This window comes from Orbicella franksi, chromosome 10 (assembly GCF_964199315.1).
Source record: "Orbicella franksi chromosome 10, jaOrbFran1.1, whole genome shotgun sequence".
Classification (NCBI taxonomy): domain Eukaryota; kingdom Metazoa; phylum Cnidaria; class Anthozoa; order Scleractinia; family Merulinidae; genus Orbicella; species Orbicella franksi.
Genome location: NC_138154.1, coordinates 21017082 through 21142081, shown reverse-complemented (window position 1 = coordinate 21142081; position 125000 = coordinate 21017082). Strand labels below are relative to the sequence as shown.

At 38.6% G+C, this 125000-nt stretch overlaps 7 protein-coding genes and 2 pseudogenes across 10 annotated transcripts in view; 6 read left to right on the top strand and 3 right to left on the bottom strand.

The window, feature by feature from the left end:
- LOC145501201 (ras and EF-hand domain-containing protein-like) overlaps positions 1–24841 on the bottom strand; it is a 26216-nt gene extending 1375 nt beyond the window's left edge. The window contains exons 1-25 of one of the 4 annotated variants that reach the window (XM_081480722.1): positions 20750–24841; positions 18512–18664; positions 18076–18166; positions 17328–17423; positions 17057–17128; positions 16548–16663; positions 16030–16098; positions 15660–15714; positions 14945–15057; positions 13039–13264; positions 12094–12294; positions 9928–10028; positions 9347–9401; positions 8918–8950; positions 8238–8326; positions 7584–7695; positions 6269–7063; positions 4847–4912; positions 3481–3687; positions 2934–3069; positions 2548–2629; positions 2063–2177; positions 1315–1434; positions 496–572; positions 1–230 (exon numbers count right to left, since the gene is read on the bottom strand). The exon at positions 1–230 is cut by the window's left edge and continues 1375 nt beyond it. In XM_081480722.1, coding sequence (XP_081336848.1) covers positions 125–230; positions 496–572; positions 1315–1434; positions 2063–2177; positions 2548–2629; positions 2934–3069; positions 3481–3687; positions 4847–4912; positions 6269–7063; positions 7584–7695; positions 8238–8326; positions 8918–8950; positions 9347–9401; positions 9928–10028; positions 12094–12294; positions 13039–13264; positions 14945–15057; positions 15660–15714; positions 16030–16098; positions 16548–16663; positions 17057–17128; positions 17328–17423; positions 18076–18166; positions 18512–18664; positions 20750–21081 — 3618 coding nt within the window. In that variant the 5' untranslated portion in view covers positions 21082–24841 and the 3' untranslated portion in view covers positions 1–124. Of the gene's footprint in view, positions 231–495; positions 573–1314; positions 1435–2062; positions 2178–2547; positions 2630–2933; positions 3070–3480; positions 3688–4846; positions 4913–6268; positions 7064–7583; positions 7696–8237; positions 8327–8917; positions 8951–9346; positions 9402–9927; positions 10029–12093; positions 12295–13038; positions 13265–14944; positions 15058–15659; positions 15715–16029; positions 16099–16547; positions 16664–17056; positions 17129–17327; positions 17424–18075; positions 18167–18511; positions 18665–20411; positions 20723–20749 lie in introns of those variants that run through there. The other 3 variants (XM_081480719.1, XM_081480721.1, XM_081480720.1) reach the window with 3 other exon arrangements.
- A 2158-nt stretch (positions 24842–26999) lies between these two features.
- LOC145501202 (ras and EF-hand domain-containing protein-like) lies at positions 27000–31056 on the bottom strand. Its single transcript, XM_081480724.1, has one exon. The coding sequence runs from the start codon at positions 30853–30855 to the stop codon at positions 30538–30540; it is 318 nt and encodes a 105-aa protein (XP_081336850.1). The 5' UTR covers positions 30856–31056; the 3' UTR covers positions 27000–30537.
- Positions 31057–37599: 6543 nt separating this feature from the next.
- LOC145500001 (sterol 26-hydroxylase, mitochondrial-like) lies at positions 37600–39428 on the bottom strand (annotated as a pseudogene).
- A 17712-nt stretch (positions 39429–57140) lies between these two features.
- On the top strand, positions 57141–58601 carry LOC145499735 (uncharacterized). Its single transcript, XM_081479259.1, has one exon. It carries the CDS (start codon positions 57219–57221, stop codon positions 57939–57941), a length of 723 nt encoding a protein of 240 aa, XP_081335385.1. The 5' UTR covers positions 57141–57218; the 3' UTR covers positions 57942–58601.
- A 10232-nt stretch (positions 58602–68833) lies between these two features.
- On the top strand, positions 68834–70611 carry LOC145500022 (protein decapentaplegic-like). The gene has a single exon (XM_081479530.1). The coding sequence runs from the start codon at positions 69601–69603 to the stop codon at positions 70120–70122; it is 522 nt and encodes a 173-aa protein (XP_081335656.1). The 5' UTR covers positions 68834–69600; the 3' UTR covers positions 70123–70611.
- A 3015-nt stretch (positions 70612–73626) lies between these two features.
- Positions 73627–74660, top strand: LOC145501376 (derriere protein-like). Its single transcript, XM_081480866.1, has one exon. It carries the CDS (start codon positions 73746–73748, stop codon positions 74262–74264), a length of 519 nt encoding a protein of 172 aa, XP_081336992.1. The 5' UTR covers positions 73627–73745; the 3' UTR covers positions 74265–74660.
- A 9483-nt stretch (positions 74661–84143) lies between these two features.
- Positions 84144–84995, top strand: LOC145500870 (bone morphogenetic protein 5-like). Its single transcript, XM_081480407.1, has one exon. The coding sequence runs from the start codon at positions 84314–84316 to the stop codon at positions 84833–84835; it is 522 nt and encodes a 173-aa protein (XP_081336533.1). The 5' UTR covers positions 84144–84313; the 3' UTR covers positions 84836–84995.
- A 7179-nt stretch (positions 84996–92174) lies between these two features.
- Positions 92175–94286, top strand: LOC145500004 (bone morphogenetic protein 2-like; annotated as a pseudogene).
- A 4375-nt stretch (positions 94287–98661) lies between these two features.
- On the top strand, positions 98662–101633 carry LOC145500631 (dorsalin-1-like). The gene is made up of 2 exons (XM_081480147.1): positions 98662–99454; positions 99733–101633. The coding sequence occupies exons 1-2, from the start codon at positions 99229–99231 to the stop codon at positions 100134–100136; spliced, it is 630 nt and encodes a 209-aa protein (XP_081336273.1). The 5' UTR covers positions 98662–99228; the 3' UTR covers positions 100137–101633.
- The last annotated feature ends 23367 nt before the right edge of the window (positions 101634–125000 follow it).

Genomic DNA, 125000 nt, shown 5'->3' with positions numbered 1-125000 from the left:
CGAGTACACCGAAAGAAAGTCGACAAGCTGCTTAGCAGCCTCTCCTCGAACAACAACCGCGTTTTAAGACTAAGGTGTTTCAATGGTACTTATCCCCCCGGTAATTTATATTCGAAACGCTCAACTACGTAGGGCAACAGTTCACTTTCTTCTTGCTCTTCTCCTCTCCTTCCGTCAATTTTAATCCATTGCTTTCTTCTACCTCCGTGTCCTCAACTTTTCTGAGCAATCTACGACAGATGGCAATAAAAACAATGAATTGCAATTCTCAATGCTTCACCTCTTCACCTCTTCACCCCTTCAAACCCAAAACCTAATTCTCCCTACTGAATACCACACATTCCTCTTAATTTTACTTCTAAAAATCTGAAGGTACATCAAGACAATATCCGGTTGTTGATGATTTTTCTTTATTCTCATCACGCATCTATTTGTAAATGTATTGACATTGTAGGGAGAGACTACAGACTGATGAAATAGCCCAGTGATTCTCACCTGCCCAGTTCGACGCAGGCTTCCGTTATATTTCTGTTTTCTTTCGAGCTCGTTTCGATAAACAAAGCGCCATATTCCTGTAAACAAACAGATAAACATATAAGGTCTGTCACCATTTAGGAAGGCATTTTCTAAATTATAGAAACACGAGTGGATGTTTGGGAGAACGAGAGATGCTGTGGGAACACAAGCCACAGGCGAATGGAATCCTAAAAGACTATTTCCCTTGAAATCAAAAGTAAGCACGTTTCTGAGTTTTTCAGGGCTGTAGCTGGTAACAGGCAGACCAAGGCATTTACGTCCGGCTTTTTTTTTTCGTTGTTGTTTATAATCCTCACAAACAACCTAAATAGCTAGAGAGAGAATTTAACCATGGACATTGCGAGTCATACTTTTTCATGCACGTTGCTTCAGTCATATTTTTTTTCGGCTACAGCCCTGTTTTCTCTTACAAACTCCCTAAAGATTGCGCTTTTTTAAGTCCCTGCCATATGTCACGATTTCTTGGTAATTTTTGTTCATAATTACTTTCAAATTGAAAGGGATTTCGGTTTCTTAGGTAGAAAAACATCAAAAAAGTAACAATATAAACCAAAAATAAACAAGGGAGGTTATAACAAAGGAAGGTTAAAGCGTGTTAGCAACGACAAGCATGAAAATATTAATCATTTTTTCAAGCCGTGTAGTCGTCACGAAACTCTTTTAAGCTCTTCAAAGACATCTCCTGATTACAATTCAATTCAACACTAAGAGAACTAATCAAAAATGGGGATTGGGAGGGTGGGAAATAGTTTTCGGCTATGTTTATAAATTGTTCACCTTTGCTAATCTCTCTCCATTTTCCGCTGTTATGACGGTCTTGCCTTCATCGATATGTGATTGGCGCAAATCAATCTTGTTACCGCATAGCATGATGGGAATCGGCTTTGTCGTGCTATCCTGTAAAGGAAAAACAAGAACAATTTAAGACGAAATCTGACAGGAAATCGAGCAAAGTCGGTTTTTAGTGGGCAAAATCCTGGTACAAGAATATCTAAGTATATTACAGTCCTTTTTGCATTTTCTAAAAGCTAAAGCTATAAACAGTTGCCTGTAATAACACTATTTCCCATCAAACTAAACAAACTAAACTTCAAAGATCAGAGAAACTGCGCAAACACATGTAAAATTTCATCATCAGTTTCATTTCACCAGTACTTTAAAGTGTTGCACATGAACTTCAAAATTTGTTTTCGACATTTGGTGTTGTTAGAATTGATTTCTTTTGAGAGGATAATTATACAAAATAGTTGCACAGAAGTTTGCAACACAGTGCAGACAACCTTGGTAAAAAGTACTTGTCGACTTGTTACTCCAACTTGTGGTGTATTCCTTCTTAATTATACAGCAACATTTATAAGTAAAAACTACTAGCCATGCTTACAAGAGATTTACACCAATCTCGAGGAAAGAAGTACAGAAATAGAAACGCTTCTGTCGGAGGATACGAATAGAAGGTTCAAACCTTTGTCATTTAATTAACAGTTCGACTTCTTAGAATATAATGTAACAAATTTAAGCTGAGTACCTCGATGGCTTCCACCCAGTCACGGACATCAATAAAAGATGTTTCGCAAGTGACATCGTACAGAAGTAATACACCATCAGCCTTGCGGAAATAAGACTTAGCGATACTTCGGAACCTAAAACATAAAACACACTTAGTTAAGGAGCATCGAGCGTATCAGCAATGTGGAAAAGGATGCTACACACTATAGGCCAATGGATGCAAAACAGAACAAGAAAACACATCAGATGAAGAAAACAAGGATCTCCTTGTCAATAGACCATTTTAGAGTTGTCTGCTCAGTGACCTGGCCTTGAACTGAACTGCCACTACACTCAGCTGGCAAACGCGTCATGCTGACTGTGGTTCATTCTTTACACTTCATCAGTTCATGCTCCAAGTAGGTCACAAATCGTGCCCCTAAATGTAAATCCTAATTGTAAAAAGATCTAAATCTAATCTAAATCTCACAGGACACCTACTGATACACTACATGACGTTATTACCTTTCCTGGCCTGCTGTATCCCATAGTTGAAACGCGACAGTTTTATCATCAACAACAAGTGTTTTCATCTGGAAATCCACACCTAAAAATAAATAAATAAATAAATAAATAAATAAATAAATAAATAAATAAATAAATAAATAAAATCAACGAGAACATCAACAACTAGCTACTTCAAATATTTCAAAAGGTGTTTAGTAGGCTAAGCTTACAACGGAAAGAAATTTTTGCGTTTCATTAATGGGTGAGTAGCCTTATACTGACAGAGATTTTACGTACGATAAAATTAATATTGTGAGTCTTGACGGAGCATTGTCTGTGTTCTTAATGGGTGATTAATATTGGATATTAACACTTAAGTGTTGAAGCTTGCACTGTTTACATACCAAGCGTGGAGTTCAGCGCACTGTGGAATCTGTTCCTGCACAGTCTGAGTATAAAGCTGGATTTACCCACTGCCGCGTCCCCTGCTAAAACCAGTTTGTACATGCGCTCTGGTACATTCCCTTCCACTACTGATGTCTGTAACACAAAAACAAACACACGTTATTTACTGCAACTTGATTCGAAAAATAAGCCAAATGCGAGCCGACTGAGCTCCATTCGCCAAGAAAAAATCTGGGGCGAGTCTCATCTCGCAGTCACTTGCGGGATCGTAGCTGGCGAGCTAGAGCTTCTCGTCAAGTAACGATCCCACAAGCCACTGCGGGATGACACTTGCCCCAGTTTTCTTCTCATTTCGTAAGTGGCGAATTAAGCAATTAAGTCAACCCTGCTTGGCAAAGAAGTGCCATTTTGGCAAATTATCGTTAAATTACCGAGTAATTTTACCTGATACTGTTGATGATGAATATACGAGGCGAAAACATCTTATTTTTGTCCAATAAATGCGTCACTTATTTACTACATCGTGACATGCTGTAGCATACTTACATGCAATGGAGTGTTCGAAGAAGCCTCGGACAAAGAGTCAGAACCAACAGCCGCACCTCTCTCTCCCTCGGGCGCCTCTGTCTCTGTATCGGTATCACCTTCAGACTCCGTGTGATCCTTTGCCATAGCAACCAACTGGGCTAACTCCTCGTCTCCTACGTCATCTTCGTCAATGTCTTCGTCATCCTCCTCAATAACACTCTTGAACTGCGACGCAACAAAATCCAACAAGTTCAAAACATAAATTCTCCTTGCGGATTCCTAAGTCCTCTCAGACTTTGTTCTGAGAATTCGGAGATACATCTGAGGCCCCATCCATACTACACCGGAGAAATTTGAAAGCGCAGCTTTATTTTTGCGGTTAGGCCTAACGTCCACACTAATCCGTCACGAAAACGGCGCTTTTCGAAAACGCTCTTCAAACCGGAGGGATTTGAAAACGCCGGCTTTGCGTTTTAGTGTGGACAGAAAAATTGTTGAAAACGATAACCTTACAATAGTCGTGATATTCCCCTGCTCGAGGTTTACTCAAATACAAATGCAAAATGACCAGTGACTGATGCGTTTTCAAATTCCTCTAGCATAGTGTGGAAGGAAAACACTTGATGCGTTTTCAAAGTGAAACGTTCGTTTTCAAATTCCCCCGGCATAGTGTGGATGGGGCCTGAAAGACAATACGATATATTTATTTAAGACCTAGGTCTGTCTGCGTGACAGTCAATCGTTACCGTAGGGACACGTGGACAATTCGATCACCCTTGTGGTTCAAAGTGTTTTAAAAATATGAAAAATTTATTTTTTCATACTGTCAGCTTCAGTGTTTGAGAACCTATCAAAGAACCGATGATGCAATAGCAAAGTACTCATTGAAATTTTATGGCAATTCTTTCCGTCAATTTTGTCTTGCAGTCCATTGTTATAAGCTGCAGAGTGGTTATGTTACTATGATATTATACAAGAAAAGCGTTACACCTATTCCTCGGCCCCAGTGTTTAGCCGAGAGACATTTTTTAGTGCAATACGTGTTAACTGTTATCAGCAGAATTAGCATTAGTTCTCATTTTCAGCGCCTTGAGCAAGGAGAGTTCGCGGTTTTTAAAAGAGAATCTTACTGTCTTTATTAATTCAGTTACATTTTTGACACTTAAAATGCGACTTAGGAACGCCAACTTGCCACGACTTTCAGACTACTAGTGTAAGTTATAAATTGACTGGACAGTGAGAATCGTAAACTCTTCGGGCAATTATACGAAAATTCAAGGTTATAGTTTCGTTTTAGCTCAAATGAAAGTCAATTTAAAAACTACTGTAAGTAAGAATAGGTTCGTTTGACTTTTTACTATTACGGCAAGTTAGTTTATTTCACCTGAGCTTCAAGTTCAGCGCTGAGCGCGTCAGGTTTGCTGCTATCTGACTCGGGAAGAGAGTCGGTCTGTTGAAGGATCACACAACGTGCATGCGCGTTAGGTTTAGATTCATGCGTTACTGGTCTCCTTCCTCGAGTCTTCGTTCCTTACTGCGCATGCTTGGCGAAATCGAGCGACTCCAGAGTTCCGTTACAGGCTCGATTTTGTTTGGTTTTAAAAACAATTGGAAATGAACGGAAGTAAAACACCGGCGTTTAAATTGAGCCAAGTGTTTGTCTGGTAGGCATGCACAATTTAACCGGAGGTCCGATATTTTCGGATTACAAATCGGATCTTTCCAGGGTCGCTCGTCGGAACGAAGACTCTGGGTACGAGGCTGATGAGTTACTGTATATCCCTTTAACTCTCTAATAAGCTCCAGAGCGCATTTGAAGTCATTTAGGTGGCGCTAAAGATTATAAAAATTCCGTTTTATTTTAGCAAAATAGGAATCTAAGAGAAATGAAATCATTTTAACTTATGTTGACTTTCAAAGTTATATCATTGTCACCGAAAGGCCCTTTTCAGGGAATGTCAATAAATTTTGTATTGTATTGTATTGTATGTGAAACACTGAATTTCTTATGCGGTTCCAGAAAAGGTCTCTCCACGAGGAAGTAAACCCCAGAAACAGGCTATAGTTAAAATGATAGGTTACGTTTATAAAGTTTCATTTTATTAAAAAAAAACACGACAAACATTAAAAAAGAGGTGAAAGTGGGGAAAGAATTTGGTAATCTATCTTGTAATCCATTTTTAAATCACATGAACTTTCACATAACCTAGAGCAGAAGACGTGAGCATGCACTTATTTTATTTTAGATAAAGCCGTAAAGTTAAATTAGAAATGTTCTTCACGTAGTTTCGTTTAAATGTCTTTAACCTACTGACGACTTTCTTTCACTTAGTGTTACTATTAAGCCGATAATTTAGGCAGGTTTTTAGGTCAGTTATCAACGGTTTTTAGTTACAGTTTACAGTAAATAGCCCAAATCCAATTTTTTATCACATAAAGGCAGTTCGTTGTTTAAAATCTAAACTTATATGTTAATCATTTTATCATTTTACGTCAATACTGTAGTTGAAAAAGGTTAAGAAACGTAACACGGCTGGGTTTAATTAAAGTTATGTTTAATAACATTGACCTTAACAGTTTAACTTAGTAAAGATCAGGGTTTCTCGAAAACAAATGCCCTTAAAACAAAATACCGTGCAAAGGTGCTGTAAAAAGTATATTAAAAATTAACTATTTAAAGTTTAATAATTACAATTTTATTGCTTTACAGAGGAAATGGCTCAAGGAAGTTTTAGAACGCTTTCGCTTTTGACCTATTTACGTTTAGGATTAACTTGTTAACTTGTTTATATTTTAAGTTATTTACCTTAATTCGGTTGCGTCTTATTACCAGCGAATTTCGTCGTTTAAGACTAGAACCCTCAGCGAGATCAGCTGGAGCTGTCCTAGTTTCTTCATCATTTAGAAGTCTTTCAGCGACATTTTCTCCGTGGAATATTCTTTGTCTTGGTGCCGGCCGTCGTATCAGCTGCTCCAGGTCTTCGTGATTAACAGTTTGAATTTCAGAATGAAAGTTCTGTACTACCGCCGGCTCGTGTGAAGCGGCGATAATTTTTACTTTGGAATCGTCTCTTCCTTCCGCGACGCTTTCTCTACTAGAACGCAAAGCGTTCAATTTCTCAGAAAGCTGCCAAAACCCAACTCCTTTTCCAGAGTTGATTCCTTCGTCGCTTTGCCATCGCGACGTAGGCAACGACCTAGTGCGCTCACCAACAAAGTCATTTCTCTTTCTTACTTGCTCCATGCTGTTCCACTTACCCGCTCGCGCTATAGAAGGCCAGGCGGACCTGTCGCCTTTACTGTTTGATTTATTGAATAACTGTTCTAAGCTCTTATGCCTGCAAGGCTTTCTCAAGTGACTGTTTCGATTAAAAGGCGAGTGCGCATGAATGTTTGTGTTTCTTTCAATGTTTGCTGCTTCCTGCTCTTGCTGTTGTTGTTCTTGTTGCTGATGTTGCGGTTGAGGGGGGCCTGGTTCGTGTTCTGTATCACTATCCCACACTACGTCATTGGCGCGTTCTTGTAGTGTCACGTGACGTTCATGTGGGGTAGCCGCCAGTTTGGAAAGTTTAGGAGCAGCTTCAAAATGGCGAGCATTTATCTGAGTGTTTGATTGAAAAACGACTGTTTAATTTAGTTTAGACTTACTTCTTTAACATTTCATTTATCGCGAATTTACACGAAAGCAATTGCAAGACGACGTGCTTTAGTTTGTTGGTGTTACTCAGTAGGTTTATTTTCAGATTTATCCTGTTTATCAGTTTAGTTCAATTTTTTTCTCTTTGATTATTTATTTTTTAATTTTCACTAGGGTTTATACACCTAAAGCAAGAAATTAAATTTATTGTCTGTATTGCAGACCAGCGATTGGTAATTCAATAGACAAAAGTTTTAGCTACATCTACCCAAAGTTGATTAACTGATTGAACGACCGACCGTACGTACGTACGACGAAACGACAGTCAGTCAGTCAGTCAGTCAGTCAGTCAGTCAGTCAGTCAGTCAGTCAGTCAATCACTCAATCTAACGCACTTCATATTCCTGTGAACGACTAAGCTGAGTAACTCACTGTCTATACACAACACTGGATATAAAAAGCGGCAAGTAAGACATGACAATACCGTCATGGTGTTGACATCAGACTCGGGTTCATATCCAGACAGCTCATCAGCTTCATCAGCCTCGGCCTCGGCGCCATCAGCAACATCATCTTCAGACTTGGGTCCTTGAAGACTAGACGACAAGGCACAGAAAAAATACATCAGTCGGTATCTTGGCAAATAATATGTGAATGGCTACTTTACGAATTGTCTGTTATGTGGCTGTCACCATATTTTCATTGGAGAATAACAACATTACCATCTCGGAATCTGCCATTTTACGTTTCAATGGTTGATACCAGTCGTGCGCAGTAGCTTTGTGGTGACAAGCCGACGCGACAGAAAGAAGTCAGGACTTTCTAAGAAGTGGGGGGGGGGGGGGGGGGGTGCGCGGGGCGAGGGCATCCAAGAAGACTACGTGAGCACTCCCATCCTAAAAGGCGATGTACGTGTGATGTGATCACAATTTAAAGACTCTGAACCGATCGTATTCGGCGAAAATTAAGTTAAAAAAATATAATGTTTGAGCACCGCTTTCAACCCCTTTTGAGGGTGTATGTGGGCCATATCAAAGAGGGTGTCCCGTACAGATTAACAGTTACCCCTTGGGGAAAACAGAGAACCGCCGGACAAAAGCAATGTTTTCATGATTAATTATTAATTGAAAAGACTCACTGGTTTGGAGTGATGCTGCGACTAGAAATGGAGCCATAATCGCTGTGGATGCTGGGATTTCTCTGGCATTTCTCGCTACTTCTACGAGCCTGGTAAGAAACGTCAAGTACGTTACTTTAGATTTTGTATATTTTATTTTATTAAACATAAAAATGTCTTTGATTCACTTGAAATCCTGGTCCCAGATTTTCAACCCGCAATCAAGCTAGTCTAGGATTACCGAACAAGAATATTCATTTCACTTTACAACTTTTCAGCGTGTTTTTATTTCTAGCTATATTTGCTATCCTCCAGTCATGATCTCAAACTCGACAAAAAAACACCATAACCTCGACCATTCTCATCATATCTACGTACACTAGTTTTATTAGTTTTATTATAGTCACTCGGGGGCAAGGAACTAAGCATTATTACAGTTATTACCTCTTACTTGTGTTCATTTAGTTATAGTCATTTTACTGTGATTAGTTTGTGCAATTCTAACTCATTAGGTTTCCCTAATTAGCAGCAGTGCTAAATCTAAATCTTATCGACAAATAAAGTTATACTTATTATTACTTTAATTCAAGGTTTGCGTTATGCAATCGGGATATGAATGGCCTTGTATTAGTGCTATTCAGTTTTCCGGTTAACTAGACTTGGTACATTCTAAATCAGGGAATTTTTGGTATGATAAATACCTTAGAGGACTTTGATCGTCTCCCAGTCAAGGCCTGCAATTAGAGAGATGATTTGAATGCGTTAATGTGATACGTTGAAAGGAGAAGAAAAATCGTAAAGGGTCTGTACTTCAGGGGAAACATTTAGTTCATAAAATCCATCACAGTGCATAAAATGAAATAATCTTTACAAACTCTCAGTGAATGTACAGCAGATAATATGTATGGCAAGTTGAAACGCTATTTTTTCATAGTCAAGTTTGTGTATAAGCCAATCTATCTCCATCCTGCCACCCTGAGCCATCCTTAGTTCCCAATCCGTTCTAGCCAGTTTCCGAGTATTGATTCTAAAACTCTTAACCATTATTGTTTAGTTTCTTAAATTAAATAGAGGTATATTTTAATTTAGAACTTTTATAAATCGATTTTTTTTAATGGTTGTCTCCGTACCTCGAGTGCTGCTCGTAGGTCATCATTGCTTTCGCATAGTCTCTTGTTCGTCTCCCTATTGAAAAGAAATTGCCCAAAACTGCAGTGATCCACGTCAAATGCGTTTTACACACACTGGCTTATACAGTAACCACAAATGACCTTTTGGCGAATTAGGTAGACCGTTCAGCTGAAGTCTGCATTCCAACTCGGTGGCCCATCAGCATTTCTTTCTTTGGCTGACTTAAGCTTCGAAATTAAATACTACAGCCACTATTCGGTATATACTAAAAATAATTAACATTTTTATATAGCTGGCGTTTTTCCCGCTACAGGGCGTCCATTCATTGGCTGGTTCATGGTCACATGACATCTAACAATGAAACTGTTTCCCGCTAAATGCCATGAGCGGGCAACATTGCGAAAACTATGACATCAAACAGGAAACAGTTCATCTGTTTTGCTGTATAACAATTCACTTAATGACTGGTCCCTTGGAGAACAGTGAATTTTGTTTCCCTCGAACCTCAAACACTGCGATTCTCGGGAAACAAAATTCACTGTTCCCCTCGGGATCAGTCATTAAGTGTTAAGTGTCTTACTGTAATATGTCCAGTTGCTTAGTGAATGTTTGTCTATCAGATGATCTCAATGTATCATACGCTTCATCTTCTTCTTCTTCTTCTAAATCTCGATAAAAATTCTGCAATCATCATTCAAAACACAAATTTTACATACAGTTCTCTGATTTGGCCAATGCTGTATAATGTTATTTAAATCTTATTTTCTTCACTCATCACTTTTCATCTCTGAAAAATGTTCACTATAAGATACATGTAGTAACAAAATTACACAATAGTGAAATGTTCAAAAGTTTTAAAGACATAGAATTGTATTTTAGGTTGATTCCACCTTTTAGCATACCATTTAGTTTATGACACATGATCAACTATTCACCTGCCACATAATTGTTATTACCACTTAAAAGTGTGTTTATACTCATAAATGACTTTTTCAAAACCATTTTTATTTATTCACAGCAGTCACTTTAGCCTAAGAAAGCAGATTTCTCGTCCCACATTTTGTCTTCATCCAGCTCAAGAGTCATCAGAGATTCAAGCCATAAACATTTTTCCTCTCGTTAGAAAGAAAATACTCAGCTTAAAGGCTTGTGTGCATACCAAGATTGAAGACAATACCAGTCACTCGTATGATACTCCATGGTATACCACTCGAAACCGTTAAATAACTTGTAGTTATCAGCCATAAATAAGAAATATTGGGCTTGAATCTCAGATGTCTGTCACTTACAGATGAGTGTGGAACATCACATCTGTTTTCTTAATCTATAGTCACTTCATTGAGAAGAAAGTTGTTATATTAACAGTCACATGAGTTTAAAGAACTTTTTTTTAAACAGAATTTTATAGTTTAGTTAAGAGTGTCATACCATTGGCAGTTCCTGTGTTGTACTGTCAGTGTCAGATGTCTCGCTTGCAACAACATGTCGTGCATAGACTTTTTTGACAGGTGTCAGTGCTGCCTTATTTGTTGTGCTCTTTACTTTGTCTACAGTGTGCAGTGGTGCACTGTCTGTGGTGCAAGTGACAGTCGGTGAGAAGGTAACTGACGCGTTCTTGCGTAGTCTGTTGTTTGGTCCAACAACCTTACTTGAACTTCTCCTGTCCAAGACCCCTCTTTTCAAACGCTGTTCTGTCCCTTCTGAATCGGAGTCATGCTCCAGTGCCGCTAATCTTGACTTACTATGAGCATCGCTAACATTTCGTCCGCGTTTATTTTCTTTCACAGTTTGAGTCCCTTTGCCCGGTACTTTACTTTGCAAATTGGCTTCAGCTCTTTTTTTGACAAGGTTTACATAGCTTTTGTTTTTTCTTGTCTCGCTCTTTTTCACAGCATAATCTTTAGTATTACTCTTTTTCAAAGAGGGATCTTTTGTGTAACTGTTTCTGAGCGAGGGATCTTTTCTGTCACTTCTCCTCAAAGAAGTGTCATTCGTATCGCTTTTTTTCAAAGCAGCATCTTTGCCTTCCTCACTTGGTTTGCCTGTTTCTCTGTTTTTAGTGCCTTTTGACAGTTTACCAAAGTATTTTCCAAATCGACTGCTGAATCGTGAGCTGTTTCTGTTCCTCTGTAGTTTGTCATTGTCCTTACAAGTGTCGGATTGTTCACTAGTGTCCATGTCTGACGTCAAATGTGTAGTGTCTTTCATTTTACCCGTTTTACCCTGTTTAGTTTAAAATTTATTTCAGGTTAAGTTGTTATATTATTTGTTTAAAGTTTATTCAACATTAACACAACCTTGTGAAAAATGCATTTTACCAGACAACCTTTTCTTGCCATACAAAAAAAAACAAAAACAAAAAACAGACTGTCGGTAATAATTTTTTTAAATATTCAATTATCTATTACCTTCATGAAGATCCTAAAGAAGCATGTTCCAAATTCAAAACCTGATTCTCTCCATTTAATTATTGCTGTGAAATGCTTTTAATCTTAGGCCTTGGAATTCGACGCTATGGCAAGAAAATATCCTTGCTGATGAATTTTGCTCTTCTCATTACTTGTTTCCTAAAAATATATATATTATATTATCAAGAGGACAGGGACGAGATTAAAGATATTTTTGTTGAAACAAGAAGTTCACCTCGTCTGTTTTTAATCAGAACGAGGTTGGTAAGACAGCATTTCCACAAGTTGTGTTAATGTCCTTGTTTATCTTGTAATGAGCTTTTATTCATGAAGCCTACCATGGTGCAATACCCCAGAATGACAGGCTCGTCCAAGAAGGACTTGTCCTCAGTAGCAAGATGATCATCAACTTCGCACGATTGCCTAGCAGGTGGTAATAAGTGATGTATCTGGCCGGTCTCCCGGCTGTTTAATATGCCTGCATTGTTGTTATAGTCTAATTCCGTTTCACACTCTTCTTCTGATATGTCTTCAGGAACCTGGAAGTTTGCTTGTTATAAGTTTATGACCTCCTCGCATTTAATTTTAATTTATTAATTTAATATTTATTCAATTCTTTAAATTTATATTTACATTATATTATTAAAGTTAATTTTTATAGCAAAGGCAAAACCTTTTTTGAATTCTAGATTCAAAATTTTTGTGCTTCAAACTTATTTCAGATATTTTAATATTTCAATTAAAGTTTATATTGCATTCACTGTACACTATTTACTAAAAGATGAAATATTTCATTTCGCAGCCCTAAGACCAAAACCAGGAAATTTATTTTTATAAAAATAAAAATTAAGCAGTTTTTTAATGGGTCTTTTTTAGTTTTATTATGGTATTTAGCAGTTTTTTAACACAAAGTTTTTAATATTTTAGCTTTTATTTGAAGCAAGTGATCTCCTTTGAAGTGAGTTCAAAAGTAGCCACTGTTTATACTAATAGTGTGAGAAAACTTGATTAAGTTCTTAGAGACAAGAATTTAAATAGAAAGATATGAATATCAATGCTAACAACCTCCAGCTTTGCAGCAGGCTGGCAGGAAAATCCAGTCTTACAAATTAAACGTGTGGGAGAAAGGGTCAGGGAGATATATACATCACATTACATGGCAGGAACAAACGCACGAGCGAAAATCCCAACATTCTTTTCCATAAGCGATTGATGAGCATGGCTTCTGTCTATGTGCATGTCTAGTCGTTGAAATAACTTTACTATAAAATGTCTTGACTTACTGACAGCTGCTGCACCTGCATGAGCTCGGTCATCAATGAGTTTTCATTTGTTAGTGCATCATCGTCAACTTCACAGCTCTGCTGGCTGGGAAGCAGTGCGGAGCCTCTTCGAGAGCTGCTGGCACTTTTAGATGAAGGCAGTGGTACGCTTCTTGGAGTTGTTTGTGCAGATTTGCCATCTACAACATCAGGTGTGGATTCTTCCACCAACCTTGAGGGGGACCGGCTTTTAATGTGACAGAGAAAATATATATGAATACCTTAAAAAGCCAACAAGAAATACCCCCAAAACATTTATGTTCACAAAAATAATCTCCCTACAAATATCAAATGTGTATACTTTATAGCTCTTATACCAACATGTAGTCGCCCGCCCAAATTCTCAAACAATAGCAGTTGGCTTGTATAGAATCATTAAAATCTTCAGAAAGGTGTAACTTCTTCTGATTACAAGATATTATTAGTGCCTTATTACAATTGAAGAGCTACAGGGTCCGAAATTGCGCTTTCCTGGTCGCCAATGCAACTAAAAATTTTGCACTGGTGACCAGAATTTCACAACTGGTCACCAGCGGGCGATTAACTATTTCATGCCACGATAACTACACAAACAATAACTTTGATTTTCATCCAAATCGATTAAAATAAAATTCAAAGCCGCCCGCCAATTGACCACTTTTTACCTTTCCGCTGCTCTTGAAGTATAAAACCAATTTTCCTGTTATTATAAATCTACCACAATGTTTCACAGTCACGATCAGTGTGAAGCCTCGCCGTCGTGTTTCTTCAGCAGTTTCCTGTAACATACGTATTGCGGGCGCAAGAGGCCGTGCGTTCTTTGGTCATGAATATTTATTCAGTCAATGTGGTGTCCAAAGATGTTCTGAAATCTTTCCGTAATTTATTACAAAGTGGAGACGGAACATCCGCGGAGAGATTAGCTGAAGATTTAGATATTCTCTGGGCGTCTGTCAAAGTGGTCAAAAGATGATTTCAGCACTGGTTTGATACCTGATGACATCCATTGCAAATATTTTGCCGGCAAGCACGGAAAAATGTGCCAAGATGGACAGGCCGGAAGGAAACCATCCAATCAAAAAGTAGTCAGCTAAACGCAAGTTTCTACCCCCAATGGAAAGACGAATTTTCATGGGTGGTCTTGACAGAACGCGAAAGGAAAGATCGTTTTGAACATAGAGCAAAGAACCGAATGCCAGTTTTTCAGTCGGGTACATTTCTTCTCCAAAAGGTAGAGACAAGAAAAGGTATAAAGTTGACTTGAAACATTTGCCAGTCACATGAAACTGCGTATATGGCCAGCATTCGATTTGTTTGTTGTGGTTTTTCAGTGGTAGGTGTATAAATAATCAGCGTGTTTGTACTTAATCTTATTCGTTAGCGGAAAAATTGACATTGAGGCCCCAAATGCGTTCTCTTCGTTCTGATTCTTAAAAGAAAAATTGGTGACCAGAATTTTCCATCTGGCTACCAAAAATTTTGGTTTGTGTTTCGCTGCAAAGGAAAAATTTTATTGTCACTTTCTGGCGGCCAAATTTTTCCCTATGGCGACTGAAAAAAAATTTCAGTCACCAGTTGGCGCCTGCCTAAAAAAGTTAATTTCGGACCCTGAGCTAGTATTTCAGTTTCTGTTGAACAGTATCCTGAATGCAATGCTTTTTGTTTCAATGATCCTTGTTATTATTGTGTTTAAAAAGTCCCATCTAAATGTAACTTACAACCATTTTTAAGCAAAATTCCTTCTGAAGTTAAATACTCGTAAGATCAGTCACTCATTTACTGGCAATTTTCACAGTTAAAGAGTTTTCTTAAACCTCCTCACCTGAACCCTAATAACAAGTTTAAGGCTCAATCTACCACAAGCATGTCGATTACATGAGGTACCTACCTGTTAATAGGTGACTTGTTTTGAAATGTCATGCTGGACGTCGGTGAGTAAAGTGTTGATATTGAATGCCTCTTGTTTGGTGAAGGGCTTCTCTTGTCACCACCTTTTCTCGACTGTAAGAGATAAAATTGCATTAAGTTTTATTCCCTTAAAATCCTTTTCTTTTTTTTTAAAATTATGTCCACAATCTGATCATCAATAATTAAACAATGTTAATTAACAGAAATTTTGCAAGAACAAGTGTATTTCTTCTGTCATCTTCAAGACTAAGAATAGAAGATGTCGAGATCTAAAAATAAGTTGTGACAGATTTTTAATGAATTATTGAAATACAGTAGAACCTCACCCTCTGACCACCCCTAATTCAACCATCTCGTCATTATAAAATAAATTATTATTGTTTTAATTTGTAGTTCTGTATTGCTCTTGTATTGTATTATCTATTGTCCCTAGACATGAAATAAATGCATTAAAAAAAAAAAATTAAGGCTACCTTTTTGGGACCAAAGAAAGTGCTTACTCAGTAGTGTCAATAGTTTTGATGAGAAAAGAAAATTTTAGTCCAAAGGTCTGGCTCTGTTAATGAGGCTCCACTCTATGTGGCTATTACAAACTAACTCAATTGGGATATCACTGTACAGCTAATATTTTTAATTAGTAGGTATCCTTTCCGCCGACCTTTATATTGGATAATTTGTTCCAAAAATACTTTTACCTCTAAAGCTGCTCTTAAGTCATCATTTGTGTCATGAAGCTTTTTATTTGCCTCACTGAAAGTTAAAAAACATCAATGGCAGTTAATAAAATTTTTTTTACACCATTGTTAGCCCTTGCAGATTCAAGGAATGATAACTTCACTGAGACAATTTTTGATCAGCGCTTCTTTATATATACCTATTTTGTTTACTTGCAGTTCTATGAAGGTTCAAAAGTATAAACATTAAACCAAATGAAAAATAACCTTTCTGCAGCAGTAACTGTTCGAAAGTCTGTCTATTTGCCATAAACTTTTGAATGTCGTCTCCAGGTGGAGATATGTGTAAGATTGCATCAATTGAGTTTGCTACTTAATTCAGCCAACTTACTGAAGTAACTGAAGCTGTCTTGTTAAGCTCTCCTGTTCCAGTACACACTCCATCACAGTTCTCTTCTCACTACCAAACAAAAAGTAGACAGATTTAACCCATTGCCAATGAAAGTAATGTACATGTATTCTCCTTCACCCATTATTGACAAATAAATAACGAATTACCAGATAGACAACCAGCCAGACAGACATAAAGACAGACAGACAGACAGTCAGATAGATTGATAGAAAGAGTGATTGGTCAATTATTTATTCGTTGAGGTCAAAAGAGCACATAATTATAATAAGTAATTCAATTTGTGTGAATTGTATGGGTCCTTCACAATGCCATTATAATTTAACATGGCAGATTGATAATTACTGTTGGACAGCTTTGAATTGATATTTAACAAATAATCAATGAATTTAAAATTTGCTACATTCTGTTTATATAAACATAGAGTATTCGTATCTCCACATAGGGCTCTCTTTTTCAGTATTCACCCTACCCCCCTGTTAGCAAAATTGATCACTTACGCCGCAAACTGTGTTTCCTGTTCTTCATAATCGTTTCTAAGTTGAGCAAGCTCACTTCGCAAAACAGCCAGATTTGTTTGTGCATCTGTTAGCTGACTCCGCAGAAATCGTATTTCCTGCACAATGAACATATATAAATAAATGAATCATTGAATCAATTCTTAAACATACTGACAATTATTAAACATATAGAACACAAACTGAAATTGACAACCTTTTGTAAAGAACATGTAGAGTCACTATGTTATTTCTAAAGACTGTGTAATCACAGGTTAAAAACCAAAATGCCTAATGAGGTTTAGTTTTTTATTGCTTGTGTAAAATATATTTGTCTTGTACAGTGAGGAGAAAATAAAATTACAATAAATGTATTGCTTGATATGTGCCCTGCCAATAAGTTTAAAAAGCATATAATACATCCTTTGTTAATATTTTTTTTTCAGCTTAAACACTAGGTGGCTGCACCCCTTTAACACTATTCAAATATTGCTGTTATGATAAGTTATTACCTGAACTTTTTCATCAACTTCTTCTTTTATCTTTTGTTCTTCAGGTTCTTTCTTCTTCAGCCTTCCCTCAAGCTGTAACAAACAGCACCCAATCAAGGTTAGCTTTAAAGGTTATTATAATTCAAACTAAAATGAACAGGCTGAAAAAAGTGAATTAAAGTAACATGAATACCACTCTTAAAATAAATACCAAAATGGAATTTGGTTTTCTTTTTACGTTTTTTTTACATATATTTTACTTAAATTTGTTACCTTCCATTACATTAATTACCTTTTGTATTCTTGCAGATAATGTCTGTATCTCCTTATTTTTAGTCTCCAATTGCCAAACAATATCCAAATTAGCCCTCTCTTGTTTACTTCTTTCCTGGGAAAAACAAGGCAATACCGAGTCAGACTAATAAACGTGATAAACAGATCTCAACATTCTTTTTAAGACAAATGAAAAGGCAGCTTGAACCAAATAACTACTTTTATGAGTGCCAAATGATATACATATACTCAGAAAATTCCTCAGGCACACCAATGCAATACAAATAACACAATGTAAGCAATACAATACATCCTCCTCCACTGCCAAATTCATCTGCTCAACATTAACTAACCAAAAAATAATTATTAGGACACTGGACATGGTGTAGATGAATAACCTCTTCCTGTCAGGGTGGAGAGAAAACCAATTTTTGGGCTTATCCTTCATGTAAGCCGTGAGTATGATCTAAAAGCTAAACACACATTCTCACTAGCTGCGCCCTATTTTTTTCGAGTAAAAGTAATGAATTTAAAATTAACATCACTACAATAATTTAATCTCTTCAACAGTACTTAAGCCTGTGACTTGAATTTGCTATTAAAAGAATTTCGTAAAGAATGACTTGGGCATCAGGCAAGAAAAGGATAAAATCCACCAGCAGTAACCTGACCAGGAAATCCACTAGCACTGAGCTATTGGACATGCATGGCTTTCTTATTAGCACACTGCCTGTAGTAGCACACTGTCTGTATGTAATCTGACCAACCTCCTTTCTGATGCGCGTTTCCATCCTCTGCATCTGTTGCTCGAGCTCGCTGTCAAGTTGATCCATGTGTTCAGTATGTTTCTCACATGTCCTGCAGAGACAAAACACATGTGCAAGTGATTTATTACAAAACCATCCTGACTTTACGAACATGCATATATCCCTCTACATTTGAATACTTTACTATATAACCTATAACTTGGAGTAGTCAACCAAGCATCCTTTTTAACCTTAGTTCTCAATATGGAGAAAATAATACAGGTACATGCTTTGTTACACGTATTTTGCAACTTCACTCAGAGTAGAAACAATGTCAAGATTTGCCTAGAAGGAAGGGCCAATTTCTTATTTTCTTCTACATGTATGTTTAGAAGCAGGTCAAAAATCAGTTGGATACTGAGAATTACAAGTACATACAAAGGGTTTTACAACATACCTCTTGAGGGCATCCTCCAGTCTTTGATTCTCAGATGAGTAATGTTTAACATCTCTGACAACACTGAACAGAAAACTTTCCAGTAATGCCAGAAGTTGAGGCGAGTCAGCTGAGGTTTGCAGGTAGTGGAACAGCTCTGAGACATAGTCTTGTCTGTGGAGAAAATTAAAGCAAATTTAAAGAGCTATTTGACTGCAAACCAAAATTAGAAGAAATAAGTTGGAATATTTAAAGATAAGATACTTCAAAATAATTAAAGCAATGCTTAACCTGCAGATTTGGAGCAATATTGCTCCTACTATTGTTAGGATAAAAACACAACTTACCAACTAAAGTTACCGTAACCAGTACAAGCAGTACAAGTAACTAACAGAAAAATCCCAATTTTCAATCCTCACGTATAGAGTAAATCAAGAACACAACCTTGCCCAGAATTTTTTTTTACAACATGACCACATGTAGGTGACATGTCCAAGGTTGTGTTTTAGAAAATAAGATCGCCGCTGTAAATTTTACCACAATACTTTGTAGGGCTCAACTTTAAGGAAAAAATCTTGGGGCCAGCTGGCCCCTAAGTTTTCAGATTGTCGAGCTCTGCCTTGCGAACCAAACACAGCTCATTAGGTACAAGGAAAACCTTATTTTTGCAATATTTGTCCAGGCTGTACTAATGACATAATTTGTGTTTGCTAGGTTTGAAGATTTTGGAACTTTTCTGTTTGTAAATTTATGAGAGTTGTTTACTTTTCCTCATCCTGCGAGCAAAGCCTCTTTTATCTCTCTTTGCTTTATCATTTTTTACAAGCATATGTACAGTAAGAAAAAGCTCTGCTTGCAGGGTGACTTTTCATGCACTAAGATTTATAGGTTAATGTGGCATTGCCATCATTTTTCTGACTAAGGATTACATAATTGCACATTCTTGCTACTCATAACTTCTTACATCATTAGTGCATATATCATGCACAGCACTCCGTTACATTTTGGGATCTCAACAGGGAAACAGAAATGACCGATGACATAACATCTTATGGACTTTTCGATACGATAAACGTCTATTTTGTCGAAGTGCTCCAATATTTTATTGAAAGAATGCCTTCAGAGAAATTGTAGTACCCTTTTCTGATTGCTTAAGTGCTACATAAGTGTAACACATGAAAGCTTGATACCAAGTGGAGCAAATTTTGGAAAATTTTACACACGAAATTTTAGAAAATTTCATACATAATTCTTGCTCATTTTAAGGGGATTACAGGGATCAACGTTGAACAATTAACACATTTACTCGACAAGTAAATAACATTCCACTGCAACAGCCAAATTTCCTTTATGAAGAACTACCGCACCTTCAAAATTCAAGACTAAGTTTCATACGAAACTATTATTTTCAGGTAAACAACAAGGCTAACCTAAGCGCAAGCGCAACACAAGGTACGAAAACACGGATACCGAAAGCACAATACAACCCAATGTACTTAAGTAAGTTAATTACATTCCCACTTAGTGAATAACTACCTGGCTGTATCGAAGAGAATTCCCTTAAACCTTGTACAACCATATACTAGCCTTGATTACGATGACGTCTACAAAATGGCGCTTTTTTGCATTGTTTTAGTGCTTTTCTAGAACCCATTCTTCTAACCGAGATGCATTACAAAATGCTAATGTCTGACAATTTACACGTATTTCGCGAAACAAAAACATCACCAGAGTAGTTACATTTTCCCTTGGTCGACTATTTCTAGCTACCTCAGTTTGTACCAAACTATCTCTCTGCAACTCCGTACAGAGTACTAATACAATTTTAATATAATTTTGCTGCGATATTTTTATGCGGAATACTGGTTGTCATGATAATTACGACAATTACGTATGCACGTTGATTTATTGTACATCGTACCTCATACCCGCTTGCTCGAGTACCAACTGAATCTCATGCAAATCCAAAGCAGCCATGATCAGTAAACTAATGAAGTTTCTGCGTGATATAGTAGTAGCAATTATACCTTTTTCAACAAGGAAGCAAGTGAGCGGACGAACAAAGATACGAGTTAAAAATTAACTTCAATTTGTCGCCAAAGTAAATGTTTTGATTAACGTATCACGTTTCATCTTGATAAGCAAACTTCCTCGTAAAGATAATCGCTTTACCTAAGCGTGATTAACCTTTCAAAAAGTCAAGAATTATAAATTTACTCATGTGGAAGAAACGTCGGCAAAGTAAAAACCAGTATTTACCCTGATAAGAGGTCCCTGACTCCAAGGGCATCTAGAAGTTTGTCAAACTTTCTGGTCTCGCGGACCTCCACGCTTGAAAGTTCATCGATGTCGGCATCGAATAAAGAACAAACTCGCTTGAATCCCTTAGAAAAATCTTGCAGACTTATCTTCTTGTCTCCGTCCGCGTCAAGTTCATTGAACAAGTTGCTAACTTCTTCGATTGTCAAATTCAGCTCAGAGCAACAACAAGCGAGTTCCGACTGTTCGATGAAGCCATTTTTGTTCAAATCCCAAGCGTGAAAAATATCTTTGACAGTGCGGTCTATATCAGCATTTTCCTCTGAAGCCATACTATTTCATTAGTTGAATATACCAATATCAAAAATAACGGTAAGGTAGAGAGAGATTGGCCGTCGCAAAATGATCATTCATGAACCAGACGCGTCATAGACAAATTTTTTCTCGAAACTGCTTTCTTGAGTTTTGCATAAGAATAGAGAAGCAACAGGTCGGCTACCAATTAAGATAACAACGACAAAGAGATTAACGGAGAGCCAGTGACATATATTGTTCGTGGGTCAGGGTTGCTTGGCCGCAAAATCGTCAATGACGACCACTCCAAGTGGCGAGTGAAATACGTCAAGTAAATGAAACAACATCATGCTTTCAAGCAGACATTTTATGAACTAAGAATTGTCAAGAAGAGGGTTTACTTCCCAGGTAGTAATAAAATACTGTAAGTAGTTTTGTTAAAAAGTCTTTTCTTATTCGAAACAAAGGAGTTTAACCAAATTATCCCATTTGTTTCTTCAGATAAACTGTTTAAGAATTCTGATATGTTAAAAATTTGACTAAGACAAAGTGAATTGTAATGAAACAGGACATCATATTGAGTATAAGAACACGGTCAAATTCAGCCTTAATTGCTGACAAGGAATATTTTTATTCCTTTTTTTCCTGCGTCCCATTATTTAACGACATCATCTCAAGTGAATCATAAAAGATTCGGGTCATCAGACCTTGCCAGTTATGCGGAACTACTGGCAGTCAGGAAACGGATGTGACATCATGTATAACGGCATTCGTCAAGTACTAGAAAGTACCAAGTTCAATGTGATTTTATTTCTTGACTCATACAGCACCAGTATGCAAAGTAATTCAATGCTCTAAAAGTTACTCTCCTGATAAGTCTCTTCTAAGTGGTTGCTGTTTTTGTTATGTAAGACTTTATAAACCGTTGAATATGAGACCGAACCAAACCATTCGCTTTCACAAGAGCCGTGCCGGGTCAGCTGCTCTGTTTTCGCGGCAGTTTTCTTTGTCCGGCTAATGAATACCTAAGGGACCAGATTAATTATGGATTTTGTTAATTCTTTTATACAAAACAATTATTGTCCCTCCATCTTGGAAAAACACTTGCCGACTAGCTTAGGATTTAGTTGTCAAGCACGGTTGCTTGCGGAGTCATTTGTGAGAGAAATATCTGCTCTGCAGTCAAGCATATTTATTTTCTATGCTGGTCACATTGCTTTAGTTTGTGTTGAGTTCTTTGATAAATTTATATCTATGTTCGTGCTAGATCTCAAATTTCCATAGTTCCACCAAGTATTTCAGCCTAATCCCAGTTGTTTACCGATTTGTTTTTCCATCTTAACTCCGAGCTAGGCAAGCCGTGTCAAGTCGAAAATCTTCTAAACGATTCACCATGCAATACATGTAATCTGCAAGTAGCTAAGTTAGCTCAATTGCATAGACCAACAGATCGTTTTGTCGAACGTCTTGGAAGTTTAGCTAACTCGGACAAAGTTCGCATAAAGCTCTCTCATGGGACATGAAAAACGTTATCTTGTTACGCTTGTTGTTTAGAAAGACCGCGCGGCAAGACGTGATTGCAGGTCGCATAATTCGTACACGAGGACACAAAATTTTGCATCAAAGTCGATGAACGCCGTCACAGTAAAGTCGAGTCTTCACTGATATAACGAAAAATCCATAACAAGGTTCCATCACTCTCCAAGGGACAGTCAGTCATACTTTCGCTACCTTTCATAATGTGTAGATTTTTGTACTGAATTATTCATCAACTCTCTTGTAAAGTACTGGCTTTCGTTTTTCCTTTTATTTGTACAAATAAACTGTTGTTGTTATTCACGTGTTCCAAGTTAGTAGTTTTGTAGAAAGCATTTCTTCCTAGGCTTCTTTTCCACTCTCTAATTTTACACTGTACAAGGGTATTTTTGAAAAATTGGCAAGAAACTCTACCTGGTCTCTAGGATTTTTGAGCTAAAAATGTTGAAGATTAGGGTTAGGCAACCTTCTTGCCATATTTTGTATAAGTGGATCTGTTGGGTTAATAACTCCAAATGTCGCCGGCATTCTTTCATGAAACACTGATAAGGCATTTGAAGTCTTCGCACAGCTAAACGAAGAGTTCAAAAGAAGAGACCGTAATACGAGCCTGAGGCAAAATTTCAAACTTCTTATGCATTATTTTTTAATTTGTTTTCTCCCAAAACGTAGATAAACAGAAGAGAACGTGTTATATGTAACGAAAATTGGGGGCCACAACGAACATCCAAAATTACAAACTCCAGGTGGGCGGGAGCCGCGGTGGCCTCATGTTAAGTGCGCTCGTCTCCGGATCGTGCGGTCCCGGTTCGAACCCTGGCAAGGTATACTTTGTTGTGTTCTTGGGCAAAGCACTTAACAGTGACAGTGACTTTTTCCACCCAGGTATATAAATGGGTACCGGCAAACTTAATGCTGGGGGTAACCCTGCAATAGACCAGCATCCCATCTGGGGGCAGGAGAAATATACCTAGTCGCTTCATGCTAGATAGAAACCGGAGGTAAGCGTCAGCCTTGTTCGCTTGCAGACTTTACCATGACCTTAATAAAGGCTGGTTTTCACTTGATAATTATAGCGCCTTTTCTAAGGAGAGTTTCTTACAAAAGATGCTACTTAGCAGCACTTCTCTGCGTCTGCATATGTTGTACGTAATTACCCTCTAGTGCGCCAGTGAAAACCAGCGCTAATTATGGCAGTACGTGAGCACGTGCTATCATTGTTCATTTTATTACTGAGGGCGCGTGTTCTATATACACGTGGTGGGTGCATTACTTGCGCAGAAAGGATGCGCACTTCAATAAGCTCACACGTCGTTAGAACCAAGACTAAATTTTAGAAGATATACGATTTTTACGAAAAGTTTTAGTCCCAGTAATATTGCATGATTTGTTTCGAGTTTTTCCGATCCGTTTGCCTCCCTGGAAAACATTGTTTTACCATTTAGCGGATTCTTCCAATTTAATGGAAAGTTTCAGTTGGCAGTCCGGCCTGATAAAAAAAATTGAACTGTGGTTGATGATAATCCCCAGATATATATACACTTAAAAAATAGAAATTTGAGTTTTCGTCGAGTTGCTAAAGATGCGTTTTCTTTTACTAAAAATCTCATTTGTGACAGAAAGCATGCAAGGCACCTTAACAATTAATTTCCCTTTTATCGATGAAACAAATCACTCTTAACTCTTTCAGCTCAAACAATTTGTTATCAGAACATCAAGGATGTCGCTACAGTCATCCGCAGGAAGTTTTCTTGCTGTGTTACACCGTAAGAAACGTATGGAGATCTGCAGGACGAAACTGTTTGTTCTTGCCTTGTTTTCAGTAGAAGAAGCTATTGGAAGAATACGCTCTTTTTTTGATAAGAATATTGTTTTACCGGTCCACGCTGAATATTCTTTTCGCCGATGTTGGACTGAAAATATTTTTGTGAATATTCTTAGATTATCGGAATAAAAAGTGGACTATGCCGACAAAAAGTCAGATTATTTGTTCTATCATGACTTTGATGGTATTGAAGTAATTTTTGAGCCAGTCTGCAGGTTTTTGAGCCTGATGTGACACATAACTTCTTTCAAAAATGTTATTAGATCCAACATACAGCTAGTGCTCTAGTGTTTTTGTTGTTTTTTTTGTCTGCTTTTGCCGTTTAAGGAGGGAATAATTTTTATACCTTTTATTTAAAAACATATTTATTGTTTTGTATTTACCAATTGCCGACACAAAAATTATATTCTTTTCAAAATCTCAGCCTCGGGTTTATGCTTAAAATATTCTTAAAATCATGATTTCGCAAATTTCAGCCTTGATATTCCTTTAAAATATATCCTTATAAAAAAGAAAGAATGTATTAGATTTTTGAGCAAACTGTTTTTCTCCATCGAAAATAGCAAGTAACACAGACCATAACACCGAAATTAAGATTCGGTCTTAAAACAACAAATTCTGTTGGAAACGTTTAAGATAGACTTAAGGGTGCGTTTTTTTAAAGAAAATCCAACACTGATTGCTTTATTCTTACCATAACTAACTTACTTTCAAAATACAAACATTAGCTGAGAAACATTTACACTTCAAAACACTTAAATTTATCAATTAGCCCACGTTTCTGTCTTACTTATATACGCCGCTAAAAACTGTCTATAGACAACCGAAAGGCAAAGAGGTTTTTCTCTAGTGGTTTTGATTAAAGTTTATTACTTTTGGGAAAACTGAAAATGGTGCCGATGTCCGTGTATAGCAGTTCGAGTCCTGTTGCAACATTCGGTAAAAACTCGATAAAACTCAGCGGAGTAGAAATTAGAAAAGAATGCTGCGAACACGAGTCAGAGATTGCTCAACACAAATGCTTAAATGCTCTCTGACCAGAAGGTTTCTAAAAAGTTAACCTGTCCCCATTGCTGTCCCTTTACTTGTAATTGTCTTAGATTCTCCTGCTATCAATCAGGTTCACTCCGCTCCATTCCTGAACTTCTTTGTTCGCGTTTGCTCGCAACGTTTCAATGAATAGAAACTAGGATGAGCAACATCCAATGCATTCTTTTCAGTTCGGTATAAAAGTCGCAAATGCATAGCCAAAGTTTAACCGTCTAATTATCTAAAAAAATTCCTCCTCTAAAAGGCATTGGTTTGCCATTCCTTCAATTTGATGGGGCTTATATTCTTGCTTTTTTTGTGTGTGTGGGTGTGTTGAGAACTTAAGTCACATGACGGTAGATTTTCATTTTCGCTTGGTCCGACCTGATATAAAATTTGATCTGTGGCTGAAACAATCCCCAGATCTGATACCCTTTAACAGGAGCCCATAATGGGCTCCTGCCTTTAAAATAGAAATCCGAATTCCGCCGAGTTACTTAAGATCCGTTTTCTTGTCACTACAAGGCTCATTTGTGGTGAAAAGCATGGAAAGCATCTTAACAATTAATTGCAGTGCCTCTTTATTGGTGAAATAAAACACTTGTTAACTCTTTGAGTTCAAACATTTTATTGTCAGAACATCAAGGAAGCCGCTATAGTCATCTGCAAGAAGCTGTCTTGTTATGTACATGTTAGTTCTCACAAATTACACTGTAAGATCTGCAGGACGAATCTGTTTGTTCTTGCTCGCCAAGTTTCACTGTATAAAAACTACGCAGGTGAACAACGTTAAAGGAATCCATTTCGGTAAGATTCTGGGTTAGATTTCGAGACCTATCTTATAATACCAAAAGAAATTTTTCTTTCTCAGATGTTTCGATTTTGGATCCACAAAAGTAGCTCATCTCTGCGACGAAAAATATGGCACTTTTAAGACCCTATTTCGCCACAAATTGTCTCACAATTTTGTTGCGACACACATTGTGCGAGGAATTGCCTGCTGTAACATCCTTTGAAATAATTAACTTTTGCAACGTTGTGCTGCAACAAGTGGTGAATATACAAAGTAAAATCAAGTTCTACTCTTCGTAAAGTATGATCACTGCAGCGCCTAAAACGTAGCGGGAGACATGTTCATTCCAGAGGGTGTTACACTACGCAAGGCATCGTGGTGTCGCATGCAACCGTGCAACAGAATCGCACGGCAAAATGCAAGAAAAATTGCTTATGGTATCAGCACCTTTAGTGCTTTCCCTAATGCGAGTGTCTGGCCAAACACTTGATTGCTTCCGCTCGTCCTTATATCACTATATTCTGGGGCTGGCTACGGATCTGATTTCAATCAGACCGCCATGGTCATTATTTGCAATGTCGTCAGACAAACTGGGACAAACTGATGACCCATTAAACAAGAAGACCTCAGTCTTTTTGACCATTTGTTGATTCTTTATTACGTTTTGAACTAAACCGATCTCAGTGCTGGGCTGAATTGTACAATTTTTTGTTGTTTATGATTTTCAGTTTGTGTTGATGGTCGACTGGTGGACGTTTTGTGCTGCTTTACCACTTCGAAGGAAATACAAGGGGATATTAGTGTCGGTATTGATCGGGTATTACAGCCCTAAATTACAAATACTAACACTTGCTTATTTATTTAACAAACATGCAGTCGAGAAATGTGTTACGTATGGAAGTAATTTAGACACTTCGTAAAAAACATATTTTGTTTTAGACAGGGCAAACCGGAGCTGAAAATTTTTTAATGAAATGTAAAATTTACAAATAGTCTTTTGCCGATTGAAGTATCCTAGAAACTGTGTGGCTTCATACTGAAAACAGATACCAAGTTTACTTAATATCAAAAGCCTAATGGTGGTTTACTTTGCAAATGCACATACTAAAAGATCACTTTGAAAACAACTTGGAAAGTAAAGGTGTCATTTTACTGCGAAATGGGTTTTATGCAACTTATGCGACGATTACTGAGCAATTTTGTTACCAAAGAAATTCAGTTTCCAAAGAAACTTGTCTGAAGCATACTAAGAAAAACAGGCCTGGCGGTTTTCAGCCGTTAGTTGAAGCAAACAGGGAAACGACCGGATTTTACTTTTGGGCATCGATTGCAACACGCTCGCGAGTATTACCGAGTATTTAATGGATGGCCATTTTGTAACACAATTTAACGCATCGCTTTTCGCAATTCGCCGACGCCTCCAGCTCCTCATTATTGGCGCTCGTAATATTAATAAACGCTCCCTGCTGAGTTTTGAAGAAGCAGAATATTAAAAAAGCTTTTGTTGGTAACTGTAAGAAAGCAGCTGGCTAGAGTGTGTACATGACATAAAACTAAAGCTGTCTGATTTTGACATTTCGTTGGTAAACGCTGCGCAACTTTTTCCTTTCTTCTCAAAATGCTCTATTTGCCTGTGGGCGGTTTTGGTGTCAATGGCAAATGTTAATATATGGCCTTTAGCACCTGCTGGTTTAAACCAACGTGTATTTTACATTTTTAAGCTGAGCTGGTACACCTTGTTTTATGTCTTACTTAAATTAAAAGCCAGGAGAGGTCTTTGGTTTCATTTGCTTGTTAACGCAAAACAACAAAAACTGTCCGCAAGCATTGCATCGCAAAAAAATTTGCACATGCAATTTTTGGACAAATGTGTACTTATCTGTCATTTGTAAAATTGTCACATTTTTTATAGGTTTTCGTGATTATTTTAAAATCAACGACACAACTGCTCTGTAGCTGCAGGTTGGATAAAATCACTGATGTTCTAATTCGCATTTATTTCATGTCCGTGTTGATTATTGTACAATTTCTTATCAGTCTTTTCACTGGCTTATGGACCTCCGGGTCATGTACCAACTTTAATATTCCAGTTGTCCCTAGTCTGGGATGATGATTCACGCAAAGAAGGAAAGTTTTCAAGGAGAGTTTGAGCGTCTTGAAATAACCACAGGCGTTTAAGAGATACATGTACCTATCATGGCACTAAGATAAATTCTATAGTTTTGTTCATTACGGATAAAGCGCAGGCTTATCACAAAAAGATCCTGTGTTTTCAAATTGCCATTGTTCGGGGTGTATGCATTCAGGTCAAATGATCATGATCATGAAAAGTGTAAACGAGATCGGAATCAACTGAAGAATGGATGAAGATTCATGGTTGGAAAAGAGCTAAAAAAATAAATTTTAAAGAAACAAAAGCCGTGACGATCAGCCTGTTTTGGATCAAATCGTCCTGTGTCACGGCCCCCTACCAACGGTTTACAATTTGGGATTCAGTTTTAGCATTTTTTACAAAATGAAGCGTTTTCCTAGAAACCAAGAACGGAGTATCGAATTAATTTCACTATTGAAATTCCATCAGAAAAAGTTTGAAATAATTTCAACGTGCCAGGAAATATTTTTTTGGTTTTTCCTCTCGCAAAGACGTGAGGATATTAATGATTTTCGAGTCAAGTTGAATTTCTTAATCCGTTTCCATGTTACAAAACTGTTGGAAAAACATCCATACTAATGATTCAACAAATGATGTAGATCGTGGAGGATTAAAAGAAGGGCCTCATTTACGAAATACACAAACTGGCCGGCAAAAATCGGACGATCACGAGCGCAGTTTGATGCAGCAATCTGAAACAAGCAAACATAACCTTATATTTTTTAGTATTCGATACACAAATTAAACCGCGCCACAAAATTCTTCAAATCTCATTTGAATAATGTTTGCTTTTCCGGGGAACTTTGTATGAATAATGAAAGCGGTTGAGACAGATAATGTGAGAGCTAAAAATAATCCACAAATTTAAACTCTACATCTATCCTACAACGTGCTACGTGTCTGATTTTTTCTCTTTATAGGATTGCACACTCCTAAATGAGAGATAAAATCACGTTTCTTCCTTCCATTCACAACGTTCTTGCCTCGAACACAGCCAAATCTCTACTAGAATGTTTGTGTATTGTACAGTCCCAAAATTTGATTTTTTTTTACCTGTCATACAGGAGACATTTTCAGATAAACAGTCATTATATTTTAGATATAGGTCAAAGTCGCAAGTTTCTATATCGGCTATTTTCCCGTAAACCAAAAGATAACCTGGAAAGGAAAAGAAAACAACCGTGTTTCCCTTCCTGAGAATAAACTATACGGACGAGATGACAAATATTGCTAATCTCTGCTTTAAAGCGGTCAGTTTGGAACCAACTTGAGGCCAAAGACCTATATCTACCAATTGTAAATTTATCTGCAAGCTCAAGTTGTCGGAAATGTTGCGTTCGCCGGACGGATATTCGCCTGGCACGAGTTCATATTCGACCTTACCAAATTCCTCTTTGTATTAAAAGGCCAAGTTAACTCAGTACAAGGCATTACGTGCCCACAAGCTTAAACAGAAGTTTTCCTTCACGTACACCGAACGAACGAACTATAGTATAGTAGCAGAAACATTCTAACAGCTCGGTAAAAAATTGCGGTAATTTAGTTTAGCAAAAAAGAACAGCAAACCCTATTCGTCTAACATCTAGAATAATCACAGCTCTGTCATCTTGTTATGAACTTGTTTTGTTTTCTCTGCGCTAGATAAACCAGCAATATATATCGACTATAAAAAGTGTCCAAATAGCTCAGTTTTGTTATGGCATTTAACCGCAATTTTGGATAACATAAAAACCAAACGTTGACAGAATTAACAAGCATTTATTCAATTCTTTTCCCAAAATGAATATCCTCTAGGTAAATCTTAAGTTGCTCTTTTAATGTCTTAAGTGGATTCACGGCTAATGGTTGTATTTGCACGCGAGTCGGATCAAGAATTAAAATAGATACGGACAGGAAATAATCACGACTCTTCGAAGCGTAGTTTAACTGTGAAGACAAGTGATTGTTCTAGCCATCAAATGTAGTTTACGAGATTTAAACCGCCTCTCTCGGCAATTCAGAATCTTCACAAAGCTAAATCACTCTAGCGTGTAACACAGGTATATTTCTGTGAGTGTGCATTTCTGTTGTAATAACACGTAAGATGAATGTGAAGCGTGTCTCGTATTCTGCCACCCTTATCAGCCCATATAATGTTTATTATTTCCCCCATGAATTGCTTACCCGCTAAGGAGGCTAAACTGCTGTCCCAGTCTGTCCTTCAAGTCTTCATATTCTCCATCGAAGCTCGCAGAGTGTTCTGATTTTTTCCTTTTGACTCCCGTCACCACAGACTTGAACTTTTTAAAATTCTCCGAAAATTCCTCGATGCTTATTCTTCCATCCCTGTCCGCATCGAGCTTGTCAAAGACTTCCGCTAGATCGTGAGCGTCCAAATCGCATACTGCGGCTAATTCCTCTCGGTCTATATACCCGCTTCCATCCAAGTCCACCGCGCCGAACAGGTCACGGGGTTTGACATTTTCAAAGTTAGCCATAGCTTGAAACTATTCCATAATGCCCTTCAAATCCTGTACTTGTATCATCCAGTCGTGTAAAATTTCGGTTTTTTTTTTCAAGGCTTGTTGCGTCCTGTAATATTTCCCCTTGCTTACGAGCTTCGCGTTTTGTGGTCGAGTAATTATTCGAGTGAATCGTCACTTAGACACACACAGCTGTTGTGAGTGGTTCGTTTCTCGCCACCCGCTCGATCTTGGCGCGATTGTAAATTTCCTGTCAGGCCCAACCAATCAGCGACCGGTATTTGAAGACTAAAACAATACGGACCAGTTAAGGGGCCGTGCGATTGGTTAGAATATTAATAGCATCATTACCCTATTGTATTTTCATATTAAATGTCAACTGTTTACCATGGTTTGGCGGGGAAGCGCCGCATATCTCCTTGTCTACTCGGTCATCCGAGTTTCAAATTCAAAAAGAAAAAAGAAACAGATATCCTACCTGTTATGATCATATCCTTTTGTATTCTGTTTTTTTCTTTCGTAATATGATTTCCCCACTTTATTTTCAAGCAGGAAAAAACGCGAACTGATTCAAATTAGATAGCTAGCTGCAAATTTAGCCGAAAATTTGCGAAAATTTCATTTGACAGCCTCATATAAACAACAATTGTTATTTGCGAAGTATCATCTTACTACTTAAAAAGATCGTTTCGAGACTTACTATTAACTTACTAACTTTCAAAGAAAATTTGATCCACGTTTTTGTTGTGGTCTAAATTGTCTTTTCAGAAGTAAGAAAACTGAGATTACTTTGAAAAGAACACTCATACCGCCCCATATCAGTATATTCGAATTCACACAGTTTGAAATGACATGTTCGCCACAATTGGCATCTGCGAAAAAAAAAAAAATAATAATAACAAAAATAACCCCCACACACTCACACACTCGCGTCTCCGGGGCAACCGCACGGTTGCAAATATCGTGCGTCGTTATATTTTGCCTCAGGACAAAAAAGTACTGACAGGTCTTTTTCCTCTCTTTTGCATAATCAAGTCACGAAACGTATGGTGTAACTTCATCTGATGCAGTATATTCACGCGGGATGGAAACTTAACATTCTACAGAGATGATGGTCGAGATTAAATGACAAAAGTCAGAAAAGAAATATATTACAATTTATTCCATGCCATAGATATTATAAGCAATCGAATTTTTTTTCCTATTCGACAGCATCTGACAGCAGTGTTAGTATTTTCCCGCCATTATGTGTCGCGACAGTAAACGTTCGTTCAGTTTCCCGCCAAAACATTAAAATGGCCGCCGGTGGTCGCTTTGTTTTACAAGGCTTTTGTAGTGAAGTGTCAGCAGGACTGCTGACCACATACGTTTTCGCCGATTATGCGCGGCTTCGCCTAAAGGCTCGAGTGTTTTTTTTTTAACTTACGTGCAGAAAAAATAACCCTCGTAGAATATTACACGATATTTCGGAAGCTGCCAAAAATTGGTCTAGGTCTTGGTCTAATTAGATTTACAAGTTGTCATCCTGAGCTGGGGAAGAATTTGAATGTGTTTTATGTCGGAAAGAAATTATTTTGATGATCTGGTGATTCTTCGGAGAAATGCTAATAAGAAATAGAACTTCCCGTGAAAACATTTAACGGTATAACAGAGGATGCAAGACCGTGCTGGCCGAAACATTTTGTAAGTAAACGAGAAAACGTTTGAATGCGTTTTATGTGGGAAAGAAATTAATTTGTTGATCTTGTACTTTTATAGTCAACAAAATGCAAATAGAAAATTTCTCCTATTTTTAACTCAACACCCTTTTAGCGTGCCAATGAAATTTCCATTTAACGGGGGACGCGCGGGTAAAGACAGAATTGAAATTACCAAGGTAAGATCTAGCATATTTTTTCTACAGCAATTTCCGATACTAAAATGTTATTAAACATATTCGACTCCATCATTCTCGTCACAAATAGTGGACTGAATTATGGTTGAAGAATAAAGAAACTAAGCCCTGACATGGAAATTATTAATGCTCATCAAGTAATATTTATGCCCCGGATGAAGAGTGCAGTCCCCCACCAAGAGGAGTTTTATTTGGTCGGTCCGTGAGGACCACTAAAACTTACAATAAGTGATTGACGAAGTCAGTCTGGTTATTCGTTAAATTACCAAGCAAAATTTGAAGAAAGCTGTACCAAAACGTAAATGTTAACGGAGTACACCATAAGTTGTCCAATAGATACTCACAACCATTTCGTCATTTCCCGTTTGAATGAAACACTACTACAAGATTTCGAAGTAACGTGTAATTCAAGGATAATGAAGAGGTCCATAGAAAAAATATACTTTATCTGTTCAGTTTTGAATTATTTGTCAGAAATTGCCTTAAGCCTTTGTACCAGTTCTTGTTTCAGAAATATATATCGTATCGATACACCGTAAATGATAACTAATTACGCGCACTAAACAAAAATATATGGTTACAAGCCCAACGCGGAAGGTAAGCTGCCCCTTCATCATTCTTTCATACCTTGGGCAAACTCTACTCCCCCGTTACGTGGCTTCTAGAACAAGGTAATGACTCAAATTCAAAACTATTTCTAGTTCATACAACTTTATTGCATTAATTTTATCCGAATCGTTCTTGCCTGCTGTTCCCCGTCCACCTTGAAGGGGAGACGTAATATTGCAGTGACGTCATTGATCGTTTAGGGTTTACGCAATTTTATTTTGATCGCAATAGATTCATTATACTATAAATAGAAATTCGAGGTGGATATTGCCACGCTTGTTTTATGAGAGATTCTTTCACGTACAAAATCAGACCTCGCTATTTCGAATGTTGCGAAATTTCACTGGGAGCGGAGGAGTGAAATTCGGCTCCCAATGGAAAATTCTCGGGCGTTGATGTGCGTGAATTTTTAACTGACTTCACGTGCGCAAAGTGAAATACATTCATGTTTAATTTTCCGCGAACGGAAGTTGTCCGGTCATGGATTTTCTTTGCTTTATTTTACACAAGAAAAGCTAGTTAATTCACGCAACTAACGCGCTACAAATACTGTGGAACTGTTAACTTTGGGAATTCTCCTTGAGCGACAACTAATCAGCTTCTCTTCTCAAACACCGCATGTGAAAAGTCTCAAACTTCTCTCATGGAGTGACACTACTGTAAAGGAAACTTCTCGTCTGCGGCAACCTCCCGTAAGTTACCATGGATGCTCACAAGAGGCTCGATATTGTGGTTATTGAAGCCTATTAAAGCCGGCATAACATGATCTACCCGTTGCCATGAATGAAATGACATCAGGGCCGGGCTTTTCGAAAGCCGGTTGACGCTGACCCAGAATGAAAAGTTAACCGAGATATTAATTTTTCTCGAATAAAAATGTTTTCCACTGCTTATGTTTTGTCTAGTTTTAGATTAAACAAATTGAAAACTGAGACAAACAATATGAACAGAAAACCTGATCGAAAAGTTACAAAACTGAAATTGAAATTCTTGCTTTTAATGGGTTACTGCTTAATCGGGATTTGAACAACCAAGCCCTGAACTGGGAATAGAATGACGAGGCAAGTCAGACTTTCCGTTTTGACATAACTGACATATCCGGTTTTACGACGACAGTTTGAATTTAAAAAGATAGTTTAATTTGTACTAGACTAGGATCCCATTTGACTATCAGTTGGTAAACGACGTGTTTCTAACTGACGGGTGAGGTCCGATTTGGACGAAAATTTCTGAAGGTGAGAAATGGTCCGAAATTGTAATTCATAACTGAGAAATTGCTAAAAATGTAACTGAAAACTGCCGGAAGTAGCTCCGAGGCTACGCCTCTTATCTTCTTGGTTGGCATCATCTCCAGTTATATTATCCCCCATTGCAAACGACATAACAGCAAAAATCAAAAGAGCCCAGGAAGGAGGAATGACGCCAAGTAATGATATGTCGGTCCCAGCAAGAGCAGGCGTGGCGCAGCGGTGAGAACGCTCGCCTCCCACCCTTGTGCCCCAGGTTCGATTCCGGCCCGGTGCTATATGTGGATTGAGTTTGCTGTTGGTTCCCGCCTTGCTCCGAGGATTTTTCTCGGGGTTTGCCAGTTTTCCTCCCTCCACAAAAACCAACATCTCCAAATTCCAATTTGACCAGGAGAGAGGACCGGCATGAAAACCAGCGAATTCCTCTCTAAATATTACAATTTTCATTCTCTATGTACTTGTGAACTGTGTAATTAATTGTAATTGTTTGTTGTCTTTTCAGCTACACGTAGAAAAAAGAGTTCTTAAATTTTTGTCGACGGCTTAAGTTCTGAATAGTTTGCTGTGACTTAAGTTCAAAATCTTTATGTCTTACAAAGGAAAATTGAAAACTCAAGAAACAGAACTTGTCGGTGCCAGGAGATCATTACCCGAAGCCTCCATCTCCTACACTAACCCTGTGAGTCAACCCTTAACCCTTTGAATACCAACTACGCATATAGTTGGTATATATGCGTAATTAATGGTCGTGCTCTTTGTACCACTTGTGACGTCATCAATTTAAATGTCATCAGATATTCTTGATAAGCAGATAGTAGTACTAGGCTAGGCCTTTCCGTACAATGGTCAGGTTTAGATATCGACGACGTTCCGACGTCGCAAATCGAAAAACAACGTTATCAGTTTTGGTGCAAAAACGGTGGTAAAGTGGTCCACTACGCCTATAATTGATAAAGGTCCATTTCTAGGCTTCGCCCGTAATTAACATCCAACTTTTCACAGCAGCCAGAAAGAACATACAATGCAAAAGGTAGCCATTGTAAAAGGGCTGAGGAAAACAGAAAGGAAAGGGGCAACAAACAAAATTCAGAACGGTTCATGACAAAAAGAAAAAATTAGTCCAAATTTTGGCTTATGTGCATGCCCGGAATTGAAATTTTGCTCAATTTTGCACCTAATCCTCGAAAAATCTCTCCTTTTAGCAAAAAAAAAGCTTTCTCAGCAAAACTTAGGCTTATTTAGCGTCATGGCAGCTAAAAAACCCTGACTGAACGGTTAAAAACGGTATTTTTTGGCGAAAGTTTGGTATTCAAAGGGTTAACCGTATATTTCTGTTTTTACAAACAGCTCTTGTGGGAGTTTTCACTCGATCTCTTTTCAATACTCAATGATATCCGAGCTAAGACTGAGATCCCACTAACCTACTAACCTAACTCATTACCATTGTTTGTTTCTTTGTTTCCCGTAAAGTTTTAAAGGAGTTATATCACGGACCGCGCATCTTGAAAAAATTGACCAAGTTTTTCAAGTTTGTCTCTTTCTCTAAATCTTTCTCAGTCATGGCCATCCCTAGTTATTCAGTTTTTTTGTAATACATTTTTTAGCAATATCCTACTTTAGGAAATTATTATTTTGATATTTTTTTCAATTTAAAAGTAATCAGAAAATGACTTAAAATATTCTGACGTTACGTGTACATTTCTTGCAGAAAATTTCGGACGTAAATTTTCGGACACTTTTTATCTCATGTCGGACTAATTTCCGACAAACATTTTGGACACTTCGTTGAAAAGGACCTAAGGTAAATTTGCGCCAACAAAACACGAATTAGACTGAAAAAATCTGTGAAAATGATAGTTTTACAGCACCCTAATGGGTTTTCAGATACACGGACGAGAAAATAACAGAAATTTTATCAAGCCGTTACGTATCTCGAGCAGTGTCTCGAGTAGAGCTTGTTCCAAAAAATAATAATAGTAATCTAAGAGTTTGGAGCTACTTAAAAATTTTATACTGTACTGTAAATATTTCAGGCGCTTAAAATTCCGGACGGTTTCTAATTTCGAACACTTTTTGTGTCTGAAATTAAAATCGTCCCAAAAATTTTGCAAGTAATGTACCCGAGATGTTAGGAGCACGTGACTCAAAATTGATTGACCGCGGCGCAATATCGAGGTCCAGGAATCTAAGCCCTCGCCCTTACGGACAGCCACTAGTACAGGACAAAAGACAAATCCCTTTCAGATGCTACAAAGAAATGTATGAAGTAACTCCCGCTATTAAGAAATTGGGACATTTCAAGCGACTGGAGGTGTTTTAGGGCTAGACACTAATCATTTTACTATACAGTGTTTTCGAACTACACTGACTCCTCCACTAAGCTTTACTGGCAAAGTAAATTTCATATTTTTAGTTCTATTAATTAGTATTAATCTTTGAGGTCCTTTTCGAAAACCACATGTACGTGAAAAAGTTTCCTCAATAAAGATTATTATTATTATTATTATTATTATTATTATTATTATTATTATTATTATAAGTGACCCGTAGTGGTAATATTCGATTAACACAAAACCAATGTTTAGCGCTCGGGCTTACGCCTAAAAAATGAGCTTCTTCTTCTCAGTCATCTTCAGGTCCTTATTATGAGAATTAATGTTCCTTTTATAGTCCTAGTCTGTGTAATCAATGCCAGTTTATACTCTTTTTCTTTGGCCATCGTAGCTTAATAAGAAATAACACGCAAGCTGCGGTGACAAAAATTTAGGTGTTACTTCTATTCCTAACGGTCACTTCTGAAGATGTATGTTGAAACATACGAAACGTCAGGTAAATGAACTTTGTTTTTTTTTTTAACATGCGTTTTATTGCCATGTTTATCACCGCAGTTTGCGTGTTATTTCTTATTAATGCCAGTTTAATTTTGAAAAGAAAGTTTTCGAGGACCAGGTCGATTGAAAAACTAGTTTATGCATTCTACTTGTAAGTTTCACGTTTCAATTTATTTAGAGTATCTCCTGGCGTTAGAGCTATCATCAACTGGCAAAGTATGTAAAGACAACGTTGAGTTCAAAAAACGAAATTTATGGTTTGTGTTCTCCAGAAGATGTAAACTTTGGTCATTTCGCATTGTTCTAGTACCCAGATCTAGCCCCTTTTGGCCGTGGGAGACCTGGATTTAAGATTAGTTTTGTAGACGATGGCGAAGAAATAAACCAAGATTAATTTAAAACGCACGCGCTTGCATAGCTGTTCTCTGTTCATTAAACGTTTTGTTTAATTTGTTGACATTATCATTGCAGTTATTGTAGTGGTTTGCGCGAACTCCCTTAGAAGCATGACGGACGAATTATTGGCTGTTCACAAACTTCACTCTCACAGCTCTGTCAGGAACAGTGACACCGCGCGAAAAGTACTCCACATTCTCCGCATCAGGAGGATAAGAAATTTTAAATTGTCGCACGTTCCTGGGCAGTAAAAGATGAAGCTCCAACTCAGCTATTCGAGGGCCAAGACACATTGGGGTTCCAAATCCAAACGGAATGGAAGAGAAGACTTCCGCTGCTTCGGTTAAAACAAAGTCTTTCTCGCTCAGCCATCTTTCTGGTTTAAACGCCTCAGCGTTTTCGAACACTTCTCCGTCTCGACTCATGAAAAAGACAAGAACCTCTTGTCGCACAAGCACCTCTTGTCGCACAAGCACCTCTTGTCGCAGGATGTCTTGCTTGTCAGGATTTTTCGCAATCATGTGCAACACCCACTGCATCGTGTTGGAAGTTGTGTCAACTCCACCAAATAGAACATCAATCACAGTTGGAAGTAAGTCTTCTTTATTCAGCTTTCCACTTGACAGGAGGAACTCAAAGAAACCCATTTTGTCATCCTCAGTAAGCTCGGATGAGTCGCGTGACTGGCTCCTACGTTATACATTGTTGTTCTTCAAGCTCGTGACTTCTCTCAATAAGCAATTCAGCGTATTCATACATCGTGTCCATGCTAGAAAGAAATGTTTTCAACTGCTGAGTCTCGTAGATCTTATAAAACAAAGTCGGCAACAAACCCACCCCCATCAAATTGCAGAGAAATTCTCCCACAGCTGTCATAAAGGTCTGCGCTTCTTTGACTTCGGGCCCTAGATATCCAAACCTTTTGTCGAACAAAATCTCTGCGACAGACTCAAAGGACCACCTAAAGAGCTCGCCGTCGAGATTACAAACTTTGCTTTCTTTCTTTGAGCCGCTAGGTTCTCGAACGGTTGGCAATCTGATATCCATTATAATTTCGTTGAAGCCCGGAGAGTAGTGAGCTATCTCTTAAGGTCGAAGCATTCGCTTACTTAGCACTCTTCGATACTTGTAGCACTCGGGACCATCGGCAAAAAAAAAAGCCAGGACTCTTTTGGCGTTTCTCGCGATAATATTCCAGAACGGGAAACTGAACTCGTTGAGGATATATTTTGGCTCAACTCGAATGACTTTCGCGGCAGCTGCGGGATCTGCCACCGAAACCACCGTCAGAACGGGTAACCGCGTTCGATATATTTTGCCACATTTTCTTACGTTTTCCAATTGCGAGGTCATCATTCTCGGCTTTTTCTAAAAGGCTCGCCATTTGCTCCAACGAACAATGTCCAAGCTGTCCATATGATGGGAAGGCTGATGGGACCTGGCAAATCTGATATTGTCTTCATGGGCTCTTTTGCAGCGTCAGTGTTTACATTGGACGACAATCTGCTCAACGATAGAGGATTCCTTGATCCGTGTAGCGCTCCTGAGAGAATGGTTCGACCGGGAGCAAAGCAAAGAACGAACAATTTTGGTTTTTGTAAAATAAGCCATCGTATTCGCAAACTAAGTTCAAGTTCTTCAGTCTTCGTAGAAAGTCAAATCACAAGAGTCCTCAACACGAAGTCGAGGTGAATAACACTTGAGGGCCTTTTTCCCAGGCCTTCACGGTCAATTTATTTCGGTGACATACCCGAGATGCTCGGACCATATGACCCAAAGGTGATAGACAGCGAGCAGTCTCCCTTTTGCCAGAAAATCCGTGGGGAAGAACGCAAAACAAGTGGTCGTGCGAGCGGCGAGCCGCGAGTAGCGCGGGCGTCGGAAGACTTGCGGCTAGCGGCTAGCGGCTTCGCTTTGTAGTCTTGAAACGTTTGCCAGTTTGTGCGCCATTTGGACCTATCTTGCCCCCAACTAAATTACATCTATTCTATATCTGGATTGTTATCTCAGGTGGATGGACAAATGATCAGTGAACTCAATCACTGGAATCAGTGGGTGCGGCCAAAAAGTCGTCCCCAATGCCACCAGCGGTTCATCTCCTCTTTGGACGCCTCGTAAAGCTGCCTCTGTTACAGACTGAACGTGTTTAAAACTAAATATTTCCCCATTCTTTTTTTCCCAAACTCGCTGACTTTGCTTAACCTTGTTCAATCGAGAAAAGTCGATTTGAAATTTATTTATCATTTGGTGCTTGTGTTCATTGGCAACGGCCAATTTCCCCTCTATGAGATGTCTCTGCAGGGAATCATGGTAGTTGTATTCTTGGGTCATTCATCATCTTGGACTGGAAATTTGTTTTGATGAACACAACTAACATCAATAGTAGCGTGTCTCATAGAGGGAGGGGGTCACTGAATGCCTTGCACAAATTCATAAGATGTCGATAATGATGCTAACTGCATTGTCAATCTCGCCGGTGAGTTAAAAGAGAAACTACGAAGTTTTTATTTGAAAAACAAGGACCTAGCTTGAAGGACAAACGGCTGGACACTCTTACTTCAATTGATGGCGGGCCGAAAAGGCCATCATTGACGTTCGTGCGTACGACTGAACAACAATCGTTTTCTACGAATGACGTGCTATTGTTGACCAGTGACTTCACGAATTCAATGGAGGAATGTAGGGAGGGAGTACAGGGGGGAGAGAGGGAAGGAAGGGTGTGTGTCCTGTTTCGTGCATTATAGCATTTAAATTTGACGAGTCCTGCCCAGGATAACTAGCTGCACCAGCTACCAAAGTTAAAATCCAAGGAAGACAGAATTACGCATGGAATCGCAGTCCTAAATTATTTCAGCTTTCTTTTACACGTATTTTAATGGGAAAGAGGCGAAGAAGAAACACTTTTCGAGTGGTTTTGCAAACTGTATTCAAAACATATTTTATGATGTTTTGTGCGAAAGTTGCCTTGCAGTAACTGAGCAGCCTAAGTCACGAGTACAGTGTTGTCATGGTCCGGCATCCGTGTGCCAAAAACGAAAAACACAGAACATAAGTTACTTTATGTCACAGTTTTACTAAATTATTCATTTCTTGAACTGTTGTTTGTACCCGTGGAAAGCCATCGATAAAACATACGCATTTCATACATTCGTAAACTATTTACTTGTACAATGTCGTAAATGGAGGAGAAAAAAAACAGGTTATACGCAAACTGAGGAGTTCAAAAGCACATGAAATTCATAAAATGCTCTTAAAGTGTAGACTACGTAGACATAGCGAGCGAATTAGAAGAATTAGGGTTTTATTTCCAGTGTTTCCTGCTCTTACTAATAACATGTTCTCGACTCAATTTTTGTATACTCTCGCCTCAATTTTTGCGTGCCCTATAAATTGCGAGAACCCTTAATACGCAGGCTACTTAAAGTATAATCTTCAACAATTGGTTACAAAACAGTTGGAATTGAAGCAGTCCCGTACTTTTCTACGGAGACTGAAAAAGTATCCGTAAATCTTTCTAGGAAAGAGCCTACACAGTGGCGGGGTACTTGGTGTTGGTGGAGAAATGGCTGAATTTATGAATGCTGCTGCGGGAGCAGTCCGAAGCCTGCCCTTGATGATAAGAAATGACTGTCATTTTCCCGTCCCGGACGAACCTGGTTTGCGTCCTGCTCTTTGTTGCCTTTGTTGTCACGTTCTTCAGTTGCAGCGAAATTACCGTTGTCGTCCGCCGTCGAAGTTGAGGACAAACCAGCATCGCGCTTTGGCTTCCGTTCGGTCGTTTCCGAGGGAGAGAGCTCGGCAGAGCGCTGCCAGGATTTCAGATATTTTCCGTTGCTGTAAATCATAACGTTACTTGACCTACTTCCTCCCTCGATGAACGAGTTTCCTTTTCCTTTTTGAACGTTTGCAATGGCATTGAAAACGACTGGGGGCGATGCCAACCTTGAAAATGACTGGCGTATCCTTAGTGCGGTGTGCTGCTGGTGACGTGTGTCAACACAGCTTGATCCACCTCCATTCGTTCCTTCGGCTTGCTCTTGTGTCGTGGAGTTGTCCTCTATTTCACTGGCATCGGTTATTGAGAGAATTTCGTCCTCAACTTTACCATCGATTTCACCTTTGGGGAAATCGCCAAAGTTGCAGCTACCATTGTGGAGAGCACGCGCCTTAGAACTAAAAGATCCCATTTTCGTCCGCTTCACTGTTCTTAACCTTCCTCGCTTAACTAAGAAAATGATTTATTTGCATGTATACAAACTGATTTATTGCTTGATTTCTGCTGATTAACAGTTAATTGCTTTTCGCAAATACGTAATACGTTCTAACATCTCAGTTTAACTGGTAATTGGGAAGGTAATTACTTAACTTTCCCGGTGAGTTGAAAGAGAAACTAAGAAGTCACTTAAAAATGGTCGTAGAGACCGAACGTCCAACAAATCTCTGTTACGAGAGCGACAACTTGAAAATATCCAAAGCCGTCCAAAAACATCAACCTAAACAACAAAACACAGGGAAAAGTTGCAAAATGTGAAAAAAAAAAACCTGCCTTGAACGGATCTGACCTCAATGACGTTTTCCTTCCTGAGAAAGAATATCTCCTGTTTAGTGTCCAGAATGACGGTTAATTCCATGATTTAACACCCCTCCCGGGGTGCTCCCTTATATGGGCTATATAGGTATGTGCGGCCCCAAAGGGTATAGTTTTTCAGCTGTTTTGGTCATAAATAGGGTATCGATTTTAGCTGATTGTGTCCATTTTGGTCATAAATAGGATATGGTTTTTGTAATCTAGCCTTGATATGGGTATGTTTTTAAAAAGAAGCCACTTTTTCGTCATTATCGAAACGAAAATCAACAAAAGCCCTTCACAAATTATGTTTACGGCAATTTAACATTGGTCTAAACTAGGGAACTTATTATAACGCCGGTCTGAAACAGGGTTTTGATTTAAGGGTTAGGTCATAAATAGGGTTTCGAATTTTTGGTCAGGTCATAAATAGGGTAGGGAATATCGCAGATTTTGGTCATAAATAGGGTAAACGTTTTGGGAAGCGGGCCGCACACCCCCACCTGATTTTTCTGGGAGTACCCCCCGGGGATTTAACCCAGCTTTCATCAAAAAAATACAAGCTTGGGGTGAATTTCAGAATTCCTCTCCATGTAACTGATAATTTTATTTCAAGAGGGTTTGCCTAGGAAGTTGAAGTGAAATACCGTCCCCCTAACTAAGCTGAAATGTATACCCGGCTGAAATTCGCCGTGTTATCACCCCCTGGAGCTTGATTATCGAGGATGAAAACAATGTACGGCTTGTTATGAATAATCTTCGTGACTCCTGTTGGAAAAAGAAAATATATCGCGCTTTGTGTAAGTGCATTGTGGGAGGCGCGGTGGCCTCATGGTTAGTGCGCTAGTCTCCTGATCGAGCGGTCGAGTCCTGGCCGGGGCCATTGTGTTGTGTTCTTGGGTAAGACACTCTACTCTCACAGTGCCTCTCTCCACCCAGGTGTATAAATGGGTGCCGGCGAACTTCATGCTGGGGGTAACCCTGCACTGAATGGACTAGCATCCCATCCAGGGAGGAGTAGAAATACTATTAGTCGCTTCATGTTACAGAAACCTGGATAAGCTCCGGCCTGATGGGCCACTTGGCTCGTATGCAGACTTTACCGACCTACCTACCTTGTGCACGTGCAGTGCATGGTGATTTTTGTAGGCTGGAATAAGGAATTAAGAGGTTGAGACACAGGTAGTTTAGTCAGCCGTGAGCCAATCAGAAACAGAAAAATACGGTAGTCAGCCAATCAGAACAGGAGACCTTTCAACATTTCACCTCACCTTATTGTTGACTTCATGGGCTGTTAAACTTACTCGAGGTGCTGGTATCTGAATTTAAAAAACAGATTTGAAGCTTTACGATCTGATTAACGCGTAAGTGGCTTAAAATTCCCACAACGAAGCAAATTTCTAGTCTATTCAGTCAGACAAAAAAAAAAATTTACAGAAACTTGAGGAAGGATCCGTGCCCAAATTCCCAGAAAACCAGCTTTGTTTGAAAATAATGGAATGCCGTAATCGTCACTCTCCTCTGTTGCTAAGAAACCAGCAAATAGAAAACTCTGGTCATGGGTGATCAACTATGGTATAGTTTGAAAAAAAAAATCGAGATTATCTTCCACCTTTATTTTATTTTCCAAACTCTCAGCTTAAGGTTTACAATATTAGACCTAGCTGTTTAACAGAAACTCACAGAATAGTACTTCATATTTATATGTTTACCATAGGGGCTTTTATGTGTTGTCTAGGGGAACAAACACAAAATCAAAACATAGGGATGCTAAAGAAACCGGTTGTTTGACAGAAAAGTTACCAAGATAAATAAAATTTCAATGTTAGGCCACTAGTTACAATTATAGCGCAGTAATTGTTTTAAAATATGTTTTCTCAAGAAAAATTCCAGATTAGAACATGAGTTTACTCCAGGGGCGGGGGAGAACACTGTGCGACGCCTGGCACTTTTTGTGTATCTGAATCATCCAACAAAAAATGACGTCACATCCGGTAAAAAAGAGCTCTGAGCGGCAAAATCAAATTTGAATATGGCATAATCGTTCTCTCAGTAAGTACAACGGCAATATTTTGCAATCGGCCGGATATTTTTAACGTTTTATTTGGCCACGATAAACAAAATTTTGTCTTCTTCCTCGTCATATCAGTTTGTTTGAAGGAAAGAGTAATTATTTATTCAAAAACACGCTGTTTTGAAGGCGTGTTTTTTACGAAATGTCGCCATTTCTTCCTCGCTGAATTCCACAGGAGTCATCGTTTGTGTGGAAATAATGTATTCTAGGTAAGTTGCACTCAATTCAAATATCCTATTCTCTTAGGTGGGCATCACACTAAGAAAAATGCACAATGACAGGTTTCTAGACATGGGGGAACCTTATTAACAGAAGCGCATTTTTTAAAATTTACAGTTGCCAACACTCGAGAGTACTTGAGTGCTGTTAATCGTATCACTGCAAGAATAGACCCACACACATAACGCGCTTTGCAGAACTTTCTTGCCGATCGACACTAACACAAACTCATGTGTTTGCTCATGACTCAAACTGATGCCATAAAATATGTTACGATTGGTGAACAACCGTAAACAAGATATGTTTTCCCTAAGCAATCCCTTAATTGATAAACGCTTCGTTACAGGCAGGCCGTGAACCCCTTAAAAAAAGCAAGAGGATTAGTTTTAACGGCGATTAAGTAATTTGGGCATGTCGTGGTTTTTTCTCATTTATAATCAAATTTATTTTTCCGTTTCAACAGTTTAAACGTCACCAACGCTACGTTCCAATACCCCCCCCCCCCCACCACTGAGGTCAAGCATGCACCTGTTAGTTCTTCAAACCCTATCATTTGCCCTGTTTGCAGACCAAGTTCCTTATTTATTAATCCCTGTCATATTGGCAACCCATTTTGAAAGGATACTAAAAAATTGTGCATTATATTTCAGTGTGCTTTCTCTATGTAATCTTACATCAAGATATTTCAATCCTTAAGGGATGAGAGAACACTAACAATACTGACAATTTTCAGTAATTCATCACTCTTTCAATATGCCATCTAAACAAATTGTTCATAAACAGTAGTGAAATTTCATGCCCCTACATCTAGCCATAAAAGGAAGTCTGGGAACAGGCAATAGCAACACAGGCTGGTAAATTTTACAAGCTAATGAACTCATGTCTAACAATGATGAGTGATGATGAAGCATGGTGCAGTGAAACTGAAGAATCAGACTGTGAGTGACATTGATAGAGTCAGTGTCGTGAGAGTGATGCTAGTGTCTGCGAACTTGGACCAGATCAGCAAAGAAAAGGTTTCATACTAGAAATTGACAGAGAGCAACAAGTTTGTGCTAAAAAAGTGAAGCTGGCTCAGACCAGTCTTGAAGCCAGCTTCATCACTACTTACAGTACTTGTCAAGAGTTCCTGACTAGTGTATGTGGGAAGGCTCTCTGTAATGACCTACATGGGGAGGCTCAGCTCAAGATGAGTACCTTTTTCAGGCTTCAGGTATAAAATGATAGGGATTTCACAAGTTGAGGTGTATGAAAGGGTAGGAAAATCTGTTTTCTAGGGATTCCATTCTTCTGGTTCTAAAATGTTGTTGAAAAGCTCTCATTTACTCTCTCAGCCAGAATGAAGAGATTCTATATTGTTTATTAACCTCTTTCCAAGGGAATAGAAAAGGGATGCAGTATTCTTAAAAAGGTTTTTTAAAGGGATACATTTACCCTTTTGCAATGTAAGGTCGACAAAAGAGGTGCCATTTCTATCAAAACGGTACAAACGTATACAAAAGGGTAAGGGGTAATGGACCTTGAGATAAGGCCTTTCAATTTAAAATTTTGTAGAATACCCCCCCCCCCCCCCACCAGCTTGCATAACAAAGATGTTCAAATTGTTGTATTGTGAAAAAAGGCAATTATTAAAAAACAAAACAGTGCCAAGAGATTAAGTGATTGTCAATGCAAGTTTCCATTTGTATTTTGAATTAAAATGGGTATAACATTATCCTCAAGTATACTTTGCAGCTTCACAGAGAGCCCAGACTGATAATGAAAACATATGTTTTAACACTTAAAATTCTATTTGTGCTCCTTCCCTTGTACCTTGTGATCTTTTTAGGGAAATTCTGAAAAGGTCCCCACCCCCCCCCCCCCAAAAAAAAATTCAAATTTTATATACAAATCACTTTTTTATCTTGGAAATGGTCTCAGAGACAACAAACCACTTTTATGGCTAGCTAAACTACTTATTAGGAAAATAAATATGTTCAAGGAAAAAATGAACAGGAAGAAACAACAACAAATTAACTATTTTTTTTTCAGAAGAGCTACTACTTTTATATTTTTTTAACTTACTTGTAGGTCAACATAATTATTTTGTTTTCACAATTTACCACAAAAGAAAACACCACAGAAATGAGAATTATAGTTGTGGCATCTGAGCTACATTTTTAAATGGAAACATTTCCCATAAAAAATTTCCAAAATATATTCTTACCAGTACAACAACATACCAAATATATTTTGCAGAGAAGTTTACTTAATTAATGAAATTGATGTAGTGAAATTTTCTATTGAATTTTTGTACACCTGATCTTACAGAGTGCAACCTTTGGTTTAACTGGTTCAATTAACTGTTATGGAATAATTAAATTAATCACATCAGAGTGGCTTTGCATCTTTATTACTCTCATTATCAGTAGAGAAATCACACTTGTACCCTGGTCCACTGACACTCTTACATGTATGTTAAACATGGGAAAGCAGGTTGCATCATCTAAATCATAGCATTGTATGTCTGTGTGGGGTGCATATGCCAGGAAGTAACCACCTAATAAAAGACAAATATAAATTATGTCATTCTTTCAATGATTCACTGTAAGTGGGTATTTGCTCATTTACCACCTTAATAAACAAGATATATTAAAGTATAATTTTTACTTCCGCTTTAAACTTTTCAAACCTACAGTTTGTTTTCACTTTCAGAGAGGTTCTAAAATTCACAAGCACCCACCCCCTAAGTCCCGATTCCTACTCTCCCATAGCCACGATCCCATTTCAACCCTCCAACATTTGCATAATCACATTAAATCAGTAATTTTTTTTCCAATTTTGGTCTGACTTAGATTCATCTCCACCCAGCCACGAAAGCAATGGTGGCAGATTTCCGTATATTTGTTGGTCTAGTTTACTATTGCTCTTAGATTTCCACCTCCCTTTTGACAGAATTAAATTCGATTAAAAAATAAACTACAGTAGTTTAATCAAATTAATGCAGAGGCAAACATGTATTGAACCAGAAAATTACTATAATTTTGGTACGAACGATACCAAAGTATAACTTACATAATTAATATCACATCTTCTCTGTTGTAATTTAAGACAGTGCAGCTACTGATAGATTAACCACAAAAACCTAAAAACATGACTTTAGACTTTAGAGAATATTGCCAGTTTTGCTTTTGCTACCAACCACTCTGCTTTAAAAAAAAAATACATGGAATATAATGACAAAGCAATAACAAAACCAACCAGCCAACCTCTGGCAATTCAATAAACACACCAAATTCCCCTCCAAAATTCTCTTCAACACCTTACAGTACATGTAAATGTCAGCAGCATAAATTCAACTCAATGATTTGGCATGCTACTATCATATCAAATAGAATTGCACTATAGATTACAAAAAGCACTGTTTACCTTTGCAAACATCTGCATTAGTTCTGGACATATTTAAGTTTAAAATGTGTAAAATATATGCAAATGAGAGGACTGATCATGTCATACACCAAACCCAATATTACATCAAGTGCAGACCATATCATACAGCAGAGATCATTGAAACTTGGTAGCCAGTTATAGTTCTACAGGCAACACATTAATATGGCTATGAAAAATATGTTCCCAATTGGCAACTCAATCTTTTCCAGTCCCCTCTAACCCAATTTCAATAATGCAGTGATTTTCAGCTTGAAAAACATTAATCAAGGCCATGACTTCGACCTTACTATTTAATAGGCTTGCTGAATCATGGAGATGAAGCACCATTGGCAAATATCAAAATGGAACTCCAAAGGTGGCCAGAAAAGCCTAGAATATCAGGGAAGGTCTGAAATGCAGTCTGTTGCCATGGTAACAAAACTGTCAAGCTCATATTATGTAGCACATCTGCAAATTGCATCGTAATAGCACTGTCCCCACTGGAGCCATGGTTCAGTAGTTTACCTGGACAATAAATTTCATAACTTTCCTGGGGGACTGGATGATTTAAGCAAAGGTGAAATTACAGCCTGAAAAAAAATTAGGTGTGAACTGGATTCCAACCCATGACTTCTGTGCTACCGGTGCGATAACTTAATTAAAGTTCTATGCTACAACATACCAAACTGCTAATTTATCATGAAGTGACACAGCTAAAGGAAAGTTGTCAAGATATCAACTTTTTTGTGAATTCTAAAAGATCAATACAAGTCTTCTAAATTTAAGATTATTATACCTAACAAAAGACATACAGTAGGACACTGCACTGTGTGCTGTCTCTACACACTCTTCCAGGCAGGATAGTAATACATATACATGTATTTTTTTTTCTTGGAATATACTGTTACTGCATGGTCATACAAGAGGTACTAGTTGCTGCTGAGTAGTCTTAAAATAAGTGTGAACTACGTAAGTGTGACAAAATATAATGTATATTAAATCCGCACCAGTTCAGTACAATTTAATACTTAATTTTAATCAGCTACAAAAAAAAAATTATTGTTAGCACCTGATATTACATGTACTTTGTGAAGGCTTCTGGAGGGGTTATACTTTTATAAAGTACCTAGCAGCAAGTACTATTTTGATTTAATAAAGCAAGACTATAGTAACTGCTAAGAAAATGTGTTTGGTACATCCCAGAAAAATTGGATGGGGGTCAGTGCCACCCTCTTCACAAAAGTTGAACCTTTAACCTATTTATGAACATAATCTGCGATTTTCCCTACCCCATTTATGACTGTTGCGACTGCTACAGTTGCCCTAAACATAAGTTTTGAAGGACTTTTGTTGATGGTCTTATCGATAATGATGAAAATTGAGGTAGCTTATCCTAAAAAACATAACAAATTAAAGACTAGAGGGCAAAAGCCTTACCCTAGAGTATTTATGACCAAAACGGCTGAATAATTAACCATACCCTTTGGGGCTGCACATAGCTATATATAGCACATAGAGAAGAGTTCCCCCCCCCCCCTCCTCTCACTGGAGCAGGAATCAAAATATTATTGCATCGATGACATAATAAAGATAAAATCTCAAAATAATCAAGAGTTACATGTATGCATGGGACTTCACTATCAAAATGATGCCTGTTGCTTACTGTACATGTAAATTGTTCAGTTACAGAAAATATCCATACTCCCCCCACAGAAGGGATTGGAATTTCCTGGGGAGTGGGGGGGTTGTATAAGACCAAAAAATTTAAAGAAACGTATGAAGCTCAATAGGAATTTCCAGAGAAGTGGGGGGGGGGGGGGGGGGGGACTCAGAAAAATTCCCTTCCGTGGGGGAGGTATGGATATTTTCTGGAACTACATATTGCATAAATTACTCCTACAATGTGCCAGAATTCTGTTAATCTGGTCACCAACAGGCCACAAAAATCTGACTGTATAATTAATAAATAAGAAAATGACTGACTGAGCTTTTGTTTGAGCCAGAATAGAGTGGCCATAATAACGAGGTGGCTGTGTTAAAGGGGGTGGCTGTAAGGTGAGGTACATTCCACAGTAGTGATAAAGATGACACTCTCAAACACCAGTACCCATAAAGATTTTGGACAGTACATTTCGCATAATCAGTTGGAAGAGGAAGAGGGAAAATGGAAATAAAATAGAATGGCTCTTGTGTGCCAGAGACAACCCTTTCCCCGAGTTACCCTGGCGGACCTAACTTTTCACTTATTTCTTTGCAAAATTCAACCAACTGTTTACACGAGGATCACGAACCAGACTTGGGGGCGAGACAATTCAGGTGAGCGAGTTGACTTGCCTTGGCAGGTAAAGTAACCAACAACTTTTCTTTGAGTATACGTAAACACTTTGGCTCGCCTAACTGGAACAACTCTCAGCATGGCGAGTGTCACATAATGTCTAGATTTAAGATTTAAAGCAGCAATTTGTATCAAAGAACAGAAAATTAACTCAGCAAAACCCACTGTGATCAAATGACTGAGGGAAACTTAAACAAAGAGGGATAGTTGCACATTTGATTATTTAATAAGAGTTACGAATAATCATGCAGGGTCAAAAAAAAAAATCATGCAGGGTCAACTTTTACTCGGCCTACAGGGGCTACATTTTCACATACAAACACTTGATAAAGTTGGCTCAGGGGGAGGGTTATCTCGGGTACCCGAGACCATATAAATGGGACCTGTGTTGCCTCAAAGAACACCCCCACGATTTTCAAAGGGGAAGGTCCTTAAACAGGACCTTAACTTAGGGCAGCTTCAATGGCAGATTCCCCCTGATGGCCTGGATTTGAATAATTGATTTAATTACTTTTAAAGAGGACTAGAACTTAAAAATCTTGCTCGAATTTCGATCCAGCGAGACATAAGCTTCCATGCCGTGAATCAAGTTTTTACTGGGCGTTTTAAAAGCACTCACCAGAGAAAGAGACTGATGACCCCAAAGTACCAATATATATGTACTGTATCTTACTGAAAACAACAACCTTCAATGAGAGATGTGGGAATGTGGGATACTGACCTTCAGCATGCGATCCAGCTTGTCTCTTCTACCAATACACGTGAGCCAAGAGCAACAAAAGCTCTGGTGACAGCGACTTTCGGAGCTAAACGGCTTCTGTTAATTATGTTCCCGTAGTACACAGTGCAAACTATGGCCAGCAATACTTCATCCAGGTTGTTGGTAACATTATAGGCTATTGCACTTATTGTTATCACTAAATCACGAACAACAAGAACCAAAAGTCGGAACAACACCAGTTTTTCAAATGTGTAAAATTCGCCCGACGATGACCAAAGGCTCTCCGTTATTTTGCTTCAAAACAATGATAAACTTTTCTCTTTTCCCGAAATTTTTGCTTAAAAAGTCGAAGTAATGTGTCTGCAACATCTTTCCATCCTCAATATAAAATGAAACGAAACTGATGGTTTACAAATAGAGGGAAATCGTGGGTAATCGAAATGCCATTTTCTCGCTTTGTGAAACGAGCCGCGAAGCGCAGTTTAAACCGGATGTGACGTCATTTTTTGTTGGATGATGCCTACACGAAAATTTCAGGAGTCTTCTGCCCCGCCCCTGGTTTACTCTTAGCGTGGACGCAATTCTACCGTTATAACACGAAATTGCCGCGCACTTTTAGCGAAAACCGGCCTTTCTTCTCTCTATTTGATTTGCTCTTCGTGTGTAGCTTCTTATCAAGAGAACAGAAATTTTGGATTTCAATTTTTTAAATTGAAATCCAAAATCAGCCAGAATTTTATTCAGAGTTTTAAAACGTTTCAGGAGGCGTTCACTATCAATCTCTTTAAATGGTTGGCTGTCTGGCATCGATATCCGTTTTTTCAAAGAAAAGTTTTCTGATGCAAAGTTTGAATATTAATTCTTGAAATATATTTATAACTTCTTTTTAATTTGCCATTTAGAACTTTTACAAAGGTCACAAATCATAATCACAGAAAATGAAATCAATAACGTTGATCAAGCCTTCGGGACATCTTTGTTTTTCGCCGTTCGGGGAGTAGCTCGATTAAAGTCGACTAACTATGAATATCTAAGTTATAGCTATCGTTGTTGTGTCATCTATAAGAGTTTGTGATTTCGTCGAAAAGTCGGCGATATTGTCTGAGTTCACTTTGATATACTGTTAAGCATTATGTCGTAGATGCCGGTTTCTCGGCAGATTTTTTCTCCAAGGTGAGGGTTTGCGCATGAAAAAAAAAAGGCCACAAAGCCCTTCCTTGTGTCGTTGAAACATATTCTTTATTTCGCCGAGGACGATGTCGTTGGTGTAGAATTTTCCTCTCAGTCGACTCCTTCTTGCTCGCTTCATCAACACTGCCATTGTTTGAAGACGAAGGTGACCTGACAGCGCCTGTCGTAAGTTGTTTTGATCACTCTTCAGAGTGTTGCTAGGATTTCAGATATTTTTCATTGCGGTTTTCATAACATTTCTCGCCTTGTCTCTATCCTCCATGGGCTTTCTCGGTTTTTTTTTCAGCTGGTTTGCAGGAGCTCCCGAACCAACTGGTGTTGATGCCAACCACGAAAATGACTGCTGTACTTTTGGAACGGTGTGTTCCTCATCGGCTGCATAACAAGAAACCACTGTTGATTTATCTTCTTTCGTTGAGTTGGCTTGGCCGAAAGATTCAGGTTCTGTATTCTGCACCATTCCACTGACTTTCGTTTCTACTTTGGTCTCTTCTACCTCGTTACATGTCTCCTGTCTTTGGTCAAGCGATTTTTGTCTCTTGGTAGGACGCGATCCCATTTTGTTCACGTTTAAAGCAGTTTCTCTAACGCGAAACTATCGCAAGGTGAATATTCACCAGACTGTATTAATACGTCAGGCCGGCGTTATGCAATAGTGGAAAACACTGATTATTTTTATCATTTTTACGTGTTAATGACGTCACCGCACCTTGTTTGGAACTCAGAAAATGAAAAACATAGACAAGTACAGGAACGAAGCTGACACGAAACATAACATCAAATAATTTAATCCATCTTAGGTTACTAGGAACCTCAGTAACGGTTATAGCGTGTTATCGCCCTTAAAATTTAAACGTGGTTGCTGAAAAACTCACTGACGTTTGTGCGTACGAATGGTGGTCGGGTTCTACGAATGACGTGTTATTGTTGAGCAGTAACGCCACGAGTCCGAAGAGAAATTTTATTTGATATATTTGTTTATATATTTACAGTGTCCCAAATCAGCACAACAGTGCTAAATACATTTGACACTTAAATAAAGTTCTTTATTTTATTTATTTCATTATGGCCGCGAGCCAGTATACGGAGAATTCTTTACTGATAGGGAGGAAGGAAGGGTCTGGTCTTCGTGGTTCTGGTGTGAAGAGCAGGGAATAAGTTTAGATTCTATACACAAGAGGTAACCAATTTTTCTCTTTCCAGGCGCAGCTAAAATTAACAGGGGGCTTATCGTGATAAACTTTATAAGATGTAGCTCATTTAGTGATGATAGAGCGGTGAACGTCCCGCCTTCAATTCTCGGACGTGTAAAAGCAGTAAAGTATTTTTAGGTTTTACAAGTCGAGGCACTATTCTTACCAAGAGAACTGCACTGGTGGAAACACGGTGAAAACTTGTTGACTTTTACCAAACATTTCCCTGGGGAATACACCACTAAATTTTCCCCGATTCTTTTCGGTTCAAATTGATCACGTGACGGGATAGTGTTCATCAGCGGAGAGACACTTTCTGCCCATAGTGCCCGTCCGAGGAAAATACCCGGATGGATAGTACTCCGACGTCCGTGAAAATGTTTCTGCAAACAAGAGGGCTCAAACTTGAAGGACGAATTGATAGTTGTTTGATCTGCATTAAATGGGCTTTTGTCTGTTTTCTTTTGGCAAATTTTACATCTGGCTTTCACGTCAGTTTCGTCTAAAAAAGTTGAAAATAGTTCAATATGACTTTTGCACTGACGCGCGGGAGAAAATTTAGTGGTGAACAATAAAGACAATAGAGGGATTATGTCTCGGAACTATCGGTGTTCTAGTTGCCCCTTGCAAATTTGATGTTCTTAAATTAGCATATTTTTTTTTTTAAGTACATCAAATTTCTGCGGGGCAACTATCAACCGATAGTTCCTCGACAGAAACACTCTATTTTTTAGTTATAATCCATCAAATATATTTCGCTCGCATGTGTTTGTCTAAATGCGTCACGTCACTGAGTTTTCCCAAGTTATAACTGGAGAATATCTAAGTGATATTCCCCAATTTTCAAATCCCTCGTGTTGAGATAAATATTTGGATAGTAAACGCAATAAAAAACACAATACCCTCCAAATGTAGAAACGTCCTTTATTAATTTCGCTAATTTTCGTGTTGAAAATATTCCCTCAAGCCTTACTTATTTGACCCTCCATTCAAGTTTAAAAACGTGCTCGGATATTTGTCCGCGGACATTAGCCGTTCGTCGAAGCTCACAGTCACACTGTTCGCTTCTTGGAACAGATACTGCCCGGGGACAAATATCCGAGCATATTTTCGCGCCAAATGGGGGCTATTATTTATTTATAGTTCACCATTCGTCAGTGTTCGTCTTTGGCCAAATCTGATCACGTGGTACGATCTCGCGCGGGCGCTAACAGGTGTTGAAATGCATACGGGATTACTGCTGAGTTTGACTTGGTTGAAAATGGTGTTCAGTTAAGGCTGGTTTTCACTAGAGCATAAGCACAAGCACAAGCATAAGCATATGCACAAGTGAAAACAGCCACGACATAAACATAAGCAGAAGCAGAAACATAAGAAGAACGAACCCACTTATTCGTCTTGTGCAGTTTTCACTAGTAACGGGCTCGACATAAGCATAAGCATAAACACAAGAACAACGGAACTGTTCGTTTCTCTTGTGCTTATGCTTATGCTTATGTTGAGCGCGTTACTAGTGAAAACAGCACAAGATTAAATAAGTGGGTTCCTTCTTCTTATGTTTCTGCTTCTGCTTATGTTTATGTCGAGGTTGTTTTCACTTGTTCTTATGCTTATGCTTGCGCTTGTGCTTGTACTTAAACTCTAGTGAAAACCAGCCTTTAAGAGTCATTTTCATATGATTTTCCTCGCGAAGATTCGTTTTAACAAGGGAGAAAAAAGCAACTCGGAAATGGCCTAGCTTGCTATACTGATAATCTTTGAAGCTTCCGGTTATCTCCCCTAATCTCTCTCTTCACAGTTGATAACAGAATGGCAGAAACATTGCTTCCTCCACCTTCCTCTAAAAGAAAAACTCTAAAATACCCTGCTCTCCCAAATACCCTCCCAATGGCAGACAGAAATCTGCCTTCTATGGCCTTCAACTTTGAACACAAATAATTATATATTTGTCAGTTGAAACAATGTGCAACTTGTCAAACGATAGATTGAAGTGAGAAGAGAACTTTTGGCGTGTTTGTCAGTTGTCTCGGCAAGTCTTGTTCCCAGGCTCTTGGCGTCGTTGATGATCTTGAAGTCACAAACAAACTTGCTTTACCAAAACTAATGTCGTTGCAACAAATCGGGACAAAGAACAAAATTATTTTCCTTTCTAAATTTCCATCAGAATTTGTACAGAGTTGGCCGGAAAGCTAGTGTGTAGTTCTTTCAAATCAAAACGGACAAAAGATTGAACAATATTTGTTTGCGTTGGCCGGTATTGTTTAGTCGATTTCCGTTCGAGCACGTTCCCCGTTTCTCAAAGTTTACTCGTTAATTAACGCTATCCAGTAACGAGTTTTGGAGAGCCTGGCAATTAACGGGTTTGCGGGCTTGAGCGAATTTTCCTTGTTCATTTCTACTAATTGTCCGCCTTATATCCTCCTCAAATGTTACAAAAAACAGAAACAAAGCCTCCCAAATCATATCATTTCGCAGTCTTCTGTTATGTAAAATTTCGTTAATAGAGTTTAAGCTGTCACCCTTGTTCCTTCGAAACACAAACTAGTCCGACGGGCTTAGACATTGTTGCTTTTTTTGTTTTGTTTTTTGATGTGATTCAGTTTCTTTATGAATTCTATCATTATCGCTGCTTAAAACTACAAAAGTGTCGCAGTTTAAAGCAACATCTTTTGCAGATGTGAACAAAAATTAGGTCAAGTGGAAGATGAAGGATTATATTGTCAACCTATTGTGTGATGAACTTGTTTAATTGATATTAAAATTTGTCTGTATATATGGCTGAGTATTGAGTAAATAATCACTGGATTACACCACTCCAGTGTTTATGATCAATATTTGACAGAGAACTGCAGTCAAACATTGCTCTGAGAATATTGCTCATCTATAACGGATCTGTGTACGTAATGACAAAAGGCCTCTAGGCTTGTTGTAAATTGAATCATCTGCATAACAATGTAAACTGTCAGAAAACTTTTCAAAAACGCTGCTTTTATTATGAATATGAATTACTGTCGAGACCTTAATTTTAATTGCCCGCTGTTGGACCTATTCAAGCTTTATTTCTTCCCTCATCAACGAAAAGTACGTGGATAAATTAAATTCGTGTTAGTCCTGTAATATAGCAACAAAGCCGGCTTCGAAATCGACTGTTCTGTTGCCAGTTTCGATATACACTTACCTCAATATTCGCTTAAATTGGACACAAATATTAAAGCAAACATGTTATTAACTTTGAAATGATTAATCTCACGGATACCCAGCTGTGTTCTAATGAAAATGAGGTTTAACAAGCGCCGTCGTTTTTCTCCCAATGCCAACCTTCTTCTGGCCGTATGTTATTGCCTGGTTCAATAGAGCTACCTTGCCGAATAATGGACACCATAAGAATTACAGGGATTAGAACCAGCAATGGTTAAGCATCACTGAAATAATTAATTATTCAAGTAAATATGTTGAATACTTGCTCTATTGTGTTTTGTCCTTTTGATGTTTGGAATGATTATGGTAATTAAAGATTTCTAAAAACTCCATTGTTCGCATGCAACGCCAGAAATGTAAATAGCTTTGTTGAATATTACACACGAAACCATGGCCTTGTTCTGAAGGACAGAACCAGTTGACACGGCTAGCTATTCACTTGATAGGCGAGTGGGACAAAGCGCTACAAAGTTTTGACGCGGAAACGGCAGCATCATGAGCAAAAACGATCCAAATCACATCAAGAGGCCCATGAATGCTTTCATGGTTTGGTCAAAGCAGAAGAGAAAAGAAATGGCTAAGGAGAACCCGAAGATGCACAATTCGGAAATCAGCAAAGTTCTAGGAGCGCAGTGGAAACTAATGAAGGACCACGACAAACGACCTTACCAAGAAGAGGCCAAGCGACTGCAAGAGAAACACAGTCAGGAGCACCCTGACTACAAGTACAAGCCAAGACGGAGGAAACAAAAGCAACTAATGAAGAAATCGACGTATTCGTTTCCATACGCGGGCGCGGAGCCTGCAGTCCACGCTGCCGCCATGAAATTAACGGCGTATCCGCCTTCAATGGCACCCGAGACCATGTATCCGCAATACTATCAGATGCCTCAACACGCCACTTATCCAATGTATGATATGGCTGCGGTACACGCTCAGAGACAAACTCACGGTTTTCCACCGCCGCCTCCGAGTCATACTAACAGCGTGCATGATTTACCATATTCAGTTCGTCCAACTGAAATGATGGTTTCTCCAACGGGACCTCACGGACACACGGCGAGTCATCTTTACAGCAGCGCTATGGAACCGGGACCCACAACAAGCGCCGTCTCGGCGTTTTCTTCCGCGGCGTCCTTTGCACAGAACATTCATACTCAGCAAGTGACAGAATCCAGCTCGTCCTATCCACAACTGTATACACAACGGCATGTATAGGTTTGACTGATTAATGATTACCATGTGTATCTAACGGTACAAAAAGACAGCTTATCTTACAATTCATGTGTCAAAAAAGAATTTTGCCAACACTTGACATTCAATTATTAGCTAAGTTTATATTTACTTTGTTGCGAGAAACGATTGTAAACACCTCAAGTTTATAGGATTATAACGTTACGCTTTTGACTTGCGATCCATACATCGCAAAATGTTTCACGGAGTTTATTGATGAAGACTAAAACCACAGCCAGGGGAGGTTAGCCAAGATAACAAATTGAATAAACCTGTGTCCGCTCTATTCAATTTGGACAGAAAATTATTTTGATCATTTATTTTCTTATCTAAATAATTTAGAGTTTGCTCGCTCCTAGCAGCCACAACGGCAATAATCGAGCGAGTGGCTCTTTGTTTGATTTATTTATTCAAGGTTTTCACACCTAAATCAAAGATGGCGATGAAGCTTGGTCGCTCACTGTCCATCGCTGAGAGTTCTTTCGAACGCAGAGATGAATTTGTGTTCTGTACTGTTTAAACGGCGACTAATCATGCAAGAGTGAAAATTGGATTTGGTTTTTTTTTTGGTGATCATACAAGCTACATGCTGGCACTAAACACGTTTGAGTGTTATCGCACTAATAAAGTATGAATATTCTGTTATGCTTTGAGCGTCAATTGTTTGTCAAAGATTTTGAGCTAGTTACACACACAAGGTTCAAACATTCAAATGCTAAAATAAGCGATAACACTACGGTGATTATGTTCCATTAAACAGGAGAAAAGAAACGTTTAATTCAGGGACCAGAACTTCGTTGTCTTGGTATCCAGAGGCAACACTGATATTTTGACAAGAACGCCTTTGTTTCATAGTAAAAATGCGGCTTGAAAATCCTGTCCTTTAGTCTTTTTAGTTTTGATCAAGTTTTCTGAGCTAAAACGTCCGAAATATATCTATTGCTCACCACGAAAACCACGATAAAAGAAGGCAACCATCAATGTCTAGGGTGCATTGAAATCAAACTTTGATATGTCTACTCTTTTGTTTGGGGCCTATTCAACTCAAATTTAATGGCGAAATTACTCGCTGCCAGTACAAGAAGCTATAAAAACCATACAATAAAAGCGTTATGTCTTCTGAACAACACAATATAAAAGTTTTCAAAGGAATCGCTCAGCCTCAAACGTAACACAGTCGTCGACTCTTTGTAAGCGAAAGTAAGATAATGTAACTTCTTGTGGCGCGTATAAACACTTATTTGTTTCACTAAAATAGCGCCGATACAAGAACGAGTGGAAAACAGAGCGTTCTTCTCAGTTTTATTCTTTTTTATGTCTCTTTTAAAACTTGTTACAAAGCTATTTTGCCTTTTTACGCTAAGGATGTCGTAAAAGATAAAATTAACGATAAAATGGTAGACTGAACTAGCCATTAGCAACGAAAATTACACCCATAGCATAGGGCAAAGTAAATAATGAAGGCACGACTGAATGCTAACGAGTCTTTAAGTGCCAAATGTCTTGGAAATTCATTCACGTTCAGTTCATTTAGGCAGGATACTGTGTAGGACATGCAAAGAATAGCGAATTGTCTGCCGTCGCTCTTTGTAAAGACGTGAATTTAAGCCAAAAAGCATACTACCAAGTGCTGCATGAAAAGTTGGAGCGACAGAATGAGGCCGTCATGTTTCGGCTCTTGTCTTTGATGGTTTGAGAATTTGCATTTGCCCTCAAGCGTGCAAGTGCTGTGGTTAAGAATAAAAACACAAAATGCAATAAAGGTAAATTGTATCCGTTAAATACACGGCTGAGCTAGCCGAAAGTTAGTCACGGCGAAATTCAAGCAATTTCTTAGGATTTACTTTGCCAAGAAATGAGGGACCTTCTTCTTTGACATTTTGGCAGTTTCGCTTTGGCAAACTGAAACATGGAGTGAAGCTTACGACTTTGACCCTTTTTCAAACCACGGTGTGAAGCTACACCTGTCCTAGCGGACTAAACAGGAAACAGCTGAAAGCGAAAACTAAAGATTTTTCTAACGACATTTTAATTTCTTCTCTATGAGCCGTTTAGTATGCTTGAGTTAACTAGGACTACAACTCTCCGGCATACTGTGAATTGATGCTCTGACCGATAAATCCCAGCCACATATTATTAAAAGCCTACTGAACCTTCACGGTTGAAAATCATTTTCGCTCGACACGAGGCCGGAAAAGCCGAGGAAATAGAAACAATTCTTTTCTATCTGTGGCGAGAAGAACGCACGCAGAGATTTTCAAAGAGACACATTGAGTTGAATTGTCAAAACAACTTGGCGGCTTTTTATACTAATGAATAGCGATAAAGAATATGCCTTTTCTTCAGTAACAAGTTGAGGTTGTCGAATTCCTAAAGCTATTTGAATTAACAAAATCGTTCTTTAAGAAAAATCGTTGTGACTGTTGATTTCATTGTCTCTTTTTATGTTTGGATTAATGCCTTCACTCCCATTTTTCTATTCTGAGGGATGCATCCTTCAAAATGACACCAAGTGATTCACTGGCCTTTATTCACTTCTTGAGCATCGGTCAAACAAGGTGAAAACTTGTCTATTTGTGAATAAATTGGATCCGTAAAGAACCTTTAATTATTGGGGCGTTTTTGCATTTTTTAGTGGCGGGTTTTTTTTGCTTGGTTTCGGTCTCTCGGGCAAAACATCAATCTCCTCCCACTTAGTGGAGCACGTTCATGGTGCATGAATCACCCCACTTGTCAACAACGTTAATCCAAGATCTTTTAATTAAAAAGCCCTATTGAAATCGCCGACCGGAATTGCGATTTTCATTTGGTTTGTTTATCTAGATGTTTAAGAAGAAAAAAAAAACAGCCAGCCACAAAAATTTACTTCCAATACTGGGTATATCTGCTTCTGAAAACGCATTGAAATAATTCGCTTATCAGAAGATATTCGACTTAATACTATTGTAACACGCGCTAATCGAGAATGTTATCTACCCGGTCTTTTCTCTTAACACGGACTACACAACTCTAAAAACACCAGATTTTAAATAATTTTCTTCCTGCTTTATAGCAATGTGTGTTACGTCGTGGAGCAATCAGTGGAGCCTTGAGCGGAAAAGTAACACTCCATGGCGCCTTTACAATCATTAATTCCTTTTCAATCTTCGAACAACTGCTGGTGTCTAAAGAATACCTAATTTGGATTCAACCATAATCTCATGAAAAAAAGTATCTTTTAGTTTAAGAGTGTTCATCGACACGTCTTCTCATTTCAAATAAAAAAGAAAAACCCATTTTCAAGACTTCAATAATAATAAATCTTTAACTCAGTCCTTATGACAAGTAGCATGAGACAGCCATCAAGTCGTAAACAACGCTCTAGCAAAAAAATTTGCATATGAATTTGTCAAAATAACAAAGTTAGGAAAAAAATCCGCTTCGCGGCCGCAACAGCGAGTGTTTAAAAGTGTTCTGTGAACCGGTCAATTGACCGGACAAGAGTCGGGAGTTGCTTATAAATGTTGTATCTACTTTCTTTTAAAAGATTTCTAAAGGGACTGACCCATTTTATGTTCTTTAAGGAACTGAACAACAGCCCTTTAATTGCGGAGAGAATGAATACTATGGGAATAATGCTAGCAAGAGAATTAACCCCCAAGGACTTTTTAGCGTTAATTGCTTTGGTAATGAATTTTCGTTTGCAGTGAAAGAAAAGGGGTCAGTGAAATTGAATACAGGTTGATAACCTACCCGCTTTGCGCACTCAGCGTGTTGATTAGCAAAGATACGCAGCAACGCGCAGCCCTGCTGGGCCATTGAACGCCTCTTGCACAGTTGATTGAAGATCTTAGAAAGCAGCGAAACATGCAGCGTGCCACGAGAATTGTGTTTATACTAACCGCAAGCTAATTATGATCTTGAAATTTCCATTTAGAGTGAAACTTGAGTGATCTTTCCTTGACTACGCCGAGTTCTCTTAGAGCCGCAATACAAGAGAACTAGCAAGGGTTCATGGTTTAGAATGTTATTTTACCGCAAAAAATCTCAAGTGTAAACAGGGGAACTTCATTTTTTAACGTTAAGTATTGTCTTATGTGCTCTTTACAGAGAAATTATTACACAAAACTTTGGTGTATATTGAACACGTATTTTATTATCTATTTTGAAAGAATCAGCCAATAGGGGTTTTACGGGAATATAACACTAGACTTCACGCAAATTATTTCCCCGTTGCTTGGAATCTTCATAGTACCCGAAAACTGTCAGGAAGACAGCAAGAAAATTAAATTCTAAATAGAGTTAACTAGTACACAATTCAAGTCAAAGCTTAAACTATATTTCATTTATATGACATGGCTGGAAATAAGTTCAGTGAATCATGTAGCTAGATCTCAAAACACCATGATGGAGTAAAAGCTGTTCTTATGGATTTACTTGATATAAACACAAAACTAGTGCGAGCTTTTTATGTGATGGTGGCGCGAGAAAAGAGAACTTACATTCTAGCTTTCGAAATAAGAATGATTTTCGTCCTTTTTCTCGCTCGCAGCGTTTTCTAAAAGAAATAGCAAACATTTTCTCTGTGTTCCTATATCGAGTCATAAAAACACTTGTAAATGTTTGGGAGAACTCGAAAAAGCTGTGGAAACACTCGCCTGCGGGTCGTGTTCTCGCGGTATTTCTCATTTCCCCAGGCTTCCACTCGTGTTCCTATGACTCCACAGGAACATAAAAATGTTTTCTATTGTTTTTTCAATGTTCAAGTACTGAACTGGTTTTGTGCATACTGTAAAATTTAGTGATTCCCTGCCCGTCGGACTGAGCATTATCTATTCCAGTCTCTGCTCTCTCCTCTCTCCATTCTATATAGCGTTTGAACTCAAGCGGGAAAAAGAGAGCCCTGGATAACTTGCATGTTCTGCTCAGAATGAACCAACCGTAGTCTGGAGTTTACGGGCGCACTAGTATTTAAATTGCTCGTTCAAATGACGAATTCAACATGTCATATGTTTCTGGTAAGTACTGTGAAATAACCAGTTTTTCTTCATGAATTAAAGTACGTGATATTCAGATAGCCGTTTTGGCTCTTAGTTCTTAGCATACAAAGGCTAGGTTAAGTTCTGTTCTTAACGTTGTGCTGTTGTTCCCGCTTGTAATTAACCGATGGCTATTTGGCGCGCACGTGTACTTTCAAAAGTTCTGCCATATATGGTTCTACCCCTAGAAAAATTGGCGGCGTACTGAGCATGCGCATGTAAGTTATCCTGGACTCTCTTCTCTTGCCTGAGAAGAGAGAGTTCAGGGACTGGTCAGGCATTATCTCAGAAGTAGACCTGTTTATTGCAGTGTATTGTCAGTTACAATCTGATGGAAAAAAATAATCTTTTTAATCTCTTGTAATCTTATTAACTCTCCGTAAAGCAGTCAGTTCAACTTTACGAAGCTTTACGGATCTCGTAATGTCACGTAAACTCGCGTGTCACGATCGGTTTCCCCGCGAGTGTCGTTCACTGGACAAAAAGTACAAGAAACTTTTCATGTGTTTCCACGAACGTTTGGTAAAACATTACAGGTATTTATTTTATGTTCCATGCATCTGGCCCATCTCAGTGTTCAAAGCGTGGATAGATCGGTTTGTTTTCCGCTGGTGATTTTATGACAAGGATATAAAATAATAGAAGAAATTTTAACGCCGCAACCAGGATAAATCGTAGTTATAACAGAGAGCGTTTAAATGCTGTTCACTTGACTCTGCTGAAATAAAGTTTGCCACTTGTTCTTGCCTATAATGCTAATGAAACATACGACGCTTTTTGCACAGCTTAGCTCGCCTGTTGTTTAAGTCATTAATAATTCAAAAGGTATCGATCCAATAAACAGGCACTAGTCAGGTAACATGAATGCTCTGTAAACCTACATTCAGAATATGCGTTTTGTTACTTTAATACAACAAAATGAATTCCGGAATTTTGACATAGAATGGAACCAAATGATTACATAAAGTTTTTGTCTTTGACCTTAAAGGTCTATAAAAACTATCAAAATTACAACAAAATTTGTTGCCGTCGGCCTTTACCGGTATTTACAACAGCTCGCGTTATGCTGGCTGTAGATACCCCTGGATATAAGCTGTTTATATTGTATCGTGCTTGTAAAATGAAGAGGTACTTTGTAAACCATCACAAACAATATTCGCGTCACAATGCCGCGAGCCTTGACAGCCTTGGACTCAGTACTTTAAATATCCATACAAATCTGGCAGTTTTTACTCACTATGGAGAGCTGAGTTACCATGGTGTTTCTTCTCTTTTTTGATTTTCATCCTTTTTAACGAGTGATTGCGTAGCCAAAGGGACGTATACCAGTTGGTTGGGGAAGAAATAATTCACTCGCTCGGTCATTCAGCGGACAGTCGGTTGGTCAGTCAGTCATTCCCAGTCAGTCAGTCAGTCGGTCGGTCAGTCGTTGGACCGTAAACAACTTTTTGGGTGATAATTCTAACTAGGGTAGCGACATTTGCAAATTTCACAGATTAATCGCGGATCACTATTGGTATTTGTAAATTTTGCGAAACAGACAGGATTGACCGAAGAGGAATGGGAGCGATTATTCCACCTTCTCTTTCACACTCTCACTCGGATACAACTTTGAGTATAATGTATGCATGTTTTTTGGCGCACTGTTTTGTCGTCTTAGATTTGGCGCTATTATACGGCTAAACTTGTGCCTACTCCAAATCCCTATAAACTGCATAGAAAATCTTTTAAATTGCTTTTCAATAATCCAAGATGTTTATTTCTCCCTCATAGACAAAGGAATTCAAACATAAGATTCTGTTTTGATCGACCCCTAAGCTCCTCTATGAGACGCGATGTGCTTTTGCTGCACGGCAACGACACTGTGCTGCATTGATTTATCGGGGACCTTCACTATGAGTTTTTTCCCCAGGCGGAATTCCAATGTTCGGGTCACCCCGCTGCCCCTGCCGCTCATTTCTTCATTAACAGCGTCAAATCAAGTGTTGCCGGTTAAGGAAAGATCTCTCTACCTCAGCCATTGCCTTCTCTTTCCAAAGCTCGGTTTCATGTTTGATATCCATCTTGAAAATGAGCGGGATTTTCAAAAACTCTATACTTCATAATCTTATGAATATACTGCAAAGCACCAAGGACCAAAAGAACCAATCACTGTACTACCATGCAAAATCAGACCAATCGGGACTAGGGGATACCAGTTTTTCCCAACTCTATTTCCAACCTAATCATAACAATTACAATTTCCTCAAATGTGATTGGTGCAGAAACTGCTGTATTTTGCTATAATTAATCTGCAAAGTTGTAATCGGACAGTGTAATCGGACAGTTGGCTGTAATCGGACACCTGTAATCGGACAGTTACATGAGCCAATCATTTTAAGTCCTCTCCACTAAATCCACCAATCACAACATTGATTACAATCACTATAGTAACCACTGACTGAGACTGACTTTGTAAAATTGTGGAGGTTTAGTCTCTGGCGACTGTTTTGAAAGAGACTTGACAGCCATTTTGCGAGCTGTTCTCCATATTTTATAATTATGATATTTAAAATGACAATAAAAAGCTCTTTATCAAATGAAACTTTTACTTTTGTGGGAAATTGTAATTATTATGATTAATTGGAAACAGGACATCGTGTCGTCCAATTCAGTCTGTAATCATACTCGTGATTAACAAATCGGACTCCCGCTTCGCGGTCGTCCGATTTTGTTAATCACTCGTATGATTACAGACCGAATTGGACTCCACTCAGTCCTATTACCATTATAAATAAATATGTTGAATGACTCAAGGTAAATTTCTTTTTTTTTTTAAAGATTTATTAGCCCTCCTCAAGGGGGCTTTTCAGTACCAATACTACTGAATAAGTTACATTAAAATTAAAATATAATAAATCAAAGTACCAAGGAATTATAAAAATGATATGAAGTAAGGTAGAATTATGTGACAATATTGTATTAGGAAGATAAAAATTCACGTAAGAGTTTACCTCGTAATCTTCGTTTAAAAATATTCAGAGATTCGCTTAGGTTGAGACTTCTTTCTAAACTATTCCATAATGGCACTGTTCGATAGTAGAAAGTCCTTTGTTCGGTGGAGGTCTTAAAAAGAGGAATGTTTAAAAGTTGCGAATTTCGAGTCTCGCGGCCACTTATCTCCGCTCGTTTTAAAAAGAGCGACGAAAGTTTAGATGCTATTGTACGGCGAAGAAAGCGTAGATGCTTTTGTACTTTATAATTTATGCCAACCCCTGTATCACCACTAAGTCGCCGAGAAATTTGAAAACCACTATAACACCAGAAGTATCTAAGTTGATCCGGAAAAAGAAAGGAAAAGTGTTTAAAAGAAAGCCAAGACATCAAACTCAGCCACTCTTTGAACGCATCCTGAACTTTGAATAATAAAACCAAAAAGAACGCAACCAAGTGCGCTGGGAGTACCTTAATGAATTAAGTATCAAAAGTGAGAAGCTGTTTTGGAATCGTGTGAGTTTACTCCAAAATAGCACCAATGATCTTGTGACAGTTTAAGTGTGTACGAATACTACGATTGGTCATAAGGACATTGCAGATAGTTTAAGGTTACCGTAAACCTTCGCGGGTGTCCTTAGCGAAAAAAAATATTACCGCGCTGTCTTAAAGACAACCACTACAACTTATATATCAATGCAAAGGTTATAGAATGCTCTATTCGATAAAAATTGTTTTGCCTCAATTTTTTTTAATCATAAGGCGAGCGCGACCTAAAAGCGCGAAACGACCGACGTTCCATTGAGCGAATTTATCGGGTATCAAACTCGACCGCATCAGCAAAGCTACTGCATTATATCGTTCACGAGGCATGAATCATCAAAACCGTGTGGGGGATTTGCGTTTTTCAAAATTGATCTCCTGCAATGGCCTTCGTCGTAAAACGTGTCGCTGTATTTTTAGACATCAAACTTGACAGAAATTTTCCAAAACAACCAATAGGAATATCGACAAACCCTCACACGGTTTTGATGATTGATGCCTCGTGAATGATATAATGCAGTAGCTTTGCTGATGCGGTCGAGTTTGATACCCGATAAATTCGCTCAATGGAACGTCGGTCGTTTCGCGCTTTTAGGTCGCGCTCGCCTTATGATTAAAAAAAATTGAGGCAAAACAATTTTTATCGAATAGAGCATTCTATAGCCTTTGCATTGATATACAATTTGTAGTGGTTGTCTTTAAGACAGCGCGGTAATATTTTTTTTCGCTAAGGACACCCGCGAAGGTTTACGGTAACCTTAAATCGCTCACATCAGAGGACTCGACAAGTCTCCCTGATTTCCCGCAAGTCGTCGAGACCGAAAAACTTACACAGGTTTCAGTTGCTCCCAATGAGATTGAAAAGCATCTACTCAAATTAAATGCCTATTAAAGCCACAGCCGAAATGATATTCTACTAAAAATCTTAAAATATTGCATTATCCCACTGGCGGTGCTCCTGTGTTTCTTGTTAACAAATTATTCAAAGACGGCGTAATCCCTAATGACTAAACGAAAAAGTATCTAGTATCTAGTGTGATTCCGCTTTAAAAGAGAAAATAAAAAGTGTGAGTAAAATCTGCGAGAAGAATTTATGAAAGTCTCTTGTAAATTTTTGGACTGATCACCCCATATATATAAATAAGACATTTGGTTTCATAAAAGAGCGTTCTTGTTTGTCCCAATTACTTGATAATTTTCATTCTTGTCCCAAAGAATGAAACTAGTCACGTAAAGCTGATGTTATTTTATTACACTTTACGAAAGCATTCGACTCAGCTCCTCGCAAACGTTTGTTAGTGAATTTGCAGGAATTTGCTACTGAAGGAATACCGGATTGGCGGAGTCGTCCTTAACTGGCTTGTTGACTTACTCATCAGTAAAAAGCAAAGAGTGTTTCTTCGCGGCCATTTTCTTCTGGGTCGATAGTCACTCTGGTGTTCCCCAAGGCAGTGTGTAGACCCAATTTAAGTTTCTTGATTATATAAATGATATTACAACTATTGTTAAGTCCTGCACGCACTTGTTCGCGGATGATAACCAGATTTACAGGATTATTTACCACGAAGTGGATGAGAGAGACTCTCAGTGTGAGCGTGACACCCTTCAGCAAATTAGCGAAAACCTGGCAGCTTCGATTTCATCCTGTGAAATGCGAGGTTTTGCGTGTTACACACAAGAGAGATCATCTTAGTACGAGCCCTTAGGAAGCACGCTCCAGTCCGTTGCCAAAACAGTTTCTCTGGGGATGTCACTGATTTCTCGACTATCCAGGAATGTACAAAAGTAGAAAGTTGTGAATAAAGCCAATAGGATACTGGGATTCCTTAAGAGTAATCGGCGGTCGATAAAATTAAAAGAAAGATTTTTCTGTCTGTTCTGAAAAAACATGCTGCTCCCCTCAGAAAAACGGTCTTATGAGTTTTAATATCTAATGTATCCTTGCTAATAGTTCACGTGAAAAAAATAAAAATTTGTAGATTTCTTCTGTAACGATATGCAAAATTTAAATGAATAGCCAGGCTACCATTCTGTCTTGACGCGAGTGCTTGACGCTTTCATCCGACAACCTTTCTCTAAACAGCTCTATTCAAAATCACAAGGAAACAAGTTTTACCCCTACCTTTTAAGATTTAGTTAACTAAGTATCTGTTCAAACATATAATTATCCGGGTATTAATCATCAGTTCAATATGAAGCATGTTGAATCATTATTTAAATGATTTTGATTAATAACGTTTCTCGGAAAAAATACAGCTACGTGCAGTATATCGTTAATTTTCAATTTGGAGAGAAGCCAAAGGTGTAAGCTGGCAATTAACCAAAACGTAAAAATATTTAGTAAGAGGCCAATACACCTTATTCCAAAATGGCCGCCATTTTAGTATTCTTTTGTTTACTTGCAAATTAGCCCTTGTTGCCTCGTTGCCATTCCCGAGTTGTCTTTTGCCTCTGTATCAAGACGAGTCTTCGTGCGAAACCATTCAAATGAAAATGAAGTCCGCCTATAGCTTCATTTTCATGCAAATCAAACTTATTTTCATTAAAACAGAGGCACAAGGAAACTCGAAAATGGCCTATTCAAAGGGTCGGAAGTCCGGAGTGCCGTAATCATCTCTGCTAGGGGCCAGGAAGATCAGTTCAATACTAATTCAGCGGCTCTTCGATATCCCCTGCAGAGGAACGCAAAGAGAACATACGAGTCACAAAGCGAGGACATCTTTTTTTGCCTTCAGCGGCTACTGCTCAATACTCATGTCAAGAGTGTACAGAAGACAAATGTCACAAATAAAACTAAGAGTTGAAACCTTGTTTCGTCGAGTGCATAACTTTTGGCCTTCAACTTCCCCTGTAGCAGGAAATTTCAAGAATAGTATTTTTATCCCCTTAGCCAAATGCGATAGCGATATCATGTAACAGATACAGTATTAGTTTAGTTCTCAAAAGCTTTTAGAAAGCAACACGAACAAAAAGAGAGTGATAGATCCTATTGGTCAGGTCAACAAAGAGTGCGTGCCATATAAAGGAACCTTGTTTGTCTTTGAAGTAGTTTAGTTGTGATTTTCAAACGAAGAACTCAGTCGTCACTATCGAAACCTGTCGTGAACATCATGACGATGCTGTATCTGTTTCTGTCGCTTTTCGCCTCCCAGCTCTTCCTGGTGACTTCATGCGCCATCAAAATAGAACAAGTAAAGAACAGAGAAGAACCTCCGTCCTTGGAAGCGAAAAAGGCGATATCAGAGTCCTCTGATCCAAAGACACCAGAGGCACCATGGACATATGGCAAGAGTACTCTAGAGAACACTGAGCATGCAGATGATACCTGCCAAAGGGTTGCCTTGTACGTAGACTTCAATGAACTCGGTTTGACTGAAAACATCGTCTCACCTCTCGGGTTCAAAGCGTATCAGTGCAAAGGCAAATGTTCCTCAACACAGCAGAAAAAGTTTCCCAATCGCTCGCCTCTCATGGCTTTGCTAGAGAAAAAGTCAGGGATTAAAATTGATGACGAGGCATGCTGTGTCCCAACCAAACTGGGGTCGATAAGTCTTCTTTACATGAACAAGAACAGCAAAGTCGTTTTGAGGAATATTGATGGTATGGTAGTCGAAGAATGTGGTTGTCAGTAAAAGTTCTGGCACTGCCATTTGAAGCATAAGTAAAAAAGTAAAAATAGGCCTGATGATTTAAATAATAGACACCACTGTAATTAGAAATCTCGTGGAATCTTAAGGGAAAGAGAACACTTGTAGTAGTAGTGTTGTTTGTAACCTCGGTTCATTTTAAGTCGTTTTCGTCGCAAGTAATTTTTAAGAATTACCTTGCTGAAAAGGAACAAATAATTTGTAAGGGTTTAGTGGCATACTAGTTTCTGTTTTTAATTCACACAGAGTAAAGAGCATTATAATGAAAGCTCAAGAACAGTACTTAGTCTAATTCGCGTGAATAATATTTGCATGAATCGATTCGTAAAATGTTATTCAAAACCACTAGATATTCAACGTTTGAAATAGCTTGGCTGAAATGAATGAAGATTCAGTCCATTGCTGCTGTAGTATCACAACATTTCACATGTAAGTAAGGTTTTTTAATTTAATTAAAAGAGGGGTTCACGGCGAGAGGTGTTTTGCGGTGAAAAGTGTTAAGTAAGAAACATATAACTGGGAGCTAAAAATTACTAATGGATTTAGTGCTGAGTGTTAAGCAATGATTTATGGCAACAAACAGAAGCCAAGAAAGCAATTTTCTTTGTAAAAAATTCTCACAAACAAAGCCCTCGTTTATAAAGGGTAGCTGCGTGGTTTCTATTGGATTGGAAAACATGGCCATTACATTCAAAAAGAAAGATGATTCCCATGTCATGTAATTCCGAAGTTCATTGTCATGCCATTCCAAAACTTAATTTGCTCCAAGGAAGCTATTTTTGAGTGTACCTTCTAGATATCGGAAAAATTGCATTAGCATTTTTGAAATTAGGAACTTGTAACGATTTGTCTATACTCAGGACTCTGTTTTGGAGATGTGAAAAGTTTGACATTTATCGCCCCGTATAACTTGGATTCGGCCTATTCTTAGCAAACCCCCTACTTTTAGCTATTATTGGTGGTCTTTGTATATTTTAAAACTAACCGTGAGAGATAACCTATGAGGTGAGGGCAGCAGTAAGCTTGCAGAATTTTTGGCCCAATAGGGACATGTTTTGTTTCTCACACACACTGTTTGCAGTTCTTCGTCCAGGTTTTAGAGAGCCGTTTTTCGTAAAAACGAGTTCTTTATGCCGTAAACGTATAAAATAGATCCCTCATTGGCCATAATTTGTTGAGGCTAGATAACTGGATTTTGGACTTTATGCGTGTTTCTGGATCTCGACTTCCTCTCGTCCATAAACACGTAAAACAGTATTTGGGCAATATCTCATCCTCTGTCAGTAGGCCATATGTGGTTAGATAAACAGCGCAAACAAGAAGAGCGATAATGATTCGTCGGCTGGGTCCTGTTAATGTACAGACTTATTTTGCGGACCTTTCCTTCAAAACTTCAAGCGAAATTTAAATTATCTAATTATAAAGTGAATGGGAAATTCTCAGGTTGGTGTTGATTGAAGAAGTTGTCTATGTAGTCTCTGGGAAAAAAAAAAAAAACGCTTTTGCCGCGCTTAGGTAAAAAGATGAAAAAGAGAGAGATTCGTGACGTTACGGCATTTGCTGGTTTCCACGTAACGTTAAACCACTGTTTATACAAGCTATTCTTTCCTACATTATGTGAAAGACATTGGTAATATAAACCTTAGTGGACATTCAGAACTACATGATGGCGCAGCCTTTACTTTAAAAGACTTCAAGAAATTGTGACGACCAGGTCAGCGGTCAACGAGTGGCTAATGCGATTGTGCTTTAAAATACCAAATGGAAATTGTGGGTAAAATCTACGAGAAGAGTTTGTGAAACTCTATTATAAATTTTTGGACTGATCACCTCACATTACTAAATGAGAAATTTGGTTTCATAAAAGAACGTTCATGTTTGTCCCAATTACTTGATAATTTTCATTTTTGGGCCAGGGCAGGAAACTACTCACGTAAAGCTGACGTTATTTTATTACACTTTACGAAAGCATTCGACTCAGCTCCTCGCCAACGTTTGTTAGTGAAACTGCAACTAAAGGAGTACGGGATTGGCGGAGTCGTCCTTAACTGGCGTGTTGACTTTCTCATCAGTAGAAAGCAAAGAGTGTTTCTTCGCGGACATTTTCTTCTAGGACGATAGTCACCTTTGGTGTTCCCCAAGGCAGTGTACTAGACCCAGTTTAAGTTCCTTGATTATATAAATGATATTACAACTGGTGTTGATGTTTGTACGCACTTGTTCGCGGATGATAGCCAGATTTACAGGTTTATTTACCACGAAGTGGATGGGAGAGACTTTCAACGTGACCTTGACACTCTTCAGCAAATGAGGGAAAACTGGCAGCTTCGATTTCATGCTGACAAATGCGAGGTTTTGCGTGTTACACACAAGAGAGATCATCGAAGTTATCTCAGTACGAGCCCTTGGGTAGCACGCTTCAGTCCGTTGCCAAAACAGTTGCTCTGGGGCTCTCTCTGATTTCTCAACTATCCAGGAATGCACAAACGTAGAAATTCGTGAATAAAGGATATAGGATACTGGGATTCCTTAAAAGTAATCGGCGGTCGATAAAATTAAAAAGAAAGATTCAGTTTTTCTGTTCTGGAAAAACATGCTGCTCCCCTAAGAAAAACGGTCTTATGAGTTTTAATATCTAATAAATCCTTGCTATTATTTCACGCGCGAAAATAAAAATTTGTAGATTTCTCCGGCACCGATGTTCAAAATTCCAATAAATAGTCAGATTACCATTCGGTCTTGACCCGTAGGCTTGACGCTTTCATTCGACAACCTTTCTCGAAACAGCTGCTTTGAAAATTACAACGAAACAGGAGTATTGCTCTTGCTTTTCAAGATTTAGATAGCTAAGTATCTGTTCATACATATAATTATCGGAGTGTTAACCATCAATTCAATATCAAGGACGTAAAATCCTCCTTTAAATGATTTTGATTAATAACGTTTCTCGGGAAAAATACAGCTATACAGCTACGTGCAGTATATCATTAGTTTTTGATTTGGAGAAAAGGTGTAAGCTGCTAATAAACCGAAACGTGAAAATATTTATTAACAGACCAATTCAAAGGGTCGGAAGTCCGGAGCTCCGTAATCATCTCTGCTAGGGGCCAGGAAGATCAATCCAAACTTAGCGGTTCATCGATATCCTCTGCACAAGGGGAAGATACGAGTCGCAAAGCTCAAGATGTCTTTTTCCTTCAGCGGTTAATGCTCAATACTCATGTCAAGACTGCACAGAAGACAAATGTCACAAATGAAAATAAAAGTTGAGAGCTTGTTTCGTCAAGTGCATAAAATTTCAGTGCATCACTTATTTTTGGCCTTCAATTTCCAATGAAGGGAGGAAATCTCAAGAATAGTTTTTTATATCCCCTTAGCCAAATACCATTGCGATATCATGTAACAGATGAAGTATTAGTTTAGTACTCAAAAGCTTTTAGAAAGTAACACGAACACTGAAAAAGAGAGATAGACAGATCCTATTCATTGGTTACGGCCAACAAAGAGTCCTTGCCATATAAAGGAACCTTGGTTGTCTTTGAAGTAGTTCAGTTGTGATTTTCGAACGAAGGACCCAGTCGTCACTACCGAAACTTGTCGTGAACATCATGACGATGCTGTATCTGTTTCTGTCGCTCTTCGCCTCCCAGCTCCTCCTGATGACTTCATGTGCCATCGAAAAAGAACAAGTAAAGATCAGAGGAGAACCTCCGTCCTTGGAAGCGAAAAAGACGATATCAGAGTCTCCTGATCCAAAGACATTAGAGGCACCGTGGGCATACAGTTCTGCAGCCGAGAAGACTGAACATGAAAATGATACGTGCCAAAAGGTTCGCTTGTACGTATACTTCAAAATACTTGGCCTGTCTGAGGACATCATCGCACCTCCGGGCTTCTATATCAATCAGTGCAAAGGCAAATGTTCCTCAACACAGCGAAGAAAGTTTCCCAATCGCTCGGCTCTCATGGCCTTGCTACAGAAAAAGACAGGCCTTGAAATTGATGACGAGGCATGCTGTGTCCCAACCAAACTGGAGCCGATAACAGTTCTCCTTTTTGATAAAAATAACAAGGTCGTCCAAAAGAAGTTTGATGACATGGTCGTTAAAGAATGCGGATGCAAGTAGAAGACTCCGCATTTGATCCATTTGTGGCAGAAGTAAAATCCTAAGATGGACACATTAGTTTAAATGATAGACACTATTGTAATGTGAATTCTCGTGCGAACTTAAGGAAAAGAACTCATTCTAAGAATTTTTTTGTAATTTTGAAGTTAATCTTAAAGAAATAGCTTGCAGTGTTCAGAGTTAAAAGTATTTTAACGAAAATTTAAACGGTTTTCCAAGTCTTTTTCTTGGATAAGGGTCGAAGCGAACGCAAAGCCTTGCCATTATTGCTGTAGTATCAGAATATTTCACATTGTAGTAAAGCTTTTTAATACAATAAAAGAGGGGTTTACCACGGTTTATTTTTCATGATAAAATTTAACACAAGAAACCCGTTTCAGGTGGTTAGAAATACAATAAAAAGAAATTTTCGATAGGGCGAGGGGACCTCCAAAAATCCACCAGGCTTATGGAGGAAGCCACCTCAATCGTTGAGTTATGATGGCTGGGCTGTGGACTCATTAATTTTTTCTCGTGTTTCTGGATCTGGACTGCTTCTCGGTCCATATGCACGCAAAAGAGTGCTACTTCATTTTAACTGATGCTTTGTTGATTCAGGTGATCTGCTCACAGCCAAGAAGAGCAACGAAGGTATATTAATTTCAGTCAATCGCGACTCCGGTTAATGAGTACAGTATTATTCTGAAAACAATTTTCTTCAAAAAACATCAACACATCTGCAAAAAAGTAGAAAAAATTCTTAAACTTGCGCTCACTAAAAAGTCTTCATTTCTACGTTTTTACGTCAACTTAACTGCTCATCAGCCGAAGACTAAAACATCGGTATGATAAAACTCTCATGGACATTCAGCTAAATGTTAATGCAGTTCTTAGTTCGGGAGACATTGTGATGGCAAAGAGGTCAAAGTGTGTCTTAAGTGCCATTACGCCTTTTTAAAATCTCGTCATCTTGGGTATCTGATGAATTAAAATAATTAAAAAAAAGTTGATTTCGATAAATATCTGTCTTCTATCTGAAAATATCTGGGAGATAACAAATGCAAAGGGAAGATTTTTTTCTCGACATTTGCCTCCCAGACAGATCCACATCTGGCGATTGACATGACTTAGTTTCTTTTAAAGTCATATTGTCCTTGGCTTTCTGACCAACGCCAACGGATAGAACTGCTGGTAAAGTAAGCGATTTGGTTTGGCAGGTGCAGTTATACCGCGCAGATAAATAATGGTAATTGAACTGAGTGGAGTGCAATTTGGTCTGAAATCATACGCGTGATTTCAAAATCGAACGAGCGCGCAGCGCAAGTTCGGTTTGAAATCACAAGTATGATTTCAGACCAAAATTGCACGACACGAAGTTCAATTGCCACTTTATTAGATCCATTTTGAAATCGCACAATTTTATCGCCTTAAATTTTAGATTTTTGGTGTATTGTTCTAGTAGCCGGTTTGTTAAAAAAAGCGGAACCGGAAACGCCTTTACGTCTCATTTAGTATGCAAAACGATGTCATGTGACCGAAACTCATTCGAGCATGACAAAGAAGCAAGCAGTTCTGAAGTCAGAACGAAAATAGTCTACTTGAGGTGTAAAAGTTCAATTCTCGTCTTCTGAATCAATTATGGAAGGCCTTCCCTTCTTCTGTTGTTGAGGCTGAGACTTTTCATTTTCCTTGGAGAAGGAATTTAATGGTGCATATCCTGTGTAATTCTGCGATCGATTTCTTTTGAGTTGTGAAACTCCCTCGAGTGCACGATGCCCAGGGGATAGTACGTTTTTTTCTTTTAAATACCGTTCAATGGCATGATTTTAAGGGAGTCCAGCTCGTTATCATCTCCGTTTCTTTTTGTGACCTCGGCGTAGGATTCAATACTCAGGACCTTGTCAAGCTCTTGCGGTGCCATTTGTTTTTAAGATATTTCCAAGATGGCGGGACTGGCACCGGCTTCGTAAGACGTTCTTTCATTCACTATTTTGTGCAGTGTGGCGTATTTTGGCTATATTTATTCACAGCGACAGAGTCGAGCTGTTTTGTTGCTTCGTTTGAAACTACCGAAAACCTGGAAACATCTACCTTCTTGAGATGGCTCTGAATTTGTTGTTGTGTGGTTTTCGTTTGTTTATGTTTTACTGGACTCGTTGTCATACGGATCTTGAGCAGATGTTGAAGAAAAATCACCAAAATATTCGTCAAAATGGACACTGAGAGTTGGAAACTTCCATTAAAGTAGGTCTTCAGCCTGAAGGAGCTCATAATCGTCATTCAGAAACTGTAATTAATTAAATTCGTCAATTTTTTTTAGAAAAAACTACAATAACAACAAAGTTTTGGCAATAGTAGTTGTAAAATTCTCCACACAATGGCTTTTTGCCTTTCATTTTCCTGAAATTTTATTGATTACTTTAAACTGATCTTGAAATCTGATGTGTTGTTTTGTTTTACTGTCCCATTCTCATTGGCTGAGAAAAGGATGCGATTTAGAGCAAAAAATAGTGCGATTTGTGAATAAATCGCACCATTGAGAGCCAATCAGATTGCAAGGATCACCAGTGATTTCAAAATGGATTTAATAAAAGGACTAATCGGGTAAAAGAGAATGTAATTAAGGTAATCTGAGTTACTTATTTTGTACTGAAATTGTTTGGAAGGTCATTGAGCTTCAATAACTTTGTAAGCATTTGTAACATGGGGCTGTTGCTATTTGCACTAAAGAGTAAAGATAATCCTGCGAGTGTGAAGGCAAGCACAGATGAAAAAATGAGAAACGCCTTCACAGGAGTCCTTGTTTAAAAGACTTTACAGCCGGTTAAATCAGTGAGATCCTGCAGCTGTTTATGGAGGTAAAAATGTAAAACATTGAAAATAAAAACAGTACAAACGCAGTGTTCTAAGAGCTTATTGTAATTGTTTTTGTTAATTCCCTTATTCTAAATTTCGGTCAATGGATAAAAGAGAAGAATGGAGTATTTTTTTACATTCTGAGTGATTTTATTCTAGGTCTACTCTGGGACCTTAAGTCGCCATAACTTAAGGCGACTTTGGGCGATTCAGTTAAGGCGACTTTAGGCGACTTAAGCAAAATTGGCAGAAAAAACATTGCGACTTTAGGCGATTTAAGGCGATTTTAGGTGACTTAAGGCGATTTTAGGCGACTTGAGGAGACTTTATTTCACTCGAGTGATATAAATTTAAACTTAGCAACAGGCTCTCCATATATCTCTCGCAATAAACCAATTACTGAGTAGTCTTATTGGTAAGTAATTGGTTTGGTTTTGGTTTTACTACACTCAATTGAAAACCGCTTTATTGTACCAATACTGATACATAATTAAGTCACCACAGTCGCAAATATCCGGGGCCAGGTAGTTTAAAGCCTGATTAAACTAACCCAGGATAAGAGAGAATTTTGATAACTTTCATTTTTGTAACTTCTCGGTCCAGTTTTCTGTTTATGTTGTTTGTCTTTCAGTTTTAGGTTTGATTCATCTTAAAACGTACTACACAACCATGAGCAGTGAAAGATATATCTCTGCACACACAAAAAAATATGTTACCTGGGTTAGCGCTAACCGGCTTTCGAACAAACCGGGCCAGATTTCAAACCATTAAAAAAATACTGTTAAAGAAAGAATTACCACAACACTGAACAGTTACTACTATAAGAATAATAATAATAATAAACACCAGCAAGATAGCGTGAATATTAGTGAAGATATCACAACAAACAAATCAAACAAAACAAATAAAAATATATTCACAGAGACAAAAATTTTAAATTTAAGATATCTTGATTTAATTTGAAATGTTTGTATATTTCCATAAATTATTCCAACAACAAGGAAATTAAAATTAATTTAGCTTTCTTACATGCATTTATTTTACAATGCTTTCCAAATTATAAAAATGGTTATCTTGGTAGACTTATCTGCGATATGTTTGGCATCTCCTCTGTCAATTTTGGCATGGGAGTTCGGCAAATGGCATGGCTTTCCAAAGTTGCTCAGTCCTTTTCAGGGACCCAATCGATTTTTGCTCTCCTGCCTCAGTCAGACAAAATATTCCAATACCATAATGAGTACCGCGTGCTAAGGTCCTTCGTAAGAAAACTTCCTGTCACATTTTACCAACTACTTGCCAGGGTCCATGCGAGCAGAAAACTTTGATGACCCTGGCAGTTTATACAGTGAATCGAATCTTTTTAGAAGGTTTTTACCACGGTTGATCAGACCCGCAGGAAATACACCTTCCAAGCTTTAACTATTTTCCACCTGACACATTACAAATGCTCAGAACGACATTTTCACAACGAAATACTAGAAATTGATATATTATATCGATTCCAGCCACATTGGTCTTCGCCATTTTGATTCTCCCAGTAACCCTTGCGCCGCCAACTGGTTTCCATGCTTCAAAGAGACGAAACATCGGCCTGTGCCACGAAAAATTAGAGTTCTTCTGCTAAGTGTTCCCGAATGTAGATCTATTTCAAATCACCTGATAATAAATTACTGTATTCAAATTTCGGAGAGTATTAGTTTGGCGATTTGTCTCCTTTCTTGTTTTTTGTAAACGCCTGTCGGAGTAATCATACTCGCGTGAGTGCGAGTAGCTCGCGTGAGCTCGCGTACACTTTAGTCACGGGGCCAAACTAACTCACGTGTTCCAAACATTCGCCTGGCGCCCATGTTCACTGAGAGTTGATCACAAAGAATTTTCTGTACCTTAGCTTTCGATAGCAGCGCAGTCCACGTTAAGTGTTTAAGATGATGTGAATATCTGGCTTCATCAAATGCGCGAAAAGAATAGGTAAACATTATGCTGCAAGTTGGTTCTTCCAATTACGAAATTCAAACGGTTACAGCTGGTCGAATGTGGAAGTAAATTGCAAATAATGATTTTTGCTGGAGAAATGGCCCACTTTTGTCACTCTTTTACACTGGGTAAGTAAAGTATTTAAAGTGTACACTCAGTTCGGTTCAATTGACTTTGGATGACCATATTTTTACTGCTCAGTGTAAAAGTGACTAGGAAGACTTGAGCCTTAATTCAGAAATATCTTTCCGTTTTTTTCTTTTCATCTTGATGATCTGGAACACCTCTCACTGTTGTTGTTTATTATATACTGTAGGTCTTTGGAAGATTTGATTCAGTAACATTTTACAAAAATTAATAAGCTTAAATGAAATTATTGCAGTATAGTCATTTCTCATATCTTTCCAAATTTAATACATTTACTGATGATAACACTGAATGTCACCTTTTTTATTAACTCTTTTATAACGAAATACAAGAAAAAAAATTAAAACTTAATAGAAATAAAAAGTCATCTGTGACAAAGTATACATCAGATTGTCATTCCTATTTAAGTATTGTCTACATGTAGAAATTATTCCTGCTAACATGGGGGCTAGACAGGTGCAACGCTATTATAATTTTACGTTTTTTTTTGTGTAAGGGAGCCATGGATTCGAGGCATAATACAGTAATTGTCGGGTCCTCAGCTTCTTAAAGGACCCTGGTCAGCTTCTGTTATTTCCGATGCCATCAAAATTATTCATATTGCATGGTGAGGCGAAGTCTTGTTGCTTTACTGTAAGTTTTGTTCCTGAAAGTATGTCTCCTTATCTTTAGTAGCTTCACAGTGATTTTCTTTGCTTTGACATGCTCCGAATAAAACATAAAAGCCAAACTCTTGTATGTAAACAAAAGCAAAGGTGTGGCTGACTAGGGCCCTTTCAGGACGGTGCCTACTAAATACAAAGGTTTTTGCGCCAGGTTAGGACCATGCGGAAAAAGTAGATCTTTGCAAGGGCTATTGGAATCTACAAAGAAAAATGGGGGTAGCCACGCATTTTTTCGAGATAAATAGCCTTGAATCTCAGCAAAAATGCTGACATCAGCATTTTTATAAAAAATGAAGGAAAGGATATTTCTTCACAGATTTCCTTAGAATTCTCCTTTACAAACAGAAAAGCAAACACATTTATAAAAATCTTAAAACTTCATGGTAAATAGTAACATAAAACCATTTTTGGTATGTTTTTAATAACGAAATCGTTGCAAAAGTGCTTTTGGCGTCTCTGACAGCCTTCCTCTGGTTCAGCTTAAATACAGTCTAAATACCTTTTGCTCACAACCAGAAACTAATCACGCGTTGAATAGGCTGGTCACTTCCATTTCATACCATAAATTGTGGGGGTAACCACGCGTTTTTTAGTTATTGATCTTTTTCCAAAACTTTTACGGTGCCCGTGACATTTTTTCCTGTCACCTCCCCAGTAAGTAAAACATCTGCGTATCTCGCACATGTTTTGCGCGGGCACTACGCCAACTGCTGGTACATGTTTATAGTTGGATTTCAGTAAATTTTCGACAGAAAACAACTAGTTTTTCAGCTGGAAGACGTTGACAGTTAGTGGTTAGCGATATGCTGCTATTCTAGTGTTCCTGGTTTAAGTAAAGGTTCATAAACTTAATTTGGTCACAGTAGGAGAACTTCGCTTTTATTCTAGTCGTGTACTTGGCAGCGTAGTTGATTGCGTCAATGTCAACCCAGCGCACGCATGGCACTTAAGCTCATTCCCCGGCCAGTATTGCATTGCGCATCCTTACTGCGCATAATTTATGGCGTCATTAGCGCGCGTTCGTGCACGCGCACATTGAAAACATGGTGGATTTGCCTTGATATTGAGTTCTGTCCGTTGAAAAATGACTATAGACTCACCAACGAGCTCGGGCATCCCAAATGTTTTTCCAGTCATCTAATCAACTAATCATAAGCTTTGCGCGAGAAAAGACTGATCTGATTTCTATTGTTGAAAATTAAATAAATAAGGAGAATAGCAGCTGCACTGTAGTCTTTTCTATTTTGCAGTTTGATAGCCGTGGCAAGCAATTTGGTTCCAATATTTTAACAAGGATTCAGCTGTCTGTCAAAATCAAACTTAAAAAGTTTATTTGTGTCCGACACAAGTATTGACTGTAGTTTGAGGCATGTTTTCATGAGTCTGGGCTCACAAAGAGTTTGCAATAACTTGGAATGCTTTCTCGTAATAAGCATTAAATAATTCTAAAATGGGGCATTTTCAATGCCTCACTGCTCCTGAACGAGCATGGGCATCCCCCTTTTTTATTTTATAATTAAAGTTTTCATATGATAAATATTCAGTGGACAAAGTTTGAACAAAAATCTATTGGCAGTTTTATTTCAGGGGAATTACCTTAAACCGTGCCTTGCGTGATGCGCAGAACGTGTGCACACGAACAAAAGTAGGCACCGTCCTTAAGTGGAATCTTAGATGGCTCCAATGCATTGAGAACGAGTGTTTAAAAAAAAAATTAAAAACACACCTATTGAGGTTACCTCTGCTGCACCCTGCCCCCCCCCCCTCCTGTTCCGTAACCAGTACCCATTTGTACATCCGGGTGAGAAGAGACACTATGAGAGTACGAACACAATGCAATGATCCCCAATAGGGGTCCATTACACCAACCATTGGGCCATCGTGCCTCCTCCTCCATAGGGTCCGAGTGGAGTTTACCCTAACATGACGGTTATAAGTCTCATAACCTTCTAAAGGGGCAATTTGAGTGTGTTGTAACCTTTTTAACATTGCGTAGCCGATAGCAACTTAAGGCGACTGTAGGCGACTTAGGGCGACTTAAGGCGACTTAAGGTCATTCCCGAGTATTGCATTGCGCATCCCTACTGCGCATAATTTCACGCGTGACCAGCGCGCGCGCATTAAAAAATGGCGGCTTTTTCTTTACGGCTGGACCTCGCCATGGAGGTAAATCGTCATTTTCTCGCAAACGAGTATGGTGACCTATCATTGTTTTCTGTTGTTTTGAATTGAGTAATAAATTTCTCTGTGTAAAGTAAATATGGACCAGTTCTCAGTGTAGAACAAAAAACAATCGTCGGAAACGTGAATTTAACAAGTAATCGTGACTACAATCATGGTGCTATTATAAGGATTTATTGGGTATAAACAAGGTGCTGTTGCTCCTAAACGAACATGGGGACCCCTCATTTTTATTTCAACATTTAATTTCCTATACTATAACCAATCAATAGGGAAAGTTTGACAAAAATCTCAGTGCAGGTTCTATTTCAGTGGAATGACCTTAAGGCGGCTTTAGGCGACTTTAGGCGACTTAAGGTCCCAGAGTAGGCCTTCATCATGAACGTTGCCTCAATTGGCCCGATCTTGACAAAACGACCATTGATCACATTGAAGTAAGAGCTCGTGAAAGTATCGATTCTTATCAAAATTTTGAACTGTTGCTAAAAGCGATGGGTTGGAAGAAATAAGAACGAATCGTGTTCGAGGATTGACCAGGTGTTCTTTCGTAAAAGAAATTGCGCAGCATTACATATGTCCTCAAAATGACAAACTAGCATTGCAAGTTATGGAGTGAAAAAAAAGAGAAGTATATAAAAATTGTACAGAAGTAGGAAAGTTTTCGAATAGATTCACAACGATCGGTTCACTGAGTTCGCAAAACAACAGGATGAAGCCAGGATATTTTAAGTCAAACACTTAGAATATCTACGTTTTAGTGCGTGCACGATGTCCTATTGTAAGTAGTAACTAAATAGTAAATCAGCATACCATAGCGAATAACAGTAAGTAGGAATGCTATAATCCTTCCTTTCTGACTTAGCCCTTTTGATGTCAGATGACGTACAAGGCCCCCTAAGTTAGTTTGGGCCCCACACGCGTTGTTTTCGATCGAGTTCAGTTTGCATTCTTAAAAATGTCCTGGAGGTGACCAATGACCAATGGGATTTTCTCCTCGACATTGGTTCCTCCCGGACAGATACAGGGTAAAATAGACAGGATAAAATGGAGCGATGAAGTCGTAAAAGAGAGCTTACTACAGTTTTTATGGATTATAACAGCCCAACTTCTAACTCTTTTGAAAATGGTTTATTTAAGTCTTTTACCATTCTATTTGAAACTTGAACAATTAAACGTCAGCAAATGGCAAAATTTAAGACCGAGTACGTAAGGAGAGACTGGGCACTAGTAAGTTAAATCAAGGTTTTCTCAAAATCTACCTGGTAAATTGGCTCTGATTTAACATTCGTGCAAAGTAAAATAAAAATCTGTCAGACAGATTTTGAGCTATTTTTGATTTCACATTTTCTTAGTTTGCGAAAAATCTGTCTTATTCTTTCTCAACTAATGTAATCTGTTCTGTAGCGCTTCCGTTCAGCAAGTTGGAAAACATTGTCGAACTGTTTGATTGCTTTCGTGCCCACCTCTACAATTTTACCCTGATAAAAACGACTTACTTGCTGGAAGCCGTCAACTCATGTAATTCGTCATATATAGCTTCCTCTCTTGTATTATGAAGACGCTATTACTGTCTTTGATTGTTTTCCTTCTTGAACTTTGATAGGTCGAATGTTCTCCCGGTATGTTCCTAATGCAATCATCTCTGTTAGGGATTCCAGAGGATTTATTCACTTGTCAGAAGAGGAAATAGTCAGGAATGAATCGCCAAGGGGGCATAGAATGCTAATTAAGTGGCTTTGTAAACTTGCTGTTTTACCAACTTTTTGTTTAATGTTACTTGCATAAACACACGGTGTATGATGTTTTTCTCCGTCAGCGGCTATACTATATTAAAGCGAGAAGAGACTGGACAAAAGACAAATTTCACAAATAAATTAGCTCGGAGCTTGGTTCGCCACGTTCAATGTATTTCAACTCATGACATATTTTGACCTTCAATTTCCACTGAAGGCAGGAAAAGTTTAAGACTGAATATGGTTTATCTGTCTTAGACCCACTTAACTAAATACGATTAAGATATTATGTAACAGATACAGTATTAGTTTAGTGCTCAAAACAGTTTTACAAAGTGAGAGAGGTGACACGAGCAAATATATATATATATATAGAGAGAGGGAGATCCTATTGGTTAAGGACAAGAATAAGTCTGCTATATAACGAAAGCACCGATTTTCTTAAAGCAATTTCATTGCAATATTCGAAAGATCAACTTAGCCGTCGCCATCAGAGACACTTGTCGCGAAAATCATGACAATGCTGTATCTGCTTCTGTCGCTTTTTGCCTCCCAACTCTTACTGGTGACGCCATGTGCGATTAAGAAAGAAGAAGTAGAGAACAGAGAAGAAAATGCGTTCTTGGAAGTGAACAAGACCATATCAGAGTCCCCTGATCCAAAGACAGCAGATGCACCATGGACAAACGTCGACCTTACTGCAGGAAAGGGCCAGCAAGACGTTGATACCTGCCGAAAAGTTAGCGTGTACGTCAGCTTCCACAGGGTTGGTCTTTCTGATGAGATCATCGCACCAGAGGGCTTCAGCGCCTTTCAGTGCAAAGGCAAATGTTCGTCAACACAGCGGAAAAAGTTTCCCAATCGCTCGCCTCTCATGGCTTTGCTAGAGAAAAAGACAGGCCTTAAAATTAATGACGAGGCATGCTGTGTCCCAACCAAACTGGGGCCGATATCAGTTCTCCTTTTTGATAAGAATAACAATATCGTCCTAAAGAAGTTTGATGATATGGTCGTTAAAGAATGTGGATGTGAGTAGAAGTCCCCGCCTTTGATCCATTTGTGGCAGAAGTAAAATCCTAGGATGGACACATTCTCGTGCACGTGCGAACTCAAGGAAAAGAACTCACTCTAAGAGTTTCTTGTAACTTTCAAGTTAATCTTTAAGAAATAGCTTGCAGTGTTCAGAGTTAATAGTATTTGAACGAAAATTTTCCAAGTCTATATTCTTGGATAACGGTCGAAGCGAACGCAAAGTCTTTCCATTATGGCTGTAGTATCAGGATATTTCACATTGTAATAAGGCTTTAAAATAAAAAAAGGGTTTGCCACTTTTCAAGAGGCTAGAAATTTTCATTTATTGTTTAATAGCAATCAGTTTATGGAAGAAAATAGATTTTTAGCCGGCTAAGGAGATCGACGATCTCTTTTGGAAAAAATTCTCGGAAGAAAGCCTCAATAAATGCTAACGAAATCGAAATCTGGATTGTATATCTTCGCCAGAACGTATTAAGAAGAACGGACGATAGCAAGATGTCATGCCATTCTTAAGGATGTTCGCGCTCATTGTTTGTGCGCATCCTTACTGCCCAGCGAATTCACACGCCACTTCATACATGAGTGCGCGTTCTAAGTAATATTATCAAAGTGGCTGTGAGCCTCTGAACTTGGGAAATAAATTATGAAAGGGTGTCATGAGGCATTGCTCATTAAGGAACTACTTATGATGTGACGGCAGCCTAGCTTAAGCCCATAAAGCCTTTTTCCATTCAGGGGTGTGTTCTGATATTTGCAAAATGAAAAAGTTCAATGTTACGAAACCGTTTGTTGCTTAGGCCTACCTACACGTTTTACATTACATGTATCTGTAGAAGTCTTCTTGTGCTGTAGTCAAAAACGGCAAGATCATTTTGTTTGGTCAAAACTGAGGTATAGACTAAGCGAAACACTTGAGCCTGCGGTACGTAAACAAAATAGGAATAACTTATGTACTAGTAGCTCACTGTGATAAGCGCTGGCTCGCCAAGCGAGAAATTGAGAGTTCGATTCCCAGTGGTGACTGTTGATTATTTTCCCTTTCTTCTTCATTGTTTTTTCTTTCTCTGTCAAAAAACCATTTACCGAAAGGTAGCGTTTGTCCTTCCGTTTCTTGTGTTAAAAGAATCGTGTGGAGCCTAAAATCATTCGTTTATATCGATTGCTTTCGAACTCACAATGTCACGTAGGTTTGAGAAGGAAAATCACGAAGACTTTCCCTGAATCGAATCACTAATGAAGAACCAGAAGTATTTTCCTTTCAATGACAAAAATTGTTATACCTTCTAGCTCTCGAAAATAACTAACTTGACACGCTGGCTGCAAGCTACTGTAAACGGCCTTAGAAGAAGGGGAGGCGGGGGGGGGGGGGGAAACTCCTATATGAAAAGGTCGGGGATGCTCGTCGTCTCGGGTAGAAATCAAGGATTCTGGTCTCACTTAGGCTGTTGATGACGAAGCATCACCATTTTTTGCTGTCAAAGTATCCTTTAGGGTGCACTCGAGGAAATAATAATAAAAGAAACGCTCTCATTTAGCTTCTATTTTCAGGCTTGATTTCCGCTGATCTCTCGAGTACGCGAGTCGGGTCTACAAGTGCGCGCGGGATCCTTGCTTGAACAATGGCTAGTGATCGAAACTATTCCGTTTTAAGTGGTGTCTTTTAGGGATCTTATGAAGCTCAAGCAACGTCCACATTAGTCTCCCTTAGGAGTTAAATTCAAATTTTCCTACGAGCATCCCTTGCCTTTTCATATGGGAGTTCCCGCCCCCCCCCCCCCCCCGTTTGCAAATGTCTAACGGGAAGTGAAGGAGTGAAATCGTTCCACCTCTACAACTTGGAAAATAATAAATATTTCCCAAATTAAAAATGAAGAATGATAGGGCAGATGGTCATTGCTATAGCTTTGCCTGGATTTAACGATCTCGGACGTTCGGTGACCCCTATTTTTCTTTCGATGCATCATTTTCTTTACCGATTTCCTACGTTGAGCGGAAAAAAAGAAGAAAATCTATCTACTACAAGTTTGAATTTTTAGCAAAATGCACCATTGAATTCGGCCCCTTTTAGCTCTTCGTTTATCTGTGCGAAGGTTTCAAATGCCTCTTAAAGGGCTAAGTTTTATGAAAAGGCTGGTAACATTTGCAATTATTTACGCAACAAACCCACTTCTACAAAATGTATATGACTAAGATCGTTTGCTTCCGCTGACTCACCTTCGATATTTTTAGCTATAAACCCATGTAGACCATGTTGAATTACATGGGCTAATTTTTCAAAATCAGGGTAGTTTTCCACACGCTTTATCTCTGAAACGAAGTCGGTGACCCCCAATTTTTTCCATATCTGACACAAGTAACTCATTATCTGACTACAGTAAAATTTAAAAAAAAATCTATTGACTGGAAAAGTTACGCGGACGTCCTTAAGTTCAGTGTCGTGTCATCTTAAGGTGGCGCCTTACAGTCGCATGCGCGCTGAGGACGGAAGCTTAAGTAATCTACAGGCGCACAAAGGAAACCGTCAGTGTTTTTCGAATTTTATGACGACACGAAAAGCAAAACTGTCAGTGGATTTTCTTGCGTTTCTTTTGGTAAAATTCGGTAAAATTTGGCAGACTGCTAATAAATATTTTACTTTAGTTGGAGCTCTTGTTTTCGTGACTCTTAACTTGAGCTAGGAACTAAGTCATTTTCACAACTTATACTGTTATATTTAAATAAGATTGATTGCGGTTTTGAATTGTGGAAATTCAACTTTTAATGTTTATGGTTTAGTAAGGTAGAAAATTTTCAAATGCCAAACAGAGTTAAAGTGAATTGAAATAAAAGGTTACAAGGATCGTTTTCACCTGGGACACTGGCGAAGACTGAATGTGATCTATTTTAATTGACGAACTTTTAAAAAATCAAAAATACAAAACGTCTTCTGGGATGTGTTAAGTGTGTCCGCGACGAGAAATCCTGAACGAAACTGGATATATATCAAGCTGGGAAGCTCTCCAGTTTGTTGTTATTAAACGGAAGCAAATCGGTTTTATCTTGAAAATTTGAAACAGTTTGAAGTGGGGAGACCTTTCGGACCGCAGAGGTCACTGCTCATAATGGTGCGTTTCTGAAAATTACAATAATAAGGCCACAAATTTGACAGTGTTCAAGATTACCTTTTAATGGTAAGCCAAGAGATTATCAGGGTAACTTACCTTGATAATCTGTTGGGCAGACTTAATGAAGGTTTTAAAATGATACTCCAAAATAAAATTAATTCTTTTTTAAATTTGGGGGTTTGCTAATACTATGAGGCTGCGATGATATTTGGTGTTAAAATTTTGATTTTGTCGCTATCTACAAATGACAAGCATATTGCTTTCAGTTTCAGTGTCAGTGTGCACGTGCGAAAGACGAACAATCTGGATTTAGATCGCGTCCATTTACAGCTGGAGTCTAAACACCGTAAGTCTGGCGCCACCCACGAGCTGAACTAAGTCAAAATATAGACTCAGTGAACCCCGCTATTAAGAATTCTTGGGGAAAAAATACAATAGCGGTAGTTCGAAATAGCCCATAGTAAATGACCAATAGGCAAATCCATGGCAAATGGGTTTTGAGTTCCAAATAACGGAGAATTCGAATTAGCCGCGGTCCAGTTGTAACTTGACTAAACTGTTGCAGAAACGGTTTATGGTAATGAGGACAAAATAGTGTCCATCAAAGACAGGCAACATCAAGGGCCTACTCTTCAATTCTCAATATTCGAGATGTCCAGAAAACAGTGACTACAAGATTCCATTCTGGAAGAACGCTGAGTGTAGCACATGCTCGATATATCGGTTTGGAGTATTTCCCGTGAGAAGTTTCAGATAATTTTGGCCAGTATCTATACATCTATCCAGAAATTAACCTTCGAAGCAGACATTCTTTATGCGCGTCACGCTGTACTGAAAAGGTCCGAGAAACCTTTGTCATGGGGACTTTGGCGTCGATTCAAGTCAAGATAAGACTCTAAAAGTTATCAATTGACCCAAAGCTAAGCTGCTTTCCAGCAGTGACAAAAGTGTTCTTTCCTTCCCAACCGAAAGACAAGAAACAAACAAACACACACAAAGAAAAGATTTATGGCTATTAAACGTTTAGAATAGGCAATGGGACGGCCGTTAGCTTTTATCAAAACACCCCTTCAATGTAACCTTTCCTTTCAATATTACCTTCACTGTCGTTTAAAGTATTATTTTATTTTACTTTGTTTCATTTTCACTCTGTTGAAGAAAGGATTTACGTTATTTATCCGAGTACAGTTGGCGTTGTTATGATTACAGAGTCGCGGTGCTGGCATAAGTCAACAGCATGTTGTGGTAATCGTCACGAGAAAATTGTAAAGCACTCAAAGAAGAAACTTTACAGCTGGTTTTAAGGTGGCTTACTACAGTTTTGATGGATTACAACAGCCCAATTTCTAACTTTTTTCAAAACTGTTCCAAGATATTTTTCCTTTCTCTATTTACTGTTTGCTGAAGTCTTTTACCATTCTATGTGAAACTTGAACAATTAAATGTCAACAAAGGGCCAAAATGAACGACCGAGTACTTAAGAAGGGACTGGGCATTAGTAGGTTAAATCACGTTTTTCTCAAAATCTCCTCGAATGACCCCACCTCAGAATTTCAGGAATAAGAAATTGGCTCTGATTTAACACTCATGCAAAGTAAAATAAAAATCTCTAAGACAGATTTTCCGCAAACTAAGAAAATGTGAGATCAAAAATAGCTCAAAATCTCTTTTACAGATTTTGTTTAAAATCTTGGCTCTAAACGCGATTCACCCCCACAAATAAAATATGAAAATTTCATCATGGGTTGTACGGTAGTTTTTCGAGCAATTCTCGATCAAAGACTAGCTTTTACAACGTTGGACGAGAATTGAATTGCGCATGCCCTTTATTTAAGCGCACGCTCTTGTGACGCCACGTATCACGTGCGAGAAAGCAAGAGTAAATTAGAACTCTTTTCCTGGTTGTTTATCGACCTTTTTTGTCATATTTTTTTGGCCCTAGGCTTAAACACATGTTTGGACGGAGTTTGAAACTATTGCTACGTATACTGAAGTGATTAAACGCTTTTCAAGTGCTGAAATGGTTTTCGTTTCTTCTTAGGGTTACGTGTGTCATTTTTGCACGCGCGATTAATACTGACTTCTGGCAGGCAATGGTAGCGCGCGCTACTGAGTCTCAGAAAAACTGCAGTAAGCCACCTTAAAGAAATGGAAATAAATTTAATCCATTATTTATTATTCAGCCTTAAGGTGATTCCTCACATTTGCATTGCGCATCTTTACTGCGCATAATTTATGGCGTCATTAGCGCGCGTTTGTGCACGTGCACATTGAAAACATGGCGGATTTGCCTTGATATTGAGTTCTGTCAGTTGAAAAATGGTTATAGCTCACTAACGAGCTCGGGCATCCCAAATTTTTTTCCAGTCATTTTAATCAACTAATCATTAGCTTTGCGTGAGAAAAGACTGATCTGATTTCTGATTGTTGAAAATTGAATAAATAAGGAAAATAGCAGCTGCACTGTAGTCTTTTCTATTTTGCAGTTTGATAGCCGTGTCAAACAATTTGGTTCCAATATTTTAACAAGGATTCAGCTGTCTGTCAAAATCAAACTTAAAAGTTTATTTGTGTCCGATACAAGTATTGACTGTAGTTTGAGGCATGTTTTCATGAGTCTGGGCTCACAAAGAGTTTGCAATAACTTGGAATGCGTTCTTGTAACAAGCATTAAATAATTCTAAAATGGGACATTTTTAATGCCTCACTGCTCCTTAACGAGCATGGGCATCCCCCTTTTTTATTTTATAATTCAAGTTCTCATATGATAAATATTCAGTGGACAAAGTTTGAACAAAAACCTCTTTCGGCAGTTTTATTTCAGGGGAATTACCTTAAAGTAATTCGCTGTTAGGGTGCGCGCAGTTCGCAGTTATCAAAATATTCGAAAAAAAACAATGGTTTACACTTGAACCTCAAACAGAAACCCAAAACATCCACTTGTGTTTCCGAGCCTATCAAGGCGGATGGTACAGCAAGCACGGTACGAAAAAATGTGTGCCTCTGTCAGCAACTGTTGCTTAATACTACATGACCAGATTGTACTCCATTACAGACAATTATTATATAGCTTTGGCTTGTGGCCGATATAAAGCGCGCTCTGATTGGCTAAGAGCGAGATCTGAGCGGTCAATATGCAGCCGTAATGCCCACGGGCCGATTATGGATTAAATTAGGAAGAGCCCGGCTCTGAAAATTCAAGCGCAGAGATTTTTCCTTAGTGAAATTTATATAGAAGTCGTTTTTGACTTACCTGCCGGTAACCTTGGCGGGCATTAGTGAAAAACAATCAAAGTTTGCCGGGCTTAAGTAAAGCTAAAATCGCTAAGTGAAAAACACCATCGGCAGATCTGTCATGCATCCTGAGCAGAACACCACGAAGAAACTCATAAGTTATCATCTTAGAACAACTACCGAAATATTGAACTCCGTCACAGTTCTCATCAAATAGATTTCCTCGCTTAATTTAATACAAGCAAGTGTAAATCAGCTTCCAGGATCATCAGATGTAAACAATCGGGCGGTTTCTGTCGGTAGCAGTGTTTCTGATAACTGCAGGAAGTTTTAGACGTTCGTAAGGCTTGAAAAGTTCATCCATAAATCCCAGAATGAAGAAGGCGAATATATGTTGTTGAAAGCGAATGCGAAGATCGAGTTATTCTGAGCAGTGCATTCTGAAGCATTAGTATTTTCTTTCACCGAAAGACCGTTGGTTTGGACTAATTTGAAGCACTTTCTGTCTTTTCTATGTGCGTTGACGTTTCGCCAGAAAAGTCTGAAAAAGTCCCCCATCAAGTTGTGGCACCACGATACTAAAATACCTTTTTGAGGCTGTGACAATCATTTTTCCCGGAAAGAAATGTGTTTATGACGAATACGTAATACAGTGGTGAAGTTCACTGACTGTGTAGTTTTGCCCTGGATTTGAGACTGATGAATGAATCGGTAAACGCGTGCATCGCCGGATGTAAATTGACGACTTCCGCTTGAACAATTTTCATCTTTTCTTTAATTCATATTGACCTCCTCCGCTATCGCTCGGTCAATACGGCAAGGCCTCATTTTGAGATTTTTCCGTAACGACCTCACTCTCGGTTATTAAGTGGTAAATATCGCTTCTTTAAAAAAATAAAAACTCGGCCTACCATAAAAACAAAATAAAAAGCTCGGCCTACCATATTGACCGCGCTATGGCTCGGTCAATACGGCAAGGCCTCATTTTGAGATTTTTCCGTAACGACCTCACTCTCGGTTATTAAGTGGTTAATATCACTTCTTTAAAAAAATAGAAAATATGGGATTTAGTTGTGGGATCAATCATAGCAAAGCGGCACGTCACCTCGAAGCAGTGCACGTCATTTCAGGTAAAGTCTAGAGTAGGATATGCGGCATTGGTTGGCAATTCAAAATAAAGATACTGAATGACGCGATTGTTCACGGTAGGTTTGGATAACAAAAACAAAGGGCAGGTAAATGCTATTGGCTTAGGCGAACAAAAGGTAGATTGGCCGTTTTTATACTAAAGACGCACTATCTGTCTGGACGAACTTGGGCAAACATTTGTAGTTCATCTGATTATGCGTCTTTATTGTAAAAACGGACATGACACGTATTATGTGTCTAGACGAACCATCTCTCTTAGTGCGTCGTTCAAGACGCATTACGAAGAATAGTTCGTCTTGATGCATAATCCGTCTCATACCCGTCTTTACACTAAAGACGCATTACCAGATGCACTACAAACATTTGCCCAAGTTCGTCCAGACAGATAATGCGTGTTTAGTATGAAAGCGGCGAGGACGCATTATCTTTCTGGACGGATAATGCGTCCTCAAGTATAAAAACAGCCATTCTATATCAAGTAACTCCCAGCCACATTTAGACCAGGGCCGGGTCGTTCAAAGCACGATTAAGCTAATCCAGGATTAGCGTAAATTTCTGTTTCAATTTTGTAACTTTTCAGTGACGTTTTCTGTTCAAATTTTTTGTCCCTCAATTTTGGCTTTGACTAATGTCAAACTCCAGGAAACAGGACAGTGAAAACACTTTTATTCAAGAGAAATTAGAACTCTGATTAACTTTTCATCCTGGATTAGCGTTAATCGGCTTTCGAACAACCGGGCCCAGATCATTGGGTGTATTGGAAGGGTCAACTCGACGCCAATACTGGCCAATTTGCTGTAAACATCATGAAGATGAACATGTATGTATTTCTTTTGCTTTTCGCCTCGCAATTTGACTTGGCGAGCCCATTCAAGATCAGAAAAGAACAGACTGACAACGGAGTGAAGACTCTATTCTTGGAAATAACCAAAACTGCATCAGAATCCACTGAATCAAAGACAAATCCCATTTTGACTATGGAAGGACAAAAAGTTCCTATTGAAGCCTCCTCGATGGGACACAATCAAGCAAAATGTACGTGAGAAGACTTCATTTTAGTGATTGTCTTTTTAGGGGGTGAGGGGCGATTTCTTTGTGAGACAAGTCGAGAAAACAAGCCTTGTTTTAGCCTCCAACGTACGTGAAATAGGTCAGAAATTGGTGACGATTAACGTCACTTAAGTATGCAGTTGCAGTCATATTTCACATGATTTTAGAAATTTCGCTTCTTGTATTTCATTTAACTGGGTGCACTAGACTTGAAATTGAAACTGTCAGTTAAAGTGATTATTTTTCGTCCTAACTAGCTCTTGAAGACCATAATGAAGCTCAGCTTACGGGATCTTCAACTGACAGAAGAAAGGGCGAAACTCCACAAAAGAAGGCTGACTAAGCAGTTTATGGCTGCCGAAAGGGGGACTTACCCGTCAACACATCAGATCTTAGCTTGTCCGCCACATTCATCGGGCCTGAGAGCTTTAACGCCTACCAGTGCAGAGGCCAGTGGTCTTTAAGACTAGGAATACGTTCACCCCTCACCCATGGCTCAAAGCTGTAGTGAACAAGAAGGGCAACAAAGCCGTTATCGATGGATGCCGTGTCCCAACCAAACTGAAGCCGATATCAGCTCTCAATTTAGATAAGAATAACGATCTCGTCGTAAAGAAGTTTGATGACCTGGTCGTTAAAGAATGTGGATGTGAGTAGAAGTCCCCGCATTTGATTCATTTGTGGCAGAGGTAAAATCCTAAGATGGACACATTAGTTTAAATGACAGACACTATTGCAATGTGAATTCTCGGGCAAACTCAAGGAAAAGAACACACTCTTAGAGAATTTTGTAACTTCGTTTTATTTCAAGTTAATCTTTAAGAAACAGCCTGCGGTGTTCAGAGTTAAAAATATTTTGGCGAAAATTTAAATGATTTTACCAATAACGTTTGCATGAAATGATTAGTACTGAAAATGTTTATGTGATATAAAAAACTACCGGACATTCAACGTACATTTGAAAGAGCTTGGTCGATAGGAATGTAAAGTGTTGCCGTTATTGCTGTGTTATCAGAATATTTCCGTTCATATTGTAGTAAGGCTTTTTATTAAAATAGAAGAGGCCTTTGCCACGGGATAACTTTCGTGATAAATTTTCACGCAAGAAACGCTTCTCAAGTGGCTAGAAATTACTACTAAACTTTGCACTGATAGTTAATAACAATCAATTTACACAGGAAAAGAGATTTTTAGTCGGCCAAGGGGACGATCTTCTTTCGAAGAAACTCTTAGAAGAAAGCCTCAGAAAATGTTAACGAAATCAAAATCTGGATTGAATATCTTTGCCAGAACGTATCAAGAAGAACGGGCGATAGCCATGTCATGCCATTCTTAAGTTCAGTGTCGTGTCATCTTAACGTAAGCTTCTCGCGTTTCCTTCGGTAAAATTGGATAAAATTTGGCGGACTGGCACATAATACAGTCGAAGCCCGTTAATACGGACACCGAAGGGACCATAGCTATTGTCCATATTAACGGGGTGTCCCTATTCAGCGGTTCAGTGCAAATTAAGTCAAAAATACAGTATTGCATCAAAATGTCACTTGATTCTTTCAATAAAGCATTCACCTGAGTTAACTGCAAATGGATCGATCTCGTTCTGCTCCTTGGAAAATGAAACGATGCTCCTATCGGCTGCGAGGAACCCTGCCATGGCAAAGCACTTCTCAATTGTCGATACACTGATTCCTTCCCAGGCTTGCCCAATCATCTCATGGCTTGCAACAAGTCCACTGTTTTGCATAGGTCGGTAGCACATGTACATTCGTCAATTCTGCTTGCTACATTGGTGAGCATGACCTTCATGTATTTAAGCTTAAAAGCCTGTATTTTTTCAAGATCAAGTGGTTGAAGAATTGACGTGCAGTTTGGCGGGAAAGACACTATCTTTATTTGGTCGTATTTTCTTTTCATGTCAGGAGGGTGGCAAAGAGTATTATCAAGGAATAAAGAACTGCTACACTTTGAGCTAGACAATTGTGACATCTTGTCTGGTTGGCGCTGTCCCTTCACAAAAGATAAAGCTCATTAAAGACAAAGTTCACGAAAGAGTGTCCGTATTATATTAGCGAGGTTAACTTCCTATGCGAATTAGTTGATGGGGAAAGAAAAAGTGTCAGTTGTCTGTCCGTATTAACGGGTGTCCGTATTAAGCGGGTTGAATTTTGAAAGAATGTATGGGCTTTCCCCAGGGACAAAGAGAAACGTCCATAATAACGGGGTGTCCGTATTAAGCGGGTGTCCGTAAAGCGGGGTTCGACTGTATTTTACTCAGTCGAAGCTCTCTTTTTATGGCTCTTAACTTGAGCTAGGAACTTGTTTATTTTGACAATGTCAGTTATACTGTTATATTTATATAAGATTGATCCCAGTTTTGAATTGTGATCAACCTCAATGTGTATAGTTTAGCAAGCTAAAAAATTTGCAAATGCCAAACAGAGTTAAAGTAAATTAAGATAAAAGTAACAAGGATCGTTTTCACCTGGGACACTGGCGAAGACTGAAAGTGATCTATTTCAATCGACGAACATGAAAAAAAAAAGAAAGAGAAAAAGTCTTCTGAGATTTGTTGTGTGTCCGTGACAAGAAATCCCAAAGGAAACTGGACTGATATATCAAGCTGTGAAACTCGCAGAACAACCAGAAGAAAGAAAGTGTGGAAGAAAGAAGAAACGGAAGAAACGGAGGAAACGGAAGAAACGGAAGAAAGTAAGTGAGTGAGTGAGTGAGAACTTTATTAAAGTGTCAAAAACCTTATAGCCTGGAAATAATACACCATACTAATTAGGGGACACTGCTAAAAAACTATACTACTACTAATATTAATACAATAAAAATAAATGAATTGAAGGGCATTATGTGCAGCATAGGATACAGCCCTTACAGCCGGTGTCCATTAAGCGAGTTATATACCTTTTGCGAATGTAGTTTGTAAAAGCCTTCAGTGTCTTGGCTGATCTGTCAGCCATAGACAGTTTGCCCCATAATTTGGGTCCTACATAACACAGAGAGTGCTTCCCATAAGTAACAGTGTTATATCTAGGAGTAGAAAAATCTGATTGTCTCAGGTTGTATGCGGAAATATGCTCGTTAAAAATGTGTCAGATGCTATTAGGACATAGTCTATGTTTAACTTTATACTTAGCTCTTATTAACCGAGCTGGAGGTCTGTATGGGAGAATCTTGACCGAGGTCGTGAGTACAGACCGAACGCAGTGAGGTCTGTACGCGCGAACGAGGTCAAGATTCTCCCATACAGACCGACTTAGCTCGGTTAATAAGATGTTTATTATATGGCAAAGAAGAAAACTTTAATTCGGTTAATGTAACTGGTTTGCTGACATTTTGCTCGCGAACGGTGATGTGCTTAACTTAAACCTGCCAAAATTTGCTCGTCCTCTTTCCTTTTTTTTTTTTTCAGTCATCAGGCTTTTTGGCACTTCCATAAATGATTGAGAGGAAAATAAAAGAAAATGGTGAACATTTTTGTATTTTAGTTTGCTACATTTTCAACGCAAAATGAAACCGGTCTAGATGCCGGTTTAGATGGGAAAATCTAGACCGCGGTCAATATCGATTTCAGCCAATCAAATTCGTGAATTCGGTAGTTACCAGTCCTTGTGAGACACAGCCATATAATAAATGAGAATACAGATGTCTTGTAAACGCCTGTTCGCTAGAGTTGGCAACTTGACTCTCTCCAATAGCTGAGTATAGCTCGCATGCTTGTCCTTGTAAACGGCCCTCAAGCCCCTTTCTTGTAGTCGTTCAAGTTTACGTGCATCGCTAGCTGTGCAAAAGTGCCACACTAGGTGACAATAAGTAAGGTAAGGTAGTACAGCTGACTTGTATAACTGAAGTTTGGCCTTAGTAGGGATTAAATTCCTTAGCCGCATTAGAAAATCGGTTTATTTTGGAAATTAAAATAGTTTGAAGTGGGCAGACCTTTCGAACGACAGAGGTCACTGCTGATAATGGTGTATTTCTGAAAATTACAATAATACGGTCACATATTTTACAGTGTGCAAGATTACCTTTCAGTGGTAGACTTAACGAAAGTTTTAAAATGATACTCCAAAATGAAATAAAATTTGGAGGTTTTTCTTTTATATGATGCTGCGATGTTTTTTGCTGTTAATTTCTCATAGTTTTGTTTTTGATCGCGTCCATTTACAGCTGGAGCCTCAACACCGTAAAGCTGGCGCCATTCAAGAGCTGAGCCTTGTCAAAATACAGTTAAACCCTGCTATTACGAATTTTTGAGGGAAAAGAAAACTACAGTAGCTCGAAATAGCGGTAGTTCGGAATGGCCCTTAGGAAATGACTAACGGGCAAATCCATGGCTAATGGTTTTCAGTTCCAAATAACGGGGAATTCTAAATAGCCGAGTTCGAATTAACGGGGTGCAATTGTAACTTGACTAAACGGGTTGCAGAAACGGTTTACTGTAACGAGGACAAATTGTCTCCATCAATGAATGGATGAATGAATGAAAGACTTCATTAAACTGTCAATAGTATCTAGCTTAAAAAAAACTAATTGGGGACACTATTTACACAATACTATGCACCTTAGCTAAAGTTAAAATTATTTTCAATCACAGGCTGCATCAAGGCCTACTCTCCTCTTAAGTTCTTCAATTTTCAATATTCTGGATGTCCAGAAAACAGTGACTATTCCATTTTGGAAGAGCGCCATCAGTAGAAAGTCAAATCTCGAGAGTTTTATCTCGCATGGAGTGTAACACATGCTCGGTATAGTTTGCAATATTTCCCGGCAGACGTTTCATATAATTTTGGCCAGTATCTACATTGGAAATTAACCTTCCAAGCAGACATTCTCTAAGCGCGCCACGCTTTGAAAAGTCCGAGAAACTATCTTTGTCATGGGAACTTTGGCGTCGATTTAAGTCATAAGACTCTGAACGTTTACAATTGACCCAAAGCTGAGCTGTTTTCCAACAGTGGCAATAAGTGTTCTTTCCTTCCCAGCCGAGCGGACAAGAAACAAACAAAGAAAAAAAAAAGAAAAGATTTATGGTTATTAAACGTTTAGGAAGGGCAATGGGACGGGCGTTAGCTTTTTTTTCAAAAACTCCTTCAGTGTAACCTTTCCTTCCAGTATTACCTTCACTGTCGTTTAAAGTTTTATTTTATTTTATTTCATTTTCACTCTGTTAAAGAAAGGATTTCCGTATTTATCCGAATACAGTGGGTTTTAAAGTGATGCTGGTTTTAAAGTAATGCATATAAATTTTAATCCATTACAGCGCTATTACTTAGACGTGAACTAATTCGCTGTTAGCACAGCTGGCAAATATCAAAATATTCGAAAGAAGAAAGAGTTGCTCTTGAACCTCAAGCAGAAACCCAGAACTTCCGCTTGTATTTCCGGGCCTATCAAGGCGGATGGAACAACAAGCACGGACCGCGAAAAAGTGTGCCTTTGTTAGCGAGTATTGTTAAATACTACATGACCAGGTTGTACTCCAGTACGGACAAATATCGCTTCTAAAAAATATCAGAAAAATAGGATTTAGTTGTGGGATCAATTCTGGCAAAGTGGCACGTCACCTTGAAACAGTGTACTAGGTCATTTCAGATAAACTCTAGTGTAGGATATGGATATGTGGCATTGGTTGGTAATTCAAAATAAAGATACTGAGTGACACGATTAATCACGAGAGGTTTGGATACTGTGAGCTGAATTACAAAAACAAAGGGCAGGTAAATACTATTGGCTTAGGCTAACAAAAAGGTACGTACTTTATCAAGTGACTCCCAACTACATTTGAACCAGTTCATTGGATGCATTCGAAGGATCAAATCGACGCCATTTCCAATTTGCCGTGAACACCATGAAGATGCTGTATGTGTTTTTCTTGCTTTTTACCTCGCAATTTGCCTTGGCGAGCTCATTCAAGATTATAAAAGAACAGACCGAGAACGGAATGAAGACTCTGCTGTCGGAAATGAGAAAAACCGCATCAGAATCCACTAAATCAAACATACACCCCTTTTTGACTATGGAAGGTCAAAAAGTTCCTAGTGGAGCCTCCTCTGTAGGACACAATCAAGCAAAATGTAAGCGAGAAAACCTTATTTTAGTGATTGTCTTTTTGGGAAGTAAAGGGCGATATTTTCGTGAGACAAGTCGAGAAAACAAGCTTAGTTTTAGCCCACAATGTCAAATTGGTCAGAAATTAGTGACGATAAACGTCGCTTAAGTATGCACTTTCAGCCACATTTCACATGATTTTAGAAATTTCCCTTCTTGTATTTCATTTAGCTCGGTGTACTAGACTTTGTCAGGACCCACCGATAACTCTTAGTAAAAGTGATCATTTTTCATTCTAACGTAGCTCTTGAAGACCATGCTGCAGTTCAGCTTAGGGGATCCTCAACTAAGAGAACAAAGCGTGAAAGTCCACAAAGTAAGGCCGATCAAGCAGTTAATGGCTGCCGAAAGGAGGACTTGCTCGTCAACACATCAGATCTTGGCTTGTCTGCCAAATTTATTAGACCTGAGAGCTTTAACGCTTACCAGTGCAGAGGAAAGTGCTCCTTAACACAAGGGAACACGTTCACCCTTCACTCACTGCTCGAAGCTTTTGTGAACAAGAAGGGCAACAAAGCCGATGGCGAGGGATGCTGTGTTCCCACCAAACTTCGGTCACTTTCTGTCATTTATTACGCCAAGGAGCATGGAATTTTCGAGCGGCGCACTTTCCAAGATATGATTATTGAAGAATGTGGCTGTTACTAAAACTTCACGCCTCCGATTCCTTTGTGGCAGTACTAAAACCCCAAGATATGATTAAACGATGCAAATCATCAGAGCGAGAAAAAAAAAAAAAAAAAAATAGCTTGCTTGTAATTTCATTTTATTTCGGGTCGATGGAGCATTCCATGCTAAAGTTCAGTTCGTGAATGGAAATAGGGTAGTGTTTACTGGCATGATATGTTGTTGCTAATTTAAACAGACTGAATGTAACGACGAACTTTAGCGATGTCTTCAGTTATTTCAGTGTAATTCCTACATGATGTCGTCTGGTAGTGCTTGACTTCCAAAATGGAAGTAAAGTAGTGAATGTATTGCTGTAGTCTTAATATAGGCTTATGAATGGATAAAATAAAGATTTGCCACATTATTGCGAGAATTTGCGTGGTAAAAGTAGGGACCATTAAAGCAACGGAGTTACAGAACAAAGGTAGACACAAGTCAGGGGAGGGAGGGATATTTTCTTTCAAGATCGATAACAGTCTCTAAAATGGCATTGTTCTGGCGTATTTTTGTGCCGCATGCAAACATCTGCAGACATCTGAGTTACACTTCTTAAAGCCACTCTTTTCAGTAGAGTCCATTGTTCTATTATACAAAGAGAAAAATATCAGGGAGATGGAAAAACGGTGAGGTGTTTTTCATCGCTAGCAAGAATATTTCTCAATATGCAGTCGTATTTTCCGCAATACTCGCAAGGAAGCCTCAATCGCTTTCTGCAAAATTTTCCCTGCGTTTCGGCCAGGCCAGTCACCTTTCTTGATTTCTCAGCTGGAAAATTATGAAAAGCTTCTTCCTGTTGAAGAAAAAGCACCAAATCACTTTCGCAATAGTGTTTTACACTTTCGTTAGATGTCTGCTTGCATCCTTAAAACAAGGAGCTTTAAGCTACGGAAGAATTAGTTGATAATTGGGAATGAAGCAATTCCAATTGAGCGTCGGCATTTGTTTTTACAAGGATATAACCAGGACTCATCGAAAGCCTTTCATGGGTGGTTTGAATCCTCTCTTCTCTAAAGATTTAATATCACTTGCCATTAACATTACATTGCAAAGATACACTAGGAGGTCTGCAGAGGCGGAACTCTGGGATTTAAATCTGAACTTGGTGCAAGCAATTTCTCCACTTGAAAGGGACCGACGGGAAAGGAGAGACCTTGTCGATTTCTACGCACTACTGGGCGTCAAAAGGACTGATGATGAAATATATTATTGGTCGTATTGTCAGTACAGTACAGTACAGCTTTAGTGGTGAACCATTTTGAAATTTGTGAAAGCGCGAGGAATCACAGAGTTTTCCAAGGGCAATTGTAAGGAACTTTATTTTCACTTTTATTCTTGGTTTACCTGTCTCATTTTACTCATAGCCAATTTAAGCCACCAAAGGGTTGGGAATTAAGAAAGAAGTCTGTTTATTATTTCGGCTTTTCGTTTCAGTTGTGGCCACAGACTTAGTCTCGTACCAGCTCAATGCTCTTTCAGTTCGCAAGTTTCGAGATAGTTCGAAAATCAACAAAATTCTGCATACGTCTAGATGAAGGCGTCCGCGGTAACAAATCAGACTTAGCTGAGGAGCATAAACGACTGTCTTGTCGATCTCAGTGTGTCTTCCAGTATTGGTCAGGCTGTGTTTTAAGGGCGCAGACAGATATAAAGGCGAAAATTTGAGTCCATTTTGGTAGTGGTAGTACTGTGATCTTTTTGTGGACTCAGTTTAAGAAAATCTTGCTAAAGGTTTTCCCCTCGTACTTCAGATCTGGTTCACTCGGTGTAGTTGGTATTTAGAAGCAAAACAAGAGATGCAAATGCGTCTATTCACTGAAGGAGCTGAGTTTGAAACAATATAACAGAACCAACTGTTAACATGCAGTTTAAGCTATCAGTGATTTATGATCTTCCATCTGTAAAAGATTGCCGGAATATTTTAGGCATACTGACTTGAGGGAATGGGAAACTGAAGCTGGCAAGTACATGTGGACCACAAAAGATGGATTCGAGACATGGGAGAAACGAGCGGTTTTGAATCTGTTTTAAAACTTACCTAATGAAGCTACAAAGATGTTCTTTTCAAGTGGCGTGATACCGCACGGCCCTTTGTTTCACTCTAACCGGGACAGAACCTGGCCTCAACTGGAGTCACTTTCTGCCTAGGTTCCCACTCTTATTTCAGGATTTGCGGTTGCTCGAAAGCTGTTAGAATTCAGTGCCACTTAGTTCAGCTGTAAATATTCACAACAGCAACAAAATAACCCCCTGAGGTCTACGTATAAAGGAACACAAGGAACTCCGTCATATATTTCTCGTGGTTTACTGGCTGTAATTCTTTTCCAAGTCAGCATGATGAGTTGCCAAGGCAGACAAAGGCGAAACCGTATATCGACTTCGTAAGGGCAAACGTTCGGACACGTCGAGAACTCAGTTAATTGATGATCGACTCAGACAACTTTGCTAAAATTTCAGTACTATTCATCTGTTCGAGATATCTTGTCACACTTAAAGAGCGCTGTTATTTTATCATAATTGAAAGGACTTCATTTTGTGAGCAAGTTATATCATATGGCTCAGAAAAATTTGTTAGTGTATTGCAGAATCCGGGCGAACATTGTGGAAGAAATATTACTCAACAGTGCTACATAAGAAGGAGGAACACAAATTCAGGACCTAACAAAAATTGCTGTTTTTTACGTCTTATCAACAAAGTTCTCAAAGGTTAATTGTCCTAAGAAATTATTCTTTTTACATATTTCACGGCAGAAGTGGTATTTACTACATAGGCGTTTATATTTACACGTACATGTCGATGCTTTTTCGGGTTTAAAGTATTGTGATGGCCTGAAGGTCATCTTATGTCTCAGATGCCATTTCATTTGGTCTTCGAGTTTTCTATATTATGATATTCAACAGATATATCTAACGAATGTCGAGGAGAAAAATAACGATATCGCCGGGCGACGTGTTCATCTAGACCTGGATTCTTCATGGTAAGATGTAGGCTACAACTGTCGACCCACACTGTCAAGCCAAAATTTGATCACTTCTTTATAGCCTGTCATATCAGGTGTTGCTCACAAATGCAGCCAAACAGGCCCTCGAGGCAGATAAGAACCAAACGAATATATGCAGAAAGAAACGAACTTTTTATTGTCTAAAGAGGCAACAAAACGGACTTGGCTTGTCATAAAGAATCTATGCTTTCTTTGGCTTTCTTCAACATATTGCTTGTAAAGAATTCCCAAGACCAATAAGAATATCAATGGCCACATATTCTCCACTCTCGTTAGTTATGCCAGACGCAGGGTAAAACTGTGAGTCAGGAAATGAGGCGATCTTGGTCGCTGAGTAGGAAAACAAAGATGGACTCGCCCTCTGAAACCAATTACTGGTTTTGACGTCTTGAACATTCTAAAGTCTTGTTCAATAGACCAAGGAAGACATCTTGTTATTTCACGAGCTAATGCGCAGTTATTTATTTCACTCTGACAAGGACAGAATTAGGTCTCAACTGCTTCCTTAGTTGTCAGTCTCACCTCAAGATTTGTGGTTGCTCGCAAGGCGTAGGAGGTATTCTCGAATTTAATCTAATTTCAGGGTGAGGTATTTACAACTGCAAAGAAAATATTACTGAGAACTTCGCGGATAAAAATCACACAGATTTTCCCATTGTTCGATTGTTTGTAGGCTGGACAACGCTTCCATCCAAGATTCTAATAAGCATGTTTCGATATAAATGGCCCAGGCAGGCAATGGCAAAACAGCGCTGTGCACGTGCAAATTTTAGCTATTTCTTAAACTCAGTTGACTGATAATTGATAATGTTTCAGCTAGTTTGACAAAAATAGCAAATAGCACACAGTCGTTTGTTTGGTCTTAGTTCCTGTAAAAATAAAACAGAGCATTAATAGTATTTATCTGCTCCAAATATCGTCAAAGAAAACGAAAGTGCCTATTTGAAATGAAATACTCAGGTTGATGCATATATTAAATAAATTACAGTGAGTGGCGTGTATTGGCAGATGTAAATGCTTGCTAATGTTTCGAAAGGAGAAGTAGAAGAAGAAGGACTTGACAGCTACCCGTCCGGGTTACACGTTACATCAACAAACTTGTCACTCTAAAGTTAGAAATATTTACGAAGCTATTCCTTTAAGGTGTTCGATGCCAGGGTGATGTTTAAGTTTATGCGCATTCAGTTTCATAAACTTGTCGATGCATTTGTTGGTTTTGGAGCTGAAGCACTGCTTAATTTGTGATGACCAGAAGGTCAACATATGCCTCAAATGTCATCCAATTATTGTTTGATATTCCTATACTATACTAACTAAATAATATCCAACGAGTTACAAAGACAAAAATAACGCCTGATATCGACGGTGAAAGCTTTTAAAGAACTTGGACATTTGATGGCATGCAAGCGCGAATAAAACTGTGAATGGACCACACTATATTAATGTAAAGTCCCATTTGGGCCAGTCGTGTCTTTGCTATAGCCTATAGAGAATTTCGGTGTCGTTCTTAATTGCAAACAAACTAACTTATGATACTGCTGAAACCACAAAAATGCACGAAGAAGGAAACACCAGGAATGTGTCGAGAGGGTTGTCAAATAGACTAAAAATTGAGTTGGTCACTCATACTGAACATGTACGTCAATTCCTTCCAAGTAGTACGTAGAAAATGGCCCTATCAATGATCAGTTCTTAGCGAAACGAGCTTTTCCTTCTTTCCTGCTGCTGTCCACGTTGCTACTTCGACTCAGATGTAAGTCCTTTGCTATATAAAATTTGATTCCAAGGTTTATGTTGACTCCGTTTCATGTAGAACACGGCTGCTTTTAGAACATGTACATGTATATCAGGTTCAATTTGAAAATGAATTTCCGTGAATTGTTTGTTTCACTCTTGCTCCACCAACACGAGCAGCTAATTTTGCGAGAAGTTTGATGGTGATGCCAAAAAAACAAAAAAAATAATAAAAGGGATGACAGACGTGACGAAGTATTGAAGATTTCGAAGCAGATGCATACTCAATGAAGGACTAAAATCTAAGCTAACTATTGCTCAAGGTAAAAACAGGAATATATCTAACAGTTTCGCATACTCATCTGCAAATGCAATGTACGTAAAATGCAACAGAAACACATAATAGTAAGAAGCTTAATCAGCTTTTGAACCTTCGCCAAATCTCTTCTAAAGAAGTAGCTTTGACCAAACTCTTAATATGATTAAATTTGACTTAATTGAAATATTTATCAATTTAAGAAAGAAATTTAGTTTTGTGCTTTAATTGGTTCCTCCTAAGCTTCAGTTTGCGTGAGTCGATAAAAGAGTACTTTTCCAATCCCTACTTTTTTGGTACGAGTTAAAAATACGTCTTTCCACCTTATTAAATAATCTTACCATTTCATAAAAGGTTGCTTGACACTGTTTACAACGCTGCTTGTCTTACAGTAGGTCCTCGTATTCAGACAATTCATGATCAGTTCAAGACTGCAATATTCATGGCTGTGAAATGAATAAGTAAACATCATCAACAAAAAACCTCAATAACCATTCTGGTTAAGCTTCTTGAGAGTAGATTTAGCTGTTTCGACCGCTGTTACGAAATGCCTGGCACCGAGGGCCATTGCAGTATATTTTTGCTCTGGCTTTGATTTGTTGAAAACCTCTCTCAATTGCTTAATTGAAAATCCGAAATTCGTAATCCACCCTTGAGTACTCATTCAAACAGATATGAAAAACGGTAGTTAAAAATGCGTTGGTAGATGTAAAGATTTGTACAACAAAATATCCATTGAGAAAATTTCCACTCTCGTCACAGCTAAATGGCTGATGTTACATCACTGAAAACATATGACTGTATGACTGGAACCGTCGCTAAAAACCGTTTTCGATGATAACGAGCTATGCCCACGGTCACCCATGTCTGCTTCGACAAATTTGAAATATAATGATGATAATAAACAAATACCAATCTATTCCACCACAGAGGACTGCCCAGACTTAACTTATCGTCCCTGGCTGTGTGAGAAGAAGAAAAGCTGTGTGGTTTAGTATTGGCAAGCTTAGATAAAAAGGAAAAAAAGGTGACAAACAACTAATGAACCTTTTTGGCGGCTTGTACGCTGCTTGCTAAAACGGCGTTCTTTACTATGAGGTGGTCCGCGCTCCATGCATTTCTTGTTGCCAGATGTAGATCAGCTTTGAACTCGCGAGAACAATAGCGTCTTGTTTGGTTTGTTTTGGCAGTGACGACTTGAACTGAAAAGTACGCAGACCCGACGTTCCACTTAGAATCCATTTTCATTTCGGCGTGACCTGTATGTGATTCAATTTCAGCGAATGATTTTTACAACAGTATTTCTCTAAGTGTCTTTGCACACTTTCTTAGTTAACTGACGCCATTTTGTATTTCGCGGGACAAAATTAACTCTATCGTCAAAGATTGAGGACTCATTATGTTGTTTTGTTTAACTGCCGGTTACGAAAGGTTTTACCACATAATTGCATGCAGTTCTTGTACTCTTACATAACGGAAACGGCAGAAAGCCAGTGTCGTTTGGGTGGAACACTTTCAACATTTGATACTTTCATAAAAGATATGTGGTTTCAATCTGTCGTCAATTAAAAAGGTACTTTTTATGTTATAGTTATAGTTCACTTTCAACATTTGATACTTTCATAAAAGATATGTGGTTTTCAATCTGTCGTCAATTAAAAAGGTACTTTTCATGTTATAGTTATAGTTCAGTTGTGTTCATGTTATAGTTCAGACATGCTTTTTAGAACTAGTGTTGCAATTTCTTGCACTGTATCTGATCACGCTTCTAAGCTTTCAGAACTGCACATAAAACACAGGTTATCGCGTGATCCGTACGCTGTTTAAGACTCCCGCAATGACTATCTTATTTGTTATGGCGCTGCCAAAGTCGTATTGGCATTATATCAAATTATTCTTAAGACAGTTGTTCTTGTAATGGTTGACTTGAATGTAGGTTGTAACTGAAAAAGTAAAGTATGTGTAGCTAACGATAACAAGAGAGGCTGCATCGTTTGTGCTCCGGCGCTAGTTGGAACGAAGCAGATCGAAAGATTGGTCGGCTGCTTTGCTCCATGGACATTAATTGTGTGTTTTGGCAAATTATGGAAAGATACCGTCTAAACTTTTGGCCTGAACCAGTTTAAAGATGCTTAGAATGAGAATTACCTAGGTTCTCAGTTGGATTGCGTGAAATACATTTCTACACCTGACATTATTTTGACATTCAGTTTCTATTCCAGTCAGAAACAATAATATAGTTAATTTTCCATTCCATATTTCCCTAAATGCGAGCGAGAATATTTCAAATAAGATAAAGGAAAACAGAAACAGAAATAAGTCAGTATTCCAAAACCGTTTACAAAATATAGTAAACTAAACGGATCCTGTTGGTTTACACTGCAAATTCTACATGTTATATCAATTTTTTTGAACCAGTTTATTGGGTGTATTTGAAGGAGCAACTTGACGACATAAAAGAAACACGATGACGATGCCGTACCTAGTTCTCTCCCTTTTCATCTCGCACCGTTTAGTTTCCTGATGAATCCATAAGTGATCGGAAAAGAACGTTTTGAGAAAGGAGAAGGACCTCCTTTCTCAAAAAATGACATAAATTCTGTCAGAATCGACTACTCTTAAGATACACCACCATCCCAACCAAAACAAGAGCACGAGGGAAGAAAACCTCATAAGGATGTTTTCTCACCGGAAAGCTCTGAAGCAAAATGCAAGCTGAACAGTGTAAAAATGATTGCCAGAATATTTCAGGCATACTGACTTGAGGGAATGGGAAACTGAAGCTGGGAAGTACATGTAGACCACAAAAGATGGATTCGCGACCAGGAAGAAACGAGTCGTTCTCAATCTGTTTTAAATCTTACCTTATGAACCTACGAAGATGTTCTTTTCAAGTGGCGTGATACCGCACGGCCCTTTGTTTCACTCTAACCGGGACAGAACCTGGTGTCAACTGAAGAATTTCACTTTCTGCCTAGGTTCCCACTCTTATTTCAGGATTTGCGGTTGCTCGAAAGCTGTTCGAATTCAGTGCCACTTAGCTCAGCTGTAAATATTCACAACAGCAACAAAATAACCCCCTGAGGTCTACGTATAAAGGAACACAAGGAACTCCGTCATATATATCTCGTGGTTTACCGGCTGTAATTCTTTTCCAAGTCAGCATGATGAGTTGCCAAGGCAGACAAAGGCGAAACCATATATCGACTTCGTAAGGGCAAACGTTCGGACACGTCGAGAACTCAGTTAATTGATGATCGAGATAACTTTGCTGTACTATTCATCTGTTTGTGATATATTGTCACACTTTACGACTGCTGCTATTTGGTCTTATTTGAAAGTTATAAGACACGACTCAGAAAAATTTGTTAGTGTATTGCAGAATCCGGGCGAACATTGTAGAAGAACATCACTCAACAGTGCAACATAAGAAGAAGGAAGACAAATTTAGGACCTAACAAAAATTGCTTTTTTTTTTTTTAACGTCTTATCAACGAAGTTGTCAAAGGTTAATTGTCCTAAGAAATTATTCTTTTTACATATTTCACGACATAGGTGATATTTACTGCATAGGCGTTCATTTACATGCACATGTCGATGCCTTTTCGGGTTTAAAGCATTGTACACATTGTGATGGCCGAAAGGTCATCTTATGTCTCAGATGCCATTTCATTTGTTCTTCGAGTTTTCTATATTATGACATTCAACACATATATCCAACGAATGTCGAGGAGAAAAATAACGATGTCGCCGGGCGACGTGTTTTTATAGACCTGGATACTTTATGGTAGGATGTAGGCCACAACTGTCGAACCACACTGTCAAGCCAAAATTTGATTACTTCTTTATAGCCTGTCATATCAGCTGTTACTCACAAATGCAGCCAAACAGGCCCTCCAAGCACTGAGATAAAAACCAAACGAATATATGCAGAAAGAAAAAAACTTTTTATTGTCTAAAGAGGCAACAAAACGCACGTGGCTCGTCATAAAGAATCTACGCCTTCTTTAGCTTTCTTCAACATATTGCTTGTAAAGAATTCCCAAGACCAATAAGAATATCAATGGCGACATGTTCTCCAAAGCTCTCATTAGTTATGACAGACGCAGGGTAAAATTGTGAGTCATAAAATGAGGCGATCTTGGTCGCTGAGTAGAAAAACAAAGATGGACTCGCCCTCTGAAACCAATTACTGGTTTTGACGTCTTGAACATTCGAAAGTCTTGTCCATTAGACCCAAGAGGACATCTTTTATTTCACCAGCTAATGCGCAGTTATTTATTTCACTCTGACAAGGACAGAATTAGGTCTCAACTGCTTCCTTGGTTGTCAGTCTCATCTCAAGATTTGTGGTCGCTCACAAGGTGTAGGAGGCATTCTCTAATTTAATCTAATTTCAGGGTGAGGTATTTACAACTGCAAAGAAAGTATTACTGAGAACTCTGCGGAGAAAAATCACAAAGATTTTCCCATTGTTCAGTTGTTTACAGGCTGGACAACGCTTTCAGCCAAGAGTCTAATAAGTATGTTTCGATATAAATGGCCCAGGCAGGCAATGGCAAAACAAGTACTGTGTACGTGCAAATCTCAGCTATGTCTTGAACCCAGTTGACTGATAATTGATAATGTTTCAGCGGTTAGTTTGACAAAAATAGCAAATAGCACACAGTCGTTTGTTTGGTATTAGTTTCCGTAAAATAAAACACAGCATTAAATAGCATTTACCTCCTCCAAATATCGTCAAAGAAAACGAAAGTGCCTATTTGAAATGAAATACTCAGGTTGATGCATATATTAAATAAATTATAGTGAGTGGTGTGCTTTGGCAGATGTAAATGCTACCTAATGATGTTTCGAAAGGAGAAGTAGAAGAAGAAGGACTTGACAACAACCCGTCTGGTTGACACGTTACATCAACAAACTTCTCACTCTTAAGTTAGAAATATTTACGACGCTATTCCTTTCAGGTATTCGAGACCAGGGCGATGTTTAAGTTCATGGACATTCATTTTCATGAACTTGTCGATGCATTTGTCGGTTTTGGAGCTGAAAGCACTGCTAAATTTGTGATGGCCAGAAGGTCAACATATGTCTCAAATGTCATCCAATTATTATTTGATTTTTCTGTATTATACTACCAAAATAATATCCAACGAGTTACAAAGACAAAAATAACGCCTAATGTCGATGGTAAAAACGTAAAGACTTGGACATTTTATGGCATGCAAGTGCGAATAAAACTGTGAGTGGACCACACTATATTAATGTAAAGTTTCATTTGGGCCAGTCGTGTCTTTGAACATACATTATAGTCTATAGAGAATTTCGATGTCGTTCTTGATTGCAAATAAACTAACTTATCATACTACTGAAACCACAGAAATGCATGAAGAAAGAAACACCAGGAATGTGCCGAGAGGGTTGTCAAATAGACTAAAAATTGAGTTGGTCACTCATACTGAACATGTACATGAATTCCTTCCAAATAGTACATGCAAAATGGTCCTATCAATGATCAGTTCTTAGCGAAACGAGCTTTTCCTTCTTTCCTGCTGCTGTCCAGTTTGCTACATCGACTCAGATGTAAGTGCTTTGCTATACAAAATTTGATTCCAATGTTTATGTTGACTCCGCTTCATGTAGAGCACGGCTGCTTTTAGAACGTGTACATGTATATCAGGTTCAATTTGAAAATGAATTTCCGTGAGTTGTTTGTTTTACTCTTGCTCCTCCAACACGAGCAGCTAATTTTGCGAGAAGTTTGATGGTGATGCCAAAAAAGCAAAAAAAAAAAAAAAAAAAAAAAAAAAAAATAATAATAATAAAATAATAATAATAATAAAAGGGATGACAGACGTGACGAAGTATTGAAGATTTCGAAGCAGATGCATACTCAATGAAGGACTAAAATCTAAACTATTGCTCAAGGTAAAAACACGAATATATCTAACAGTTTCGCTTACTTATCTGCAAATGCAATGTACGTAAAATGCAACAGAAACACATAATAGTAAGAAGCTTGATCAGCTTTTGAACCTTCGCCAAATCTCTTCTCAAGAAGTAGCTTTGATCAACCTTTTAATATGATTAAATTTGACTTAATTGAAATATTTATCCATTCAAGAAAGAAATTTAGTTTTGTGCTTTAATTGATTCCTCCTGAGCTTCAGTCTGCGTGAGTCGGTGAAAAAGTTCTTTCCAACCCCTAGCTTTTTTGTAGGACTTAAAAATACGTCTTTCCACTTTATTAAATAATCTTACCATTTCATAAAAGGTTGCTTGACATTGTTTACAACGCCGCTTGCCTTACAGTAGGTCGTCGTATTCAGGCAATTCATGATGAGTTCAAGACTGCAATATTCATGGCTGTGAAATGAATAAGTAAACATCAACAACAGAAAACCTCAATAACCATACTGGTTAAGCTTATTGTGAGTAGTTTTAGCTGTTTCGACCGCTGATACGAAATGCCTGGCACCGAGGGCCATTGCCCTGGCTTTGATTTGTTGAAAACCTTTCTCACTTGCTTAATTGAAAATCCGAAATTCGTGATCCACCCTTGAGTACTCATTCAAACAGATATGAAAAACGGGACTTAAAAATGCGTTGGTAGATGTAAAGATTTGTTCAACAAAATATCCATTGAGAAAATTTCCACTCTCGTCACAGCTAAATGGAATGGCTAATGTTACATCATTGAAAACATATGACTGTATGACTGGAACGCTAAAAACCGTTTTCGATGATAACGAGCTATGCCCACGGTCACCCATGTCTGCTTCGACAAATTTGAAATATAACGATGATAACAAACAAATACCAATCTATTCCACCACAGAGGACTGCCCAGACTTAACTTATCGTCCCTGGCTGTGTGAGAAGAAGAAAAGCTGTGTGGTTTAGTATTGGCAAGCCAAGATAAAAAGGAAAAAAAGTTGACAAAACAACTAATGAACCTTTTTGGCGGCTTGTACGCTGCTTGCTAAAACGGCGTTCTTTACTATGGGGTGGTCCGCGCTCCATGCATTTCTTGTTGCCAGATGTAGATCAGCTTTGAACTCGCGAGAACAATAGCGTCTTGTTTGGTTTATTTTGGCAGTGACGACTTAACTGAAAAGTACGCAGACCCGACGTTCCACTTAGAATCCATTTTCATTTCGGCGTGACCTGTATGTGATTCAATTTCAACGATTGATTTTTACAACAGTATTTCTCTAAGTGTCTTTGCACAGTTTCTGAGTTATTTGAAATCATTTTGGATTTCGCGGGACAAAATTAACTCTATCGTCAAAGATTGAGGACTCATTATGTTGTTTTGTTTAACTGCCGGTTACGACAGGTTCTGCCACATAACTGCATGTAGTTCTTGTACTCTTACATAACGGAAACGGCAGAAAGCCAATGTTGTTTGGGTGGAACACTTTCAACATTTGATACTTCCATAAAGATATGTGGTTTTCAATTAAAAAAGATATTTCGTCTTCAATTAAAAAAGGTATTTTTCATGTTATAGTTATGGCTCAGACGTGTTCATGTTATAGTTCAGACATGTTTTTTAGAACTAGTGTTGCAATTTCTTGCACTGTATCTGATAACGCTTCTATGCTACCAGAACTGCATATAAAACACAGATTATCGCGTGATCCGTACGTTGTTTATGACTCCCGCAATGACTATCTTATATGTTATGGCGTTGCCAAAGTCGTATTGGCATTATATCAAATTATTCCTAAGACAGTTGTTCCTGTAATGGTTGACTTGAATGTAGGTTGTAACAGAAAAAGTAAAGTATGTGTAGCTAACGATAACAAGAGCGGCTGCATCGTTTGTGCTCGCTAGTTGGAGCGAAGCAGATCGAAAGATTGGTTGGCTGCATTGCTCCATGGCGATTAATTGTGCGTTTTGGCAAATTATGGAAAGATACCATCTAAACTTTTGGTCTGAACCAGTTTAAAAATGCTTAGAATGAGAATTACCTAGGTGCTTGGTTGGATTGCGTGAAATACATTTCTACACCCGACATTGTTTTGACATTCAGACTCTATTCCAATCGGAAATAATAATGCAGTTTATTTTTCATTCCAAAGTTCCCTAAATGCGAGCGAGAATATTTCAGATAAGATAAAGAAAAACAGAAACAGAAATAGGTCGGTATTCCAAAACCGTTTACGAAATATTGTAAACTAAACGGATCCTATCGGTTTACGTTGCAAAAGCTACATGTTATATCAGTCGGTTTACTGGGGGTATTCGAGGGATCAACTTGACGACGTAAAAGAAACGTGCAATGAGCACCATGACGATGCTGTATCTTGTTCTCTCGCTTTTCGCCACGCACTTTTTCTTGATGAATCCATCGGTGATCGGAAAAGGACATTTTGAGAAAAGAGAGGAACCTCCTTTCTCAAAAGTGGCGAAAATTGAATCAGAAACGACTACTCTTAAGACACCATCATCCCAACCGCAACAAGATCACGAGGGAAGAAAACCTTATGAGGATGTTTCCTCACCGGGAAGCTCTGAAGCAAAATGTAAGCTGAATAGTGTTCTGATGTTACAGCGATCAGTAATAGAATTGACTTCAATGATTCCAAGTAATTTTAGAAACGAGTACATGTCTTAGAGTGCGTATTTAACGTAATTTCGGAAAAAAATAGTTTCCCACTTTGCTCCGTTACCACGTGTAGAAATTAACAACAATAACCAAAAAAATATTTATTTCATCTAGCTCCCAACGCCAAAGCTGAAGTCCAGAGTAGGGGATCCTCGAGTAGTAGAAGAAACGGCGACATTTCTTTAGAAATTAAAGGTGATGCCAGCCGAAAGGTGAACATGGTGATCCACGCAGTATAACTTGGCTCCTCTCCCGAATTCACCAAAGGCGAGAGCCTCAACGCCTACTAGTACAAAGGGAAATGTTCCTTAACACAGGGGAAGAAGCTAACCACGCGCTAACAAAAGTCTTGGTGAAGAAAGGGAACAGCATCAAAATCGATGGCGAGGCATGCTGCGTTCCCACCAAACTGCGACCGATGTCTTTCATTCATTACGTTAAAGACCGTGAACCATTCGTGGCGCGCTCTTTTCAGGACACGAAATGCGGATGTTCTAAAATATATTGCGTCTGATCCATTTTTGGCATTATTGAAAACTAGAACACTTTTAGTGTATTTTGAATATCAATTCAAATGATGACTTGAAATGAAAGGTAAGAATTTCAATGAGTGATCTCAATAAAGGGTTTGCCAAATATTGCTAACATGAGGAACCCTTAGTAGTATCTTAGATACTGAAGAAATCGGTTTTAATTCTTGCGCATTTAAATTCATCAGGTGGGTTTTCTACAAGCCTGCTTCACAACATCACCTTTCTGGTCAGTTAAGAAATGTGGAAGGCAGAGTAATGTAAAGGCGTTAATCAACATGACACGAACGTGGAACTCAGTTAAATGACTAAGATATGAACTCAGTTAAATGACCTTGCTCTCCATGAGTTCTCGTAGCTCAGTGGATGGAGCGCCCGCCTGGTGTTCGGGAGGTCGTGGGTTCGATTCCTGTCGGGGACTCAGAGTTTTTCTTTGTTCAACGCTCGTGTCATGTTGATTAATTCGCCTTCACATTTTCATTACCGAGCTTAAAATTTACTATCTTTATTAACTTATCAGAGTAATGTAATTGAAAGAATAAGTGGTCATAACTCGGTATCGTTTTCGTATCAATGCTTTATTTTCATCGTTATATTTTTTCACCCAACTTTGAATTATCGAAGAAGTTACTTATCCAAAATGAAACGATTGACAGTGAGCGTCCCCACTTTGTTTCACTGATTCGACAGCACCGGACAGAATGGAGATTCAATTGAAGCATTTCGCATGCTTCTCTCAAGAACTGAGATCCCCGGCTGAGATCATGACAAAAGTATTGCAAGTCTAGGAAATGCAAGTATTCCAGGCAGGTGAATTCAAAAGGAGATAACGGAATCGTGATATGACATTTTGACAAATTAAACAGGCTTGTGCGTCGGTTAGGTTTCAAGATAATGTTGTGAACAACTTTCCCTAGATGTACTTTCGATCCTGTGAATTAGACTCAATCTTGCACTCGAAAGGTAGTTTGACTGTTGGTTCGGTAACCTTCCACGCAGCAAACTAGGGAAATGGGTACGGGCAGGAGCCATAATCGGGGACGGAGACCGTAAGTCTCGGGATTCGCGCGCACCTATGATATGGGACAATTTTTCTATTTTTAGAACAAATTGCACCATCCTGACGTCATATGTCCGCGCGGATTCACGCACATGTCGGGGGTTCTCGCGTGGATGTTGTCACGTTGCGTGATCAAATGGTGAGAGTTGAGAGATTCTCTTGCGTATTTTTCACAGCGATGGTAGGGAATAAGGCAGGGAATACGAACCAGGGCGCTTATATGTAGTTTGATGCTCTGAGCTAACGGAAAAGGTGGGTTTTTCAGGGTTGAAAACAAGACTTCAATCTCGCGCTGGGAATGAATAATAAGATCTGCTCACGCTAGTTGTAAGCTTACGTGTATGTTCTTGCGTTTGTTCTGACTTAAGAATATAGCAAGAAAACTCTCTACTCTGGTATCGAGTTAATTTGTGAGTTTCTCAGACAATGGTTCATCATAAAAAAAACCTGTTTTGATGGTTTCTTATTGTTTCTGCTTGTTTGGTGAGTTTGCAAAAGTTTTTGAAGGGAAAGTCTGAAGCGTACAATTAGCTCATTTGCATAGTGCAGCTCGTGCACTTTCAAGTCCGAGTCAGTGTTTTCAATTGTCAACAAATCTTGACAAAGATTTCTTTCGTTATCTTTTGTGCTGAGATGCTGCAACAAATTTCACGAATGCAAGAAAGGCTACTAACATCATGTGTGTTTCTTCAACATAAGCATAGTGAAGTTTTACACTGCGAAAATGAAAATAGACAAGGAGTTTTGATAACTTGATCAACAAAATCGAAATCGTTATTCCAAGTTGATTAAAGAAAGCGTCATCGTAACTTTGCTGATTATTTCTGCTTTATTCGCATATTTTCAGCTTAGCTTTTAATATGTTCTCAAACATTTATCAATCTTAAACATATTTAAAAACTATAGAGTTATTGTTTGAGTTCGATTACGCTTTCATACGAAAGTACCGCGGAGGTACAATTTGTCATGTTTACTGACTGTACAAAACACGCATCGGCGGGCGCTCTCGTTCATCGACAACAGAGAATTTACTGGATTTTTACACAAATAAAACTGAGCAGTATCTACGGACGTAAAGTTATTGGGCCTTGATGAAACATCACGCGTTGCTTACAACTCAAGCGAAACTCAAACTAGCAATTATTTTGTTTTACTTTTCGATCGCGATAGACTGACAAATTCCTCGCAATCGTGTGGCAAGAAGAGCTAGGAAACTATGAAGTCCTGAAGCTCTGCTATATCTAAATATATCCAGCTAGTTTTTTGCTGTGTAATGGAAAAGGTGTTAATCTTCAACATATGTGAAATTTAAAGTGGAGTAATGTGCAGCTCATGATCATGTAAAAGAAGCATCCGTCGGAACACAACTTGGTCAGCGATAATGATATAAGCTTACAGCGGAACATACCTAAATTCGACACTGTCTTACTTCACTCAAACTGGAGCAGCTTACGACGAAAATACTTCAGCAAAATTCCAACAGACGTAAACGCGTTGAGTTGTGGGCCAAAAACATGAAAAATTTCGGGAATTTCGGACGCTATTTCCCCCGCGCGACATCCGCAAAAATCCTCGCAGCATGTACGCGCGTGTGCTGCACATGATGGCGCAATTTGTTCTAAAAATAGAATTATTGTCCCATATCATGGGGACAACCCCAATACTAGAAATGGCGCGCGCTTACGGTCTCCGTCCCCGATTATGGCTCCTGTTACGGGTACACGTTTTCGTTCAAAGTGCAATATTACTCAGAATGATCCTTGATCTCAGGTTGACGAGAATGAAAAAGTCGACAAAAATGACTAAAAGCTATTGAGTAGTATATTCATATTGTAGTGCTTGTGTTTCAGAATTCGCATAAGAGTTTTTATTTTACGTTTTGAACTTGACCAGTCGCTCTAACAAATAGAAACGTTTACCGCGGCGTTATGCTTACTCATTGTCAAAATAGCGATAACACCAACATCGAAAAAACAGGAGCAAAACCAATCGTTAACAAACATGACTTTTGTGTCATGTCTGCTTGATAATAGAAAGCAAAAACTATGCTAGCTTCTCAAGCCAGGCCCTGCGTTAATTCAAGTCAAGATCAATAAATTGGATGTAAGATGCTGTGCTGATATTGTTCATAACTGACAAACTGGCTTACCTTTCAGGCATTCTCCAACGACTCTTGCTTCAAAACATGATTGATTCTGGACTGAATAGTAAAAACGTTCTTGCATATTCGATGGCAAGATATGAACTTGCATGCCAATTCATGTGCAAGCGTGACTTTGACGTCAATATGTCGTCATAGTTTGCCGGTGAACCTCAACAAAGGCCTTACCCCGACAAACTATTCTTTGTCGTTTGTGAGATGAATTTCCAAATGCTATTTACGTAGACGCAGGGTGGGGTAAGCGAACAAAGAAAACCAAAACTGTTGTACTGAGACTAGCAATTTTAAAGTGCTTAGTTTGACAGTTGATTGAATCATCTGTTTTTCTTTGGGGAATGTAATGCTCAGTTCAATATATGCTGACATTATGATGAATGACAATAAATTTTGAACGACAGTAATAACATAGCAAAAATGCTTCAGCATTCGTGATTGACACATTTCAGTTTTAATCGGGTGAGTTGAGTGTAAACAGTGTTTGTATGCACTTTGACCTTTCAAAAACGCACGGACCATATCTGAGCAGCGCGTGGTCATCTATCAGAAGAGAAACTCTGAGTAAATATATTAGATTCAGACTTGTAGACTCTGCTTATAGCTCAGTGTGCGACCAGGTAAAATAAACTATGTCTATGCCTGTTCAGATTTATTTGCAAATCCTATCCTGCAACGTCAGCTATAAAAAAGAAAGAAAAAAGATGTTTCCCTCCGTGTATTAATTGCATTTGTAAATATAGAAACGTTCTATCTATAACGTTGCTAACATAGTGATATACCGTGTTTTCTCGATTGAGCATCCACCAAACTTGGCCTGGTGGCCACCAATCACAGTATTCCTCCGTTCTCCACAGTCCCGTGTTATCCCTTCAAGTTGCTTCCATGTATGTCCATCTGTGTCAAGTCCTTTTCCAGCTCCCTCTGCCAGGTGTTCCGTGGGCGCCCTCTCTTTCTTTGATCTTAGGGGTTCCAGTTCTGAGTCCGACGGCGAATGCTACTAGATGGTTTGCGTGGCGTATGGCCAAGCCATCTCCATCTCCTTTGTCAAACGTCCTCTACTACTGGAGTTTGTTGCGTCCTTGCCCATTGGTTCTCGTTGCTGATGGTCTCTGGCCATTGGATTGTTAGGATTCTGCGTAGGCATCGATTGATGGAGCTCTGGATCGTCTTCATAGATACCTTGGTTGACCGTCACGTTTCTTCTCCATACAACAATACCGGCTTAACGTTTGAGTTAAAGAAACGTACCTTAGTGGATGTGCCGATTTATCTGGAGCTCCAGACCAAGAATGCTGTTCATACCTTGCCAATCCCAGGTTTCATATCTGCGTCAGTTCTCCTGTGTTCTTCCACTACGTCTATCTATTGAGAACGCAAAAGTCAGCTGAAAAGTTGAAGTTGATATAAATAGCACTAAGGGACCGTTCATTTTTTATGAGGGAGGGGGGGCTGGTGGGATTTGGGAAGCACCATTTAAAAATCGCATGACCCCCCCTCAGCTTACCAATTTTTTCACATGCCCCCCCTTATAGCGGTCAGTTTTTGGGATGACCCCCCCCCCAAAAAAAAAAAAAAATTGAACAAACAATATTTAGATTTCAATTTTTTAATATTTCTCTTTTATCCCCCTACTTCACGTTATTGTGCTCACTATGAAGACAAAATTAGAATCCCTATACTACAGAGTGCTGTTGTTTAAAAAACAAATCAAAAGAAAGAGAAGTCAATTTCGGATCGCCTAATTATGGCTCGCCCTGAGCGTGTGGCATTTGGCCTCTCATTGGCATCTTCCTCATCTGAATTGATGAATGCAAGAATGACGTAACTTGAGTCATCTTCTCCCCCAGAGTCAATGGCATCACTGTCATACTCATCATTGTCACTTTCATCCGTTTCACTGCTGTCAGCACTTGCCCTGTTGTCATTTTGTGTCAATGTCATGGCATTTCTCAGTGTTGGTTGGCCAGCTCTGAGAGGAATCTTCTGCTGCAAGCATGAATGTTTTACAGTTGCCTTTACTTTCTCACTCTTACTGCTTTTCAAATGCTGCTTCAGCCCGTGGTGGTTCAAGTACTTGTTTAGTTCTGGAACACGTAGCTTTTTAAGCTTGGTTAGATCTTCGCACAACTCAGTCCAAGGATAATCCTCATATGATTTATCTTTTGCGTCCCTACTTAACTTTGCCTTTTCTTCTGCTCTCTTTTTCCTTTTTAATTCCAGCACTTCAAGATGCTGAAGATAATCCACCACAAACTTTGATTTGACAATAAACTTATCTGCAAATAGAGCAACGCTCTCTGGGTCAGATAAAACCAGCCTGCCACTTCCATGCTCTTTCTTCGCTTGGACCCTTGGCTGCCAGTCATCTGGATCACGCCCTTCTTTTTGGGTCTTCTGGTAGGAAAGGTACTGGTATTCCGGTAGGCAGGAATGGTCAGGAACTGGTTTAGGGTATCTTTCTATGGGTGGTCCAGTCTATTCACAACAAAAAGAACAAATTTCTCCTTCCTTTTCTTGACAGGACAACTTTAGAAACTCCCTGTAGTTCTCCCCCTCCTCATAGTGCTCATTCATAAACTTCTCAATCTTACCGAAGTAACAGTGGCCTGGAACAGAGTCTTTCCTTGCTCCTGCATTGTGATACTGAACCAAGTACAAAGTGTTGTGAGAAAACTGGAAATCTGTTGATGTGTTGTGTGCATTCCAAAATGTGCAATAATGGCGAAAGCGACGAGTCGTTTAAGAAAAGGTTTACAGCTGAACGATCCAGGCAGGTTGACATCTTACAAGTAAAAGAAGCAATCTTTCTAAGTGCGGATGGCTGTTTAGAAAGGGCGAGTGAGTTTTCCATACCAGGGTACCAGTTGAAGCCCAGTGATGGACGAAAACTGAACTTCTCCATCAAAGAGCACAGAGCAGTGGTGGAAAAGTTGAATGTCATATTGAAAGATGTAAAGGAACACGATTCCACACTCTTTGAGTCCAATGGGCTTGCTTTAAAGCAGGGCGAAGAATTTGCCCACAGTTTTAATGTAAAACCGATCAAATGAATAGAAGCTAAGTTGACGAAGGTCACGCAGGACATGGAAGCACTAGAAAATAAGAAGAGCAATTATAACAGCATATTCAAGGGCATACTCAAACAACACATCAACAAAAGGAGAAGGAAAAAAGAAAACCGCAGAAAGTCAAATGAAAGAAAGAGGAAGCGGACTGAAAACAACGTCCAACGAGTTTATGGAATCTGTGTTGGAAACCTGCTAGGAAATGACTTTCCAAAATGTCTTGAGTACCCTCCTAGAACGGCCGTCCCGGAAGAGTGTATTAAAGTTGAGGATGTTGCCACGTCGTTATTTAGAAGAGATGGGCCATACATCGCACAGCTCTTGGAAGGGAATTATTTCACCAATTCTGCAAGAAGCCGAATCACCACAAACCTTGAGCAGGAAGTCAGAGATTATGTTTACACCTTCATATACCCTGAAGAGTACACTCTGACGGAAAGCATTGCTGCTTCTTGCAGCATTGGTGAAAGAGACTCCCATAGCAGCACAAGCGGCGACGAAGAACTCGACGACAGCGAAGATGAAGATGAGTGCCAGTGAAAGTTGCATTCGAAAATAACAGTGTTAAATACTTCTTTTCAGTAGCTACAAATGCTTTTTGTCGCCAAACGTTTTTTAAAGCAGAAGGAAAGTTTGTAATAAATTTGTATCCTGCCTTCTATGTTTATTCAATAGCAATTTTTTTGATATTCAAACATTATGCCATTTTAAAGTTTTACTAAAATATTTCACATGACCCCCCCTTTTTCCGTTATTTTTTTGGGATGGCCCCCCCTCGAAAGCCATTTTTTTTCGCATGGTCCCCCCCCCAAATCCCACCAGCCCCCCCTACCTTATAAAAAATGAACGGTCCCTAAAACAATTTTCCTAGGAGAGAATGGTAATTTAAGAAGCGTTACATGTATATTGCGATATTTCCATACCGTAGACGACAAAGTCCATTTTAAACTTGTCCACAGTGTTCCGTAGCGCGGTTTTGGTTTATATGTATTCAGGAGGACCTTTGATTCAGACCTTCTTGCAACCCGAGGGACGAGGAGGGGTGATAATGACTTAGCTTCTAAGCCATTATCACTGCACCCTCTTTATCATCATCGAGTCTTCTTGATGCTTATTCCTTACCATTTCGATCTCTTTAAAGGCTGGCGTGTTGTGGTCCCTAGAACAGACTTTTGACGTCTTGAAGAAACCCACGACTCACTACGCCATCTTTATTTTCGATGTTACCATTAAAAAACAAAACTTTCCCCTACCCCCTAGAATATGCAAAGGACCAAAACACAATAGGTACTAAATAAATCTCTGGGGAGTGGGAAAGACGCATTTTCTTGGTTTTTTTCAGAGGGTCACTTGCCTCACCTACCCTGCAAGGGAGTTCATATACGCCCCTCTACAATAAGTTAATGGTGAAGCCTGTCTAAATTACAAACGTGTACACAAACTGTATACATATGGGTTATTGACCAAGTGTGAGGTCTGAGATGGCTGGATATTGGCCAAGTTCTTTTTTTGCGTGTTTATGGACCGAGACGGAGTCGAGGTCCATAAACTCGTAAAAAAAGAACGAGGCCAATATCCAGCCATCTTGGCCGAACAAGTTTGGTCAATAAAGGATTTATTATATTGTTTTCGGGGAAATTTTTCTCGCGGGACACGGCGGATAGTCCCAAGCGGGCAAGATAGCTCCATCTTGCCCGCTCGGGTAGCCAATCACAGTGCAGGATTTGATTCATCTTGCTCGCTCGCGGAGCTAGCTATATAATAAATGGGAATAATTTGTATCAATAATTTGTATCAAGAGATATCTCTCCACTGATCCCGCCAGCTGGAAGTTTTTTTTCTGGATTTTTGTCTTAAAAAAGTGGGGGGGGGGGGGGGGGGAATTCTTGTTTCATTGTAATTTCAACTACACTAAACTACCGATAACTCTTCCAGAATTTCATAAAGAATGCATTGTGACATGGACCCTTTTAAACGAGGACATCTCCTCCTCATCCTCTGAAATAGCAAATCAAGTCATATGGAACAAACGGTTCATTTGCATTGAATCTAAGACAATTTATAACAGTAGGCTGATTGATCTTGGAATCGTAAGAACTGGAAACCTCTACGACACACGGGGAGAGTTCAAGTCGAACAAGGAACCATGATATTCAGCTCTCTCAGCAGTTGCCCATTTTCTACCTGTCAGTCTCTTTAATACTTTTTCAGAAGAATGGCGCAAAATATTAAAAACAAATAAAAACTCTATCTCCTCAAAAACTCATGATCGAATCCAAACTGATTTCAAGTTACGTATTGAAGAGAAAAAAGTCAATTTCCAAAATCTTAAATCGAAGTCATTATATGACAGTTTTGTTTCTAAGATATCCAGTATACTAACAGCGCAAAAGAAATATATATAAGGAAGCTTTCAGCTCGCATTCATCCCAGTTAGACTGGGAAAAGATATATCCACTGCCCTTCAAAATAACACTGGATACTAAATTAAGAAAATTTCAATATAAAATATTAAACCGGATCTTATACACAAACAAGATGCTGCTTAAGTTTAAAAAAGTAGATTCCCCCTCATGCGATTTTTGCGAAAAGGAGTTGGAGACCATAGAACATCTATTTTTCCATTGTATAAAAGTGTAGATGTTTTGGGATGATTTAAAGGTTGTACTTAATTCTTTAAATATAACTATTAAGTTTGATATCAAGGATGTTCTCTTTGGGATTTTAAATACAGATAATATAAGCATTCTAATCAACTACATTCTTCTTGAAAGTAAATATTTTATTTACCGCTGTAAGTTAGATAAGGGCACTTTGTGTATTAGACTGTTAGTCGATAAATTTAAAAAAACGTTTCAAACCTAACGTTTTATCGCGAAAAAAAAAAAAAACGACAAAATCCATTTCCACGATAAAAAATGGAAACCTTTTCTCCCATTAAATCAACCGTAGCTGTTATCCAAACTTCTTGTTCTAAGACTCCCTTAATTACTCTTTATTTTAAGTTCGAGTTGAATAAGTTATGTAATCCTTGTAGTGTAGTGCAGTGTAGTTTTTTTTCTTTGTAGTTTGTAATTAAGGTAATTGTTGTAAATTTTCTAATTATGTTTGTACGTATCGATCTGTGTGTTCTTGTACTATACCTGTAAAAGAAAATAAATAAATAAAATAATAATAATAAAAAAAATACTGGGACTCAGTCACCCTCATTGCACAACGATTTTGTAATCGAAATTTCACTGCATGTACCTATGTACACGTACCTAAGTTCGATAGATACTTAATTACTGGCTGCTAGTAAAAGTACAATCACACTACTATATTAGGAGTGTATTAGACTCTTAGTATTCACTGTAAGCAATAGCCAGCAATCGCAAGGACTATCGGCATTTTAGCAGTTTTACCGATTCGTTGTGAAAAGTTAACAACAAAAAGTTTTATTATAAAACAATGAAAGGTTAAACAGATGTCTGTTAGGGTCTTTTAGTATGTCGTCATATTGTATCCGGCTGACGAAAATATTGACATCTGAAGGCTACGTCTTCGATCAGGAACTAGCATTTCGTTTACTTGGAGTATCTTTCCAATATTCTAACCTCAATAGCCATCCGCCCTATGGACCTCATACTAAAAAGTAAAATTGAGTTGACGTCATAAAAATAATTGTCTAGATTGTTAAAATCTTTCACAGCACGGTAAGTTAGTTTCTGTGTATCACACTGGCATGGCTTTTGGGGCAGACAAATGGATTTTCGCAGACTGGCGAGTGTTATAGCTGTACATTGTTCTGATATTTCATGTTTAAAAGGTGGCTCTTAACCCGACGTACATAATTTTTGCAAACTTGCAAAACTGCTGATTAAAAATTGATAATATAAGAAAAATTCACCGTGTCGTTTTTGAATTATAACCCCCTAAGGCTGTAATTGAGGGTGTCTTTAGCAGGTCATACTGTTGCTATGGTAACCTATTGTGTCATGAAAATGATCACAACGTGTTTACCAATGATTGGACAGTTTTTTGATACCATTATTGTAGCATCAAGTGATAAAATCTAAGTGCTGGAAACTGTTTTGAGCTACCTTAAATTGAAGATAAATAATTAATTAATGTTTGAGAAACATTATAAAAATGACAGAGGCTAAAGCTGAAGTTGTTAAAAAAGGTTCTTTGCATCGTTCTGCCAAAAAACCCCACCCATTTCAAATGTATTTCCCACTTTTGAGGGTGTTCTTTAAGCTTTGTAATACGCGTTTGCGCTTTTATTGTTATGATTCAGAGGATCGAGTTAGGCGAAGGTTTCAGTGGAGGACTATTTGCATCGAAGAGTTCAATCAGTTTTACTCATTTTATTGCGTTTTTCGTGG

Excerpts from the sequence above, each read along its gene's own strand:
- LOC145501202 (XM_081480724.1), bottom strand. The coding sequence starts at position 30,855 with ATGGCTAACTTTGAAAATGTCAAACCCCGTGACCTGTTCGGCGCGGTG.
- LOC145499735 (XM_081479259.1), top strand. The coding sequence starts at position 57,219 with ATGAGCAAAAACGATCCAAATCACATCAAGAGGCCCATGAATGCTTTC.
- LOC145500022 (XM_081479530.1), top strand. The coding sequence starts at position 69,601 with ATGACGATGCTGTATCTGTTTCTGTCGCTTTTCGCCTCCCAGCTCTTC.
- LOC145501376 (XM_081480866.1), top strand. The coding sequence starts at position 73,746 with ATGACGATGCTGTATCTGTTTCTGTCGCTCTTCGCCTCCCAGCTCCTC.
- LOC145500870 (XM_081480407.1), top strand. The coding sequence starts at position 84,314 with ATGACAATGCTGTATCTGCTTCTGTCGCTTTTTGCCTCCCAACTCTTA.
- LOC145500631 (XM_081480147.1), top strand. The coding sequence starts at position 99,229 with ATGAAGATGCTGTATGTGTTTTTCTTGCTTTTTACCTCGCAATTTGCC. Across the intron at positions 99,455-99,732 it reads AGGACACAATCAAGCAAAAT|CTCTTGAAGACCATGCTGCA; the intron begins GTAAGCGAGAAA and ends ATTCTAACGTAG.